Raw genomic sequence first — 144,179 nt, 5'->3', positions numbered from 1 at the left:
CAAGGGGCAGTTGCTTGAGTATTCTGAGGGAGGCCATTAACAGAAATGTCAAAGTTTGAAGAAGGGTTGAATTTTGGTGAAAATATATTAAGTTCTGTTTAGGATTATTAAGTTTTAAATACATAATGGTTAACTATGCAAAGATGTATAGCAGACAATAATACATATAATGGGCAATAATAATGAAAGAAATGAATTGATTATTTATTATTAAATAATTCGATTTAATCACTATATGAATATATTAATCTTTGTTTAAAAGTTTTATTTAATTATTTGTTTATTCATTCATTCATTTATTCATTTGTTTATTTATTTGTTGGGAAGCACTTATTAAGTACTTAATGAACCAGAACTATACTATGCCCTGAGGATAGCAATGCAGAAAAGTTACACAGTCATTGCTCTCAAGAAGTTTGCATTCTAATTAGAACACAAATGGGAAAGTAGTGGCCAGGATTTTGGTCTAGGAAATCAAAGGAATTGTAAGTGGAGCCATAGCAATTAAGTGAGACACCTTTGATAGGAATAGTAATGTTGATTGGACTATTATCCCCAAATCAAGAGAAAAAAATGGCACTGAGCTAGGTTGCAATACAAGGTTCAAGGAAAGGCAAGAAAAGAAGATGAGTGGTTAGTGGTTGGCCAGGCCAGATATCATTGTCTTTCATCAATCAGCATGACCCCAGAGAGAAAGCTGGATATCTAATTCGGAAGAGAGGAAAAGGGGTTTGTAGAAGTAGACTGAGAAAGTTGAGGATCTTTGCAACAGATAAACTCTTTTTTTTTTTCCTTCAGTAAAGAAGTAAGGCTCTCTGCAGAGAAAAAAATGGGAAGGAGATGGTATAGGAGATTTGAAGAAAGAGAAGATGATTTGGGTTGCCCTGTGGAAAGTATGAAGACTACAAGGTCTGTTGTGTAGCCATGCTGAGAAGAATGGTTCCTACTTCTTGTGCCCTAGTGAGCTCTATGTCTGAGAGAAAGTCACTTCACCTCAATGAAATATTGTCTTGAAAATAAAAGGATTGAATTAAATTGAATGGAATTAGATATCTAAGGTCTCTTTAGCCCCAAGACACTAAGTGACCTACTCAGGGAAACAGCTAAATCAAAGTGTCAAGTCTTGAACTTGGGGTTCGCCAATGATCTCTGCTACCCACTAAGAATGAAGAGTTTATTAAAGATAAAGGACTCCTTAGTATTCTTAGCTAGGTAGTACAGAGGATAGAGCATCAAGCCTGAAGTCAAGAAGACTCATCTTCATGAGTTCAAATATAGCCTCAGACATTTACTAACTATATGACCCTGGACAAGTCACTTAAACCTGTTTGTCTCAGTTTCCTCATCTGAAAAAAAAAATGAGCTGGAGAAGGAAATGGCAAACCACTCCAGTATCTTTGTCAAGAAGATAGCAAATAGTGTCACAAAGAGTTAACTGGACATGACTGAAAACAACTGAACAACTCCAAGCTTTCAGAGTTCTCTTGGTTATCTTGTCTCCCTCTGGCCCTACAACTCCTTACTTTTATAACAGAAGATGGAGGCCACAGTCCCCAATAAATGACCGTTTTTGACATTTTTTTCAGTTAAAAAGTACTTCTTTCTTTTTTCTCCTTCCCATCTTACCCTACTAAAGATAAATAAATAAATGAAGCCCTTGTAAAAAAAAATATGCTTATCAAGCAGAAGAAATTAACCATATGCAAAAATATATGTCTCATTCTGCATTTGGAGTCTTTTTTTACCAAACAGGAGATCTCTGACAACTAGCTTGCTCATTGCTCACTACCCTCCACCTAGGCTTCTCTATTCTCTATAGAATGGGTTGCTTTCCTGAACTCTACATTTTGCAATCTGTCAAAAGCAACCCTCTTGCCTCACTACCCACCCCAGATGTCTACTTCTTAAAGAAGCAATGCCTTTTTCCCCTCCTGAATATCTTAACCCACATTTGAACAAAATAGGAATCATTTTACACTAGCAATATGCTCAACGGGTGTGCTCACAGATGGTTTGAGCATTCTGAATGATTTCCCTGACACATTGGTTTTTGACCAGGGGAGGGGTGGACAGGATGCCACATAATGGTAAATGCCACCTAGAGAGTTCTAAGCAGCAAACGGAAGCTTCCAGTCCTATGCATTTTGTAAGAAACAGATGCGTGCTGCACCTGAAAGTGAAGTAAACTGTGGGAGACAATTTCTTGACAACCTACTCTGTGCATTCAGCTGGTCAAGGAAATCATTAGGGACTGACTGTTGGGAGGGAAGCTTGACTCTGCCAGTTCTGACTTTAAGGCAAAATTAGAAAAAATCACTGTACCTTCTACCTTTTCTTTTCCTCCTAGTAGAAAAGGCATAGAGTTGGGAGGGGCCTGGCTTCTTACACTAGTCCTGGAATCCTGGGCAAATCACTGAGATCTGGTTCTCATTTCCACATGTGTAAACATGGAGATGTATAATGCCCCTGTACTTCCCAGTACTGTTCTGTGCAAAGTGCTTTGTAAACCTTAAAGCACTGTATAAATGTGTTGGTTTTTTTATAACAGTATCCTCTAGTCTCAGGAAAAATAAACAAGATTATATAGTTTTAATTTCTTTTTGTAAAAGATGTTTTCCATAAGGTAAAAGCCAGGAAACTGCAGACTGGCAGCCAGCCAGTCAGACGTCCTGCTTATTTCCTCCAGCTCCCCCCAAGTGCTGCTGACTCAGTAGAGAGCCCTCTCTGGGCTCCGTTTAGTACCCAGTTCTCTTTCCTTCAGTCTGCCATCCATATCCTGATGAAGCTCTATGAGGCACTAGTGCTTGTGCAATTGACTGATCAATGCCTGAGGGATTAGAAAAATGCTCAGTAAGAGCCACCCGCCTCTTCCCTTGCTAATTAGCTGCAGTGTCTCTTGAACAGATTGTCATGTAATCAGTAACTTCATCCTCTGCAGAATGCCTGAGTTTTACCAAGATGTCTGAAAGCCAACTCTCCCAGACTCACTCCACTGCAGGTGTCAAACATCCAGCAGAGCTAGGGCCAATCACTCAAGCCATCGAGGATGTCTCTTGGCTCTCCAGATTTCTTTTACCACCGTACTCTGAGTGACCAGGTGGCATAGTGGATAGAGCAGTAGCCATGAAGTTGGGAGGACCTGAGTCTCATCTCAGACACTTAATAGCTGTGTGACCCTAGGCAAGTCACTTAACCTCAATTGCCTCTAGTCATCCTGATATATATCTTGCCACTGGACCCTGGTGGCTGTGGAGGAAAGAGAGAGGTTGGTGACTTTGCACAGCCTTGCTTAATCCAATTCACTACAAGTCATGACATCACTCCAGTGTCATGGTCCTCTAAAAGAGCAAAGGACAAACAACAACAACAACCACACTATAGCACAGTACTGTCAAACTCAAGTAGAAATAGGGACCACTAAACTGCATATAAGGATCTCTGCTGGCTGAATGTCAACTTAGAAACCCACATGTTAACAATCTGTGTTCTATTGTATTTTTATTTTGTTAAATATATCCCAGTTGTATTTTAACCTGATTCAGGCAGTCCTAAAGCCAATGTTGGATACCTTCCTTCTAGCAGACTTCTCATCCTGGAAGATTCATTCTCCACCACTTGCAGCTTTCTCATGCTTGAAGAAACTTCTGCCCCTGAAGCCCCTTCCTCTGATTGGTTGTTTCCTCCCTCCAGGAACCTCCATTTTAAGGAAAGGACCTGGGGCCAGTCATTTTCACTTCTTCATTTCTCTCTGGGTCCAGTACCTGACCTTTTTGGATGTCTTTCTTCACCATACCTCCCCAGATCCTGCTTCTCAGATCTTTGTATACATTGTCTTCCCCTCAATTTGAATGTACCCTCCTTGAGGGCAGGATTTGTCTTTCTTTTTGCTTTTATCTGTATCTTCAACACTTAACATAGTGCCTGAAACATAGTCATTGCTTAACTGATGCTTGTTGACTTGACTTGAATACCTACTGTAGAATCATGGATGGAAGTTGGAAGGGAACTCACATGTTATCTAGTGAAGCATCCTCTTTCTACAAATGAGGAAACTGAAACCCAGAAAAATGAGGTGACTTCCCTGAGGTCACACAGCTAGCTAGTAACTAGCACAGCCAGTATTTGAACCAAGATCCTCTGATGATTAATGTTAATGATAATGAATCACATTCATATAACACTTTAAGGTTTACAGAGTCTCATGTAACAGAAGTCTGGAGCATGTCCAGACCCCCGTGAGATGTCATCACTCCACAGAGAGGATGCTGAGAAGCTGCTTCTGAGAGAACTGTGATGAATTAAGTCTCATAAGGAAGCTCACTAAAGAGACAGAGTCTAGGGTATTCTGAATCTGGTTCTGGTTGGCTCGTGCCGTGTTGAAGAGGAGGTTCTTCAGCTTCTGTCAGCTCCAGTAATAGGATCTTTGCTTCAATGCTCTTTGGACAACTCCACAAATGGTAAAGGGTTGGAGCCTATGACCTTTGTTAGTTTAAAAGATCTAAAGCAGTGGTGTCAAACTCAGCTAGAAACAGGGCCATTAATCCACACATAAGAACTTTAAAATGTAACATTATCTATGTTTTATTGTATCTTTATTTTGTTAAATATGTTCCATGCCTTTACATGACTGTCAGCCACATATGGAATGCACTCCTTCCTCACTTCTGTTTCTTAGAAGCTGTAGTTTCCTTCAAAGCTCAACTCAGATACTTCCTCCTACATGAACTCTTTCATTATTTTCCTAGCTGCAATTGCCTCCCCCCACCACAGACTACTTTATATATATTTTGTATGTAGCAGATTCATGGGGTTGCTGGAATCTGTATCATCCACAGTATTCCTCACACCTCTTGTATGGGTATGTGGAAACTTATTCTCTGTGTTGGCTCTTTCACTTCAGCCTGCTCTCATATTGGTCAGGCTGGGTTCCTAGAGGAAGACTACCACCACATAGTTATATTTGAATTATTTCAGGGTACTAGGGATAACTGGATCATTATTCCACTCTCATCACAATAGCTCTGAACCCACACTGATGTGTACCTATTTACACAACCAGATGCTTTTAGATCTTAAATGTAAACATTATTAGCATATTTAGCTTTAGGGCAAAAGAAATAACATCAAAGATATTCATACACTAAAGAAATAATATATATAATAAATATAAATACATTAGAATCACACATAAATCCATGTCACAATCTCTGACCAATGCACTCAGCAACACTGGGGAGAAGTGAACATGCACTTACAAAAATCTGCTAAAAAGACATATGAAGGAAATTATATGTGCTCAAGACAGGTCACAGCTCTAGAACCCTAAGTGTAATTCTATATCAGGAACTTCCCATAAAAATTTGTTTATGAATGTAGTTTCTGTGTTGACCAGATGCTACCACTGCTAAGTTGAGTTGATCCACATTGTTTAATTAACACCTCAATAGGCCTGACTAGTCAACCTGCTAAGTCACTTCTCTGATTCTTTGCTTCTGAATTGTTCTTCTGTTCAACCAGACTTACTTCTCAATAGCAACTATAGTGTTCATCACTTCTGTTAAGGGGCTAAAATTCTAGCTAGTCTGTCTAAAATATCTAATGAGTGGTTGCCAATAAATTATAAGCTTTAGCAAGAGTTAGACTTTTAAGCATTTATTAAGGAGAATAAGAATTTGGTAAAGAGAGAGAGAAAGGCTGACATTCATCTATCTATTAAAGGGAGAGCACATTTCTAGCTCCTTTCTCCGCAGGGAGTCCACATGAAAGAGAGCAAGTCAGAGTGCCTGGCTCCCCCTTCTTCCTCCCACCAGCAAATGTCACTTCCTGACACCAAAGAAAAGACGCATGGTCTTGCCCTCAGAGACGTTCACTTCATGGCACAGATTTTCTACAGTAAGTCTCCAGCAGGTGGCGTCATTCCAGTCATTACACTTCTAGCTTCAAAACTTATCTAATATGATTCTTTAATCTGTCCTAATACCTCTCTTTTCTATATCTGGGTTCAGACTGTGGGTCCTTTATGCAAATGATCTTACCTTAGTTTAGGATTAGTAATAAAATTCTTATCTTCTATGAGATAAATTACATTTTCCCCCAAATCATACAATAGTTTTGGTATCAATATCTTTCCAATACATGATAGCTTGTTACATTCAAAATTTAGCAACAACTGCTTATCTCAGAATTCCAAATCAGATAGCAACTGCTTCGATAGAACTCTGAGCAAAGTAGACTCAAAACAGAAAACTTTAAATGGACTATACATTATGTGTGTATGTATGTATATGTGTGTGTACATATACATGTATGAATGCATGCATATTGCTTGCCTGTTGCTTCCCTGAGTAGAATAAGCTCCTTGAGGGACTATGTCACTTGTGTCTTTTTATATTTCCATCTTCTAGCACAGTGACTGGCACATAGAGAACACAATAAATGATTGTTTAATTGGGTAACCCAAAAGATAGCATTATCATTAACAGAAATTATGTAATCAAAAGGAGACCTAGGGCACTTCAAAGGCTTAAAGCATGGTTCCATTTTTTAAAAATTTCAAGCACTCAGCAGCAGGCTTGATATTCTAGGATATACAGAAGAAATCTAAGACATGATTCATCTCTTCCCTCAAGGAACTTATAATAGCTCTCTACATTTTTCCCTCCTCTTAAATCTTCTTCTTCCCTTTTGCCATTTATTTCCCTCTTGATTTTGATGTATTTCTATATTGAATTTTATATATATGCATATATATACATATATGTGTATATATATTTATGTATGTATATATATAATCTTCAAACCTCCTTTGTTCATTTCAGTTAAGAGTAAGATTCATTCCCCTTCCTCCATGTTTACACGGTCTTTTTCTCACATGCCAGGATAATGAGAAATACCAAGGCTCATCCCTTTCTTCCTCTTTACACTAATATATTTTCTTTTTATCCTCACTTCTCTTTCTCCTCTTAAAATCTTCAGAACAGAACTAATCTACCTCTCTGGGTTATCTGTTTTTCTTGTTTACTTCATCTATTACCCTTTGAAGACATTTTTATTCTGAAGGAATTGTTGTTTCTTTTCCCCCTATTAAAATGTTAACAAGATATCATTATACAGCTCCTTTCAATTACTCAAATAAACTTACCTTTCTAGGTCTCTTGACTCTTGTGCTTGTATTTCAAAGTCCCTACTCAAGTCTAGTTTTTCATCAGAAATATTCAGAAGTTCTCTACTTCATTAAATATCCATTTTCCCCTGTAAGGTTATACATAGCTTTTAAAGGTATAGATAGCATTTCTGATGGTAAGTGTGTATCTTTTGTCAGCCTAGCAATGGAATCCCCTATCCCAGTAGTGAAACAACCTTACAACAAAGCAGTCCACCACAGAAATGGTGAAGCTTGTCTTATCTGAACAACTACCCACCCATCAGTAAGTTATGCAAAGAGTAAGAGTTAGGGGCAGCTACATGGTGAAGTAGATAGAGCACTTGCCCTGATGTTGAGAGGACCTGAATTCAAATCTTAACTTAGGCACTTACTAGCTGTGTGACCATGGGCAAGTACTTAACCCCAATTGCCTTAAATATCTGGGGCCATCTCCAGTCATCCTAATCAGTATCTTGCCACTGGACCCAGATGGCTCTGGAGGAGAGAGTTAGGTTAATGACTTTTCACAGCCCTCCCTCACTTAAATCCAATTCACTGCAAGTCAAGACATTACCCCAATGTCATGGTTTTCTTCAAGAATGAAGGACAAATGGGGGCAGCTAGGTGGTACAGTGGATAAAGCACTGGCCCTGGATTCAGCAGGACCTGAGTTCAAATCTGGTTTCAGACACTTGACACTTACCAGCTGTGTGACCCTGGGCAAGTCACTTAACCCTCATTGCCCTGAAAAACAAACAAACAAAAATGAATGAAAGACAAACAACAACAATGTGAAGAGTACCCCCAAGAAAGAGAAAGAACTTCAAAGTCCAAAGTTCAAGAATTATGAGTTGCCCCAGACATATGGTTCTTTATGTACTTACTTCACTATTTTGATACTTAAAATTTGTACTCACTTCCCCCCATGTACAGTGTGTACAATTGTTTATATTGGTGGGAGAATGTACTCCAGATTTATGGGTAAAATATTATGTAATTATTATTCTTGATTTTCCTTTTGAGTAAATGCCTTTATTAAAGGTAATTTAGTCAGTTAACTGATTTATTAATTGGAAGTACACTGGTGGGGACTCAGAAGCTATATTATTAGAAAAAATTTAACCATACAAGAGTTACCCCTAAAATCCCAAGAGTAGTTACAACATCCCCCATACTGAGGAAACTCAAACTGCCAGTGTAGGTGCAGGTTGGGTGAGAAGCTAACCCACAGAGGAGGGGGGAGGGGATGCCACTCTTACAAATGTATATCTTTCTATAAATAGAGTGATTGAGAAGGAGTCAGCATGGTTCCGTAAAAGTATGCTGAATTTGGAATCAGAGGACTTTCATTGAACCTCTTTGACCACCTATGCAATCAATCATGGGCAAGTCACCTAACTGCTTTAAGCCTCAGTTTCCTCATCTATAAAATGAAAAAATCATGATCTCTAAACAACTACCCAAGCTTAAATCTTATCTATGCCTATGTATACCTTTGGGGTACCTAATAGCAATAAACATGTTCAAGATTTGAAATTGTTAATGACTTACCATATCACAAAGAGTTAACCAACCAAGACCATAGCATAACATTTACATTTAAACAGAGCCCTTCAATAGCTTAGCCAAATGGAGTTAATTTAACAAGGAGCAAAGGAGGGATTTCAGGCAGGCCAACAGAAGAAACACTTTCAGATGTGAGCAGGGGGACCTGTCAATACCCTTCAAGTCATAAAACCTAGTCTGCCACATGTATAAGATAAGTTCTGGTGAGGGAGCATGTCACTGAGCTGCTCCCCACATCCACACACATCATCACTTCTTACCTAATGGTTCTAAGGGCCATAGCTAGAAGGGACAGTGCAAAAGGAGAGGGATCTTTCTTGGGATATTTCTCAAGGGCTTCACACACACACACACACACACACACACACACACACACTACTTGCATCCCACAATTGGTGCCCAGCTGCTTTGTTCTCCTGGAGCCTGCTTGTCACCCTGATTAATTAGGATAGAGCGATGATCAGAAATGGGGGCTGTAAAAGGAAAATTGCAGTGTGGTTGCCTGCTCGTTAGAGAAGGATTGCGCCAATCACTCCCTGCTAATAAAGGAAAGGAGGGTGTATTTTGCATCAAATCTCAATTCTAATATTGCCTGGCTGCTTTTTATTAGCCGTGGGAGATTCGATGGGCTGGCAGTCCTAGAACAGTTCAAATGTACTTTATTATTTAAGATTTACTTTGCATTTTAAAAAGGCAAAATGCTATGCTCACTGGTTAGATGACGATGTGGTGCCCAACCATTTAATCCACAGACAAATAGAATGAGTTATTGGGGAGGATTGGGGAGGAGGAAAAAAGAAGAATATGATATCTTCAGTGGCATCTTACAAAGACTAGATTTTTTTTGGTAGCAAGAAGCTGCTTCTGGACGAGATCTTTTAGCATTCAGAAATTCTTCACTTTCCAGATTTGAATCCAGATATGCTTAATGCAGAATTGGAGTCGGGCAGATAGAATCTCTAATTCCAGAAATATGGTGAGCAAAGGAGACAACTACTTGTTCCAGCCCCAGCCTGATCTGTGTGTCAGGACACACAGCCATTTTCTACTCTCAAACTCTTGATAGATTTCAAGGGTCTAATATATTTTTTTAAGAAACATCACTCCTGGGGCAACTAGGTGGCGCAATGGACACAGCACCAGCCCTGGATTCAGGAGTACCTCATTTCAAATCTGGCTTCAGACACTTGACACTTACTAGCTGTGTGACCCTGGGCAAGTCATTTAACCCTCATTGCCCCCCCCCTCCAAAAAAGCCTCACTCTTCCCCAATTTCCCCTCAGTAGGCAGTCATCTCTGGCCCCTCTGATTGCACATACTCAAATTGAGAAATTAGAATATAATGCTATAATGTCTTTTTTTGTTGCTATTTAAGTGTATTTCATCTACAGTTTACCTGATCCTGGAGTACAGGTGCTACATATGAACAGGCAAGAACACTGGATCCAGAGTGAGAAGACTTGGGTTCAATTATTGGCTCTGCCTTTACTGCCTATGAGACCTTAGTCAAGTCTCTTAACCTCTCTAGGCCTTAATTATCTAATCTATAAAATAAAGGGGTGAGAATAGATGATCCCCCAATATCCCTTCACATTCTACATCTATGATCTTATCCATAATGAAGGGAAACCTTGTGTTCAGCTTCAGGACAAGAAACATGCAATCCCCAGTCACAAGACTGCAGAAAGCAGCTGGGAGGTAGAAACGATGGAGACAGCTGTGAGAGCTGGACTAAAAGGAAAGCTAAGCACCTCGGAATTGATGCTTTCGAATTGTGGTGCTGGAGAAGAATTTTGAAAGCCCTTTGGACAGCATGGAGATCAAATCAGTCAATACTTAAAGAAATTAAATCAGGCTATTCACTGGAAGGTCAGATGCTGAAACTTAAATACTTTGGCCACATAATGAGAAGATGGGACTCATTGAAAAGACCCTGATGTTTCAAAAGATTGAAGGCAAAAGGAAAAGGGGACAGCAGAGGATGGAATGGATAGATGGTGTCATGAAAGCAATGAACATGAACTTGGACAGACTTCAGGGGATAGTAGAAGATATGAGGGTCAGGCATGCTGTGGTCCATGGGGCACAAAGAGCCAAACATGACTGAATGATTGAACAACAGAAATGAAACAACAATAATAATTGTTTTTTTCTTTTTTCTTTCTTTTTTTTTTTTGTGGGGCAATGGAGGTTAAGTGACTTGCCCAGGGTCACACAGCTAACAAGTATCAAGTGTCTGAGGCCAGATTTGAACTCAGGGCCTCCTGAATCCAAGGCCAGTGCTTTATCCACTGCACCACCTAGCTGCCCCAACAATAATAATTTTTAAAGAGAAAGATTACTTCAACTCAAAGGAAATTCACCAAGAAATTTGTGTTTGGGGTTCCCAGGTCAGGCTGATTTACATTTTTAAAGAAACTAGCTGGATAATCCTTTTCTTTAGGCTAAAACCCAACCACCAGCCTTCTGTACTTCCCATAGTCAATGGAATCATCTGATTATCTGTTTTGGTTGTTGTTGTTGGAGTTTTGGGGGTGTTTTTTTGTCTCAGTTGACTTCTCATTAGAAGTCAGGGCCATACCAAGGGAAGCAGGCCGAGCGAACTGCCTGCAAAGAACAGCAACATGGTCTTGTGGGGTTGTGGATGACAAATGGGCCAGTGCATGAAAATGACCACAAAGTGATCAATCAATTCAACTCAGGGCTACCTGCCACCCTCCACTTTTTTGACACAAAACAGATCAGAAAGATTGCCCCTTTGGGCTGAGAAGCACCTTAGGAAGATGACCTTAATACCCTTAGGTCCTTCCTTGACCATTCTGTTGGAACACTGACTCCCCCAGAACTATCACAATAAGTGCACTACTGCATTCTGACCCAGGCAAGGAGAGAAAAAGGAGCCCATTGAGGTCTTAGAGTGATTTATTTTTAGCTCAATATGGTGCAGAGCTGCTGCTCTCCCAGCTTTAAATATTAAGGGTTTCATTATTACTTCAAGACACAAAGTCGGTGTCTAGCCAAGGCACAAGGTGAGGACGGCCAACAGGCATCAGAAATATGCTCACATCCGACAGAGACTTGAATGATTCTCTAGCAGAGACAGGGGAGTTGTTAAGGTGAAAAAGCATAGACTATGCTTCTTGGGGGGCCCCCAGAGGCCTGGTTGGGGGAAGGGGGGGTTAAGACCATCAGACTAGATTTGACTTCATGTTTTTTTTCTGCCACTAAAACCACTTTCACCATTGGTTCTTCATCAGAAAGTTGGAGTAGTGATCCCAGGGCATGGCTGTAGTAAGAAACATGACATAATATGAAAGTGTTATAAAGTATAAACTGCCCTTCAAATGGGCAAAAAAGTCTTCACAATAACAACAATAATAGTAATAAAGTACCATCAAACACTGTGGCTGGCACAATAGTAATTGAAAGCCCTGCAAAGCATCCATTTCCCAATGGAAACAGCCAGCCTAAGGCAAAAATGTAAAGTAGGTGAATTTGGACTCCTTGTTATGACTCAAAATACTCAGATGGATCAGTGATATACTGATGGAGACATTCCCTCAAATGTGGCAGATCACAATCAATTTATGCCTGCCTATCCTGTGCAACTCTTGCTCATGACAGTCAGTCAGTCAGCAAGTATTTATTGTATTTAGCACCTGAAAAGTGTCAGGCACCGGAATGGATGCTGGAATTACAAATACTAAAGCAAAAGAGTCTGTCCTCAGGGATCTTAAAGACTACAAAGAGTTCAACATTCTTTTTTTAAATGGTATTTTATTTTTTTCAATTACATGTAAAGACAATTTTCAACATTCATTTTTTGAAATATTGTAAGTTCCAAATTTTTGTCCTTCCCTCCCCAAGACCACAAGCAATTTGATATAGGTTATACATGTGCAATTATGTAAAATATATTTCCATATTAGTCATGTTGTGAAAAAATAAATAGAACAAAAGGAAAAAATCACCAAAAAAAGTGAAAATAGTATGCTTCTATCTACATTCAGACTCCATCAGTTCTTTCTCAGGGTGTGGATAGCATTTTCCATTATCAGTCTCTTATAATTGTCTTGGATCATTATATTGCTGAGAAGAACTAAATCAATCATATTTTATCATCATGTAATGTTACTATTACTGTGCACAATGTTCTGGTTCTGTTCAACTTCACTCAGCATCAGTTTATGTAAGTCTTTCCAGGTTTTTCTGAAATCCTCCTGCTCATTATGTCTTAGAGCAAAATAGTATTCCATTACATTCATAGACCACAATTTGTTCAGCCATTCCCCAGTTAATAGGCATCTCTTCAATTTCCAATTTTTTGCCACCACAAACGGGTTGCTATAAATAATGTATGTCCTTTTCCCTTTTTTAAATCTCTTTGGGATATAGACCTAGTAGTGGTATTGCTGGATCAAAGTTTGGTTCCAAATTGCTCTCCAGAATGGTTGGATCAGTTCTCAAGGAGCTTAACATTCTACCAAAAGTATGACAACCAACCCACTGGGAGTCTTAATCCCTTTCTCCTGACATGAAAAGGATACCAGTAGAATTCACACACTGTCCATTGGTTATTTCTCACTCTCACCATTTGACTAGACCATCTTCTTTATCATTATACATTGTTTTGATAACATTCTTTATTTTAGTTCTCATTCATATCAAATCCTTCTCTTTGCTATGTGTAGCAGTCTGCTTGTACCCACCATATGCCTCTCCATTGCCATCTGTGTGATTTTTTTCAAGAGGGGAGGAGGCAACCAGACCTGTAATTTCATTGATGTAGGGAATTCCCATTGAGAAAACTCCTTCTACCAAGGTAAAAGGCATTGTCAACCTAATACTCTAATAATCAGACATCCCTTGGCTCCAGACCTCTGAGGAGAGAGAAGGAGAGGGAGGGAGAGAGAGAGGGGCAGAGAGAGAGAGAGAGAGAGAGAGAGAGAGAGAGAGAGAGAGAGAGAGAGAGAGAGAGAGAGAGAGAGAGAGAGGAGAGAGAATTTATGTGTTGGGTGGGTGGGGGTAACTCTCAGCCTTAAAACTCTACTGAAATTAATTGAAAATAATCTCTAATTTAAAATCTTACAGAATTGCCCAGGAGGATAAATTACCCATCCGTGGTTATACATAGAATATATTTGAATCCAGGTCTTCCTGGTTTTCAGGCTGCCTTCTATCTATTATGGTAGGTTGCCTTTGCACCATTAACAACAACTCATATTTATAATTAGTGTACAAATAATTATACTCACACCAAACCTAAGAGATAGGTAGAGTAACTTTGATGATCATGATAAACAAATGAAAGCTGTTTATATTGCTGTTAAGATGTTTGTGAGGGGGTGCAGCTAGGTGGCACAGTGGCACAGTGGATAAAGCACCAGCCCCAGAGTCAGGAGTACCTGAGTTCAAATCCAGCCTTAGACACTTAATACTTACTAGCTGTGTGACCCTGGGCAAGTCACTTAACCCCAATTGCCTCACTAAAAAAAAAAAAAAAGAATCATTGGTTTGGCAGATAAGTAGTTTAGTTCCTAATTGCAAACTCAAAAACTATATAACCTTGGAAAAGACATTCATTTATGGAGATCCTCAGTTTTTCCTTTGCAAAATGGGGATCTCAGAGTCCAATATTTCTGGGGTCTGTAATTTCTTCACTTGGTGATCCTTCCAGAAATGTAGATTATATCAAAGGGAAAAATTAATACTAATAATGTACTCTGATATTTAGGTTCAAGTCTGGCAGAAACAGTTTAATTAAATTTAACATTAATCTATATCCAAATTTATAACACAAGAAAGCCATTGATAAGAAGAAAGTCTATATACATGAAAATATTTATAGCAGCATTTTTGGGGATAGCAAAAAAACAGAAATCATGTAGATGCCCATTAACTGAGGAAGGGCTAAACAAATTATGGTACATGAATGCAATGTAATATTACTGTGCTATAAGAAATTATGCATGTGATCAATGTAGAGAAGCATTTAAGGATCTACATGAACTGATGCAGAGTAAGAAGAAAGTCACATTAAGAAACAATGTGCACAGGGGTTACAGCAATATAAACAGAGAGAACAACCACCAAAAAAAAAAGTCAAAAGTGAATAATGAAGGGGTAGCTAGGTGGCACAGTGGATAAAGCACTGGCCCTGGATTCAGGAGGACCTGAGTTCAAATCTGGCCTCAGACACTTGACACTTACTAGCTGTGTGACCCTGGACAAGTCACTTAACCCTCATTGCCCTGCAAAAAACGCCCTCCCCAAGAAAAAATAAAATAAATATATAGATTCTGAGAAGGTGCTAAAGGGATAAATGAATAAAATACATGACTTTTGTGATATATACACACACACACACACACATATATATATATATATATACATATTAAACCTCATGTATAAAAAACTTAAGTCATTTAAATGTATACCCAGTTGGGGGCAGCTAGGTGGAGCAGTGGATAAAGCACTGGCCCTGGAGTCAGGAGTACCTGAGTTCAAATCCGGCCTCAGACACTTAACACTTACTAGCTGTGTGACCCTGGGCAAGTCACTTAACCCCAATTGCCTCACTAAAAATAAAATAAAATAAAATAATAAATGTATACCCAGTTACATTTCCCTACATACTTCACTGAGGCAATTGTCTATCCCAGTTCTAGGACAAAAAGACCTTGTCTTTGATGGGAGAAGTCTCCCCATTTTTACCTTAGTTTCCTAGAAATAAAGAGGGAGCTCAGTAGTGAATCTTTTGTCCACACTCACAGAAAAGCATGTTTACCTAGCAGAGACCTGGAGACAGCATGCCTTAACACAAAGAAGTGATTTCTGGTACCATACGAGGCTAGTGAAGGAGATTATTCTGGGACAGAGGTGTTATGGCAGCATTTCTCAAGTCACAGTGTTGCTGAACATCCCCTCTCATATATGTAATAAGGGAATAAGCTAATGAATGCCCAGGCATTAAGCCAAGAGCAGTATTTTCTGCCTGCTAACAGCAACATATAGAGGCTTGATGAGCCTCCTTCTGAAAACATATGACGGAGGGGCCCTTTCCTTTCCCACTTCAGAGCAGGCACGGGTCTGTTTCTCACCAGCTCATTGCATGGTAATGAAAAGCTTCTTTAATTGGCTTTTGAGCCAGAACTAATTATATGGACCAAAGGCTAAAACAGATGAACTTTCGCTACTCTTTTCCCTGATGGTGACTAAGGCAAGAATCGGTGAAAACCTGGAGAGAGGGGAGGGACCTCAGGTGCTCTCTCCCACCTGGTCTCTACACCACGAGCCCATGTGGTGGGAATGTCTGTCACCTGTGTTTATTCTTTCCTGATCTTAGATGAATCAGTATCAGGCGCAGTATGGGCCGCGTTACAACCTTATGAGCTTTGAAAGGTGAGAAGAGCCTTCGACAGTCCCCCCTCCCAGCCCCCAACAACTGGAGCTGATGATAGCAGTGAGGGACAAGCCCTGCTTGACCCAGACTGGCATATGAAACACTGTGACCAGCAAGCAAAGGGAGAACTTGTCCATCAACTATGCCACATACAGAAGTAAACTTGACTGATAGGCCTTAAAAAGAGAAAAAGATTCCCAAGGACAGAAAACACACTCTGCTCCTTCCCGAACAGGGAGAAGAGGATGTTTTGTAGTGACCATTTTAAGTTAAATCATTCTTTCCCCATGGACCCAGTGGTCACATAGAAGAGAAAGCACGGCCCTGATTTGTGGGGATGTTTTTGTGTATCAAGCGAGATAATAATTGTAAAGTGCTTACTACAGTGCTTGGCACATAGTAGGCTCTATATAAATGCTTATTCCCTTCCTCTCCCTTTGGTCCTTGACATACCTTCTCAGTAAATATTCCTTTGTAAATGCTAACTAATGTTGGTTGGTTAATTGATATTCAGATGTTATTTGGTCGATATTGGAGTCATTGTCCAGTCCTACTCTTGCTGACCCCATAGACCATAGTACGCCAATACTGTTGATGGAGTTTTCTTGGCAAAGATATCGGAGTGGCCTCCAGTGGATTCAGGCAAACAGAGGTTAAGTGACTTGCTCAGGGTCACACAGCTAATGAGTATCTGAACTCAGGTCTTCCTGGCTCTATCCACTAAGCCACCTAGCTTCCTCCGACAACCATGATATTGGAGGAATGCACTAAACAGGGTTTCATCCACAATAATATTAGGCATCTTAAACCTCTCAAGGTTACCCCTAGAACACTGTGGGGAGCAGTAACGAACTGTTCAGTGGGGGTCTGACATTCTTTTCCTAAGTTGGAAGTCATCTAGTAGCCCTGCAGTCTGTGCTACATATAGAAGGCCAGCCCTGTCACTCCAAGGCTAAGCCCTTCTTCCTAGAGACTGGGTGGCACAAGGGTTCATAATTCAGCCTGGGGGACCAGGTGGGCAGAGAAAGAACTCTCCAAGAAGGTGTGTCTCTGGCTGGACTGGTTCCAGCAAGTTGGCAGCTGACCTGAGTTAATCTCCTTCATAGACTTGGAGACTCTTTGAAGGTTCTCTCTCCCCTTTGGTTCAGCCTCTTTTCTTCAGCAAACATGCATGGTGGTACTCAGAGGTGACCATTTCTCCCTAGGGACAGGGGACAAAAAGGGAGTGGCTCTTGAATTAAAAATGGGGAGGGATAGGGGAGGATAGCCTCAGACTGAGCCAGAGGAGGGTCTGTCCAATATTCCTAACTCAATAACAACTAACTGAACGCATCGATCTAGTATTGTAAGGTTTTCAGGACACTTCTCTCATAACAACCCTGCAAGGCAGTCAGTCTTCATCTTTGTCATTTCCTACTTTATTCACTTTAAGGATGAGGAAATAAGGAGGTCAAGTGATCTGTCCAGAGACACCCAGCCAGTGAGCGTCAGAACCAGGACTGGTCCACATCAGCTCCAAATTACACCCCTACTCCACATTGCCTCTGAAGAATGTTAATCAGGACAGCATAATGCTGAATGAGTGAGCTTAGCCTTGCCAATAATAAATCACCAACATAAAAATGGCACTTTCAAGGCTGATTAAAACCATCTTGGAGAAAATGCTCTTCCAAAATAACCTTTCCCTCTACCCCTTGAAAAATGCCTTCATCAAAAACTCATTTATTCATTGTTTTTACAATATAAACTTCCAGGCAGTGCTCGGATTGATAAAATGATCAGCTAAAATGTGTGGTGGGTGTAAAAGGGATGTGGATGTGATGTTGCCGAGAGGCAAAAGCAAAATTCTCACCGATTGTCAAGTCCCACCAAGAGTAGAGAGAGAAGAGATGGTGCCCAGTGCTCCTTAACAGCCTTCATACCCCTTCTCAGGATCATAAGTTTAGAGCTGGAAGGGACTTTAGAAGTCATCGAGTTCAACATCTTATCAACATCCCACTCCAGGAAGTTGAGGTCCAGAGAAGTCTAGGGACTTGCCCAAAGTTATTATACAAGTAATGAGGTGGAAGAGCAAGATTCAAACCCAGGTCCTCTGACCTGTCCCACATTTGTAGACTATTGAAGATCATAACTGGAACTTGGGAGAGAATGTTCTTTTAGCTGCTATACCTGACAGGAGGGGGTCATCAAGCCCTCACCTTATCAGGTGCTATGGAGAGACTTCCATCCTCTCTTCAGCTTTCTCCTTCAGCTGTTCCTAAAAACAGAAGTAAAAATCACCCTCAGAGTTTGTATTCTGGAAGTTGGTCCACCTGAAGATCTGAAGATCCTATTAAACCCCAGGAGGCAAAACCTGGTCTTCCCTAATGGCTCAAGCCCTCTCCCTTCAGTATGCTATGTAGGAAGGAGAGGGAGCCTGACCCCAAGCTGAGAAGCCTCCCTCCTTGTGGCTTCCAAACGCCTATGAGCATTTCTTCCTATTCTTCTACCTACCTGCTCTAATATGGTCCAACTTATCCTACACTGTTGTACAAAGCAATGCCATTCTATACCAAGCGTTTCCCTAATGATGAGGTACGTGCCTACCCACCTCAATCATCAGTAGACCCACTCAGTTCTCCTGGGAGAGATTACATTCTATACAAAGAAGGAAGGAAACAAGTATTTATTAAGCACCTACTATGTACGGGCACGTATAGAGTGTTCAAGGAGGACTAGCACCTGTGGGGTGGGGATTACCACCTGCTCAGGGCTGCTCATCTACCTTTGGTGTCCCCTTGGCACTCAACTCCCACCTGTGCTGTGACTCCAAGAAGTTGTAGCACGCATGGTGGCCACACTCTGGTAAATCCATCTTGGCAGATCAGTTTGAAGGTAACTGACAGGCCTCAAAACCATTGATGAATTAAGGGGGTGTCTTCCCCAAGTAAGTGAAAACTTTCCCTAGTGGAATGCGCAGATGAGAACAGTTTGTTCCAATGGCCACAAAGGGAGCTGAAACAGACTTTGTGGAGTGCTTAGAGCTTGGTCAGACATTGAAAAAACCAAGGTCATCCGCTGAGTCAGGAGCCATTGCCAGTCATCCTGATTTTTGCCCTGCCACTGGGCTTTGATGACTCTGGAAGAAGTGAGATTGATGACTTTGTTCAACTCTGCCTCACCTAAATCCAATTTATCACTTTGTGATGTCATTGGGCCTCTTCAAAAATAAAGGACAAACAACAACTTTGCACCAGGCAACGTGCCAAACACTTTACATATATTTCTCATTTGATATTCACAACAACCTTGTGAAGTAGATTTTATTATTATCCCCATTTTTCAGATGAGGAAACTGAGGCAGACATAGGTTAAGTGACTCACCCAGGGTCACAAAGCTAGTAAATATCTGAGGCAGGATTTTAACTCAGCCTTTGCTCACTCCAGATCCAACATTCTATCTAAAATGCCTCAATTCAATTCAATAGGTTCATAGTGCTGAGTGCCATGGGGATAGAAAGGATGATCACAATCTTGTGATTGAATTGGAGAGCAAGGAGAATAAGTGAGTGAATAAATGAATGAAATTAAGTGCTTGCTATGTGCTGTGGTAAGTACTAATATGCAAAAACAAAAGCCAAGACAGTCTCTGCCCTTACGAAAGTAATGGAGAAGACAACATATATGTGGCAGACAGGGCCTTGGTTGGGAAAAGAATGGGAAGAGTCAGTGAGGCTATCAGGGGGTAGACTGATACATTCTTTCCAGAATCCATGACAGTATTGATTTAATAATTGTTCTAGAACTGGTAGGAGGTGGGGAAAAGAGAAAGAGGGCACATACATGGTGGCAAGCCAGTTGACAAGAAGGTGGAGGGGGGGAGGTAGCAGCCGGCCTGATGGATGTTATGCTCGAGGAGGTCACCCATCAGCAGCTCAGGGACCCCAGGGAGGAATTCTTGGAGCTGAAAGCTAAAACTTAAGTCCTCCAACACGTGATCTCTACTCCATAGGGCAAGGCAGTTGGCAAGAAGATGGCGGAGGAAGTAGCTATATAAGACAGTACATAATCAAGCGGAAGACTGAAGTCCAGATCACTAAATCATGGAAGGGACTCTGACTATGTCATTGGACACTGGAACCTGACTGTGCTTTCTAGCTATAGGAAGAAGACAGAATTCTGAGCTAGGAGACTTGGGTTTGGATTTTAGATCTATCATTTACTAGCTAGATTTATGACCAAGCCCAGAGCATTTCATCTCTCCAGATCTGTTTCCTCACCTGTAAAATGGAAATAATACTTTCAATAAATGCATCCCCCCTTTTTATTAATGGTACCAACTGTTTTCCCATTCACCCCAGCTTAAAACCACAGAAATATTGTTGACACCTTCTCTCCTTATCCTATCAGTTGCCAAGGCCTATCAATTCCATCTCCACCATATCTCTCATACCCATATTTTCCTCTCTGCTTGCACTGCGGGCACCCCCCAGATCCTCATAATTTCTCATTTGGGCTACTGTTACGACCTCTTCCCTCATTTTCCAGGTCTCCAATGTTCCCCTATTCCAGTCCATCCATAACTTAGCTACCAACATCCCCTTCTGAATGCACAAGGTTTGTCACATCAATTCCCTCAGTGAATAAGCATTTATTATGTGCCTAATATATTAGAAGCACTGTGCCAAGTGCTAGGGATGCAAAGAAAGGCAAAATATAGTCCCTGCCCTCAAGGAGTTTACTGTCTGATAGGAGAGAAAACATGCAAACAGCTATGGACACACAAGCTCTATGAAGAATAAATGAGATGGGGCAGCTAGTGGCACAGTGGATAAATCACTGGCCCTGGATTCAGGAGGACCCGAGTTCAAATCCAGTCTCAGACACTTGACGCTTACTAGCTGTGTGACCCTGGGCAAGTCACTTAACCCTCATTGTCCTGCAACAAAAAAGAATAAATGAGAAATAATCAAGAGAAGGATGGCACTAGATAAAGGGGATAAGAAAAGGCTTGCTATACAAGGTGGAATTTTAACTGGGACTTGAAGGAATCCAGAGAATCCAGGAGGTAGAGATGAGGAGGAAGAGCATTCCAGGGATGGGGGGCAGCCTGAAAAATACATTATGTGGGAAACATCTATTAAGCACCCACTGTGTGACAGACACTCTGCTGGGGATATGAATTTTTTAAAAAAAGAAAGACAGTGCCTGGCCTATATGAGCCTACAAAGGGGGAAGACAATACTCAAAGGAAGCTGAAAAGGGGGGGGGGCAGAGAGTGATGACAGTAGTGCAGGGAAAACCAGGTGGAGCAACTGGTGGCAAATGGAGAGATGGGCTAGGATCGTGAGCCCTTTATAAAGAAAGGCTAGGAGAGGTTTTTGCATACACACACACACACACACACACACACACACACACACACACACACACACACACACACACACACATACCCTTCCAATCAGAGAGCCACAAGCAACTGAAGGTGCTGAGGTATGATTACCAAAGAAAATGTCCTGATGAAAAACCTTCAGTGGATACTTACAGTCTAGATGATAAAATATAAATTCCCTCACCTGACATTTAATGCCCTCTACAATCTGGCTCCCAACCACCTTTCCAAATTTATTTCACATTACTCCCCTTCATGCACTATATATTTCAACCAAGCTGGACTACTCATTGTTCCCTGACTTCATCCTGTATTGTTCCCCCAAACTAAAAGAGATTTCTCTCTCCCCCAATTTTCTGAGAGTACTTTTTTCTCCTGCATTTGTCCTTTGTCTCTATCATGTTCTTCACTGTTTCATATTTTCTGTGTACTAGTAGTGTTTTCCCTTCATCTCAAGTAGATTCTAAGAAGCTCTTTTGGTTTTTATCTTTTTTTATAACAAAACCTAGCATAGGGGCAGCTAGGTGGTACAGTGGATAGAGCACTGGCCCTGGATTCAGGAGGACCTGAGTTCAAATCCGGCCTCATACACTTGATACTTACTAGCTGTGGGACCCTGGGCAAGTCACTTAACCCCAATTTCCCAGCAAAAACAACAACAAAAAAAAAAAAAACCTAGCATAGAACCTGTACACAGGATGAATTTAATAATTGCTGCTCTGGGTTCTCTTTATATTTAATTTTGTATAATACATACATATATATGTAGATAGATACATGGATCTATACATAGACAGTTATCTCATCCACACTGAACTTTCCCCATCATGGTTTCGATATATCACAGGTCAGCATAAAAAATTAAAAGGGAATTTGGCGGGGAGGGAGTTTTGCGGAAGCCACAGTTGACATACAAAGGCCAGAAGACAACATAGAAAAAGTCTGGAAACTCAGAAATGCATAAAATATCTGTATAATGTTGTATAATAGCAACATATATTATCTTTTAATACCATAATAATTCAGACTTCTCTGGTAAGAAGGAGGGTCAAAAAAATTTACATGGATTTTCCAGATCTCAAGAACACAGCACTGCTAACCCCCTTAATGAGGAATGGATAACTGTACATACATAAGCATATATACATATATGTATGTATCTCCTATTGGCGTGTAAGTTCTTATTATGTGGGGGTTGTTTCATTGTTTCTGTACCGCTAGCGCATAGTAGGTGCTTAATAAATGCTTGTTGTTTGATTAATTTATTGAGTTGTACCTGCTTACCTACCAAGGTAGTTGGGAGGATCAAAAGAGATGAGGGACGCTAAGCATTTTGCAAACCCTTAAATGCTATGTAAATGTCAACTGTTATCACGACTGTTGCCTAGGAAGAAGCTCAAATCCCACTATGAAGCTGGAAAGGTTTTCAGAGCCCTCTAGTTGCTAGTTAGGCTAAAGCAAGCGCAGGATTGCTATTGTAGCTCATTACCACCATCTAGTGGCCTATACTGAAACACACAGACAGGTTTGGCTTAGCAGATCGGCATTTTCCAACCTGGGCTGGCTAGGTTCATGCGTACTTCTTGGTCAAACACCTAGGCCACAATTCTTCCTGAATTGCAGGAAGCCCATTATAATCAGATATCGGAAAAGTCCTTGAAAAGGGGGATGTGGTTCAATCCACCAATAAGCATTTATTGGGCACCTCCTTAGCTCCCATGAGCAGCTAGGTGGCACAGTGGATAAAGTACTGGGCCCTGTAGTCAGGAAGACCTAAGTTCAAATATCACCTGAGACACTTACTAGCTGTGTGATCCTGGGCAAGTCACTTAATCCCATTGCCTTAAAACATGCAGGGCCATCTCCAGGCTTCCTATGTATATCTCACCACTGGACCCAGATGGCCCTGGAGATGGAGTAAGGTTGGTAACCTTGCACAGCCCTCCCTCACTTAAATCCCAATTCACTACGAGTCATAACATCACCCCAAAGTCACGGTCCTCTTCAAGAATGAAGGACAAAACAACAACAATAACGTTAGCTCCCATGGTACAAATCTTGGAGCTACAAAAAAGACAAGCCCTTTCCCTTTAAAAAAAAAAAAGGTTGAAGTACACCTTGAAACAGTCTAGTTGACTTTTGTAATAATCCATTCCTCCACTCGCTAGACACGACACACAACCAGATGGATGGAGAATTCCTAAAACAAGTGATAGTTGATCCATCCACAGCAGAATTTCTCTGTGGAGAAAATGAATAAATGTCAATGCAATGTATTGTCTAATCAATCACTCAGTCCGTTGCTCAACCAGCAAGTATTCAGAAGTATTCATTAAGCCATTTAGTAGAAGGCACTTATCTACTATATACTACTATATCTCTCTTGATATAACTGGGAACAGCTACCTCTGTCTTTCCATTCTGTTGCCACTAACTCCCATTTGGAAATCTTTCTTCAAACAGTCTCAGGATAATTTGAATAATCTGACCCAACTGATCCATGGAAAAGGATGGGGGAAGGAGTGCTCCCACAAGCTCTGAGAAGACCTATTACAAGCAGAAGTTTTCCTGCCTATGCACCATGGGAGGGAAGGACAGAAATTATACAACTCACCATAATCCTATATGGAATTGAAGACAAGCATTTGAAGCTTTAAGAAGGAAGTATCCACTATAACATCCTATAACTCAGCTTTTTGTACCTACAGCATACTAAGAGTACTTTGGTACATGACCTTGGGTGAATGCAAGGTTTTTAAAGAAATGATCAACTTCAGGGTACTTCAAATGGAAGAGGACAATTGTTTTCTTCATTTCTGCTTTCTTCCTCCTCTTCCTCCTCCTTCTCCTTAAACTGAAATGCAGTCAAGGAAGGCAGAGACTCCAGGGTGTTCATTTCATATGGATCAGGGACCAGAGAAACGACTCTGTAGGAATTTGGATAAGCACCACTGGCTTGAGATGGGGTGGAACTTTGAACATTAGCAAAGGAGTGAGCTATGGGAAAAGATTCAACAGTAGTGTTGGCAACTATTCAATGGGAGGGAGAATTACAGTGGTATAAGAAGTCAAGCAATATAGGAGAAAGTATTTGTGACCATTATAGAGCACAGAATCAAAAGCAAAAAATTCCCTAACATGATAAGGTTCTCCAGGGGATCTTACTGATATTGATATTGATAGGGACATTATGTCAGTTGCATAAAGCCTGGAACATTACAGAACCTCCAAAATGAGATCTATAAATCAGTCCCCCCCCCCAGAGTTCAGCTCAGTATCCAGAGAGGAAAAAACCAAATGGATGAAGAATACTTATTGGTGCAGACAAGGATGAACCAGGAAATTGGGCCCAGGATTGAAGAGAATAAAGAGAGCATCTGTTTTTCATATGGGAAATTTTACAGCATTTTCAATAACTGTAAATTCTCTTTGGACAGCTAGATGGTACAGTGTTTAGAGTGCCTGACCTGAAGTCAGGAAGTCAGGAAGACTCATGTTTCTGAGTTCACATCTGGCTGTGTGACCCTGGGCAAGTCTTGTTTGCCTCAGGTCTCCTCATCTATAAAATGAGCTGGAGAAGGAAATGACAAACCATTCCAGTATTCCTTGCCAAGAAAAGCCTAAATAGGGTCAGCAAGACTTGGACAGGACTGAAATGACTGAAGAAAACTCCTTGAAACAAAACCCATCTTTTTTTGTTGCTTTTTAAAAAGTCTTTATTGATAATATTTAACCCTTTGTTTCCCCCAGTATCTCTCTTTTCCCCATAGAGCCATTTCATATAACAAATGGCTGTTAAAAGACAAAAAGAACCCAAAAAAGAAACATAATGATCAATTTATTAAAATAGGCCTAAAAATATGAGCAATACACACCACTTGTGGACCTCCCACCTTTGCAAAGGGAACAAATTGGGGTGTTCTTCTCATTTCTCTTCCTTCGAACCATAATTGCTTTTTATAACTTTGAAACACTGACTTTTGATTTTTTTTCATGGTTGTGCCCTTTCCATTACATTGCAAAAATGGGTTGCCTTTCATTAATGCCATATTCTGCCCCTTATACCTAGAATATATTTCCTTCTCCTCACTACTTCTCAAATCCTTGTCTTCCTTGAAGAATCAGCTCAAATCTCAACTCATGTTCTGTGACCCCAGTAGAATATAAGCTCATTCGCCACCTATTGGGAGTTGAAGGAAACTACTGGAGGCAAAGACTGACAGAACAGTAAACCCCTTGCTTCCCAGGAAGGTACTGTCAGCCTCAGACATTATATAGGTCCTTGAGGGAAAAGTTGTTCACTGGAAATTCTCTTGACTCTCTAAGCCTTGGATCAAGTCCCTCCATCTATAAATAAAACTGCTCTAGCCCTGTGAGCCTGAGTGCTTATAAGGAGAACTATTGGCTACTTTGCAGTGGGTAACGTCAAATATTGACATTCTGAGGTCCTACCAGGATGAGGTGACAAGGTAGAGAAATAAATTCCTACATGTACTCAAACCCTTTACATCAAGAGAAAAGTTCCACACAAGGATTATATTCAAACCATCTTTTTCTCTGGATTTTCCCACTTCTGTCAATGTCAGTATCACTCTTGGTTCAATAGATTCAATTCAATAATCATGTTAAGTGGCAAGGCATTATGGAACACAAAAGTGAAAAACAACACAGCCACTCACCCCAAGCAACTTACAGTCTAATATTGGAAGATGTGACAGATTATTAAGCCAGTTAAGATATTTATTAAGCACCTATATGCAGATACTGTGCTAAGTTCTGGGGATACAAGAGAGCCAAAAGACCAGTCCTGCTCTCATGGAGCTCACAGTCTCAATGGGGTAGATGACATGCAAGCAACTATTTATAAATAAGACATATACAAGATAAATGGGAAATAATCAGCAGTACTGGAATTAAGACAGATTGATAAAGGCTTCCTATAGAAGGTGGAATTTTAGCTGGGACTTGAAGGGAAGCCAGAGAAAGCAGGGGGGCAGAGATGATGAGGGAGAATGCATTCTAACATAGGGGACAGCCAGAGAAAATTCTGAGAGCAGAAGGAAGGGCAAGGAAGCCAGTGTAGCAGGATCACAGAATATTGCGGATTCAAGGGGTGGGGCGTTAGAGTATAAAGATTACAAAGGCAAGGGGGAAGGGCAGAGCCAAGATGGTGGAGGGAAAGACATTAAATGCACAGAGCCCCTGACACAATTACCCCCAAAACGCAATAAAATCAACCCTGGAGCAGCAAAAACCCACAAAAAGACAGGCTGAGAATATTTTCCAGACAAATGACAGCTTAGAAGGGGGCTGTGCTGGGTTCTAGTTGAGTCAAACCCCATGATAGTGCTGGCACAGTCCCCAGGGCAGGCTGCACCAGAGAAACTTACCCCCGAGCTCTGAATCAGCACTGTAGCAACCTGTATCTTCTGGAACTAAGCTTATGGTCAGGTGAGAGGGCTGAATGGCTGGCCAGAGCATGGATGGCAGGGGAGGGTTGTGAATATAGGGTGGGTCTGTGGGACCTAAGAAGGAATTCAGCTATCCCACCCCAGCCTGGAACCAGGAAGAAATCTTGAGAGGTGGGAGGCCCAGGTGGGGGAAGGGCACAGGCTTGTCAAAGCTAAGAAACACAACACACAAAGTTATGTTGGCTGGTTAATTAGAAAGTTGGCATGAGGTTATCTTCAGACCACAGAACAGCCCAAGTGAGAGAAAAACCTGGCCTTCCTCAAACCAAATACCGGGGACCCTCTGAAAACTTGGGACAGTGCAGCTTGGAAAGTAGGGCCCTACTCTAAGGAGTTAAAAGTCAAGTAAAAGACCAGCAAGATGAGCAAGCAAAGAAAGTTTAGAACTATAGAAAGTTTCTTTAGCAACAAGGAAGTGTTAAGGGTTAAAATTCTAGCTAGTCTGTCTATAATATTTAATGAGTGGTCCCAATAAATTATAAGCTTTAGCAAGAGTTAGACTTTTAAGCATTTATTAAGGAGAATAAGAATTGGTTAAAGAGAGAGAAAGGCCTAGATTCCTATCTATTAAAGGGAGAGCACATTTCTAGCTCCGTTCTCCACCTGAGTCCAGAGGAAAGAGAGCAGAGAGAGCGCCAGTCTCTTCCTTCCTCCTCCACTAGTCTGCGTCACTTCCTGATGCCAAAGAAAAGACTCCTGGGTCTTGCCTCAAAGACCTTCGCTTCATGGGCAGAACTCTTCCACAGTAAGGTCTCCAGGCAGGTGGCATTTTCCAATCGTTACAGTCCCCCCTGTTGTTCCTCAAGAAACAAAATGTTTCCTTGACGGAACAGTAAAAAGAATATAATAACTATTGCTAACTAATAATATGTGAACAACAGTATAGAAAAGGAAAGAGGAAAGTTTTGTCCAGGAGGGGCGATTTTTGTCCTCATGAACCGACGCTTTGACATTGTCTTGCAAAGGGAGGGCCTCTGCAGAGAATACATATTACAGATGGTGTAGATTATAACAGAAAAAGAAAAGAGAAAAAAAACAAAACAAAACTGTTCATTTTAAAGTCTCTGAAAGTCTTTTCTCAAGATGTCCTCTAGGTGTAGTCGTGGAATGGAAGTCTTTTCAGGGGTTGATGTGTGGATACTGGTAATCAGCCAGGAAATTTCCTAACAAAATTGAACTTAACTCAACTTTAAAAATAGCTTTGTCAATAATCAAATCAAAAAACAATGAAAGTTCTCAAAAATATGTCTAAGGGGAATTCATAATCTTAGTTGTTAACATGAAATATATAATAAAACAAAATTGAAACATTCTCTTTAAAATTATAATATTACTATAGTCCCACTTATGGAGGGTAATTGAGAAGACAATTGCTGTGATATTAATTATTAAAAAAATTTTTATCTTTGTTTCATCACACTTTTTGCATCATCTTGCCTAATTATCCTCATGCCATTATGAGAAATTTTAAATCTAATATAATTAGTAACAGATGTCAAGGCCAAATTCAACACTGTTATTTATCATGACACCTGAGATAATTATGGGGGTTACCATAAAAGAACGGAGAAATGATGGAATATGAGCATTCCCACACTTGAGCAATATGTACTTGCCCATACAGTATGCCAGGCTTAAAAATAGATGGATGGAATATATGTCCATGCCACCGAACATAATTGGAGGAAACTGAGTCAGACTTAATCAGATGCATGGGATTGAGATGTCCATGGCATCAGGCATATAGGAGGAGCATAGAAGTCAGGTGTAGAAGTGAGATGGGTGGGATCAATACTTCCAGCCATCTGTACAATATTGTGGGGAAAAAATAAATAAAATATTAAACCAAGAGAATCCAACCTCAACATTTGTCAAAAAGCCGTTCCCTCGGCCATACCTTGACTTCGTGCATGTCTCCCTTGTGACAGTTCAATGTCTGCTCTTGCATGAATTTCCTCTTGTGATTGGATGGCTCTTGGCCAGCTGGCATCTGATAACTCAGAATAAAGGCAATTAATGTCTTAAATGATAAGTTCCCATAATCCAAGTCTCATATGGATTTAAAAATTGAGGATAATAAATGATTGCAAAAAATGTGAATACATCTTGACTCATAATTATAATATATAATTATGCAACAATTTCAAATAATACCCTTTTTTTTACTTAGTATACAATTACTTTTGTGAAAAATCAGAACATATTTAAATACAAGTTAAAGCACAACAGAATCTCAAGAAAACTTTTTTTTTGAAAAAAAGAAAACTTTTACAAATGTTCCCCTCTTTTTTTTTTTTTTGGAATATGCTTATCAAAAATAATACTTCTAGAATCAATTTACACTTGCCATGGCAACCAATTTGCCAGGGAAATGCTTTAAAGAGTTTGATCAAATAATCAGTTGAGAAAAAATACAAAAACAAACAACTCAGAATATGGGAGCACAATACTCCCTAGAATTTAACATTGTATTATGAAATCAAAAACATCTTGTAATGTTTCAAAATTAGAGAGATGAATAAATAGAAAAAAAATACACATGGAACAATAAAAGACAATGAAATTCAAACTAGGAATCTAAATGAATATGAACTTAATATTAATAAGAGTATTATAAATATAAACTTGATCACATGACTATAAAAAGCTTTTACAAATATTCTCCTTGTTTTAGAAACTAAGTATAAGACACAATCTCAAAAGCATGAAAATCTCTATGAAAATAAACCCATACCATTAATTTCAAAATGTATATGTAATAGCATAGAAATCTATGTAACCTCTGAACTGATACTATTACTCTGAGTGAATTCAGAACACTTTTGATTCCGGTATCTAAAATCCCCAATACTCATATCAATACCTTGCTGGCTTACTTCTACATTTCTGTAAAAATATATACTCTTCCATGGCAAAAAGAAGCGGAGTCTGGAAGTATGATGATGATTGTCATTCTTATTCGGCTTAAGTTTTTCTCTTTAACCCTCTATATTGTCTGTCAGTCTTTTCACATACAAATGCTTTATAAGATTACTAATTAAAGACAAAAGCAGGTTAGCAAAATTATGAACAAAACGAGCATATCTTGGAAGTTAAAGGGTTTTCTAAGGTGTCTCAGAAGTCACAGCCAGCTGGGGAAGGGCTAAGCCTGAAGCTGCAAATGTAGTTAGAGAAAGTTGCACATGAGCATTAGATCTCTGGACTCCCAGGCAGGTGAAGCACATGGGCTTGGCCATGGGAGGAGTAGAGGGTGGGGTTTGGAGAGGGGAGGGAGGGACCAGCACAATTTGAATCAGACTTGATTTTGAACTCAGGCCTGGATTCCTCTTCCCCCACTTTGCCTCCAGGTGCTAGGGGATTAAAAGCTTCTAGAGGGCGGGTCATTGCCTCCAGGCATGCAAAATTAAGCAACAATTAGTGTTAGAACAGGGAAAAGCTGCGGGAATCTCTAGCAGTTTCTCTGAAAAAGCATGGTTGGGAGAGGGAGAGATATTTCCTTGTGTGAGTAAGTTGCTGGCTCTTTTAACAAAAAGAAAAATAGAAAATCCACAAAAACAAAGCATTAACATGATCTTATCCCCCATTTGTCTGGTTAAACAGACTAAAATCAAAAATAGGGTAATTAAGGAGTTTAAAAGGTCCATTTGAAATAATTTAAAGGGAAAACACTGGGGCAATTCAGCAGTACTTCGGATTTTAAGGGTTAGGGTAGGGGGAAATGTCTTACCCAACCGAAAGATCAGAAGTGAGGGTTTCAGCTTTCTCTTCGTGGTCAGCCATCTGTTAAGGGCTTAAAATTCTAGCTAGTCTGGTCTATAATATGTATGAGTGGTCGCCAATAAATTATAAGCTTTAGCAAGAGTAGACTTTTAAGCATTTATTAAGGAGGAATAAGGAATTTGGTAAAGAGAGAGAAAGGGCCTAGATTCCTATCTATTAAAGGGAGAGCACATTTCTAGCTCCGTTTCCACCCGAGTCCAGAAGGAAAGAGAGCGAGAGTGAGCGCCAGTCTCTTCCTTCCTCCTCCCACTAGTCCGTGTCAATCCTGATGCAAAGAAAAAGACTCCCTGGTCTTGCCTCAAAGACCTTCGCTTCATGGGCAGAACTCTTCTACAGTAAGTCTCCAGCAGGTGGCGTTATTCCAATCATTACAGAAGATTGAGGTGCACCCTCAGAAGAGGATAGCAACCTCAGGGCCCCTATATCCAAAGCTTCCAAGAAAAATATGAACTGGTCTCAGGCCATGGAAGCTCTCAAAAGGGACTTTGAAAAGAAAGTAGGAGAGATAGAACGAAGATGTAAAGAAAGAGAGGAAGAAATGGAAAGAGAAATGAGAGCAATACAGGAGAGTCATGAGAAAAAGTCAACAGCTTGAAAAGCCAAATGGAATAGGAGATACAAAGCTCTCATAAAAAAATAATGCCTAGAATTAGGATTGAGCAAATGGAAGCTAGTGACTTTATGAGAAACCAAGACACAGTAAAGCAAATCCAAATGAATTAAAAAATAGAAGGCAATATGAAATATCTCCTTGGGAAAACAGCTGACCTGGAAAATAGATCCAGGAGAGATAATTTGAAAATCATTGGACTCCCTGAAAACCATGACCAAAACAAAAGCTTAGACAGCATCTTCCAAGAGAATGTCAGGGGAAATTGCCCTGATATTCTAGAAGCACGGGGCAAAATAGAAATTGAAATAATCCACCAATCAACCTCCTGAAAGAGATCCTAAAAGGAAAACCTCCAGGAATATTATAGCCAAATTCCAGAACTCCTAGATCAAGGAGAAATATTTCAAACAACTAGAAAAAGGAAGTCAAATACTGTGGAGCTACAATAAGGATAAAATAAGATCTAGCAGCATCTACATGAAAGGACCAGAGGGCATGGAATATGATATTCCAGAGGGCAAAGGAACTGGAACTACAGCCAAGAATCACCTACCCAGCTAAACTGAGTATAATCTTTCAGAGGAAAAATTGGACTTCAACAAAAAAGAGGATGTTCAGGCATTTGTGATGAAAAGACCTGACTGAATAGAAATTTGACTTCAAATACAAGACCCTAGAGAAGCATAAAAAGGTAAACAGGAAAAATAAATCATGAGGGATATCAAAAGATTAAACTACATGGGAAGATAATACCTCTAACTCATAAGAACTTTCTCAGTATTAGGGCAGCTGAAAGGAAACACCTTAGACAAAGGACACAGGTCTGAACTGAATATGAAGAGATGATATCTGTATGGGGCAGGCAGGGTGGGGTGGCTTGTGTCTGGGGCCAGATTTGGGCTCAGGGCCTCCTGGGTCCAGGGCTAGTACTTTGTCCACTGTGCCACCTAGCTGACCCATGATGACATCTTTAAAATAAATTAAGGGGTAAGAGAATGCACTAGAAGAAAGGGAAAGGGAGAGGTTAGCTGGGGAAAGTGTCTCACATAAAAGACACACAAAAAAAGCTTATTGGAGGGGAGAGGAAAAGGGGGAAAGAGTGGGGGAGTAAGTGAGCCTTACTATCATCAGAATTGGCTCAAAGAGGGAATAACATACGTACTCAAGTGGGTATAGTAATATATTTTGCCCTGAGGGAAAGTGGGAGGGGAAGGAGATAAGGGGTGGGGGAGAAGAGGAGAAGGAAGGAAGGGCAGAATGGGGGAGGGAGAAGTAAAAAGCAAAACACTTTGGAGGAAGGTGAAGATGTTCTGCATAACTGCACATGTATGACATGTTGAATTGCTTGATTTCATAGGGAGAATTGAGGAGGGAGGGAGGAAGAAAAGTTAAAACACAGAATTAGCTCAAAGACCTTAATCTCATCAGAGTTGGCTTAAGGAGGGAATAACATACATACCCAATTGGGAGGAGTAATTTATCTAACCCTACAGGAAAGTAGGAAGGGTGAAAGAAAGGAGGGCAGAGTGGGGGAGGGGGCAGTCAGAAGCACAACACTTTTGAGGACTAATAGGGTAAAAGAAGATAGAAAATAGAGTAAATATAATGGGAAGGGAATAGGATGGACGGAAACAGTTATGATGATTAATTATAATGGCAAAAAGTATGGTACCTACTTTGCTGGGCTATTGTGAAGAAAATTCTTTGTCAAGTTTAAGGTACTATATAAAAGTTATGATGAACAGGATGCTATCAGAAAAACCTGGAAAGACCTACATGAACTGAAGCAGAGTGAAATGTACTGTATACAGGATAACAGCAATAGTGTTAAGATGGCTCTACTGGAAGGACAATAGTTAATTTTCAGCATATTGCATTAGGATCCAATATAAACGCTGAAAGGACCTTATGAAAATAGTCCCAATCCATCTACAGAGAAAGAACTTATGGTATCTGAAAACAGATTGAAGCATGATTCTTTGACAGTCTCCTTAACCTGACCGAAGTTTTCGTTTTTGTATGTTTTACCTTCTCACAACCCTAGCTTAATGTGGGAGCGGCATTTTCCTAATGACTTACTCATATATAACTTATGTTGAATCTGGCTTGAGTTCTTAAGGTGGTGGATGGTCTGGAAGAGAGGGAGGAAGAGTAGTTAGGAATCACAGAGTTTTTTTAAAAATTGATGTCAAAATTTGTTTTTTACATGTAATTTGGGAAAATAAATTCTAACAGAAAAAGAATTTTTTTAAAAGATAATGCCTAGGGGCCAGCTAGGTGGCGCAGTGGGGATAGAGCACTGGCCCTGGATTCAGGAGGACCTGAGGTCAAATCTGGCCTCAGACACTTAACACTTACTAGCTGTGTGACCCTGGGCAAGTCACTTAACCCCAACTGCCTCACCAAAAAAAAAAAAAAAAAGATAATGTAGAAGTCAAAAAAATTCAAAGGCAGGGGGGAGACAGGTTATGAAGGACCTTGAATATCAAACAAGTGTATCTTATATTTGATCCTGGAGGCAATAGAGAACCATTGGATTTTATTTAGTAGGGGGGATGATACAGTCAGACTTGAGACTTGTCACAGGTTGACCAACCAGCAAGCTATTACAATAGCCCAGATGTGAGGTAATAAGGGTTTGTCCCAGGCTGTAACAGTATAAAGAGGAGAGAAGAGGACAAAAGAGATTTTATGAAGGTAAAATCAACAGGCCTTAGCAACAGATTGGATATGGGGTGGGCAGGGGAAGATGAGAAATAGTGAGGAATCAAGGATGACACCTAGGGACTGAGCATGAGGGACTGAGAGGATGATGGTGCCTTCAACAGTAACTGAGGTTTGAAAGAGCAGCAAATTTGGGGGAAAGGATGAGTTCAGTTTTGGAAATGCTAAGTTTAAGGTCTCTACAGGGCATCCAATTTGAGATGTCTGAAAGGCAGTTGGATATGTAAGACTGAGGGTCAGTAGAGAGGTTAGAACTGGGTAAGTAGATTTGAGAATTGTCAGCATAGAGTTGATAACTGATGATAACAGCTCCATTGGAGATCATGAGATGACCAAGCGAAATGGCATAAAGGGAAAAAACCATACCAGTTACGTTTCATCCCAATAAGTATCCTTTCATATCTCTTCTGGCTTTCCTGGCTAAACTCCTGGAGAAAGATATGTATGAAACAACATCTCCACTTCTCTCACACTTCAAGCTGCTCTCTCTAAAGTGATTCAGTCTCAGAGTGCAGCCTGTTCAGTCTTGGGCATTTTAATCAAGAGAGCAAGTACTTGGAGCAGAAGGGATGGTGTTCCTCTCTTTCTTCCAAGGCACCCTGGTGCAATGGAATGGTGCTTCTCCTCTTGCCACAGGAGGCTGGAGGCCAGGCAGGAGATGCAAGTAGCTGCAGTAGAAGGACTGGAATGGCCATCTCTCTCCTCGCCATAGCAGTAGGAGACTAGTACAACTCTTCTCTTTTGAAGGAGACTCAAGACTAGGCAGGAGATATACAGCGCTATGGGTTGGTGCCTTCTCCCCTCCCTACTGCAGCAGGAGATTGATGTGATGGAATAGCCCTTCTCTTCTTCAGGGGAGGCCAGAGACCAGACAGGAGATGCACAGAACATCCTGCAGAGCTCCCTTTCCCCTTGAGCACACAACCAAGCATGCTACAAGACAGAATATAAGAGAAAATGGGAATCTAAACAAAATGGCCTAAGAAATAAGAAAGATCATGTGCATTGTGGGAATGGTTGGGAGGAGAATCAGTTTAAGATGCCCTAGAACAGTGGTGTCAAATTCAAATCGAGAAGAATCCACTAAACTGTACAGAAGGATTCCTGTGGGAAGCATATTGACTTAAAAGACCACATACTAACATTATCTACATTCTATTATATTTTTATGTACTTGGTCAAACATTTCCCAGTTACCTTTTAATCTGGTTTGGTTCCATGGCCCAAAGATGTGTTTGATACCTTTGATAGAGGATATGGGTAGGACTTGAAAGAGGAAGATTTCAACAGGCAGAGATGAAAAAGAAGCACATGTCAGGCATGGGGGATTCCCTACATTAATTAATACACAAAGGCATTACAAGGCAGGACAAGATAAGGGAATAACTAGTAGTTCAGTTTTTAGCAGGAAAGAGAGAATAAATGAAGGAGAAATCTGTGAAAGATTTCTACTGTAAAGTAGGATGATGACCAAAGGTCCTAAATGCCAGGCTAAGGCCTTTGAATTTTAGCCTAGAAGTAATAGACCAATGATAAGAGTTTCTGAGCAAATATTCATATTGACAAGACTATTTTGACATCTGTAGAGGATAGGTTGAAGAGGGGAAGAAACTGACAAATAGGCATCCATTGTCTATTACAATGGTCTTAACATGTAATGTTAAGTCCAATGGTCTTGGACTACAATAATATGATGGCTGTGTGAGTAGAAAGTAAAGAATGGGGTAGTTAGGTAGTACAGTGGATAAAGCATTGGCCTTGGATTCCGGAGGACCTGAGTTCAAATCCAGCCTCAGACACTTGACACTAGCTGTGTGACTCTGGGCAAGTCACTTAACCCTCATTGGCCTGCCAAAAAAAAAAGAAAGAAAGTAAAGAATGTATGTGAGAGGTGTTGTGGGCACAAAATTGATAGGAATTGGTAACTAGTTAGATGTGGAGGGAGAAGTGAAAAATGACTCTTAAGGTTGAGTGAATGGGAAGATGGTGGTGACAATTCTTTTAAAAAGCAAACTGGGATGAGGGCCAGGTTTGGGAGACAAGGGGAAAATGAGTCTGTTGAGTTGGAGAGGTCTTCCTGACTACAGGGCTAGTGCTCTCTCCACTGGTGAATGAATCAACAAAAGAAAAGCTACAGATATCACCTGCTTCTATTCCTTCCTTTCCCACTTGAGCACTCTGATTCAGGCACTTTTTCACCTACTGTATCAGTTTCCTAACTGGTCTCCCTCCCTTCATAACAGTTTTAGAGTTTCAATTTATCTTAGAAGTTACCTTATCTTAGCTGTGTGACCCTGGGCAAGTCACTTAACTCCAATTGCCTCACTAAAAAAAAAAAAAAAAAAAAAGTTACCTTATCTAATCCCTATCTTCTCCATTATTCTTCCAGTGGTCCTCCTCCCTCCAATTTAACGACCTCTAGTAATAAAAAAAATCAACATCTCCCAAAGTACTTCTTTCCTCTTTTGGATGGCTCTAAATGTTAGGAAGTTTTCTTATGTTGGAATAAAAATCTTCCTCCCTATAATCTACTCATCCCTCCAATTAAAATCAGATACTGTTTCCTAATTCATCTTCCTAAAATATGACAGCCCCACTCAAAAACCTTCCAGGGTTCCCTAGTGCTTACAACATAAAGTCCAAACTCTAGGTTGGAATCTGAGGTCCTCTACAATCCCCTCTCTATATCTCCAACCTTATCTTTACAAATCCAATACAGCAGCTGTCTACACAGACACCAACCACACTCATTCTTACCCTCCCACTTCTCTTGATACTATCCTATCCTCCTTCATCCCTGTTTGTCTAAGTCCTATCTAGATTTCTTAAGGAGGAAAAAGAGAGGGAGCAGGAAGGCTCTGTACCCTCTCTGGAGAATTATCCTTCATCTCAGGTCTCCTGGCATTCTGCTCAAGGTATAACTCTAACTGAAAAAAGCTAATGACCCAGGGCCTGGGATAATTCTATGTAAACAGGAAGAATTCAATAACTGTGAGAGATGTCGGAGTCACCTTTCAAACCTTTAGGGGAGTTCGACCTGAGAAAGCGTATGAGCAATCATTCAAGGTGAAAGAAGACTGCTCCACCTATTTTTTACATAAAACACCAGCCTCCAGGGTGGTTTGGCTAAGGTCTCAATGACCTTCCTTTAATACTTGTGAAAAGTTTATGTGTTGACTCTCCTAATACAAGCCATTTCTGACCCTGTCTTGGTATTTTATTGTCCCGGATCTTTTTACTAAGCTTACCTAATGTCCTCATCCCACCACCCTTGGCACTAGCCCCTCAGGATAGCACTTAGGGCTAAAAAATTGTCTTACATTACCTTCTGCACTATCCCCCACTGATCTACCCTATTCCCTCAATGCTATGACCAATCTTGACTATTCTTTATTACCTGAAACGTGCCCTATATTTCTCTGCCTCCATAGTATCTGGTGTCCATGCCTCTGTTAATGCTGTTCCTTATATTAGAATGCCTTACCAGTAGAATGGAAATTCCTTGAGGGTTGAGACTTTTGTTTTTCTCTCTGTATTCCTAACTTCCCCAACAGTGACTTCTGTGCATCAGTCACTTATGTTAAGGCTAAAATTCTAGCTAGTCTGTCTAAAATCTCTAATGAATGGTCACCAATGAATTATAAGCTTTAGCAAGAGTTAGACTTTTAAGCATTTATTAAGGAGAATAAGAATTTGGTAAAGAGAGAGAGAAAGGCCTGATTCATCTATCTATTAAAGGGAGAGAGCATTCCTAGCTCCGCTCTCTGCCAGAGTCCACACGAAAGAGAGCAAGTCAGAGTGCCAGCCTCCCCCTTCTTCCTCCCACAAGCAAACGTCACTTCCTGACACCAAAGAAAAGATGCATGGTCTTGCCCTCAGAGACCTTCACCTCATGGTAGAGCTTTTCTACAGTAAGTATCCAGCAGGTGGCATCATTCCAATCGTTACACTTAATAAGTATTTACCAAGTTAAAGATGGATTGCATGTAATATCACCTCTCCCCCTATTCACCTGCTAAATACCTAAGGTGGTAGGCTTTGGGTTACTTGAGTTTGTTACAGAAAGTGAACATTCATTTACCACCAGGACTTGGGACCAAGTCCTGGAGGATGTACACTCTGACTCTCACCATGGGATATCACCGTCCTGACTTGGGAATGTTTCGTGGGGCCCTCTCCTATATCAAGGCAGGTTCCCAGCATGCTTTGCTTAACTCAGCACCCATCTTCTCACCAGATTATATATACTCTTCTCCAACCCCCCACTACTTTCTAATTATGGAACCAGAACCAAATCAGTACTGCCATTGCTACTGGAAAAGGTGAATTGATCTACTCTCTTACATTTCCACTCACCTTTCTAGTAACTATCCAAGCCAACATACCCCTCTCTGGATACCCTATATGTCTCTCCCAATAAGGCCATAAGCCAAGGGCAAAGGCTTTCTCTTCACTTGTATTTCTATCCCCCCTGCTTAGTACAAAGTAATCACTTACGATTTTTTGCATTCATTCACATAGCCCTTAAAAATTTACAAAGTATTTTCTTCACAACCAACCCTCTGAGATAAGGGATACAAGTATACTTTACCTCTGTTTTACAGATAAGCCTTTACAAAGACTCAGAGAGACTTATCCAAAGTCACACAGCTTGTAAGTGATGGTGCCAGGATCTGAACCCAGGGCTCTTGTCTCACATTGGCTTTCTATAGAAGTTAGCCCCACCATTGGCTGTGTGTGCTCCACCTGTATGCAAGGAGAAAAGGAGATGAGTATCAGAGCTGGGAACCTGACTCTTCCCACTATGGCACACTACAGAAATGACTATCATTACCCTGTCTTGTGTTCATATAATAGCATCGTTCCTTTTTACAAGTCTTCACACTGATGATCTTGTAGGACCACCACAACCATGCCTCTATGTAAGCAAGGAGACATCACTGTCCCCATTTTCCTGATGAAGTGCTTTAGGAATACAAAGGAAGGGTAACTTGGATAAGTTCATAGAAACAGCTGGAGGCAAAACTGAGGCTATATCCTGTCCTTCCCAATTATGGCTCTTTCCATGACTCCTAGTGGAATAATTTCCCCTTATTCTTAGCCATCTTTTCTACAGATTGTTATGACTTCATTTCCTGGAAAGATCCCCTCTTACTTGTTTTCAAAGAACTAAAGAATTCTTGGGTTGTTTTTTTTTCCTTTTTGATTGATCATCTATCATTTCTCTCTTCATCAGCATCACCTTCCAAATGAATCTTTTTATTTCTAGCCAATCATTTAGATTTTTCTTCCCTGCTCCAGATTTCATAGATCATAATTCCAGATCTGAAAGGGACCCGAAGAGGCCATCGATTCCAACCCTCCCAGTTTTAAGATGAGGAAACGGAGGCTCCTGGAGATTAAGTGATTTGCCCAAGGTCACCCAGGGAGTGAGCATCAGAGGTCAGGTCTCCAATCCAGAGCCCAGCCTCTGGACAGTAGCAACACTACTCCCCCAGACTCTCTGTTGTCCTTTGATTTTTCTCTTTTCTTGGCTCATTTCCTTGTCACGAATCCCTTTGCTGGTGACTCTACCCCTAGCTGGGTAGCTTTTTTCTCCCATCCTTGCCATATTTGCCAACTCTGTAGCCCTCTCTCCCTTTCTCTAGTAGTCCTGCTAAGAACCTCATCATACTCCTCCAGAGAAGACAGCCAAAAGACCAAAGCCTTGACTCTCAGACTTGTGCACAGGGCTAGCATAAGGGGACACATGTGCTTAACAGTGCCCTTCCCATCCTCTCCCAGTCCAGCCTGGCTGTAACAAACTATGGAAGAATGCAGAGGGCTCAGTCTGGGAAGCGGGATCTGGAAAGATTCCAATACAGTTTGATTCCATTCAACAAAGGTTTATTTATTAGGCACCTACTGTGTGCAAAGCACTGTATGAGATGCTGAAGGAGATACACAGTTTAGAGAAGATATAAACCCTGCCCTGTACAGGGCTTACAATCTAGCAGGGAGAGAGAGCACACAAATAACCAACATGTATCTCTTGCCCTGCTTGGCCCCAGACCTGCCAAAACAGAAACAGGCGTGTGTTTCCTATGCTCCCTGGTCCCATTTGATGAACTGTAAAGGCCAAACTTGAATGGCACTAGAGGAAAGAGAGCAAGTGACACATGGGGATTGGAGTCTTTAGAGACCAGGCCATTTAGAGCTACATAATTAGCATTTAAAGTGTGCAAAGGGCTTCAAGTGTTATTTCATTTGATCTATACAACCACCCTGTGAGGTAGGTGCTGTTATTATCCCCATTTTACAGATGAGGAAACAGTGAGAGAAGTGACATGACCAGCTAGTTAAGAATCTGAGGATGGATTTGAACTCAGGTCTTCCTGAGTCCAGCAGGCTATCCATTGTGCCACAATCCTCCCCATACTCCCTATTCCCCCTTCCTCATGAAGTGGTCAAGATTTAGCTCAGTGAAGATGAGGAAAGAACCCCAAAGTATTCTTCAGCAAAGACTTCAGCTTTCTACCTAGGGAGAGGCACCTCCAAAAACTCATTTTTAAGGATTACAGGAAATTAACTCCTAGCCAAAGACTCCCAACTCCCTTTGGTGTGACTGTCCAATATTAACGATCTCTAAGTTGGTTAAATCTCAAGCCAATGCAGAGCTCTCTACCTGCTCAGGTCCTCTGGATCTGAGCTATGGGCTGCAATATTGGCAAACAAAGCAGCCCAGCAGAAGGAAATTTCAGCTCTCCTGATTCCTCTATCTGCTCCAGATTTCCAAGGAGGCTACATTCTCTCCACACAGCCCAATCAGAACATTAAGCCATATCATTCCATGCAGCTAAGGTTCAAGGCTACCAAAATTCATGTGCATGGAAAGGTGGGATAATTTCACAGTCTTCGGTAAATACCAAGGATCCAAAGCTTAGTGTCATCCCAAGGGCACCTCAGTTCGGGGCCCAGTTGGGCTTAACTTTGAGAAAGTTGCCTAGCCTCCCTGAGCCTCAGCTCTCTCCTCTGTAAAATGGACTTACCTACCACTTTACAAGGTTATTGAGAAGTTAATTTAAACCAACATTTATTAAATGGGGATATGGTTGAAGAGCCTTGTAAACCTTGAATGGCTATATAAACATGAGATTTTTATTAAAATGCACTTCTCTGGGCACCTAGCCAAAAGTCCCTTTTTTCACATGTCCTTCCAGAAGCTACCCCTAGCTTCTGTAAAGAGAACTCTCAAGTCTAAGAAACTCCAAGAACCCCTGAGCCTAAGATTCTGCCTAATTGGGGCTGCACCTGCTGCCAAGGGGTCATGTTTGGAGAAACGCTGAGATAGGGCTGCTAATTTAACCAAAGAACATGAATCACATGAAGAGGGCTAAGTAATCAGTAAGACATCCTGGTGTGGCCAATCAGAATGTCAAAGACCCGGATTCTAGTCCCAGTCCTGGCCCTAGCTAGCCATCTGACCTGGGACTTCCTTATTTAAAAATGAAGGGTTAAGACCAGATAAGCAAAAATCTTCCTTGTGGTTCAGCAGAAGTCCTGGGATTCTGAAAGCAAGTGACCTCTTGCCAGCTGCCACAACTCTGTGTACCCTGTAGGTGAGACATGCTAAACAGAATGTGTCATTTCGATGGTTTTTGTTTGTTTTTTTGGTGAGGCAATTGGGGTTAAGTGACTTGCTCAGGGTCACACAACTAGTAAGTGTCAAGTGTCTGGGGGCCGGATTTGAACTCAGGTCCTCCTAAATCCAGGGCCCGTGCTCTACTCACTGCACCACCTAGCTGCCCCTGGATAGGTTTTACATAACAAAAAAGACACTCAAAAAACAACCAGACTCGGGGCAGCTAGGTGGCACAGTGGATAGAGCACCGGCCCTGGATTCAGGAGGACCTGAGTTCAAATCCGGCCTCAGACACTTAACACTTACTAGCTGTGTGACCCTGGGCAAGTCACTTAACCCCAATTGCCTCACCCCCCCCAAAAAAAAAAACCCAACCAGATTCAAAGTATTATGTTCACAGTGGTTATTTTGCCAGCATGGTACAAGGCACAGAGTGTGTACTAGGGGCTAAAAGATCTGGGTTTGAGTTGTGACTTCTTACTAGCTGTTTAACTGATGTAGCTAATTTTTTTTCCTCTGTAAAATGAGAGGGGTTGGACAATCTCTCTGTAAGTCATCCCTTCTTATTCTAGAATTCTGTACACACACCAAAGTGTAAAACAGAATTAACATTTTCCCTTTGGTCCTGAAAAGGAAGGGCACACTATCCTGGATACAAATGGGAGAATAAATATACAGAAGTCTCTGGAGATGTCGGTCAGCTCCATGGTGTACACCCATGCCAAAGGAAAGAGCAGGAGGATGAGAAGTGAAACATGAATGTGGCCACTAGGTGGGGCATCCTCATTAAAAAGTTAGCCGAGGAGAGGATTCTGAAGCACGCCACACATAACCATCACCTTCATCAATGGGTTAGGCTAAACTCCATTGTACATTACAATGATGGATGGTCCCCATTAAATATGATCTGGCTATGTGTCTGAAGGCATTGCAGAAAGAAGCTCAACAGAAGTGCATACGGCAGTGGTAATGTGGAATCCTGACTGCAAATATTGGCACTGGCACAGTACTGTATGAGAATTGAGTAAGAGTGTAAAGTACTAGCATAGGGGATGGAAGGGGAAAGAGAATAAGCATTTACATAGTGACTCCTAGAAACTTAAAAACAAGAATGTTTTGTGGTGGTTTTGTTGTTTTTGTTTTAACTTTGGTTCGGATGTTTTATATTCTGGTTTTCACCAGTTCTGCTACTTAATACACAAAAATCATAGCGTCTTATTAGGGGTAAGAATCAACTCAGACTCAGAAGGGCCCTCGACGCCAATCTATCAAATCCCCTCATTTTACAGAGAATAACACTGAAGCTCAGAAACAGTGATTTATCCAACTGGGGTCACATAAATTCTTACAGTTTGGGATTCAAATTCAGGTTCTCAGGTCTCCCTGCCCCATCTCTCTACAACAATCCATCTTTCACAAAGCTGCCAGTGAGTCTCTTAAAGCACTGGTCTCACCAAGTTGGCCCTCTCCTCAAACTCCAGTGGTGCCATCTTGGTTCCAGGATCAAATATAAAATCCTCTGCTTGGCATTTTAAGCTTTGGCGATCCTGGCCCATCTCTACCTTTCCAGTCGTCCTACAGCGTCTTCATTGGAAGGTATTCAATGATTCCACCATATTAGTCCATTTGCTCTTCATGGCATCTCCCATTTGCACTACCTCTTCTGCCCTCCAGCCGTCCCCCCACCTCCCCCATCTTTTATCTGTCTCTTAGAATCCCTGGCTTCCTTCAGCAGTAAATTTCAAAAGACATCTTCTGCAGGTGGCTTTGATTCATCCCCGCTGCTGTGTGTGTGTGTGTGCGCGAACTCGCACATGCCCTTTATACTTCTCACTACTTACACTGTAAAGTTCTGGAAGGCAAGGACTGCTTTAGCCTTTCCTTAAACTCCCAGCAGTTAGCCCAACACAAGCGCCTAGTAGAAGCATGGTATTTTAACTTTGAATCTCCAGCACCTAGCATAACTAATTGCATGTAATATAGGCACTTGGTTTAATTGAATTAATACAATTTTAGAGGTGTAATGGCCCTTAATGGATCTTAATGGATGGGAAAACTGAGGCCCAGGAAGTCTAAGATCACATAGCAAGATGGTAACAGGACGTTGACCGGAATCCAGCATTTTCTACCACACATTGCTTCCAATATCTGGATCCTGTTCAAACCAACTCCTTTCACTTAGGGTTTCAAGCTTTTAATTCATTCTTGTGTGTATATGCGTGTGTGTGTGTGTGTGTGTGTGTGTGTGTACATGTATATGGAATGGAATCCAAAGTTCAGAAAATTACTGTGGTTCTTAATGGTTTGAAGTTTATGGTTGGGTTCATACTGAGCGGCCACAGTAGAGACCCAACACCACAATTTGAGCATCTTCTTTTTCACTTTCATCTTTAACAAGCGAGTTCTTGACTTTTTGGGTCATGCACCTCCTTAACAGACTGGCAAAGCCTAAAGACTACTTAAAAGCATGTTTTTAAATGCTGGATTACCAAAAACAAAAACAAAAACAAAAAACAAAAACAACCTATATTGAAATAAACAATCACCTTCTTGGGGGGTACATGAACCCTAGGTTAAGAATGTCTGTTTTAACCCAAAGCTTCATGGAGCAACTCATGGTTTCTCTAAATTGTCATGACTCCTGATGTTTGATTAAACTAGCACCTATACAAACCAATGTCTTCCCCTACCTTTTGCCCCTAAGACCAAAGAGTAGGAAGACTGGAAATTACCTCTGAAGAATTATCTCAGGTAGGAAAAATGAGTCCTGTGGTTCTGGCAGAGACTCAGGTTTGAGCTAAGGGTTGAGAATCATAGGCAAAGCAACCAATTCAAAGGCTAGGTTAGATTAGACATGGAGAACAACACACTAGGCCACGAGTATGAAGAACAAGCTTCTTCCCATTAGGAGCCAGGTGGATTTGAAAAGGACTCTTAAATCTCTTTGAGCCTCAGAGTGCTCTTTGGTCAATGGAACACACCTTGCCCTGCCCACCTCAAAGGGTTATCAGGGGCTCAAAGGAGATGTCTGTGAACTATTTACAAACATGTGGCTTTCTTAAAGTAGAGGCCACTTCTTCCTTCTGTAGGGAAGCTTAGGCTTCCATAGTTCCTTAAGACCCCGTAGCACTAAGACAAGGGCCTGCCAGGATCATCCCTCATGCTCACACCAGGTTTAACCACTGCTTCTCTGAACACGACAAATATAAAGGCAAGGAAAGGATCACATCCTTGTGGTTCCATCTTTATTTACAGGGAAGGACAGAATACGCATAGGCAAGAGGACGTCATCACTAATAACAAACAGAAAAGGCAAATGTATAAATTTCAAACAAAAAAATTTAACCCCTCACCAACCACCCAACCCCAATCCAGAGGCAATACTGGTAGCTACTGCCTCTTTCTATCATATACATAAAGGCAGAGAGATTGAATTAGCAAGGGCAGATTTTTAACCATTTGCCTGGTCCAAAGGAAAGTGACCCTCACCAGTGGGCAAAGGGAACTTCACTCTCTCGATTCACTTTGGCAGGTTTCTCTCCTGCCCAGAACCTGTTTGCTACCACCACTCCAGCTAAGAAAGCATGCTTTGCCTACTGGACCCAAAGAACAATTTTAGAAGGGTCAAGTAGAAGGATCCTTTCTGTAAAGAGGTCCAATCTTTATGGACGCAGCTTAGTCTTCATGGGCTAAAATATATCCAATCCCTTGTGGAATCCGGAAGATCTGACGTGTGGAAGTGGGGTCGGAGGGTTGTTGATGCAGAACATGTGCTCCTAACCTCCCATGAACTGAGGTCATTTCTGCCAGGTTAAGAGGTCACTTATTTATATATAACACTGAATGGACTTAAGGAGTCTCGATTTCCCATCCAAACCTAGAGCTATAAATCCTATGAGATTAACCCATTCATCTACTTAGGAGGCTCTTGTACCACACTCAGTCCAGCAAAGTTTCAAATTCCAATTGTCTGACCTAGAACCCAATGAAGGGTATAAAAACACACTCCTCACGATTAACCACCTCTACCACAGAACAGGTGGCTATAGTGAGTCCTTGCTAGTGCTTTGGGGGCACAACTGCCACTTTTACCTCTCCTGGTCCACTGTCTGGGCCCAACTACATTCTCAATAGCATCCAGGAGTTCTAGTAATCCCTTAGCCCACAATCATCTTTCTTTGGGTTAAGCGGGATATGAAGAATGGAGGAAGCAAGAGTTCTCCAGTTTAGGGGTTAGGATGAAGCCAGACTCATCATATTATATGATCCTAGCTACCAGGCTGCAGGTCCTGAGTCTTGAGGCAGAAACTTAGCACCTTCTGGTGGTGAATCTGAAGGAAGCCTCCATTGTGCTCATCTTTGTCTGCACCCTAATATCCGCAGGAGGGTATGTATATGAGGACAGCAGAAGCTCAGTGAGGGGATGTGCCATGCCTGAAGGTGATGGCACCCCACCTGGGGCACTCAGGGACCTGAATCATACCCCTGAATTTCTTCTTTTCCTCCAATATGGCAATCCCTGCTCTGTGCTATAGTTTTGGGGGAGGTCCTTCTGTGGATCTTGCTCAACCCTGGGAAATGCCATCCAGCCTCCTTTGCCTGTCAGCTGAGCTGTGACAGGGAAAGGCCAGAAGCTGTTATCAAACTGACTTGGGGGCAGCAATCAATGGAGGAATGGAGAGATGGGAGGGCATGGAGGGTGGAGAAGAGAACCTGCTCAGGGGATGGCCTTGGTCCCAATACCACAAGTAGATGAAGAAGCAACTAAGAAGGGTCAGTGACAACAGAAGAATCTGTCTTACAAGGCAGTGGGATAGGCAGCCAAGGCACTAAATGGTTTGGCACCTGGGAGCTTCAAGTAAAGTTGAGCATGGTACCCGCTGCAAGGCAAAGATTCTCCAAAATGGACACTTCTCATTGGCAGAAGAGACTGCCCCCACCTAGGGTGAAGGCCCCACCTGTCCTGAGGCTCCTGGCCCTGTGGTATCCTCCCTCCCCCACCCCCCCATGCCTCAAGAGCTCTGAGGTGTGACTCTAAAAGAATGTGACTGAATACTAAGAAGAATCCAGAACTTCCACATGTGAAGGTATGAATTCTCGGGAAGGTGACATCATGAATCAATGACATTGCCATGGCTTAAAACATTCTGGGAAGTCTTCTCTCTTGGACTGCCTTTAGAGAGAGAACACTTCTCTCTGGAGAAAATAATGTTTCTTTATTTTAAAAGGTGGCACCTTTTCTGAGGGGTGGCAAATCAGAAGTATCCAAGTCCCTTGGAGCCAAGTGTGGTGACTAAGAAAGGGTGTCGGGAGACTAGGCTAGATGAGTCAAGGGATGAGACTGGTTTTGTTTTGCAACTCAAACTAGACCTTGAAAACTACTTGCAGAGTTCCCTAAATGCTAGAACAGTCTGTCCCCTTGTCCCTGTCTGCCCCCAAGTCCCCTGGGGGGGCAGGGGCGGGGGAAACCTGCTTAGAAGGATCACACAAATTTTGGATAAATACAGATGCGGCAAGTATAAAAAAAAAATTAAAATAAGTCATGTTATTTTAAAATCACATCTCATGAATCCAGTAGTTCTGGGGGGTTTTCCCCCAGAAATTATCTAGAAATCTATCCCAGGAAGGAAGGCATCATTAGGGGCCTGGCTGGGGTTTACCTCCCTGTCATTGAGAGGGAGAATTCCAGTTATATACAGTCCCCTCCTTCTAGCACCTCTAAGGCACAGGATGGAGCTGTTCTCCTTCTCTGTGGTAACAGCAATTTTATCCTGGTTGTCACATTGCAAATGAAAATCATTGATGGGAGAGGGATAGAGCTCATCCTACTAACTGTGCATGTAGTTTTTATAGGGGAAAAAAAGCAAACACAGCCACCCCTCTGTCAGAGATGGGGCAGCTTAAGTGTCTTGCATTGGCTCTCCTATCACTGAGATGATTGGCCACATGGAAGGGTCTGAGAGCCCGAGCCACTGATCAGAAAGCAAATACACAGAAGCCCAGACCCTTAGGTTGCCATTTAACAAAAAGGCAAGGGAAATCCCAAGTTCGATCACTCAATTTTTTCCAGGTACCATCTGAAGCCGGCACCTCAAGAGGTTCCCACACTACTGGCAAACTCTCCCCTGTTCCTTTCTTTGCTCTGCGTCTGTGGTGACAGCAACCTCACAAAACTCCTACTTATTCTGGTAGGAACCAGAGACACCCTGGGGCTCTCTGAGAAGACTGGGGAGGAAAAAAGAAAGGGATATACAGACTAGCTGGATGTGGGGAAAGGAGAGGGCAAAAAGAACATTCAAGACTTACTCTCTTCTGCAGGGCACTTTCTTCCCTGAGTATGATTTTGGGGTCTTCCCTCATTCCCAACTAAAACAAAGAGAATTCCTCTCAGCTCTCACATCGCCCCAGAAGACACCATCTGTCAGAAGAGAGCAGCACTCGGGAAGAAGGGGAGGAATGTCAGAAGCTAACCCTTTCTGCAAATGCACAGCACTCCAGAGAATTTATCAGCCATCCTTCCCCCCACCCTGCATCACTCACTCCTCCTTGATAGATGCTTGAAACTACTGGCTTATACTCTCTGGAAATGTAAGAAACAAATGCCCTGTGCCAGGGCTAAAGCACCTACCCCAGAAAATACAAGCACAAGCTCTCACCATATCCCCTTGGAAAATACTCACGGCAAACAGCTTTACATTATTCTACATTTACACAAAAATAGATTTTTATATATATATGTATATATTTATAACTGGTTACACGATGGACTTGTAATTCAGCATCACCGGTAGCTCTTGGCACAGTTCGTCAATTCGACTCAGGTCATCTTCCATCTCCTCCCGCCCATTCCAAAGTACAAAAAAAATCAAAGGCGTTGCATCTTCATGGCTGTTTCTTACATACAGTCATGTCACTGGAAACACTCTATACACAGCTCAGTGGTGCCTCCTTGCCCTTCCTCCTTTGTCTTCTGGGTGAATATGGGGTAGGGTTCAGGGTGGGGGCATGGAGCAGGACAGAGGAGGTCAGTGTGGCCGGCTGCTGGACTCAGACGCCTGCCTCTTGCGGGAGGGGGTGTAACCATTGAGGCAATTGTTGGTCTGACGCTTGCTAAGTCCTCCATTCAGGATGTCTTGGATGTGCTGCACGATGAGGTTAATGGCCACTGCAGAGAAGGCAGAGATGGATGGAATATTAGGAGGTCCAGGAAGAGACGCGCGGGGCTCAGAAGAGTCTAAAGCACCCTAGTTATTCTTTCTTGCATGTTCTCTCCCCATTCCCCATTCCCCTTTCCCCTCGTCTCTCTCTCTCCCCCCCTCCCTCCCCCCCCCCACATCCCTCCAGGGCTTACCTATATTATCCACACCTCTAGGAATAATCACATCAGCATATTTCTTGGTCTGAAAAAAGAATTTTTTTTTTTAATTAGCATTATAGAAGAAGTCAGAACTGGAACACACCTTACTATAGTATCAGAGCATGGAATAATGTCCATGTTGTGATTTTTCAGTCTGAGAACCTCAATGATGATTTGGGTCTGTTACTTGATACCCGTGTTCACTTTGGACAATTACATTCCTTCACTTCTCATGGGCTCAGTTTCTGTACCTGTAAAATGTGGGTTTAGTTGATCCCTTTCAGCTTTACAACCTATGATCCTATAATGAGCTTCTTTGCTGCTTACTAAGAATTCTACAGTTTAAAACCAGAGCTTTACATAGGCAAAACTAACACAAGATCTAGCATATTCTACATTAAAGGATCAGAGGGCATGGAATATGACATTCTGGAGGGCAAAGGAACTGGGATTACAACCAAGAATCACCTACCCAGCAAAACTAAATATAATCTTTTCAGGGGAAAAACAGAAATTCAATGAAAGGACTTTTGAGGCAAAACTCATTATGAATGGAACAGTAAGCAGATGGATGCTTAGGGGATTGAAGACCCCTGGGTTTTAAGTGCTAGTTTCAATTCACTGTCTATCCAACTTGCATCTTGAGCAACAGGCAAAGTGGCTTCCCTCTCAATTAATGGTTCTGTGAAATGTCACTGGTTGTTATGACAGTACACAAGTTATGTGTGAGATTAATCTTAAAAGCTTTATGGCAAAGATCTCTCAAAAAAATTAAAGAAAAGCCCTGTGTGGTAGAATCATGATTGATGAAGGAACGGGAGATAATTTAGAAATATGCAGTGGCTAAACAAAGAACCAAGGATTTTATCTGATTTTATCTGCTTGTCCCAACCAATAGGACAGCTGTACAGACAATACCACAAGAATGATTTTTTTAAAAGTCGATTTTCATGAGGACAAGGGAGGAGGGAGAGAATATGGAACTCATTTTTACATGGAATTGAGAAAATAAAAATTAAATGTCAAGTCAGATTTTTAATGACCTTTAATGATTTCAAGTTCATTTTGCTCACTTAACTCTCCTTAAATTCGTTACTGACATTTAACACTGTTTATACATTCACTTACAGTGCACGTTAGAATTTAGCATAGAAAAGCAAACATTTCATTCCCTCCTCATTGAAACATTTATCATAAAAAAGGAAGAGCATAAAAATTGTCCAGTAGAAAAACCGGACAAACAGCCAGGGAAGGAACCATCCTGCTTAGGGTTTCACATAGATAATTTATGAGAAAACCCAGGTGACCTTTTTTTTTTTTTTTTTAAACTTTCGGGCAAGAGTGGGAAAGGAGGCTTAGGATGAATGAGGACAGAGAACATGAAATACTCTTCACCTGGAAATTCCAAAGTATATTCTAAAGCTAAAGTATAAGGGATTTGGGGGTTTCACCTGCCCCCAAACTCTTTCAGTCATGTTGATGACTAGAAAAGGGTTATTCCAGCAGAAGATTTATTTTCCTAATTACTTTCTGCTCAGACTCACATCGGGAACTTAATTCAACAGGGAACAAAAAGAAAAAACTGTACTAATTTCCTGAACTGTAAAACAAAGTACTGAATGTGCTTTACCTGAGTTCCAAAATTAAACAGAAATGTGCTTTTGTGTGTGTGTGTGTGTGTGTGTGTGTGTGTGTGTGTGTGTGTGTGTGTGTGTGTGTGGTTTATAACTCAACAAGACTGGGATCCATCCAAGCAAATCCAGTGCCATCTTTTCTCCCTAGATAGATGGGGATGGAACTATACACCCTTCAGTACATATGCAGTTCTTGGCAAATAATAAGTGATAAATATCTACTGGTTGCTTATGCATTGGAAGTTTGGGCAAGAATGTGGGGTTGGGGGGATTATGAGGACAATCTCTCTGAAAAACAATGAAGTAATAATCCTAAAAGTAGACCTAAAAGTAGATAAACTTCTTAATTCCTTTTTTTTTGCGGTGCAATGGGGGTTAATTGACTTGCCCAGGGTCACACAGCTCGTAAGTGTCAAGTGTCTGAGGCTGGATATGAACTCAGGTCCTCCTGAATCCAGGGCCAGTGCTTTATCCACTGTGCCACCTAGCTGCCCCCCTAAGATAAACTTCTAATACTGCTGAATTAGAAAAGCACTGAAATAAAAATACCCCCCAGCCAATCCTGAACTAAACTGGACTGACATTCCATGTCCTTTCAGTCCCCAGCTTACAATAAAATGTGTTGGCTTCCCTGGAGTAGTTAATAAATAGATGCGGAGGAATGAGTTGGGTGGTTTGAGAAATAGACTGCCCCAAATCCTAATTTTCACCAATGTTCATGGCCAACAAAACAAAACCCAGAGTTAATTATGCTCACATTAAGAAATGTGGTAGGATGGGGGCGGCTAGGTGGTGCAGTAGATAGAGCACCAGCCCTGGATTCAGGAGGACCTGAGTTCAAATCCAGCCTCAGACACTTAACACTTACTAGCTGTGTGACCCTGGGCAAGTCACTTAACCCTCATTGCCCCACCCTACCCCCCAAAAAAAGTGGTAAACTTAGGGAGGGGGAGAAGCACTTACTATGTTCCAGGCACTGAATTGCTTTATAAATATCATCTCATTTGATCCCCAGGGCTATTATTAGCCCTATTTTACTGTTGAGGAAACTGAGGGAAATAAAGGTGTGACTTTGCCTGTGGTCATAACTAGTAAGTATCTGAAGCTAGACTTTGAATACATGCCTTCCTAACTCCAGGCCTAGTGCTCCACCCACTGAGCTACCTAGCTATCTATTATTAGAGAAGAATGGCAGAGGGGTGCCAAGATCGAGCCCCACTCTGCCTCTCACCATCTGACCTGAACCTACAAAGAAAATCCCCAAAAGGATCAGGGCATCTGTTGTGCTAATCGAATCCTCCAGATTTCACCTATTTCTGAAATGACACTGGCCACCTGAAATCAGGACTGGTGCATGATGATTTTTCTACAAGTTACTAGTATCTCTTTAATCAAACTTAAAGACAGGAAAACACTTTTAAACCAAGTTGAGCATGGAAACTAAGTGGAAAACCTTGGAATAAATGAAATAATCACAATTCTTGGCTCCACCAACCAAACAGCTTCCTCACTCTTCAGAAGGATGCTTGCCTATCAATTAGGTCCCAATAGATGTTGCTCAGGAGCCAGGCTGAACTCCCACCCCTTGAGAGTTTTTTTGTTTGTTTGTTTGGGGGGGGGGGGGCGCACAGGGCAGTGAGGGTTAAGTGACTTGCCCAGGGTCACACAGCTAGTAAGTGTCAAGTGTCTGAGGCCAGATTTGAACTCAGGTCCTCCTGAATCCAGGGCCTGTGCTTTATCCACTGTGCCACCTAGCTGCCCCCTTAATAGTTTGAATAAAGGGCCACAAGGGTCAATATCACTGAGATGGAGAGAGGAAATCATTCTCCCTCTACCTCATTCTGGCCCCTTCCCTTATGGAGCAGGGCAGTCAAAGGTGCCTCCACTTCCTTCCCCCCAAATGGACTTCAGTCACTTCAGTGCCCAGCTGGAGAATTCACAGGACTAGGTGATGGCTAAGATTGCCACAGGACTAGCCAATGGCTCTGTGCCAAGGAGGAAGTGGGGAAATTTTTGTGGTGAGTCCCAGAGGACAAAACTTATGTCTCCCTCCCAAATTGAAACCAGCTGCTTTAGAACTGTCAGAAACAAAGAAAATCCTTGAGAGGTACAAACCTGTGGGAAAAGTCATTAGGGGAGCAGCAGATCCCTCCCCAACATTTCAAACCAATATGAAACCATGAAGCTTAATGTAATTATCATACTGGGAATCAGCTGAGTGAGTAGAGGCCGCTGAGTATCTTAGTGGCTGGCCTGAGATCTGGCAACTAAAATACCAGATCCCCTGCCAAAGGGGTGCAAGACAGAACTATTCCCAGAATCCCCCTTGGGGCGAGGATACACTTAGCCTTGAAGCCAGGCAAGAAACTGGTTGAGGTGGCCTTCCTCTGGGCCTCAAGAAAGGAAGCAACTCTGGCGTCTATGAGGAACAGGGAGGAGAGGGAAGCTAGCTTCAGAGGACAAGAGTGGCATCAATTTGAGTAAGCTTTGTTTGCACTATTAAAGTGTAATTCATGAATCAGAGAAAAGGGAGGGGAGCTGGAGGGGAGGGGGAGAGAGAACTTACTGGCAAGCAGAACTCCTCAAAAGCAGGTTTAACAAACGTAATGTACTGAGATAAGATCTGTTCGAGGTCCCTCCCTCTTTCGCTGATGTCCCTTAACACTACAAGAGAAGGGAAAAAAAACACAAGTCAAAAAAATTCTGCACTGGCCAATACCTCCCCCTCCCCTCTTTGAGGCCCTCGGGGCTCTAGTACACAGACTATTCAAAGAGCAGGCCAGCTGCAATTTGGGGAAAATTAAGTTGTATTTGATGTCTTACAACCAGGAAAATCCCTGTATAATACAAGGGACCACCAAGGTTGACCAAGCAGTCTATTTTGTTTCTGCAACATTTTTTCATATTTTTCAAAACAAAAAAAGACCTGGGTCAATGACTTAAGATCTCCTAGGATCTGATTCAAGGTTTAAGAAAGATAATGAATGAGCTGCTTCTCCCTGCAAGTCAAAGCCAGGCAAGGGCTGGAGAGAAGCCATGACATTCAGGTACTCAACCTTTCTTTCTTTCTCCCTCCCTCTTCTCCCCCTTTCTCTCCTTCCCCCACCTCAAACACCCCTCTCTCTCTCTCTTCCCACCCACCCCCCTCTAGCATATGGGCAGCCTATCACCATCCATCCTCAATAATTCTTCTCAGTGCTTCTTCCAGAATTCCAAGTACCCAATGTCAATAACAAGCTGATCGTTACCTGTCCTCACATCAACAGCATTCACAGGCTATTTCAGCTGTGGGCAGCTGATTGAGCTTTGCTCAAAGGGAGCTCTTTCTGACATCCCAGAACATGAGAAAATAAATTCTTGTTGTTAAAATAAAACAAGAAATTGAGAGACCAAAAGACTTCTTCCTGCCCTGATTTCTTTGTAGGTGGAGGATGGGATAGGGAGGGGCACTAGTCTGAACTAGGACTACATAACAACTTGGTTAGTTCTGCTGAATTGTCTTTCTCCCTCTCTATTCTCCATTCCAGGATTGCTCTAGGGATATCATGGACAACAAAGGTAATAGAAAACCAAAAGACAATTAACACAGTAGAAGGGGCACAGCACTTGAAATCAGGAGACCTAGGTTTTTAAATCTCACCTTAATTTACTAGCATCTTAACACTGAACTGAAAGTAACATCATGTTGTGCAAATTCTGTGTTCTCATCTTTCTGATGGGGAAAATCCATCTGTAACATATTTTGCAGGGTTATGAGGAAAAGGGACTTCAAGTGCTATGGAAAAGTATAATTTGTTGATTGCTATATTTGTCATTCTTGGCAAACCCCTACAGGTCATAACAATAACAACAAATGTTGTGGGGGCAGCTAGGTGGCGCAGTGGATAGAGCACCGGCCCTGGAGTCAGTAGTACCTGAGTTCAAATCTGGCCTCAGACACTTAACACACACTTACTAGCTGTGTGACCCTGGGCAAGTCACTTAACCCCAATTGACTCACAAAAAACCCCACAAATGTCTGACATCTCCCTGCCCTCACTAATATGACTAAACTTTAAGCACCTTGAGGACACAATGTAGTGAACAAAATAGACTCAATAAATGTTAGTGAATGAATAATACTAGGAGGATAGATTGAAACTCACTCATCTTGTCCTTAGACCTAGACCCAAAAGAGGTGGACAGAAAGAAGGGCATTTCAGGGCTTAGGTTTACGAAAATGGCAATTCACATGCTTTTCCTAACTGCCTTAAGTCAGTGTTCATCAAGAAAACCTTGTTATATTGAGGTGGGGGGCAGGGGGGTGCACGGACTCATGGAATGGGGAAAAGTCAAAGAATAATCTTGGATTTCTCATTAAGAGAGTCTCTGACTCTCTATTTTCTCATAGAATGAAAAATAGCATAAAGTGAACCACAGATTACAATTGAGTTTTTTTTTTTTAATGGCAGCCCCAAACAACCTCTGGTTAAACCTCTTTCCATGAAGGGAAATGTTTTCATATTGCTATTTCACTGAAACCCACTATCACTGCACATGGTGCCCTAAGTTCTACCAACAGACCCCCCAAAAAGGCACCACACTTATTGTAGAGCTCAAAATGAGGCATTTCACTGTAAACAAACCTGTAAAAGACTTGAATGAAGAAAGAGATGTAGCTGAATTATCCTGTATGGGGGGAAAGTGAGCAGGGTGGAACAGGAAAGTGGATAAAATGCCCCCTAACTAGCATGGCTTTAGAATCCCTAAAAAGCACTCATTTTTTTTCCCCTGGGTTGAAGAAAGGTAACTGTCTCAAGACACTGAAACACAAAATAGCCACAAAATCTCCTGGAAGAATTTGTCTCCTGGAAGAATTTGGTAACCAAGAAGAATGTGCCGAACCACACATTCTAAGGCCAGGACATCCATGAAAAAAACATGCCCTCAACAGCTTCATCCTGGAACCTCCCTCAGCATCTGGGGCCTCCTTACCCGGCAATATACTTACTAGCTGTGTGACCCTGGGCAAGTCACTTAACCCCAATTGCCCCACCAAAAAATCAAAAAAAAAAGACAAACAAACAAAACCATATTACTTTCCCACTAACCATCCCTGTTGCCCTCATTAGAATGAATACACAAACCTCTGAATGTCGGGACATTTTTTTTTTTTTGCTTCTATTTGTACCCTTCTGCACTCAGCACAATGGCTGTCACACAGTAAGTGCTTAATACATACTTGTTTCTCTCTTTTTCCAGCCTTAATAGATAGATTCATATGGAATTAATGCTTTGACCAGGACAAGAGAATGCCAGGGAGAATACAGTCAACAGAAAGGACAGGTCAAAGTCATGGTGACTACCCTGCTCAATGTAAAAATATTGTATCACTTGGTCTTAGTGCCATGTAGGCTTACAATGACTTCCTCCAAACAGCTATTCATTCCTTCAAACATTTAATAGGAGAGCACTACTACAGGCAGAGCCACTGAGGGATATACAAAGTTTGGATAAGACGTGAACTATGCTTACTAAAAGTCCAGGAGGAGAACAACACAAAAACAGTTAACTACAATACAAACTATTATGTGATGCCTGTTGGAAGACGAATAAAGCACTGTCAGGTCTAAAGAGGAGGACTCTTACTGACTGAAAGGGGCTTTAAAGGACAGGTAGCAAAGGGCCAGTATGGGAGTCAGAGGACATGAGTTCAAATAATGTCTGTCATTTACTAAGACTGTGGCCAGGGCAAATCACTATTTCTCTGGGTCTCCATTTTCTCAACTGTACAATGAGAGGGTTAGACTAGATCACCTCTGATGTCCCTTCCAGGTCCACATATACAATCCTGCCTTTCATTCTCTTTCAAGATGGCCAAGGATGAGAAAATTTAAAAGAAATTCCAGCATTTACAACATTTCATATTGAAAATGACAAAGTCAGTTGTTCAGGGATTGCTAAGTAAACATATTCTACTTGACATCTATCTGGATCACATTCCATGCCCTGCGTTCTGGGAAAGGGTGCCATTTATGAAGTAAGGGTTCAGGTATTAGTTCCTTTCAGTATAATTGGCTTTATTTGCATATCCAGTGCCGAGAAAGGAGGGATCTCACTGCAAAGGCATTTGACCATGGAGACTGACCAAGTCTCCCCTGGGAATGTCAGTGAAACAAGAAAGCAGATTTAGGTTTAAAAAAAAATTTAATGGAAGGAGGTGAATTTTAAGTCTCAAGTAATGCTTTGATATGTGACCACTGCTTTTTCTCCACTCCATAAGCACACCCACACATACCTTCTATCCTATGTTGCAAAAGGGTGGAAAATCTCACACACACCCTGGAGGGATGGTATACCAGTAGATGAATCGTAGAAACAGCAAGTGATCAGCAAAGAGAAAGCTTTGATGTATGCACAATATATCTTGTACAAAGGGAAGGTTTAAAGGGGACACAAAAATCTACTCCAAAAATAAGCCAAGTGATTGAGGAAGGAGGAAGTCATAACTGTCTCACTCTGCAATTAAATCTAAGACTTAAGGTTGGAAGGAACCTGAAAAATCATTCCAGCCTATTCCCTCAGCTTGCAAATAAGAAAAAGAAGACTTAGAGAAATGATGGGACTTGACCTGAGTCCATGGCCAAGTCACACAGTGAGAGATTCCAGCTCAGGTCACCCGTTTTCAAATCCCAGACTAACTTTGCCTAAGGCTGGATGAAGACATGCAGAAAAGGAAGTGGATACAAAGAAAGTTTTAGCCAAAGAAAGGGAGTAACTAGAAAGCATAACAAGTTGGAAGAAAGAAACAATGAACTAGAAAATAACTTGAAAAAAGTTCTGTGAGGAAATATGCTAGAGGTGACAACCTAGAAAGCATTATGGGAGCATTCTAGGAGATAATTCAGGTAGAGGAATAAAAGAAGTTAAAAATATAAATAGGGGGCTATTATTATCTTCCCACCTCACTCCCCAAAAGACAAGCAAGACATAACTGTTGCCAGCTATATTACTTTTACAAAATAACAAAGTAAAATGACAATGAGTAAAATAACAAAAAAGGATTTAACTCAGGACAAAATGTAGCTTTATTTACAGTTCTCCTCCAACAACGAATCTCTAATGCTTGTTAATATCATTCAAGATTCCTTGATATCTGTCAACAGGGCAACAGAAATTATCCTGTTCAGTGAACTGCTTATTCTTTTTAAGCAATGTACAACATGCACACATGGCTATCTGCTCTTTGAATGTTCAGTCCAACTGCTTGGGCTGGACTGGCAATGACGTAAGCCAGGGCCTGTGAATCTGTGAATAACTGGTGGTAAATCTAATGACCTCCTGGTACACCGAGGTGTGGGAGAGCAGGCATGTGCACCCCTATGGCAGAAGGGGGAGGAGGCGGCAGAGTGGGAGTATGGGCATGGAGTGGGAGGGGGACGGGGAGAAATATGGAAAGATTTCCTATCAAGCTGGGTAGTAGCATCATTTAAAAGAAAGTTCACCATATGTTGGCCCTAAGCAGTACAGCTTGAAAAACAGGGGCTTCCAGAATCAGAGAATGTTAAAGCCAGAAGGCTCACTTTACAGATGAGGGAAATGAGGGAGCTGAGATAGTGGCAGAGCCAGAACCAGAACCCAAGGGAAAAATCACATATTCATTTCCCTACAATCTTCTAATGTCTTTTTTTTTTTCATCTGAATTTAATAGTCATTGCAAAAGACAAACTCTTAGACTTTGGCAGGTAGCAGGGCCTGTGAGAGAAGCATGGGATCCCTCAGTTACTTCAAACTGGGTTCCCGAGGAAGATTCCTGGTATGTTCACTACCTGTGTGACTAAAGAAACTCGCTGGCCTTCAGATTCCTCATGTACAAAAGGAATGGCTTAGACTGGTTCCCTTCTAGCTGTGGGGCTATGATCCTATCAACATTTCATCTGCCTAAAAAGCAGATGAGAACCCAAATGACAGATTCAGGGGCTGCAGCAGCCATAAGATCGGTGCTCACCAGTCTCTTTCCTATAAAACTGGCAATGTTACTGACCCAGTGCCTGGGTTATTAGGCAGAATTAAAACTCAAAGCATGAGCTTACTGTGGGCCAGGATATATGTCTATTGTGTGCTAGGTGTGGGGACACAAAGGTAAAACAAAATTGTCCCTGCATTATATCAAAAGAAAAGTGTACATGGAATTAAATGCAAGATCATTTTTCAAGAGCAGGGTACTAACAGCTGGGAGGGCAAACAGAAAAGGTCTCAATTACACCAAAATATTTATAGCAGCATTTCTGTCACAGAAAAACAAAACAATAGAAATAAAGTTAAAGCTCACTGATTAGTGATGGGCTAAGTAATTATAGTAAATAAATGTAATGGGATAATACTGTATGATATAAAATGATAAACAGGAAGGCCATAGAGAAGCAAAGGAAGACTTAAGGGAACTATGAGCAGAGGCAGGAAAAGAGACACACTTAATTCAACAATTGAAAGAATAACCAAAAAAAAAAATCCGAAACTTAACATGGTGTAACTATAAAGACCAAATTTCATGCCAAAGAATACCCTGAAGCCAAATGTCCTTATCTTACTCTGAATTTCCCATAAGGACGCTATTTGGAACTGAGTATTTATTAGCCCAACCCCTTTCCTATAAGCCCAAATGCCAACCTCTTAGGTTACCCAACAGTGACCTCACAGGGGATTTATTTTCCTGTACAAAATAACTGACTGATCCCACTTCTAATATCACGAGAACCATTTCCCTACAAAACAAATTCTCAAATAAAGAGGGTTCTTCTGCCTGTAGGTGAGCAAGAAAGTAGGACCCCAAGTGTGTATTGCTTATACCACAGTATGAAGGGGAGGTTTTCAGACCTACCTCTACGGGACAGTCGAGTATCTGCATCTGTGTCCACAAAGAGCTTCATCTGGAAAAGGTCTCGTACCTCCTGGCTATAGAAAGCAAGGATCCCTTCAAAGAGCACCACATCAGCAGGATATACAGTCACTGTCTCCTCTTTCCTGCCAAGCACAAGGCAGAAAGTGAAGCAACGTTAGACAAAAAAGTCAAGACAGTATTTGAGAAAAGGGAAGCGGGGCAGCTAGGTGGTGATGTGGATAGAACACCAGCCCTGGAGTCAGGAGGACCTGAGTTCAAATCCAGCCTCAGACACTTTACACTTACTGGCTGTGTGACCCTGGGCAAGTCACTTAACCCCAATTGCCTCACTAGAGGGAGAGGGAGAGGGAGAGGAGGGCATCTAATGAGTTCAGATGCCCTGCCAAACTCTGAGTCAGGGGGGATAGGACAGAGGTTCAAATTCTACCCATATATGACTAGTTATTTAACCTCTCTGAGACTCAGTTTCCTCATCAGTACTCAATGGCATCTGAAGTCTCTTCTAGGTCTAAAATTATGATCTCTGCTCATCTTCCCACTATGGACAAAGAAAAGGACTTAGCCGAAACAGCTTCGGGAAGCCTTCAGGACACAGCAGTCACAATTGGGATGAGACTCTCTTCTAAAGGAATAGCAGGCATTTAATAAGGGCAGTTAAGAGAATACAGAACTGGGCTTAGCATCAGGAAGACTCATTTTCTGAGTTCAAATCTGGCCTCTATGTGACCCTGGGCAAGTCACTCAACCCTGTTTCTTCAGTTCCTCATCTGTAAAATGAGCTGGAAAAGGAAATGGCAAACCCCTCCAGTATCTTTGCCAAGAAAACCCCAAAATGGGGTCACAGAGAAAAACAACTTACCTGGTATTTACTAACAATGGGCACTTAATTGTTTGTTGGCTTGTTGACTAAAGACAGCCAACGGTGCACTGTGGATAGTGTAAGTAAACAAAGGGAAGGGGCCTTCACCCTAGAATAGGATCCAGATGTTAAGACAAGGTTGGAGATGAAGGGGGTGGGGGGTGTGAATTGAAGATAGGGAAAGGTAATTCTCTAAGAATGAGCTGATTCTGAACTTTAAACACAGGAACTCAATGTTTTGTTTTGTTTTCAGGCAAAAAGTAGTTTAGGAAGAGATGCTGACATGCCTGGAAAGATCACTTTGGACTTGGGTTCTACTCCCAGCTTCATCACTTATCTAATCATGGCAAGTGACTTAACCTCTCCTCTTCTCAGTGGTGATAACTTTCCACTCCTATAGAGTGGCTGCAGAAGACCAAAGGAAATAACAAGCAAAGGAATGTTCTTTGGAAAGCATAAGAATTTTCAAAGGGGGTGGGCTGCCTTTATCAAGTATAAGTAGTGTTCCTCCATCATTCCCTCACCCTCAGTTCTATTCTCATTTTTCTTCGATTTCCCTCCTTTTAGTACTTATCACCATCGCCTACTTCCATTCAAATCAACAATAGAAGCCCCTAGTGATGGTACAAGACCCCAGTTTGTCAGAGAATAAAAATCCTCAAAGGTTTTCCAAGAAATTTCCTCAATTTCACAAATGTTTGAATATTCTATTCTAAGAATTATCAAAATTAAAGGATGAAAGGCAGGAGGACAAAGAAAAGAACAAGACAATTGGGGCGTCAGACTTACTAGCTGGGTGACCCTGGGCAAGTCAACTTTTTAGGCCTCAGCTTACCCATGTGTGAAATGGTATGATCCTAAAAGTGCCTACCAAGCACAAAGGATAACACAACTAATTAAGACATGGCCTCCTGATCTGAGGAGGCGGACAACACACTGCAAGCACAATGCATTCAAACGTAAGAGATACAAAGCACGGTAGGAAGACCTAGGTGATCGGAGGTCCCTTCCAGAAATAAACTATTTGATCCTATGACTAAGGAAGAACAGATGGGTCTAACACGGTAGGAGAAGGATTGAGGAAGGAAGGCTTCATGGAGGAACCAGAACTTGAAGGAAAGGTAAGATTTCCAGAGATGGAAGACAGTCAGGGAAGAAAGGACATTACAAGTATAGGGAAGGGCTTGAGCAAAGAACTAGAGACAGCACTAGCTATACACAGGAAGTGCAGGAGTCTGGTTTGACAAAAGCACGGCCACCTGCTGACAGAGCTGAGATATGCACCTAGGTGAAATCAACAACTTGGTATGTGACATGTGTTGCTGTTGTTCAGCTGTCTCAGTTGCTTCTGACTCTGAGAACCCACAGTTGGGGTCTTCTTGGCAAAGGTACTGGATAGGTTTGCCATTTCCTTCTCCAGCTCATTTTACAGATGAAGGGATCACAGAGCTAGCAAGTGTTTGAAGCCAGATTTGAACTTTTTGGTTCCAAGCCTAGCCCCCTAGCCACTGTGCCCCTGAGCTGCCTGATAGGACATGTACAATTTAGGAAAAGAAAAAGCGCTTTTGATAATTAAAACACATCCAATATAATTGTGAAGATGTTTGTAGCTTGATAATATAGTATATGTATGTTATATACCCACCTTAGTGGTATATCACATTAGTGAATAACCCACCTTAGAGATCAGATAGACCTAACCCCCGAATTTTACAGATGAAAAAGTTGGAGCTCATAAGACATGAAGTGACTTCAGTAAGATCACAGTTTATAAGTAGCAACATTGAGAATGGAACTACTAATTTACACACTCAATATACTTTGTCACTGTACACTAGCCAACTACCCCATCTGATTACTGTAGATTAGCCCAAGTCAATCAATGGTTCAATGGGAAGGATTTCAGAAGATACAAACTAATCCATCAAATTTTAAATGGAGAATTCCCTTGATGCTAGTTATGGGGTACGCTCATCAGACTTAATTCCTCTAGGTCTATCATCTAGTCTAATCCCTTCATTTTACAGATTAGGAAACAGATAAGTCTCAGTAAATGACTTGTCCAAAATCACTCAGGTCATAATGAAACTGGAATTCAAATCCAAACTGGACAATCATAGTGTTCAGAGGAAAAAACGAACAAAAACAAACAAGTCGGATCTCAGAAGCTACCTAATCTAACTCTCTCCTTTTACAAATGGAAACAGGATCAGAGAGACTAAGGAACTTGCCCAAAGTCAAATAAGTAAATGGCAGAAATGGAATTCAAAGCCAAGTCTTCACTTTCCTAAATCTAGCGCTCTTTCTACTGATCCACATTGCCTTGGATTTTAAGAAATTTAATTAAATGGATAACATCAGCCCTCATAAGGCTAATTATCTCTATGCAGATGAACCATAAATCTATATATCTAGTCCCACTCACCCAAGTTTCAATCCTGTGTCAAACTACATAATGGCCATTTCAAAATAGATGTCCCAAGAGACATTTCAATATTTCCCCCATAAAACCATCTCTATTTTAAGGCTAAACTCCTTGCGAAGGCCATCTACAATCAGTGTCTCCACCTTCTCTCCTCTCACTTAATTCAAGATACCCTGCAACCTGGTTTCTTCTAACCTTATCATTTGACTAAAACTATTCTTTCCAAAGTTACCAGTAACCTCTAAGGTTTCACCATCCAATGACCCTTTCTCAATCTTCATCCTTCTTCACCTCTCTAGCCTCTACTTCCAATTACCTTCCTGGTTTTTCTCTCTGACTGCTCCTTCTTCAGAATCCTTTGATGGGTATTCTTTCTTTCTATTCTTTGTCCCCTCATTATATACGAGGTTCATAGCCTCCAAGTTATCCTCAACTCTGCACTCTCCCTCCTACATGTCCAATCAGCTGTCAGGATCTTGTTATATTCTGTACACTACTCCAACCCTTGAAGCTGGAACAGGTTGGGGCTGTATTGTGAAGGGTTTTAAAAGCCAAAGAGGAGTTCATATTTTTGTCCTAGAAGCAATAGGAAGCCAGCCAGTGGAATCTGAAGAGGGTAGAGACATGGTCATATCTTTAAAGGAAATCACTGACAGTTGTGTGGGGGATGGATTGGAGTGAAGGAGAACCTTGAGGCAAGGCGTCTAAGAGGCAGCTGAGAAATAGAGATGAGGTCCTGAACTAAAAGTGAATATGCAAATAGAGATAAAGGGTTGAAGTGGTGTAGAGAGTATACACACACACACACACACACACACACACACACACACACAGAGGAAAAGGGAGAGGGAGAGAGAGAGAGAGAGAGAGAGAGAGAGAGAGAGCGTGCGCGCAAGTGGGAGAGCACCCACACAGCCAAACTGGTAGTCTTTCTGTGCTCCTATCGTGGTCCATCACCAGAAGTTTGCACTGGCTATTCCCTATGTTTGGAATGCAATCTCTCCTCAACTCCTTTTCACAGAATTGCTCTCTTGACTTTCAAGAAGTAATTCAAGTACCACTATCTATATAAAGCTCTTACAATTGGCAGTGTTGTTCCTAACTGCCTTGTACTTGTCTGACATATGGATGTGTTCTTACCTACTGAATGAAGCTCTTTGGGAGGAGGGGGAATCTTTGTCTGTATCTTCAGTGACTAGCACACAGTAAGTGCTTTATAAATGCTTAAATTAGAAGAACTAAGCCTGAACTAGGAAAATGCTACCCCTAGGCAGGGTGTTAAAATGGCAGCTGACACCCAGGAAGCTAATTACTTGGAGAGCTGAAGTAAAAGTTCACATGGGGACCCTGGTGCTTGGGGGCAGCTAAGAATCATAGAATTAAGTTCTTAGTCTGATTAAGAGCTTCCTAGTTCTTAATCTGATAATCTGATATTGCTTTCACTGAACAGAAAAAACAGGCCTGCCTGAGAAACCAATAACAATAAGAATAACTTACATTTATATAGTGTTTGCTATGTGCCAGACACTATGCTAAGCACTTTACACATATTATCTGATTCTTATACTGACTCTCAGAGGGAGATACTATTATTTTTCACACTTTATAGATGAGAAAATTGAGGCAGACAGGTCACGGGACTTTCCCAGGGTTACAGTTAGTGTTTTGAGGCTAGATTTGAACTCAGGTCTTACTGACTCCAAGAACAGTGTTCTAGCCATTGCACGCACCACCTAGCTCCCTAGGGGAAGGGAGAAGGTGAAAATATTAGTAGGATTGACTAATTCTTTTATCTAGTCTTTGCCTAACAGCCCCAACCCTTGGAATGACTCCTGTTATTTCACTGCCCCAAATCAACAGAATAGAAAAGTTGCCTTTACAGTCCCTTTCTCCATCCAACTTTCAGCCTTCTGGCATAGGATCTTAAGAGGAAATTATGTGACCTACTACCAACCCTAGAGAGAGTGCTGTTCACTGATGTGTGACCAAAGCACTGGTGCAGTTAATAAATACCCACCCACAAACCCTTGTCTCCCATCCTGAAAAGCAACCTATATATGTAAGTTCAGATCCAAGAGTTGTGTGCCTACTGTGTGCTGGGGGATGGGGGGGACGGACAGAAATCCCCACCCCTGAACAAGGGTGGAAGTCTCTTACCGGGAATGGGAAACAAAGTCGTACACAGGAATCTGAACCGTCTTTCCTTCTGTAATTTCTTTGAGGGTTTTGAAGATGAGCTCATTGTCGAAGGCATCTAAGGAAAAAGAAGTACTCTTGGCTCAGCTGTACACTCCATAAAGCCCTAATAATATTTTTAAATGACACAGATACCCACAACCATTGGGGAATTACTGACTTCTCCCTGTGATGAGGCACTTAGTAGGCCACCACACAATGACAAGTGGGTCCTCACTTCCTTTAAAAAGGACCTGCCTTCATCCCTCTCCTTCCCCCTTGCTGGTGGCCACGGATGTGGAACACTGCATAGAACAGACTTTGGAAACAGTCTTGCTATTGGGTTAGTCCTGCTGAACTTTTTCTTCCTCTTTTTAAAATTCTAGCTTTCCTTTCCTTCTCCACCAGTTGTAGATCAACCCAAAGGGTTGCCAAGACTGGGACCAGTGTGGCTAAAGCACAGCAATGGGAGAGAGGGCTTCCTCAATCTGTTCTGGCAGAGATCTGAAGGACTGCTTTGCTAATCAATTCCTTTCTATCCTGATCAGCAGGCTCTCCAAGGGCGGGATCTGTGCGCTGATAAAGGCTGCTGGAGGACAGGAATGCTGCAATGAGCACGTAGGCAGCCAGAATGCTCCCAGACACTGCATTCTTCCCAAAGTGTGGTGTGTGTGTGTGTGTGTACACATACTCCCTTCTCCCTTTCTCCATATCCATCCATTTCTCGCCCTCTTTGTCCCTCCCCTCCTCTTTCTCCTCCCCCTCTCTGTTTCCTCCCTCTCCCTACCTCCCTCCCATCCCTTCCCCCTTTTTCCTTCCCTCTTCCTTCTCCATGTCTTCTTCCATTCCCCCCTCTCCCTTTCTCCCTCCCCCTCCTCCTTTTTTTACTGCCCATCCCCCTCTCTCCCTCCCTCCTCCCCAGACTAGACAGCACCACTTCCTTACCTGGGTGGTCAAAGTTGAACTGGCCCTTGAGGGCCTTGGCCTTCTGCTCCAGGGTCAGCACTCGGTAGAAGCTGTCCTGACTGAGGATCACCACCTGCTTCTGATGATAATCCACCTCATTCTGACCCAGCAGCTGCACGATTTTGGAGCACACTGAAGACTGCAAAGGGAGAACAAAAGGCAGTGGTTAGGTTACAGGGGCAGAAAGTTCAGAGGCTGAGGGAACCCCATCTCCCTAGCTTGGAGTCAAGACGCATGCATGCTTCTGAATCCCTACCACACCAACATGTGCAGATCTCTATTCCATAACAAGGGTGGGTATAGATAAAACAAATACAAAAAAATAATCTTTTTTAAAATCTCATTTTGGTTTGATTGACTTCTTATCTTTCTGCCCCTATCCGCCTCTGACTGGAGGCATAAATACAATGAAACTGTACAATGGAGGAAGAAGGGGATTATTGATATTTATAAAGTGCTATAAGATCTGCAAAACTCTTTTCCCACAAGAACTTGGTTAAGTAGGTAACACAAATAATAGGTGAAGAAATGAAGAGTTCTAGACAGTAAGGGGTTAAGTGACCTGCCATGACCATGCTATTAGTAAATTCTGAGGTAGGATTTAAAAACCTAGGTCTTTGAACTTGGTATCTATCCAATGCTCTCTGACCACATCATGCTACTTTCTTAGCAGGAGAGAAGAAAGCAGAGAGAGATGGGCAAACTCCTAGATAATGTACTAAATGAATAATCAGTCCCAGGTAACCAAGAAATACAGAAGCCAGAACTGGGCAGCTAGGTGGCGCAATGCATAGAGCACTGGCCCTGAATTTGGGAGGACCCGAGTTCAAATCTCACCGCAGACACTTACTAGCTAGCTGTGTGACCCTGGGCAAACCACTTAACATCAACAGTCATCTAGACCTGTGTCTTGCCACTGAACTCCGATGATTCTGGAGGAGTGAGACTGGTAATATCACAACATTAACAATTCTGAGTTAGAACTAGCGCTTCCTTAAACTGACCCCCACCCACCCAAATGTTGTACCCTCATCCCCCAAAACAGCACCTGTTACCAATATAACTTCCACCATATCCTAGGAAGGGACTGGAACGTTTTTACTCATGCCCTTAATCATTCTTTTGTGCTGGTAAAAGCCTTGTGTTCCTGGGGTCTAGAGTACAAAGTCACCCCCCTATTCAGGGCAGTTCCTTTTGAAACATTCCATGATCCCAGACCAAACCATAGACCTTATCATTTGGGGAAGATTCCATAGCACCCTACCAAGGTCACCACAACCTGCTAACCTTTGTTTTTTACTTTTGTTCATTAGAGACCTGAACTGGACCAGCTTATAAAACCCAAAGTCCAAATCAATGGTACAAATACATAGAATCCTAAATAAATCCATAGTATCCAATCCAAATAACATTTTTTAAAATCCCTAAGCCAAGTTTTTTCCACTCTCCATAACAATATCAAGTGAATAAATTCAAACTGGAACAAAATCTGTTTTATTCAATTGCTGAATCAGAATAAAGCCAAAACACCAAAACATTACTTGAAATGAAATTTTATGTGGGTCTAAATGTTGGGAGGAATGTAGCGGGGTGGGATTGGCTCTATTTGAAATAAGCCAGCCCTGAATGAAAGCTCATAGGATAGTTCTCTTAGGGGAGTATTTCCACATCTGTTCTTGAGATTATTGGCTGTATCACCTGACAACCACACTCACCAGCCCCCAAAACCCTGGTAAGGAAGCACAGGCAAGCAGAAAGAAACACTGGATCTATATAGTTGGAAGACATGGGTTCAAATAAATAAAAAGAGAAGAGAAGAAATGAGATCTCTGGCCCAGGACCTTTTCCATATAACAGACACCTGTGGGTGATATACCCTGAGGCATCATTAGGGTCTATATCGGATATCAATGGAGATTTGATGCAAAGACCTTATTATATAGTCCCACTTAAAGATACTTTACATATTTACAGGTATATTTTGAGAACTTCATTAAAGTAAAATTCCGATAAAATTGCCTTGCTTAACAAAACCAGAGTGAGCCCATTTCAGTAAAAATACTCAAGGGAATGGGATTATAGGTTTAGAACAGGAAGATACTGGCCTGCTTGCAGTTCCTTTCACACAACACCATTTCCTAATTCCATGCATTTTCACTGGCTATCCTGGCCCTGGAATGGTCTCCCTCCTCCATTCCTGGCTTCCTTTCAGTCTCAGCTAAAAAACCACGTTCCCCTCAACGCTACTGCATTTCTTCCATTGATTATCTCCAAATTATCCTGCATATAGTTGTTTGAATGTTGTCTTGTCCATTTGATTGTGAACTTCTTAAAGGAAAGGACAGATTTCTGTACTCACGGTGCTTGGCACATTACTTGGCACATAAATGCTTGTGGCCTTGACAGGACATAAGCCTTATTTTAAAACAAAAAAAATTTGATAAAAAAGGATTCAATTCTAGGGGGGAGAGGTGAAAGTGGGATTTATCCAGACATGACCTGACAAAAGTAAAAGTAAAAAGCCTGACATTTGCAAATAAAATATGGGGATTGGATTTTAAATTTTATTTATCAGTATTGTAATTTACAAATTTATAAGACTATGCCTTGGCTTTACCATCTTTAAAATGGAGTAGAAAAATTAATGAGCCAACTATTTTTGTACATAAGACACCATTATGTGAACTAATTTATGGTGTGAGATTCTGAGTGACTATAATGAACCATCTTGGGGAACATCTTGGATCCCTCCTCTGGAGAAAAAGGTGGTGAATTAGTTACATAATCATGCATACACTGTCAAACATGGTCACTGTATGTTGTTTTTGTTTAACTTGTTCTTTATTGTAAAGGAGGATTCAATGCTGGGGTGGGGGTGGGGGGGCAGTGCAAAAGGGATTCTTCAAAATATATTCCAGAAGGTATCATGCCTAAACTGGATCTGAAGGTAAATATGAATTGAAATCTGTACTTTGCTTGTGACCTATGTGATATTTGTTGACTAAGGGTTACTGTCTCAGCTTAGTTCACAATCTTCAATAATTTCCTGTTGCCTAGGGCAAAGCTTCTTAAACTGTGAATGTGGGAGTTGAGAAAAATTTGACAATAGTAAAAGGTTACATATACCTATTTTATATACTTGTGTATATATATACACACCCGGGGTCACAAAGTTTCTCAAGAGTTGCAAGTGGAAAAAGTTTAAGAATCTCTGGCCTGGGGAACGAAATTCAAACACCTTTACTTGACCAGCAAGGCGTTCCAAAATCTACCATGTTACCTTTCTAGCTTTACTTCACCTCCTCTCTCTCTTCTGACACTCTTCTACAACTCAACATGACTATTGCTATTGGTCTGTTTTAAGTTGTCTCTGGTTTTGAGGCAGTGCCCATGAACTAGGTTAAGCATCTCATTAGAGAAGACTACTCTCTGCCACTGTGTATATAGGGTCTAAGTCCCCTGAGTCTTTGTTCCCTTTCCATCTACTCAATGCCATTTCCTCAGCCCTTCTTGATCCTTACAGATACTGAACATTCCCCTCACCTTCTTAGACCTCTAGTAGCAACTTTGTTTTGTACTTCTCTGATGTACTACATATACTTATCCTGTGACCCTGTGTATCAGCCATCACTTGGAAATAGTTGAACAAATCATGGTTACAGGTCATGGCCTATTACAGAGCTGATAAGACTTTTGTGAACTAATACAGAATAAAATAAGAATCAGGAGAATATGACTATACTAATGATAAAGTGGAATGCCCTACACTCCCCTACCTCCACAATGGCAGATAGGAGTATTCTACAATGAGATGCTTAACCTAGTCCCTTAAACCAGACCAATGGCAAAGAACGGTTCTCTACTATGCCTGTGGGGAGACAAAAAAAAAAAGAATCTGTATGGAGTGGGAAATCAATGGCATGAACAGCATGCTGAATAAGATGTAGAAGTAAACTTCTAAAAATCAGAACATACAATCTAGGGATGAGACCAAATAATCCTTACAACAGACCTTTTTTTCCTTGATTTTCTCCAAAGGCCTCAAGTCAGCACCATAAACCTATCTGGTACTCTACAAACATTGACGCCTTCATCACAACAGCAATGCCCAGCAATCCTACAACCTGCTTCCAGGCAAGTTTCATGAAAGCAGACTGAAATCTTTCTACTCCTCCCCAACGAACCTCCTATCTGAAACAGTGGAAGCAATAAATAAATAACTGCTGAAAAAAAGCAGTCACCCACATCTAGAAAAATGTAGTCCCTCTTCATTACTGCCTCTTAGTCCCTTCCAAAGTTCAAAGCACAGTGTAGCTTACTTCCAATATCAGGTATTTCCTAATCTCCCTCTTTATTGCCATTCTTTCCATATTTGAATTGCTTTGTGTATTCTTTGTATTTATTTGCTTGTAAGTAGCTAGGTGGCTCGGTCAATAGGGTTAGACTCAGAGCCAGGAAGATCTGAGTTCAAATATAGTCTCATACATTTACTATATTATATATATAATACTAATATATACTGAATATTCTCTTTCTTTCTCTCTCTCTCTCTCTCTTTTAAAACATATATATATATATATATATGTTTTAAAGATGAAGAAACTGAGGTAGATAGGCATATGCCTACCTCATGTATTTATGCACTGAGAATCAGATGAGACAACATCTGTACACTACTCTAAACTTTTAAATCACTATATAAATACCGTTAGCTTCTATATACCTATTGTATCATTCCTCAGGAAAATATAAGCTCCCTGAAGACAGCAGCTATTTCATTTAAATCTTTTCATTCCCAATATCTTGCATAAAATACGTACTTAATACTTATAAGAGACCAATTCTTCTCAAAGAAATCTAAAAGGTAGTGGCCAAGAAAGCTAAAGAGGTCTTGAGCTACATTAAGAAAAGTATGAGAGAAAACTATAGATCAATTTACTTAATGAATATTGATGCAAAATGCTAGCAAGGAAGATTATAGCAATATATCACAAAGATCATACACTATAACCAGGTGGGATTTTTACCAGGAATTTAAGGCTAGTTCTATTAGGAAAAATATCAGCATAATTGACCAATTTACAAAAACCAACAAGTCAATTAACAGATGCAGAAAGTTTGACAAAATACAACTCATAAACTAAGGAAAACTCCATTTATTCCTATGTGATAAGTAGTGTCTAAGACCATGAGGAAGCATTATCTGTAACAGGGATAAGCTAGAAGTCTTCTTACTAAGATCAGGGATGCCATTATCACCACTATTATTCAATATCATACTAGAAATGCTAGCTATAACAATAAAAGCAGAAAAGGGAATTAGAATAGGCAACAAGAAAAGAAAGGCACAAGAAGTAGAGCCTAAGATGTCAGCGAAACAGAAAGTTTTTGTCCTCTCCTCCCTACGGAAAAAAAGATCAATTCACGAAAGTGGATCAGACCACTTTGGAAGCACTGGAAACTTGCAGGTCTCCAATATGAGCTGTCCCTGAAATCCTGAAATAACACTTAATAAATACCTAAAGAAATCAGGAGAGCCAGTGCTTGACATCCCCAAAAGACACGCAGAGCCCAACCCTAACAAAGTCCAAAGTCAGAAAGTAAGCTAGAAGAGCAAACAAACAAAAAAATCCTACTATAAAAAGTTATTATGGTGATAGAGATATTCACGAAACAAACCCAGAAGAGAATTACCCCAAAACATCTACAAACAAAGCCCCTAAGGAAAATAGCTTGGGTGCACAAATGTTTTATGGGGTTTTTTAAAGTTTAAAATGTTTTTAATCAATATGAAAGTCTTAGAGGAAAAAACTGGCAAAGAAATGAGAATTGAAAAGGGAATAAGTACAAAACCTTGCCCAAACAACAAATTCCCTGAAAATTAAAATGGACCAAGGAAGTCAATGACTCCATAAGACAATAAGAAATATTAAGCAAAGTCAAAAGACTGAAAAATAGAAAAATGTTAAGTATCTGGAAAACAGATCTAGGAGAGAATCTAAGAATCATTATGCTACATGTAAGCTGTATCAAATTGCTTACCATCTCGGGGAGGGGGAAGGGGAAAGATGGAAGGAAACAATTCAGAACTCAACTTTAAAAAGACAAAACGTTAAAATTTGTTTTTACATTCAATTGTTAAAATAATTAAAAAAAAATCATTATGCTAGGGGCAGCTAGGTGGCGCAGTGGATAAAGCACCAGCCCTGGATTCAGTAGGACCAGAGTTCAAATTTGACCTCAGACACTTGACACTTACTAGTTGTGTGACCCTGGGCAAGTCACTTAACCCCCATTGCCCCCCCCAAAATTATGCTATCTGAAGAGCCTCATCAACATAACTCAAGAAACCATAAAGCTGGACAGATCTTAGAAAAAGAGGGCACAGTGAAAAAACAAAGAATTCACTGGTCACCTTTAAAAAAAAAAAAATCCTCAGCAAAAATCTAGAATTTCCAGATCAAAAAAGAAATAACACAAGCCGCTGGAAATTAAATTATATATATATATATATATATATAAAGTAGTAAGGAGCCACAGTCAGGATCACACATGCTTTTAATAGTATTTCATTTTTTCCAATTAACACTTTTTATGAAATTGAGTTCCAAATTTTCTCCCTCCTCCTTAAGACAGTAAGCAATTCAATATATATGCAATCATGTAAAACCTATTTCCATATTAGTCATGTTGTGAAAGAAGAAACAGTTTGCAAAAGGAAAAAAAAAACATAAAAAAGTGAAAATAGTCTATGCTTCAATCTGCATTCAAACTCCAATTCTTTCTCTAGATGGATCACACGTGATTTCACAGCCACCACCATAAGGGTATGGAGAGCTTGGAATATGATATTCCAGATGGCAAAGGATATAGACTTAGGGCCAAGAATAACTTATCCAGCAAAACTGAGTATAGTCCTCCAGGGGGAAATGGGCTTATGAAATAGGACTTCCAAGCATTCCTGATGAAAAGACCAGAACCTTGGAGACACGTTCAAACACACAAATAAAGAGAAAAAGATAAACATGAGCAAATAAGGATAAACTGTTTACATTTTATTATGAGAAGATAATACTTGTCCCCTCTGAACCCTATAACTATCAGCAATCAGAAAGGAAATCTAATTAGGCAGCCTGGGAGTGGTTATGTTATGACTTGATGATCTTTAAAAAAAAAAAAAAGGAAGGAGAAAAGAAATACTCTGAGTGGGTAAGGTTAGGGAACACTTTCTGACATCAAATGCATAAGTAGAAGTCTATAAAAACAAGAAACATGGAAGAAAGGGTGGGAAGAAGCAGTGCCACTTGAACTCTCATCACAACTGGTCAACACACACATTCGGTAGAGCATACATTCCTCCTAAGCAAAACAAAGGGATTACACAATACTTTTGCAACTCTTGAGGTGGCAATTAGAAACTGAAGGGCTGCCCATCAACTGGGTAATGGCTTCAAGTTAAGGTATATGAAAGTGTGGAAATATAAAAAACGATGGAAGCATGGTTTCAGAGAAAGCTGTGAAGAACTGCATGAATTGTTAACAGAGAAAGGAGCAGAACCAGTAGAACCCTTTATATAATAATAACTACTCTTAAAGAATAGATTTAGGAACTCTGATCAGCATAATGATCAAACAAGATTCCAAAGGACTCATGAGATTTACTACCAACCTCTGGAAGAACTCAGTGTAGAATAAGGCTTTTTTTTTTTTTATTTGAAACATAGCCCATGTGGAAATTTGCTAGGCTTAACTATATGCATCTCTAATAGGGATTTAGTTTTTCTTTCTTTCTCAATGGAGAAGAAGTCTTTTACTGATCAAAAAAAAAAAAAAGGCACAGCATCCAGGAATAAGGAGATAAAGGACACAATTAAAAGCTGGAAAAAGTCCAGAGGAGCAACTAGGAAGATGGAAGACCTTAAAAACATGCCCAATTAAAGGCTGAGCTATTTCACCCATCAACTCAGGGATACCACAACAGCTGTTTTATAGTATGTGAAAGAAATATTGTTCTTTATCCTAGATCTTGCTACTTTAAGGAATACATAAAACAATTAGAGCTGTCCAAAAGTCAAAGCTGGACAACCACTTGTTAGGGGACGTTTAAGGAGAGATTTTTTGCAGGTTTCAGTTGGACTGTATAACTCCTCCTAACTCTGAAATTCTGTTTCCATAATAAATGAGTAACTAACCCTATGAAGGGGAAATAAATTGGACCAGTTATGCATATTAAAAGGCTAAAGCATTCTCTAAGATCCAAGAAACTGTCATCAGCTGATGTGCCTCACTAAAAATGACTAAGTAGAGATGGCAAAGAAAAGAATCAGATTTCAGTTATCAGTGTATAAACATTGTGAAGTAGTATCGGCAATCCGGAGTTTTACTTTGTTCAGAAAAATCCAGTTATTAGGAATATGTAGCAATTGCAAAAGGTATCATTTGGTTGCAAAAATCTCATGGGAAGGAGACTCAACAGTCAACTATGTTGAGTGACAGTCACACTGCTTTACTGGAAGCAAGGAAATGAATTATGATATTCTAAAAAACAGAGATGTTTGTGTTTCATAATAGACTGAGGTCATTCTGCTGGCTGGACTGAAGCATGGGGTACCAAGCTCTGAAAGCTGATCCTTTTCTCCATTCCCATGGCCCAAGCTGACAGACATAGTACTTGGAACACAAGATCTAGAGTTAGAAGAGGCTTTTAGAAATGGCAAATCACTCCAGCATCTTTACCAAGAAAACTACAAAAGGGGTATCAGACATGACTGGAAAAAAAAAAGCCCACAGCCAAGTACTGGGGGGGAGAGATTCATCAAATATAAGGTGAATAAATGTTTGTTCGTCTATTCACACAATGAATAAGTGTTTGTCCATTCATTCATTCATTCAAAGTCACCAAGAAAATAGTCTAATAATAATATCTGATATTTAGAAAATATCACAAATATCTGGAAAGTGTTTTAAAGCTCACTCAATTCTCAGAACAACCACAGAAGTAAATATTACTGCACTTATTCTACAGATAATGGACAAGTCACTGAGTTTTCTTAAGTCACAGAGGGCAGATGGAGGCTTGGTTTACTTAGTCTTGGCAAGAGTAAGTAAGTTCTTAAGTGTCAGAGGAATGATTCAAACCTAGGCCTCTCCTACCTGTAGTTCTTACTTTCTATTATACTGACTAATGCTCCTCTTCAAAAGACATTGTCTAAGGTTTACTTTTCCTTATTACCTCTCATCCATGTGCTAAGCTAAACTGATTTAAGTAGAATAAGAGGTTGTTCATGAGGGCGTCCCCTAGAACAGAGGTTCTTAACAGACCCCTTCTCAGAATGATCTTATTTTCAGCAATGCAATGATCCAAGACAACTCTGAAGGTCTTATGAAAAATGCAATCTATCTACAGAGAGAGAACTGATGGTATTTGAATACAGATTGAAACAATTATTTTTGTTAGTTACTTTATCAGAAACACACACCAAAAAAATTATGAACAGGATTCTTTCAGAAAAACCTACATGAACTGATGCAGAGTGAAATGTACTGTATACAGCAATAGTGTAAGATGATCTGCTGTGAATGACTTTTTTTCAGCAAGGCAAAGACTTTTTTTTTCAGGTTATTTTCAGCAAGGCAAAGATCCAAGAAAACTTTGAAAGACACATGAAAATTGTAATCCATATACAGTGAAAGAACTGATGGTATCTGAAAACAGACTGAAATATAATTTCGTTGATAGTTCCTTAATATTATGAAAGTTTTGTTTGTTTTCTTTCACAACCTGGCTAATGTGGAGATGTTTTGCATGACTACTCATATATAACTTATATTGAAGTGCTTTAGTTCTTGGGGGGGGGGAAGGAAGATAAGTTGGAACGCAAATTTTTAAAAATTTTATATTAAAATTTGTTTTTGCATGTAATTTGGAAAAAAATTAAATGGTAAAAAAAAAAGAAAGAAAAGAAAATGAAAAAAAAAATCTGCGCCTGTGATTCTGGGAGAATCACTTAACCCCCATTGCCCCACTAAAAAAAAAAAAAAAAAAAAAAAAAAAAAAAAAGGATCCATGCCTTACACCTAAGTCATAGTAACCCACCTGTTCAGACTCAGTGTTGCTAAATAGACATAGAATGGAAATGGCTGATTCACCTCTTGTTGCCTGGCGGCCTTTCTTCAGTCTACATGCTCTTTACAAGTCAGTGCTCAAAAGTGCTGACAAGGAAAAAGCTAAACCAGCTCAGGGATCAGGCCTTCAGGGGACTGGAGTCAGAGTCTGACTGTGGGAGAACTGAGCTGGCATTTCCCATGGGCAGCAGGAATAGGGGCGGGATGAGAGCTATCTAGGGCAAGGGCCAGTTTCTCTTCTGAGTGGGCATTTTTAGGATTCTGCCTGACTGTCACACCCAAAAGGGAGCTGGAGCAGAGGCAAGAGCCCTGTCTGATGGAGAAAAACCTGGCAACGGCATGGCTCAGGGCTTAAAATAGCCAGCTAGTGTCGTCGTCTCACATTGGTTCCTTATGCCACAGTTTCCAATCAGTGCTGGATTGTGCACCTACAATGGCAAGATGCCTCCTTCTAGATGGAAGGCTATCTCTGTCCTACTACTGAATGCTGCTTTTAACTTGCAGCTAAGTAACGTGAAAGGTAATTCATTAAAAAGCAGCTTCCCCCGGGGCAGTTAGATGGTGCAGTGAATAGAGCACCAGCTCTGGATTCAGGAGTACCTGAATTCAAATCCAGTCTCAGACACTTGACACTTACTAACTGTGTGACCCTGGGCAAGTCACTTAACCCTCATTGCCTCACCCCCCAAAAAAAAAAAAAAAGCAGCTTCCTCTTCCACTTCCCTGCCCCTGTCCTGGGTAGACATACCCACTTATGGGGATGAGAAGAGCACCTATGTCTCAGAGTTGCTGTGAGCATCAAATGACATAATATTTCTAAGTAAACAGCCCTGTGTTTAACACCTGGAAATCAATTTTCCTTTCTTCCTTCCATCCATCCATCCATCACCTGCTACGCTCTCCTGGGACAGCGACTAAACCTCTCTGGGCTTCACTACCTTATACAGGATGTTGTTAACTGGAAGAGTCCTTAAAGGCAATCAGAATTATCCCAATGGCCAAGAACAAGATGACACAATCTTGCTTAAAACTGTTCTCCATCAGCGTGGATGATTGTATAGATTTGCCCATGGTGGATTGATTAATTTGGTGGGAACCAAATTATTTCTAAGGTTCTTCCATCTCAACCATACCAGAATGCTTCAGCTGGTCACAATTTAAACAGTAAAAGGGAGTTCAATGGTCATGGAAAATCACATTAGCTTACATGTATGAGCTTCCCTTACATTATCTTTTGTTTTATTTGGCAGGCCAAAGCTGAAGAACAATTAGGATACAGGCATGAAATGGGAGTCATAAATCAGAGGTGCTAGGAGAACCTGATTTCTGTCACTGGATCAAGCTCATAAACTGGGGAGATGCTGTGAGTCACTTACGCTGCAGAGTTACCTGGACCCCATTCTTCCCCTCAGTCCACAGCTCTGTGTTACTGCAGAGTAATAGCTACTGCCGCAATTGGTGGTATGGATGGACCGTCCTGCCACCATCAGCAGACAACTGGTACAATGGGATCACGCCAGAAAAATTAACTGCAAGCAAGTCATAATGTGGAGTTAGTTCTCTTCCTGAGGCCCGACCTGATGTTCACTGCGTGCCTTGCTCATCATGCCAGTGCCACTCAATAGGCCCAGAAACCTTCCTCTGCATTCAACTGCAGCCAACCAGCTTTCAGAGGCTGGTGAGGGAGGACTCCTTTCCTTCCTCTCCAAAAAAACAGCAGGAGGGCCCCAAGTAGGTCAGTACCCTGCAGTGTTGAATACTCACTTTCTGCACACTGGCTTTTATACTGTTCCCTGGTCTCTTAATGCAATATCTGTGACCAGGGTGGGTGGGAAGCCTACAGAATATTGCTAAGTACATACATGAAAGGTTCCCCCAAAAGATTAACCCTGCTGATTGTAAAGTCTCAAACTCTAGACGGGGCCAGTAAAAACAGCTGACATTTATACAGATCTTTTCCACCAAAAGTTCTCTCCAGACTGCTAGGAAACTCATCTAACAGGTTCATTTAACAGGTGGCTATAGAGCACTGGTCTAAGTCAGGAAGATGCAAGTCTAGACTCAAGACACTTCCTAAACTATGACCCTAGGCAAGTCATTTTACCTCCTTCTGCCTCCATTTCCTCTAATGTAAAATAGAGGATAAAAGAGACAATAATAACACCTACTTTCTAGGATTGTTGTGAGGATCAAATGAGATATTTGTAAAAAGCTTAGAAAAGTGCCCAGCACATGGTAGCTACTTGTTCCCATCTTTCCTTCTTACTTGTATCCCTAGCACTTAACTAGATACTTAGCACCCAGAAGCCACCTAATGAATGCTTGTTGATCCATCAGAACACTGTGGTATAGAACAGAAAGTAAAACTTCTTAGTAATAGACATTTAGGGGGTGGCTTTATGGTCCAGTTCATTGTCCAGTGTAGTGAGCTGATCCTGCCTCCCAAACTTCTTTTATCTGTCCCCTTCTCCCCACTCTTTCAGCCACTACCCAACTTATCAGTTCTGGCCCTGAACTATCACAAAAGCATCTTTATTTCTCTCCTTCCAGTCTCTTGCCTCCCTAACTCAATATCTCCCTGGTTGTCAACCAGATCTGACCACAAGATCACCACCACCTATCTCTCCCCAGTGACAATCCTCATTCAGTCCTTAGGGAGCTTTGGGATAAAATACAAAATCCTCAATCTAGCATTGAAAACCTGCTAGAGAAACAACAGCCTAGTCCTAGAACTGTGAGAGTTTCTGGAAATTAAAGCAAAAAAAATTATTTAATTTTCATCATTTTTTCTTTTAAGTAAATAGTTACAGCAGCTAGGTGGCGCACCGGCCCTGGATTCAGGAGTACCTGAGTTCAAATCTGACCTCAGACACTTGACACTTATTAGCTGTGTGACCCTGGACAAGTCACAACCCTCATTGCCCTACGCAAAAAAAAAAAAAAAAGTGCCAGCTAGATATCCAAGGAATTTTTCCAGAGAGGTCAGCTAAGGTCCAATGAAACCCTTGCTAACCACTCTTCCTCTTCCCCAGTTAATAGCATTTCCTCCCTCTTGAAATTTGCACATAATTCTATTTGCTGACATAATCCCTTAATACAGGGGTTCTTAACTTGGGGTCTGGGAATCATTAAATATAGATTTTTGATAACTATGTATTTTAAAAACACACGCCCCCCCCCCCACGGGGCAGCTAGGTGGGGGGGCGGGGCAGCTAGGTGGCACAGTGGATAGAGCACAGGCCCTGGAGTCAGGAGTACCTCAGTTCAAATCTGGCCTCAGACACTTAACACTTACTAGCTGTATGACCCTAGGGGCAAGTCACTTAACCCCAACTGCCTCACTTAAAAAACCAAAACAAAAAAAACAAACAAACAAAAAACACTGAGGGGCAGCTAGGTGGCACAGTGGATAGAGCATCAGCCCTGGATTCAGGAGGACCTGAGTTCAAATCCAACCTCAGACCCTCAGACACTTGACACTTACTAGCTGTGTGACCCACAAAAACCAACCACAAAACTCTCCTTCCCTGAGCTTTTTCTATTTCCCAAGTCTTCTCTTCTGTTCTCAGCCTGCCTAATAATGCAGAGCAAGCAGCAGGGGAAGTGACCTAGGAGGGTCCAGCTCTTTTTTGTGAACCTCCTTTCCAGTCTTTGAAAAAAAGCAAAGTATTCCTCCCTTTTGTATTGATTCCATCCCTCTGCAACTTCCTCGACCCTCTTGGTTTTACTTCCCTCTTCACTCTACCTCAAGCTTCCTCATTAATCATCACTTCCTGAACCAAAAAAATTTCCCCTTGGAATTGTGAATGGGTCCCTTTTGTGGTTTCCACTTCAGCTCTAAGGCTCCCTCTCACACAGATCTGCTCCAGAAACAATGTTTATCCATAAGGCTGGTGAGATCTATACAAACGGATGTTTCATAAATGATGAGCTGATTTACTCTTGCCAAGACTAAGTAAACCAAGCCTCCATCTGCCCTAAATTTCTCCCTCTTGCTAGCTGATGAAAGAGGCACACTGACCTGGGAGATGTCAAGTTATCCTTTTTTATTTTCTCTTTAGGGTTTTGGAAAGGCTTAATCTTTATGACTTCTCATTTAATTCTACTAGTCAAAAAGGTATCAAGGATAGAAAATTCGTCCTCATCTGTTTCTTCCCTGTATACCTTCGGCTTACAAAAACCCAGGTGTTGGCACACTGGATAAAGGACTGGCCCTTGAGTCAGGAGGACCTGAGTTCAAATCCAGCCTCAGACACTTATTAAAAGACAGCCTATTAAAAAATGTTGGTTTATATAATAAAGCCCCTAACAGGGATCTATCATTTCTTCAATACACAGATATTGCCCTACTCTAAGAAAATGCAGTCCCCTAAAGTCCATTTTTCCAACTCAAATTTATTGCTCTACATTCCTGCCAAGCCAGATGACTCACTATCTTGTCATCCTCCAGTGCCACCATCATTCTATTCCCCATATGGAATGGACTCCTCTAAAGCTCTACTCGTTGAAATCACTCCACAAATTACTGGGGGAAAAAAAAGCATTTATTAATTGTTTACTATATTCCAGGGAATTTAGCACCTTTAAGTACTGGGAATACACATGTAAAAGAGATAGACTATAAACTCTGAGGACAAAGGCTAATAGAACAGGGATTCTTAATCTGGGGTACATAGATAAGGGGATGGAAAAAAATTCCATCTTCATTTGTACTAACCTCTAACTGAAATTTAGCGTTTCTTTTATCAATTATAGCAAACACTGTTCTGAGAAGTGGTCCAGAGGCTTCCCCAGATTGTCAAAGGCGCCAGGACACACAAAATAGATTAAAGACCCCTGGTAAAAGAGAGGCAATACATGGTAGTTGGGGAGAGGAGTTTTGGCCTGGAGAGTCACAGGGATGGGGAATTGATTCAGTGTTCAGTGATTAATATTCCCTTTCCAGAAGCAAAGGCGAGCTGATTACTTTGCCCAGAATAAAGGGGTGGGCTGGGGGTGGGGGTAGGTCTGGAAGGGCAGATGCTAAGATGGCCCCGGGGAACAGCTAGATAGGACACCAGGTGGAGTGGGCTAAGATGGATTTGTACTCACTTGGCTCATCAATCAAGGCAGCCTGGAGACCCAAAGTTGGGTGGGTTAATTCTGAACATGACTCCTGGAAATCATCCCCCCAGAAGTGTTATTCCACAAGGGAAGCCTCAGCAGCAGCAGTGAAACCAACACAATGACCCACCTAGCCACAACACAGCTCCTGTCTTCCCAATCCTTCAACTGCTAGAGTAAGCTCACTTTCCCTCCATCACTCAAAACCCTCTCTCCTTACACTGTGCACACTTAGATTTACAATCGTTAATATACATGTGTCAACCTCACTATTATGTGGTCATTGAGTTAAAATCTGACCTCAGATACTTACTAGCTGTGTGACTCCAGGCAAGTCGATTAACCCCAATTGCCTCAAACATCCAGGGCCATCTCTAGTTGTCCTGATATATATCTTACCACTGGACCCTGATGGCTCTGGAGAAGAGTAAGGCTGATGACTCTACACAGTCCCCCCTCACTTGAATCCAATTCACTTCGAGTCATAATATCACCCTGATGTCATGGTCCTCTGAGGAGGAGCAACAAACAACAACCTTGAGGCAAAGGAAGCTTTTGTTCACCTTTGCAGCTCCAGAATCATTCCTTCATAATCAGTGCTCTCATTGTAGCTGAGAGAGTACCTTTGAGAAGGTGCTGGACCAGAAGCCACTTCTAATTTAGCATCCTCTACTTTTCTTCTCCATAGCCAATAGCAGGGAGGAACAGGTCCTTTCAAGCAAGAAGAGTACACTATATTGATGTACCAGTGGTCTTTCAATGGAGTATCAAAGCAGAAACTTTTTCTTGTCCAAACCAGAGTGGCCTAAAATTTCCATTCCTCCTACAGACTCTCTACCCGAGTAAGGATTTAGGGAGAGAACAGACACAGCCCATTCAGGCCTCCTGGAATCCTTAGCTGATGTAATAGATTCACCTGCCAAGATCCCAGGAGGACAGCAAGGAGACTGGCCTCTACCTTATCAAATGGCAGATATGCCAGATATCTTGAGTTCACAAAGAACATGGAAGAAGAACAAGAAGGAAATGAGTTCCACTGGAATGGATTTCACTGGACCTCACGAGGTAGCCCAAGAAGTTATAAAAATGCTTGTAACAAAGTAAATTCACAATGGTAAAGACCTGCTTTCAACATTGTGGTAGAGTGGAAGGAGACAAGCTTGAAGAAAAAAGCACAAGTTTTCTGGACGCAAAAAGCAGTTGTAAGCTACTTTTCTACAAAGTAGAAATCAGAGTGTGATCACCTCACACAAGGTATACTCTTTTTTTTTTTTGTAAGGCAATTGGGGTTAAGTGACTTGCCCAGGGTCACACAGCTAGTAAGTGTTAAGTGTCTGAGGCCGGATTTGAACTCAGGTACTCCTGAATCCAGGGCTGGTGCTCTATCCACTGAGCCATCTAGCTGCCCCAAGGTATACTCTTAAGGGTGATCAATTCTTTCCATCCTGACCACACCATAAGTGAAACAGCAAGCTTAGAAAAGAAAGGAGATGGAGGAAAGAGGAGTTAAGCAAACAAAAAAGCACAAATGTCAGCTAAAAGGAATTTTTTGAAAAAATAAAAACATCTCAAAACAGGAATTTGAAAATACTGTACATTAATCACCCTGGTGACCACTGAACTCAAAATGGTATAAGAACATACAGGTGACACATATACACACTGGCCTCAAGGCAACTTCCTCTAGTCTATTCCTAAGGAAAGGAATATGATGAAAACTACCTCTATTCTCATCCCATGATGGGGAAGATAATCTCCAGCCAAGGAAACTGGAGGAAGACAAAGAAAAACACAATAATTTCCATTTCAGCAAGTATCCAGCAAAGCAATACCTCCAAGGAGTGCATTAACAGATGTTTCCAGAAGCAGCACAGAGGTAGGGGAGGTAGGGGGTGGATGTCACCTTTAGCTCCATTCAGATTTCACCTGCCACCTTGACTCTCCAAAGAAATAGTCATGTCCTATAACTACTTATGGTGTACCCACTGTTGACAATCTAGGACAATTTAGAGCTAGAAGAACTCTCTAGACTATATATAGAGAGATTAATACAAGGCTTACTGCACAGCACGTCCTCAATATTCAGTTAGACAGACCTAAAAAAGCTTGTTCCATCTGGTCTCTGTCCCTCCTACCTCTTCTCTTATGAAGGAGCCCCCACCACCTCCAATCCCCAGGATCTATAGAGAGTAGAAAAAAATTACATACAAAATAGAGGCTAGTAGAGAGTGACCTCCCCTCATCCACATTCACCTTTTGGTAATCAAAGGTGACACAATGAACAAAAAAGGGAAAGCGAATGAGGAAACAGGCTAGGCTAAACAGTTTCCTCATTTAACAAGAGATTTGAACCAGAGCAGTGTCCTGGATCCCTTTGATGGTCAATCTGGTGAAGCCTGTGGACCTCTTCTCAGAATTATGTTTTTAAATGCATAGAATAAAATACACAGGATTTCAATTATATTGAGATGCAATTGTCAAAAATGCTCACAGACCCCAGGTTAAGAACTGCTAGACTAGAGGATTGTTAAAGGTCCCTTCTGACTTCAACCCCACGCACTTGGCTATGGAAAATATCAATATTTTAGAGCTAAGACTTTTGAAGGCTTTGAATCCAATCAATTATTTATAGATTGAGAGTAATGCCCTGTGAGTGATTTGCCCAAAAGTTAACCCAGCTAGTCAGTGACTAAGCCAGTCTCAGCAAGAATGGCATTGGCAACCTCAAACATTTCTTCTGGTTACCAGGCGAGAATCTGTCTGTTCAAACAAGAACATACCCAATCTCTGGGCCCTCAGATCTGTCACTGACTGTACTAATGGCTAATTCAAAAGCCATTAGGGGAGTCTCAAACTGTTTTCCATCCATGCAGAAATGACTTCTTTTGCCCTGTGGGTTAGACTAGATGACCTCTGAGGTACTGTCTATGAGGCCTAGATAGTTTAAGTCACTTGCCTAAGGTCATACTATACAAGAAAATCCGCTCCTTTCCCTGTTCATTTTTTGTTCATTATCTCAAAATAGATCAATTGTAGAAATTTCCCTTAGAACCTAAACTCGGCCCTGAGTCCTAGAATTCTTATAGCTTTGTGGTAGATTATTTGCCAAAAGTTGATACTGGATTAACTACTAGGCAACAGAGAGAAGTAGCCTTGATCCAAACTTGCACCCCGCCCCCCAAGTTTCAGAGAAACCCCAAATGGCATGATTTTTGTAAAAAATAGAGGATAGTCTGTAAAATTCTGACTTCACAAAACACCTCTTTGCTAAGCAAAAAACATCTTTGGGAGGAAACCTACTAATGGAATAATCTAAATAGAGGGCAGCATGAATGAGATACCAACTGTCCTGGGGTGGGGCTTGTGGGGAAGGAAGGGGAGGTAAGCGATGAAATCTGGAATAACCGTTCTTTAACTGCTATACTTTGTGCCAGCACATACACCTCCCGAGGGAGCCCTTTCGGGCACAGGACAGCCGGCCTCCCTTCCTCCCACCCCACCACAACTGAACTCAAGCTGCACCTGTGCAGCAGCTGGCCTGAGAGGATCTAATGGTTCTCTCTAGGACAGAAGTCAAGAATTCTACACCACATGAAACAAAGTCTGTGCCAGGAAGGCAGTAAAGTAACAACAGATTATTGGGAAAAGAGGGTGGGGAGGGGATGGAGTTAAGAGCTAAGAAAAACACATATTTACATATACTGTCAGGCTAACCCAGGGACAGACCCAGTAAACACCGAATAACTGTCCTCAACACCATTTCTAATTTCCAATTGGAAGACCACCATTATTTTCTTCCTTAAATATCTCGGAGCTTTACTTGGACTTATTCAAACTAATCTCACTTTCCTTATTTGTTATAATGTATTCTCCCAAACTCAACCCCATTATTGCTTAATGGGGTAGGTTTCCCCAGATCACCCAATCCTTTGCACATAGTATGCACAGTATGTTCACTGAATTAAATTCTCATTTAGGGCATTTACATGTTTAATTTAAATACAAGTAGCACATAACTCTACCCCAATCCTTGAGGGCACGCAACTGTATAACTTTGTATCATTCAGAAAGCTTAGTATAGCTTTTAGCAGGTAGTACTATTTAGAAATAGAGACAGGTTTCCCTTTTGTCTTTGTATTGCCATTGCCTTGTACATCTTAGTAAATGTTGAGTGATTGATCTAATCCAATCAGGCACCATTTGAACCCTTCTAATGATAAAGAAATAAGAGGTAGGTGGGAAATGGATTTGGCATCAAAGGTCCTTTGGTGTCCTTTATCTATAAAATGAAGAGGGTGGGGGCAGCTAGGTGGCCTAGTGGATAGAGCACTGCTCCCTGGAATCAGGAGTACCTGAGTTCAAATCTGACCTCAGACACTTAACACTTAATAGCTGTGTGACCCTGGGCAAGTCACTTATCCCAATTGCCTCACTTTAAAAAAAAAAAATGAAGAGGGTGGACCAGATGATCTATTTGGTCCCTTCCAGCTCTAAATCTAAGTCCCTCCACTATTAAATAAACTCCAGTGGCTCCCTATTACCTACAGAGATATAATATAAAATCCTTTCTTTCGTTTTTAATGTCCTGGGCTTTACACCTTATTCCTCTCCATACAGTGTCACTGGCACCTCTTGTTCCTCACATATCTCCCTATTCCACTAGCTGTCTCCCACCTCCTGTATTCCCTGGCTTCATTCAAGCCTCAGCTAAAGCCCCACATTATGTGAGAGAATCTCTTCCTGATCCTCCTCAACCTTAGAGCCTTTATATATTATCTATCTCTTCCCCACCTCCCTGCACCCCCCCCATTAGACTGAGTTCCTTGAGAGCAGGGACTGTCTTCTGCCCTTTTCTTTATCCCCAGTGGTTAACACAAATGTCTGAAACATAGTAGACCCTTGATAAGTGCATGATTTAAATCCATGGTCCTAGGACTGATTTGATCATAGGACAAACCATCTCAGCTCTAATAACAACTGCTAACAAGTTGTTTCTTATATTCATTGCTGCTAATTTTGCCCTTTAATTAGACAAAACTAATAGAATCCCTCCTTCCACATTACAGCCTTTCAAACATCCCTCACCACCACAACTCTTTTCTTCAGATTATAGTTAAACAAAATGGAGATGTTTATTCCTCATATGACATTATTCCAAGACACCCTCAGCATCAGGAGAACTTTCCTCTGGATTTAGAGCAGTTTATCTTTCTAAGCATGTAGAGCCCAAAGCTGAGCACAACACTGGAGATGTGATCTATCTAGTGCAGAGTACAGTGGTACTGTTATCTCCTTTGTTCTGCATACTCTGCATCTACTAATGTGACAGTCACATAAGCTTTGGGGGCAGCCAAGTCATCCTGCTGACTCATATTAAACTTAACGGCCAAACTCTGATCAATGAAATGACCAACACGATGATCCCAAAGAACTGATGAATGCTGACTCCAAATGAAAATTGAGATACACCTTTTCTTTTTGCACAGGGAGAAAAACATGGGAATTGTTTCATTTGACTATGCATGAGTTTTGTTTTGGGGAGCCCCCCCTTTGGAAGTGAGTGATGAGAGAAAATAGATCCTTATTGTTTGAAACAGAAACAATTAAAAAAAAATAAAATCTTGAAGTCTTTCTCACATGCCTTAAACCCTCCCTTCTCCTCTGCCCATTCCAGTATCCATAGGTTTTTGTCTTAACCTAAGTGTAAAATTAAAATGTTTGCCTACTGCATCTTAGTCAATTCAGCAAGCATTTATTAAATGCCTATTCTGTTGGAAGTAATATACTTACAGTTCCCCAGAGAGGCACATCATTTAACAGATAAATTCAATACCATTTGATGAGAAGAAATGAAGAAAGGGAATTAGATTGCCTATAGGGTCCTTCCAGCGCCAGATCTTGGTATCATTTTATGATGCAGAGAACTACCAATTTGAGCCAAGTTTCTTAACCTGTGATCTATAGAGATCTCAGGAGGTCTATGAACTCAAAGAGGAAAAAAAAATCCATCTTTATTTCAATATAATTGGCTTCTTTTGTGATTTTATTCTATGGATTTAAAAACATTCTCCTGAGAAGGGGTTCCCAGACTTTTTCAGACTTCAAAAGAATGGGAGGCGGAGTAGAATCCATGGCATAAAAAGTTTAAGAACTTCCATAATAGAGGAACTTAGAAAGGCTTCCATCCCATTGGAAGTATCACCTCAGTTCAATGCTGAAAGAAGGTAAGGATTACTGAAATTATGTCCATATTTTCCTAATATAACCCCATAAGTATCACAGAATTCTATACTGACTTGCTGAAATCCTGCAATAATCCAACTAGAGCAAACCTTCATTCCACAGCCATCTTGCCAGTTGCCTTGCAAAAGAGATCAGAAACCAGGCTCTGCTGGAATTAACTTTCACCCCTGGAATGCCGACCTTGTGTCCTGATTGTTGGGGTTGGCTGCCTCACTAGATGCCGGGCCCTGGTCATCTCTCTGGCCCTTTAGTCATCCCCATGTCAGCCCTTCCACCTCACCTACACACCTTTCTACTTCTGGAACCCAAGTCACATCAATACTGGAATGGATAGGTCACCAAATTATGACAAAAGTTCCTTGGGAAGTGACAGGTTTTGCCTTTTGTTGTCTCCTTAATTGTATGAACCCTGTGCCATGGGCTGAGCAAAGAATAAATGCTTTTTCCTTCATTTGTTCCTTGTGCTGTGTCACCCAGTAGGGCACACAGTAAAATTCTTACTAAATATTGCTTAGTTTATTTAAAAGTTAAATCACAGCAAGCCAGTCAGGTAGAGAAAACTGAGGCCTACAGAAGATAAAGAACTTGGCCTGTCACCCATGACACCCATGAGTGTCAGATCCAAGATTTAAACCCCAAGTTTCCAAATTCCAGGATTCTTTCTACCACATCCTGCGATTTTAAATAAAAGACAATAAAAATCATTTTAATTTATGTTGAATGTTGGTGCTTAGGAAACATGCGTGTATGGCATCATGAAAGGGCCTGGAATCACCCCACTCAGGTCTGCTGCTGCCTGAGCCTCAACAGTAAAATAAGGGACTTGTCCCTGGTGGCTCATGGCTCAAGAACTATGATCTTATGGTCAGTCTCTCTTTTATGTCCCCTATACCTTCATCTGCCTCAAGTAGCTACTGATACCTATTGACCTCCCTTGCCTCTTCTATCTCCTACACAAAAGCTGAAGGCCAATCTCTCCCACCCACCCTCTCCCCCAGTGGAGAATAAAATGAGCCATACCCCCAGGATGCTCTTTTCCCCAATTTTTTTCTGTTCCAAGAGTTTCTGGACAGCATTATTTGTAATTTTAAAAAAATACTGAAGCAACCTAAATGTCGAGCATTAGGAAGGTGGGTAAATTAATCATGATACATTGATGTAATATTATAATGCTACTAAGCCCAAAAAGTAGAACATACCAAAAAATCTGAAAGTTCCTTTGTGACATAATGCAAAACAAAACAAAACAAAAATGATCTAGGAAAATGGCAAATCCAGTGAGTAGTCATAAGATAATAGATTAAAAAATCTCAACAGGGACTCTGAAGGAATTTGTTTGAATGTAAATAGTGACTAAAAGTTTAGTTGTCTGTATTAATGTTCAATGTCAAGTCTCTAATAAAACATCTACTTTTTTTTTTTTAAAGGGAAAAGTCGATTCAGAAAATTCCCTAGAGCAATGAATAGAGAAGACAGTTTTAGGCAGCAAAGGAGTAGGTTGTTACTGGAGTCAGATGAATAGGAAGAATGATTAATAAGTTAAAATTTAAGAGACCATAAGTGTTCATCTAAGCCCACCCCCTCAGTGAAAAAGAGAATCTAAGGCCTAGAGACTTAACCAAGGTCATACAACTAGCAGTTGAGCAAGAGATGATCCAAAGCTGCCAAACACCATGGAATTAACGGCACCACAAGGAGTTAAGGCTAGAAGGGTTTTAAGCCAAGCCTCTCGTGTTTTACAGAGGAAATTAAGGTCTAAAGAATTCATGAACTGACTTGCTCAAAGTTAGGATTCATAACTTCTGATTGCAAATCCAGTGTTCTACTATACTGCAGATCCTTTATCCATGACGATTACCTGACAAAAGACACCACACAGAAAATGGTGGCAGAACTATCAATTAACTGTCTACTGGATTAATGGCAAGAGAATGGTGATGGCTTCTTTAAGCCATTTTATTCAGTAGGTCAACATTGAAGACACCAAAACATGGGGCATGGTTCTAAGAGACCCAACCCAGCCTTCCCGAGGGATAAGGTTTAGAGACAGGGCTGTCACCTACCTAGATAGGACAGGTGACTGAGACACTGCTCAGTGTGCTGATATAGAGAAACCACAGGGGATCACTGAATGCTGAGTCAATCTCTTCATGTGGGGAGCTGACAATCTGAGATTGGGGGAAGGGGGCCAGTCTTCCTACCTCCAGGAAATCAAAGTCAGATTTGAAAAGAAATCCTCTCTTCTGCTTCCTTCAGCATTCTCAGTACTTGGGATTGGTCAACAATAAGTCCCAGGCCTCATTTGGCCTCCGAGGATTCTCCCCATTTATCTATTTGTTTTTTAAATGTAGGTTTTGGCTAGGTAAAAAGAGGCCTGGGGCAGCTAGGTGGTGCAGTGGATAGAGCACCAGCCCTGGAGTCAGGAGTACCTGAGTTCAAATCTGGCCTCAGACACTTAACACTTACTAGCTGTGTGACCCTGGGCAAGTCACTTAACCCCAATTGCCTCACTAAAAATAAATAAATAAAATAAAATTTAAAAAAATTTTTTTAAAAAAGAAGACATGATCACTAAGCTCTCTTTCCACTAAAATATTTTTTGTCCTATGATCTAAACTACTCTGTGAATGGACCATTGCAACATTATGAGGAAGATAATAAAACCCCAACTGCCTCACTAAAAAAAAAAAAAAAAAAAGACCTTTCTCTGCCTCATTTCTTACCTAGCCTTAATCACTGAATGGGCATTTGCAAACAGACCTCTGAGAGGCAAAGGTCTCCCACTGCATCCAGGGCCATCTCCAGTCATCTTGATGTCTATCTTGCCACTGGACCCAGAAGGAAAAGAGTGAGGCCAGTGACTTTGCACAGCTCTGCCTCACTTAAATCCAATTCACTGCAAAATCAAGACATCGATAGGGAACGATACCAGCTCAGAAAACTTTTCCAGAGTTCACAAAGTGCCTTCTAATATATAAATCTAATGACCATGTTTTGTATCCTGTATAATAAAGTTTTACAACTTATCATTTACTCCCTTCAAAAACAGTTACTAGGCATGCTATAGCCATAGAGAACAGTCTTAGTGGAAGGATCCATCTAGTTCATGGAGAGATGCCAATCTACAGAACCGTGATTCATGGCTTACCCAGACCTTTTATCACTCATGGGGCTAGCAAAACCACTCATGGCACATACATGATAAAAACACCAAACAGCAATTGTCATCGCTTTGAATTTCGCTTGAGCCTTTTTTCCCCCCCAGAGCAATTGGGGTTAAGTGACTTGCCTAGGGTCACACAGCTAGTAAGTGTCAAGTGTCTGAGGCTGAATTATTCCAGGGCTTGTGCACTATCCACTACACCACCTAGCTAGCTGCCCCAATCATTCTTATTCCATCCAGGAGAAAAGCTATCATCTTGAGGGCACTTGTAGTGCCAAAGAAAATCCTTAGATTGAGGACTCCTGTTCAGCTCAGATGTCAACAAGCTGAAGGAAGATGCTCATTGACTTCTCAGAATTCAAATAATGCTAGTAGCACCAACCTCAAAGGGTTGATTAGAAGAAAATGTCTTTTGAAAATCTGAAGTATGCAGTTAGAAATGTAAATTGTTAGCCTAAAGGTGAGATGAGAACCCAGTAGCAAGGCAGTAAATAAGCCAGAGGTTTTCTTGGCAAAGATACTGGAGTGGTTTGCCATTAATTACAGATGGGTAACTCAGGCAGAGACAAGTGACTTGCCCAAGGTCACACAGCTATTGTGTGAGGATGGATTTGAACTCATGAAAATGAGTTTTCCTAAATCCAAGCCCAGTGTTTGTTCCTCTGGGCCACCTGGCTGCTAGTTGCTATTGCAACATGACAAGTCCTTCTTTGCCTCTACAACCCTGTAAGGCAGTCAGTAGTTAGATGCATTTTCTTTCACTAAAAGATCATATATGTTCAGGAAAGGAGATCAACAGGTTGGATTAGGAACCAGAGCTTGCCAAGGCATCTGTCCAAACACATCTTAGGTCTTGACACATTTCTCTGACAGATTTCTCTGGTGGACAATTCCACAGACTGTAGGGGCTAGATCAAGATCTTCCATCCATACACTCAGCAAAAACACATGGGTCCAGTTCTCCACCTATATATATATATATAAGTATAATAAGTACATAATAATGACATAAGTATAAATGACCGAAGAAGTCTATCTTGTTGAATTTTGACTGTCATCTCCTACATTAGTTATCCCTTCCAGATTCATGCCATCTGCAAATTTGGTAAACATTCCCTGTGTCTTAATCCAAAACAGTGACAAAACTACCCACTACCACAGAACCAAGCAGAAATGCCTGGACTTTCTCCTGGACATTTTCTTCTATGGTGTCTTTGAATCATTAATCACTAGTCTATGGACCCAGCCATTAAGCCTGCTCCAAATATAGCTGATTATATGATCACCTTCCTCCAATTTTTCCCCAAAGTGCAGCATTAGGAACTATCAAATGTTAGCAAAAAAAAAAAAAAAATCTAGGTAAACTAGAGCTACGTCATTCCTTTCATCCACCACTTTGTTGACAGGTTCACTAAAATTAGCTTTATCACCTTGTTATTGAAGCCATGCTGGCTCATTATAATTGACCCCTGCTTCCTTTACTAGAAATGCATTAACTACCCCTTTCATAATGTTCTACAAGTTTTCCAGGAATCAAAGTCAAGCTCACAAATCTAATCTACATGCTACAATTTTTTTTTTGGGGGGGGGGGGGAGAGAACAGGCCTTTATACTTCACCAGTCCTAGGGTGCTTTAGGTCAAGTCAACAAGCACTTATTAAACATGTTCCATGTATCAGGCTATAACAAAGGAAGAGCTGGTTGTACAAAGGCAGGCAAAAACAATCCCTGATCTCAAGAAGCTCAAAACTACTGGGGGATAAAATAGGCAAAAATACAGACAATGAGTCAACAAATCCTATTTACCAGTTCTTTTAGAAGCTGGAGCTTGAGTTGATCTGGTTCTGATGACCTTAAGTTGATCTGGTTCTGATGACCTTAAGAAGCTGGATTCTTCCTTACAATCTTACACAATTTTTTGTTTGTTTTATCCTGTCCAGATCAAAGTTGATTATCCATGGCAAGTCACTTAACATCTCTGGGATTCACTTAGACTGCGGGGATTTGAAACAGTAACAAATGAATGGTCTTTCCTAAAATCTAAATGAAGGCAGCCAACCCAGACCCAAACTCTGAGACAACAATATATATTGGAAATAGCCTAGTTAGGAGACCCAATTTCACAGACTCCTGTGAAATTATATATATTTTATATATATAAATTATAGTTCTGATTATTTATTGTGTGGCCATAGGCAATTCACTTAATCACTTTGGGCTTCCACTGTCCATCTGTAAAATGAGAATAGTGACACTTTCACTACATATCTTAGAGGGTTGTTGTGAAGCTATGGTCTTTATAAACCTTAAAGCACTATAAAAGGGCAGCTAGGTGGCGCAATGGATAAAGCACGGGCCCTGGATTCAGGAAAACCTGAGTTCAAATGCAACCTCAGACAGTTGACAAAGACCTAGCTGTGTGACCCTAGCAAAGTCATTTAACCCTCATTGCCCAGCCCCCACCCCCAAAAAAGCACTATAAAAATACAAATTAGTATTATATTAGTCTAAAATAAAGAATGAGATATGGGCAAGTAACCATAATTCCCCTTTTTTTTATATCCATGTCCACTGCCTAGTATAATGAAAACTTCAGGGCAATGTAAGGTTGTGAATAACATCTCAGCTAAAATTTGCAGATGTAAAAAAACTTTTTGCTCTGGTAGAATGTCAAAATTATTTTATTAAGCCTCTCCAGCTTCACTAGATGAACCACGAACTTGAAAAAAAATACAACTATTTAAACTACTTCCTCAGAAGACTGAGCCAGCATCCTGTGGCACAGTCTGACATAACTTTCAGTAGCTGTTTAAGAAACTTTGCCTCCCCTTTACTACACCAAAGGCCAAGAGTGACTGCCGAACAAAGGGTAAAATGGTTAAATATAGAAGATTTTTAAAAGGCAAAGGTAAACTGGCAAAGGTATTCTTACCCTAACTCGTGTCTGGAAAATGTCAACATAAAAATATTGTCTATGGATGCTGACTATTCTTTTTTAAAAGGTTCCTTGTGCGAAGCTTGCTAAGAAGACTGAATACAAGAAGCAACTTCAAAATCTGACCTACTTAAAAATATATTGGGTCTTGGTGAAGGCCTGTGTTTTTAAGATTAAAATTATTTAAGTATAGATTTTAAAAAAGCAAACAGAAAACCCTTAGAATGCCCAGCATGTCAGTGAGAAAAACAGTAGATGGTGTTTAAATAAAAAGACATTAAAAACAATGGCCAACAAAAATCCAAGCTGCATTGAGCTGGCACAACTCAGAACTCACAGGTACCCCAATTTTCCCAGCTCCCCATAAACTCCCACTAGGCCTAAAAGAAAACAAGGCCAGAGTAGAAAGAGCAGATGGCCCCTCCTGGTGCCTCTTGGCAGAAGAGGGAAGGCCTGACACAGTAGGTCCCTGGCTCTGTAGCTTGTGTTACATATGGTACATGTGGATCTAGGGAGCTTTTACTAGATCTGGGACCAAGAGAAGACAACTCACAGGAAGTGATATAAAGAGAAGCAAAGCCTACTGATAAAGGAAAAATAATCAGAAGCTATAGCAGGAGAAGGTTCATTAAGCATCAGAATTAACTTCAAGTAAAATGTTTGATATTTATAAAATTTCTGACCCTTCCCTAAGCCTCAAGGTGGCTCACTTTCAGAATTCTTCTTAATGGAGTCAAAGAATTTCCCCCGTGCTTTCCCAAGGGTCCCTTATAGCCCTCTGTACTTTCTTCTAAGATATAACTCATAATTGTATTTTAAAGTTTCCTTCCCCAAATCAAAATATCAATCTATGCCTGCATCATTTCCCTGGGCTCAATAACACACAGGTTTTCTGAACTAAGGTAATGGAGAGGGAGTGGGGGAAAAAGGAGGGAGACAGAGACAGACAAAACAGACAGAGAGAAAGGGCACATGCACAGATGATCTCCAAGAGAATCAGAGTTCAGTGAAATTCAAAGGTGAATTGTAGCTAAAAATTAGCAGTATCTCATCCATTGTCTCCTCTGGAATGTTCAAAATACTTTGTCTGATTACATCCTAATATTACTATATTAACATAATTACCTTATTGTTAACCAACAGAGTGGCCTACGGGTGGTGTAGACTATTACACTTGATTTTGCTAATTATGTAGAGATTGCTAAAGCTGTGAAGTTTACTGAATTGGGGGACAGGAGTTACATGATAACACTTGTGCTTTAGGAAGGTCAGTTTGATAGCTAAATGGAGAAATGGGGGGACCTTGAGGCAAGGAGATCAACCAGAAAGTTATTACAGAAGTATAGGTGTGAGGTGATGAGGACCAACACCAGAGTAGTGTCACTGTCAGGAGAGAAATGATCAAGAGATGTTGTAAAGGTAAAATCAATAGGACCTGCCAACAGATTAGACTGGGGGCGGGAATGGAGGAGGGGTTGTGTTGAGACTATGAACTTGGGTGAATGGATGGATGTTTGAATCTTTTGACAGTAAAAGGGAAGTTTGGAAGGGAAAGGGAGGATAAATGAATTCAGTTTTGGACATGTTGATGTCTGCTGGACAACCACTTAGAGATATTCAACAGGCAGATGAAGAAGCAAGAAGCAGCTAAAGGTTAGGAGAAAGGTAAGAGCTAGATAAATAGATCTGAGAATGTTTGGCGTATGATAGCAAAATTCAAAATTTTCTTTGGCCTGTAATTATGTTTCTCTCTCACCCATCTAAACTGCTTTAAACTGCTCTTAAGTGAGGAATTTTGAAAACCCTTTAACTGGAAAGGTCTACAATAATTTAGGGGAGTGGCCTTTGAGGGTTTTTCATGACAGTGGTGGTCTCTTGTTGTTCAGTGTAGTGTCCAACTCTTTTTTTTTTAGCTATCTTTTTTTTGGCGGGGCAATGGGGATTAAGTGACTTACCCAGGGTCACACAGCTAGTAAGTGTCAAGTGTCTGAGGCTGGATTTGAACTCAGGTCCTCCTGAATCCAGGGCCGGTGCTTTATCCACTGTGCCACCTAGCTGCCCCCTAGTGTCCAACTCTTGATGACCATTTTGGCAAAGATATTAGAGTGGTTTGCCATTTCCTTCTCCAGATAGTAAGATCTTCCTGACTCCAAGCCCAGCACTTTGTTCTTCAATTAATTTGTAATTCATTAAACCTGGCTCCACAATCTAGTCCCACACCCATTCCTCAATGGCTCCCTTATCACCACCAGCATTCAAAAATATGAAATTCTCCAGCTTTTAAAGCCCTTTATAACGTATCCACTTCCTAACTTTCCAGTGTTCAGACACGTTACAACCAAGGGACACTGGCTGTCCTCAGACCAAATCCCTTATCTCCTGACATTACCTGTCCCTTCATGCTTACGATTCTCTCCTGGCTTCCCTAATGTCCTTCAAGTCTCAGCTAAAATTGCACGGTCTGAAAGAAGCCTTTCCCAGTCCACTTTAATGTTAGTTCATTTCCTCAGAGGTTACCTCCAATTTACCCTGTATATAGCTTGTATGTACATAGGCTGTATTCTACATCAAAGTATGAGTTCTTTGAGATATGGGATATATATATAAATATGTATGTATATATGTATGTATGTATGTATGTATGTATGTATGTATTTTGAATTGGGGAAAAGGAGTTACATGGTAACTCTTGTGGCTTTAGGAAGATCAATTTGATAGTTAAGTGGAAAAATGGGGAGACCTTGAGGCAAGAAGATCAACCAGAAGGTTGCTCAACATGGTCCCTAGCATATAGTAGTCACTTAATGTTTGCCGACTCATTGGACACATGTCCAGACCAGACCACTCAAATGAACAACTCTCAGTAATTAGGACAAGTATTCGCCATTTCAGGAAGCAGAATCTCCATTCTGTCTGATCTGACCAGGGTTTTCCCCAACCTTCCTCAGCCTTGACTATCCACTCCTCCTTTGAGGCAGCTTCCTAGACACCCAAGGGCATAAAAAGTCGTCCCCACAGTGAGGGCTTGGTGCATTCCTAAATGCCACAGTAGTCCATAAGGAAACAAGGGAGGCCACATCCAGAGAAACCAAATGTCACTGCGTCCTTGTTGCATATCTGCACAGTCAGAGCAAAGTAAATCTCCTTTTGCTAAATGTTCAATGACTTGCAAAAGTGCCTTAATTTGTCCCAACATCTAACCTGATCAGGGTGCTGGCATCAAGCCAGTCCACCACACAGCCCATCTCCCAAATGCTGGAGGGGAGGCCAAGTTCAAGTTGCTTCCTGACCCTTGCTGTCAACCAGCTTATACCCTGAATCATGGAGGCTGGCAAGCCCTTGAGCATTGCAGGGCTATTAAATTACTATAGCTCCTTCCAGCTCACCTTAGTTTCTGATGTTTACCTCCTGAAACTGAGGATTCTACAAGCACCTAGGGCACTTGCTGTGTGATGAAAAGCATCTTGCTTCCATTTACTATCCCTAGAATCAGAGGCCTCATCCAGATCACTCCTTTGGCAAACATTTGAGATACATTATAACAACTCCCCCCCTTTTTCCTTTCTGCCCTTCCTCTCTGGATAAAGAGTATCAAATGGCAGTAAATCAATATTGACATTCCAACTCTGAGGATCCTCACACAAACTTTCCGTTCAATCTACTTGCTTCAAGTCTGGGCTCTCTGCTATCTCTCCATCTTCTTTGTTTACTTAACATAATGCTCAAATTTTACTGCTGACACAGCCTATTAATTAGCTGGTTCTGCCTGTCTGTCTTCACTGCTCACTAAAGAACATTCCCATCTTCTGCCTTATGTTTCTTACCAATCCACTAAGTTTTCTGAATGTAATTAAGTAATCTCTCTACCACAAGAGGAAGACAAGAGTATAAGGCAAAGATGAGAGAGGACAACTAACAGATGGATGAGCTGGTATCCCCCCATCTTTCTTCAGTCCTTCCACTGAGCACTGAGGAAAAACCAACCTACACTCTGCTGCCAGGCAAAAGGTGGCTGTTTTGCCAAGTCAAGACTTGCTCTTCTACTGCTTCTTGCTCTCCTGGCACTATTGTTTGTGAGCAGAGGGAGAGAGAGGTAAAACAACAACTATACTATCAGAATAGTTTGAAAACACAAATATTGACTTAAGACTTTTTAAACTCCATTCCAATAGATAAGTGGATGCTACCATTCCTTCCTGTAAAGGGAGGTTTGTTTTTAAGTCAACTTTTCTCATGTCGTTTTATAGCACCACAGAAACTTAATGTATGTAACTCCCAAGCCCCAATCATCATATATTATTCCTTCACAATTAAGATTGCCTCCATTTTCTCTGCCCCAGGAAGAGTCAAGATCATGGTTCCCAGAAACAAATTAAGTAACTCAGAATCAAAAATCCCAACAAAGAACCTTTCCACCCAATTCTAAGCAGTACCTTCAGAATAGAGTTAGGCTGCTTTCAAATGTTTATAATCCATTACCCCACTGCCAGTCTCCACAAATACCTGTTACAGGGGTATGGTTTTTTGGACTTTTTTTTTAAAGTGAGGCAATTGGGGTAAAGTGACTTGCCCAGGGTCACACAGCTAGTAAGTGTTAAGTGTCTGAGGCTGGATTTGAACTCAGGTACTCCTGACTCCAGGGCCGGTGCTCTATCCACTGTGCCACCTAGCTGTCCCAGGGGTATGCTTTTAAAAAACAAATTTGATCCCTTTATTTTACAAATGAAGAAACTGAGACAGAGAAATTAATTTGCTCATGGTCATATACCTGGTTCATGGCAGAATCTAAGAGCTCCAACTCCAAATCTGGTTAAAAAAAAAAAGAAAAGGACAACACACCCACACTGAAGTCTTTAGTCTATAAGAGAACAGGGACTAGAACCTGGCTCTTCTGACTGTCACATTCCAAAGCTGCATAGCTACTTCGAACTGCTTTTTAAAAACTGTCACCAGCTGAAAATTGACTAATACATAAAAAGAATAATTTTTCCCCTCCGCCTGGAAAATGGAGGAATATACTCTGGCATGGTCTGCTCTGCAACCAGTTTTGCCTCCCTCTGTCCCATACGCTGCTAAAAGTTCAGAGGCAAACTGCAAGGGCAGCAGAAGGGAACACAGCCAACTTCCAGTTTCACATGTTTGGGTAGAGAAGTAAAAAGCTTCTTAAATCAGAAGTTGCAACACCACTGAATCTTCAAATCTAAACACATCTGATGAGTCTCAATAAGACAGGATCCCAAATGATTAAAAATATCAAGTGTGCCATTTAAACCAATGGTCCAATCACATTCCATTGGAATAGTTTGATAATGAGGGGAGGATCTAAACTAGGATAAATATATGTCCCTTTACATTATATAATGTTTGTGCTGCACACTCAGTACACACTGTATTGTTAAATTGGCATTTTCATGTGCTAATATCTTCCCAATAAAATTCTGAATTGCCCTGAACCTGAAGGGATGGGATCAGACTTAGGCTTCTCTCTGCCATGGGGACTCTAACCCAGGACACCTTTTGCTTTGTTAAACATTTCTCAATTACTTTTTTTTTTTTTTGGCGGGGGCAGAGGGTTAAATGATTTGCCCACGGTCACAGCTAGTAACTGTCAAGTGTCTGAGGCCGGATTTGAACTCACGGCCTCCTGAATCCAGGGCTGGTGTTTTATCTGGTGTTTTATCCACTGCATCACCTAGCTGCCCCAAGTTTCTCCCAAATTACATTTTAATCTCATTCAGTTTGAACTTTCAAATGTGGTGGGTCTAGTGTCTGACATCTCTGTTCTGGATTGGGTCCCCCCCCCCCATTGCTGTCCTTGCCAATTGGTGCTGTCCAGTGCTGAGGACTTCTGTTCAAAGTTAAAGTTAAAAAGTTAGAGTAATACAAGACTTAATGGTAGGAAAAACATACACACTTCTGTGACTTGGGCCAAGAATTCAATGAACATTCAATGATCTGGAATTTGTCCAATCCTGGGTAACATGATCAACTTTATAATGGCAAAGACACAAACTGCAGGAAACCATAGTTCCTAAGTATCTGTCCAGGCCTAGAGCTCTACCCACTATATCACCTAACTGCCTCTGTATCCTTTCATAGGAATGAATTATCAACGTCTTCTGCATCCCATTGACAAAAAGAATGAGAAAGCTATAACAAACCTATACAAGAACAGCTACACTTGAGGATCAATAAAGAAGTAGCAATTACTGAGATAGCTTAAGTCAGAAACTTAGAAACAAAAAGAAAACTCAAATCAATCTTTTTTTAAGTAGGCTAAGGAAGGTATTAAAATAGACATAAATTGGAAGTTACTGATGGGGTTTTAATTCCTCAAGTAAGTAATTTAATGGATCACAATTGATTTTTATAAGAGAATCCAATGGCAGCCCAGATCTGTCCAATTTAAGTCATCTACCCATACTAGTATTTTTCACCTAGGCAGTGAGTAAATTCAGTCAAAACTATGGGGAAGCAGGCTAGCCTGTTTATTGGATACCACCATGTCATAGAGTATTATTCTGGATATGGAGTGGGCTCAGGGAAAAACCACTCTTGCCACAAACGTGGCTGCCTCTCAGAGAAAAAGACAATGCCCCTTTAGGAACTTCAGAACAACAAAGACTTCCTTTAAAGCTATGGCACAGGGGGGCAGCTAGATGGCACAGTGGATAAAGCACTGGCCCTGGATTCAGGAGGACCTGAGTTCAAATACAGCCTCTGACATTTGACACTTACTAGCTGTGCAACCCTAGGCAAGTCACTTAACCCTCATTGCCCCACAAAAATAAAAATAAAGCTATGGCACAATTAACACTGAAGGGTGAATTTAAGGCAATCAGCATGTAAAGAATAGGGTGTGGACTGTGACCATAAGGTAAAGAACCAGTGGAACTTCAAAAAACCACAACAGGTCAAATTTTGCAATCTCCTGGGGAATTTCTGAAAGCAAATACAATGCATGAAAATGTCTCATGATAAAACCAGCTATGCTGAGTACCTTACCATCTCAACAAGGTCTATAACTATCATGGTTCAATTAAACACCTACTAAGTGCTGACTACTAGGTTAAGTTTGGGTCTTTGAAGGTGAAGCTTGAGATAGGAGCAGGGGTAAAACATGTGGGATAGATAAAGAGTACAAATTCGGAGATCACAAATTAGAAAAGGAGACCTGAATTAGGATGAGATTCCAGGGGGGAAGAAATCATTCAGGGGACAGGATTACAAATGGCTTTGAGGAGGCAAAATGACACCTGAACTGGGCCTTGAAGGGAGTATACTGCTTAATTAGTTCTTCCAGATGGAGTAAGAGGAGGAGGCAAGGAAGGCAAGGATTCCCACAGGAATGACCTAAAAAATTATATGTGAATATATAAACACACATACATATACAACATATATACGTACATATATATGGAAGGAAAGCTATTTAAAAAGACGTTAAAGTTTTCTACTCCTTCCTAATCCAATTTCCTTTCTCTCAAATACAAAGGAATTTCCCCCCAGATTTCCCCAGAACACTAGTTATTTTCAGTTCAATTATTTACTTCCTATACAACCTTGGTCAAGTATTTTGCTCATGTGAGACCAGATTTCTAAGGTTTTTTCATCTCTGAAGCCTAGGCTCACATAAAACATTCTGTGCCTTTTTCAGATGTGGTACTATTATAGGTACTAAAGGGTATTTTTAATAGAACTTTCTATTTTCAAGGATGCCCTTTATGAAAGCACAAATCTGTGACAGGTACATGAACAAGAGACCATGCAGAACCCTGAAAGGATCAATGGACTGAGTCAAGGGATCTGAATTATGGTTTCTGCTCTACCACTGATGCAAAACCAGAATCGAGCTCTAACCGCTTTACCATGGTTTATTTGTCTGTAAGATGTATGTGGGGGGGGGGGGAGAGCAAAAGAGGAAGAAGACAGTAAGACTTCTGTGATAACTGATCCTCTGAGGTTCTCCATTATGAAGATCTGAAGCCACTCTCTTCTAAAGAAAGGATTCCCAATCTTCCTTGAGATGGACACTATCATGAGGCAAATCTACAACTACCATAAAACTGAAGAATCATGGAAATCGTTAGGAAGGATCAAGCTGAGAAATCCCTTAAGCAGAAGTCAACTGGATAAAGATCTAAGACAAATGATGTGAAGACTTTTAGTGATGGGGAATTCATTGTAAGAAGACAGCCCATTTCATTTTTGGATAACTGTAATTAAAAGAAAGCATGTCCTTATATGGATTCAATTAGAATATAAACTTAAAGACAAAAACTAGAGTTCCTGTCTTCACGTCCCCTTTCCCATGGCACCCGGCCTGGTAAATAACACAGGAGCTTAAATATGAAGGGCTATGCAAACATTAAAGAGCTTTATAACTGTCATTTAACCTCCACAAAGACCATCAAGAATGAAAGACCTAGAATTAGAAATTACTTCAGACCTAGTTCAACAACCTTATTTCCAGATAGAAAACTGAGGGCCAGAGGGGGTAAGTTGCTTACAAATGGCTTACCCATGGTCACTCAGGCAGAAATTGGAAAAATCAGAATTTAACTGTTGGTTCTTTGACTCCCCCCCCCAACCCAGCATTTTTCCTATGCTACAGATGTGGATAAACACATGTATAAACAGGATAAACATGTGTATATGTATGTATATGGTCCATAGATAGATAGCCAACCTTCAAGGCAACATAGGATTTCCTGTTCTAGCACTTCTTTAAAAGCCAATACTTTATAAAAAAAAAAGCCAATACTTTCTTGCCTCCAACTACATTTAATTCAACATATAATCATTACCAACTACTGTGGACATTTAAGCCTTGAGGTTTGTAAACTTCTGATTATTAAATATATATATGCAGGGGCAGCTAGGTGGCGCAGGGGATAGAGCACCGGCCCTGGAGTCAGGAGTACCTAAGTTCAAATCCGGCCTCAGACACTTAACACTTACTAGCTGTGTGACCCTGGGCAAGTCACTTAACCCCAATCGCCTCACTAAAAAAATAAAAAATAAAAACATATATGCAAATCATATAGGTCTGACACAAAATAGAAAAATGAAAACAAGAAACTTGCTATGTAATAAGGGCAGCTGGGTGGCACAGTGGATAGATCACCAGGCCTGAAGTCAGTAAGACTCTGCTTTCCTGAGTTCAAATCTAAATTCAGACATTTAGTAGCTGTGTGACCCTGCACAAGTCACTAAACCCTTTTTGCCTCAGTTCATTTGTAAAATAAGCTGGAGAAGGAAATGGCAGACCACTCATTACTTTGCCAAGAAAACCCCAAAATGGGGTCCCGGGGAAAAAAGACTGAACAACAAAAATGAGAATAGCACCTACCTCCCAGGGCTGTTGTGATGATCAAATAAGATAATTGTAAAAGCACTCAACACAGCATCTGGCCCATAGTAGTATCTTATAGTGGGTACTATCTGCCCTGATTATCCTAAGCCCTGCAAAAAAATCTATTATTCCAGCAAAACTGGCATTCTAAGTAAGATATATGTCTTAACCACACACATGCCTGCCGTAGATAGGAAAGAAATGCTCTATAAAGATAATGGGGCATTATTTGTCTACCTGTAAGTTCAACTAGCAAGCTGGTTCAAGAGCACGCATTCAAAGAGATGGCAGAGCTACCCATCAGTTTCTAACCAACTCTCATTTTTATTTACCATATAAGATTTCTTTGGGTACCAGTAACTCCAGTTAGAATCAGACCAGAGGAGCTCAGAATCTTCAAAATGATCACTTTACAGTAATGAGGGAACAGAGACCCAGACACATCAAGCATTCACAAAACTAGCTAGAAGCCAAGTGGGAACCAGAGCCCAGGTCTCTTGGTATCATCGTGTATTTTCCACAGCACAGGAAACATCATGGCTCTACTTAAGCACCCATGTAGCGAGAGCTCTTATGGAGACACATACACTTGTTAACTTGGAAGTAGGACTCTAATGGAGAGTCCAGAGCTCTCTGATTGGCCAAATGCTATTCAACATTTAACATTTCTGTCAAAGCTCTTAATTAAAGCAAAGATACCATGCTTATCTAACCTGCAGATTACACAAAAATAGGCGGGTCAGAATCAAGAACAGACTCAAGATCCCAAAAGGCTAGAACATTGGACTAAATCTAATAAGGTCAAATTCAACAGGGATAAAAACGTAGTTTACTTTGGTTCAAAAAAGAAAATCAGCCTGCAAAGCACAAAATAGAGGCAATGTAGTGAGGCAGCAATTCACTGCAAGTTCATTGAGTCAAAGCATGCAAAAGCTGCCAAGAAAGGTTTAAATTGTTGATCAACTTAAGCACCTACTATGTGCCAGCAACTGTGCTAGGAATATAAAGAGAAGTGAAAACCCTTTCCCTCAAGCTTACATTATGAGAAAATGGGATGGAGTGAATGGTGTGATAAGTCCTGCTGTACTCAGTAAATATCTGGAGTATTCTATTCAGTACTGGGCACCACCTTTTAGGAAGGGAAAAAGGATGGTGAAAGGCCTTGAGATTATGGAGAATACAGGAAGACCCAATTGAAGGAACTGGAGAAGAAAAGACAGAGCTCAACAATTCGGTCCAAGTCCCTTGTTTTACATATAAGGCCCAGTTCCTCTGAATCTAAATCCAATGTTTTCTCCACTGCACTATGGTGACCTTCCTATTTTTCAAGGATTTAAGGAGCTAGCATGTGGAAAAAGGTTTGGCTCCAGAACTATGAGCAACAGGTAGATTAAAAGGAAGAACTGGGACCCTCTTCTATATCAGCAAGAATGCAGAGCATTCTTGCCAGCTCTACCCACTCCAGCTGAGTGTTGCCAGTGTGCCTCCTTGATACTTAGCAAGGGGAATCTGCATGCCCCTATAGCTAGCTGCTAGGACCAGGAGCTGAAAATAATTCATTTTGCTGCCAAGGGAATGGATAGAAGGAATTCAGTTGATTAGGAAGGGGGGGGGGGGCTTAGGGACTTCTCATCAAGGAGGGGATGTGAAGTCTTTGCCAGCAGCTTGTGCCTAGAGAAGGATTGGAGAAGAGAGTCATGGCTCTAAATAAGCCAGACAAACAAACTAGCTGAACATGGGGATGACTAGCACCCAGGCAGGTTAGTGGGAGCAGATTTCTATAGCTGGCACCAGCTCGGCTGAAACATCATACAGTAAGAGCAGTTACTCGGATCAGTAGCTAATAGCTTGGAAGTCAAAATGGGAAGAGCAGCAGCCAAGGTAGACCAGGCAGCCTTGACCAGGATGCTTTGAAGCATTATAGTCTATGAATAGCCTTGAAGCATTGATAAGCTGTGAGAAGACACTTCGTAATACTGCAGTGGGCAGGAAAGGAGGAGCAAACCTGGACCTCATCTTCCTAGTAAGACATCTTCTCACTTCCCATCCAGCTTCACTCATTTGGGACTTCTTTGCCCTCTCCACTAGGTTTTCCCCCTTCCCCCAGCCCTACATTTTTCAGCTTTCCCCTTGAGGGAAGGGACTCTTTTTTCATATTTGTAACCCCAGCCCTTAGAACAGTGCCTAGTACATAGTAGGTACTTAGATTATGGTATGGCACAGGTGAAGCAGCTAGGTGGCACAGTGGATCCGAGTGCCAGCCCTGGAGTCAAGAAGTCCTGAGAGCTCAAATCTGGACTTGAGACACTTACTGTGTGACCCAGGGGCAAGTCAACTCTGATTCAGTTCCTCATCTGCAAAGTGAGCTGGAGAAGGAAATGGCAAACCATTCCAGTGTCCTTGTCAAGAAAACCCCAAAAAGTTTTATAAAGAGTTAGACAAAACTGGGGGAAAAAAAGACTGAACTGAAATGGCCCAGATCTCTGTTCTCCTGTATAAAGAAAAACTACCCCAAAGTGCAATGGGTTGGCTGCCTCCACAAAGACTGTATTACCTCCAAGATCCAATATAAAATCTTGTTTGACCTTTAAAGCCCTTCTGGAAAATGATGTGACTTAGCCACAGTCAGTCAGAGATGGAACATGAAACCAGGTCTTTCTGACTCCAAGTCCTGTGCTCTGCACTGCTATGCCATGCTCCCCCTTCCATAAGCAAACAGGAAACCACTGAAAGATTGTGAGCTGACAAGTGACAAGACCAGATTTACACAGAGTATGAAGTACAAATTAGGGAAGGAAAGGGAATGATGGATTGGAAAGGAGTGAGTGATGGGTAGAAAGATCTAAGAGGAGCTATTGTAAGTGTTCAGGATAGTGGCAATGAACTAATTCCCAAATCAGGTTGGTAGCCCTGGGAAGAGAGAAAAAGGAATGTTGCTAAAGGCAGAATATGACAAGATTTAATAATTGATAAGACTGGGATAGGGAGATTGAGTAAGAAGGAAGGGAAAAAACAGGAGCCAGGCTAAATGTGACCCCAATGAGAAAAATCAGGAAACCAGGAGGGTGAACAATGAGGAAAGATCAACTTGGCAGACACTAAGTTCCTTGGGGAGAAAGACTGTTACAGTTTTGTCTTCGTTATCTCCTGTACCTGGACAATGGCTGGAATACAGTAAATGCTTAATACTTGTTGACTGGTTAACTTTGGGGCACAAGGAGGACCTAACCTAGGAGAGACAATGTTTGTAAGGAGTTGGAGACGTCAAAGGTTAAGATGGGCTATTTGCGAGTCGTGTGGAGACAGAGATGGTCCCCTCCCTCAGGAAGCTTACACACAATGGGGAAAGAATGCACCAAACAAATCAGAACAGTGTCAGGGACAGACCTGGCTCAGAGGCCTGGCAGAGAAGCCCAATGGGAAATGGAGATGTCACAGAGATGACAGCTGAAGCTGTATGGGCCTGCTAGCTCTCAGGACTGGCAAAATAGATATTTTTAAAGGATTACCACATTACTCATGAGCAAGTTAATATGGCATGTGCCCCATGCTGGAAAGATCCTGGAGTTCATTTAAGATTAACCCTGTAAAAGTATAGAGGTCCAGTACCTTGCCCAAGATCCCACCGCCTTAGAAGCAATGAAAAGTTAGACCTACCCAAATACAAAGGGAGAGAGTCAGCCTTTGGAACCCTCCTCTTGACCCCCCAGCTCTCCTTCTATGGCCTTCAAAGTCCATGAGGCTGAAGGGGAGACAGTTTTTCTAAAGAGCAAAAGTGGCCTGTGTAGCAGCCCAGGAGTTCATGCAAAAGAAAGAAGAAAACCAGGATTCTCTGGGGTGAGCTAATGAGGGTAAGCAACAGAAAGGCGGCCAGAAGCCTGGCAAAACACCCTCAGGCACGATGCCATAGCCACATTAGAAAATTTATGTGCAGTCTAAAGTTGGAAACTTAGAATTCCAGATCTGTAAGTGCTCTGCCAAGTTGAAGCAACAGACAGATCTAGGGCATCAGGTCTAAAGATTCCACACCTGGTTGGTTTGCCTTCTGACCAAAGGCAATGGGGAGAACGAGGGGACTTACCCAGCAATAACTATTCAACCTTCCTGATTCAGCCTAAGATGGAAGAGTATCATATTAAAATGAAATTTAGTCAGTCCCTGAAAAACCAATGTCATTTCCTAAGGACACGTAAAAGAATAAAAAAAACTGAATGGATCTGCACACACATGCGCATGCACATACATAACAAGCAATAATCTCAAAAATTAGCGAAGGTTCTAAAGGGGCTTCAGCTGTGTAGGATAAAACAGGAGGATTTGGGAGCAGCTAGGTGGTGCAGTGGATAAGGCACCGGCCCTGGATTCAGGAGGACCTGACTTCAAATCTGGCCTCAGACACTTGACACTTACTAGCTGTGTAACCCTGGGCAAGTCATTTAACCCTCAGTGCCCTGCAAAACAAACACACACACACACACACACACACACACACACACACACACAACAGGAGGCTTTGGTAAACAATTCCCTTTTATACTAAACCAAAACAGGGAAGCAGCATGGTATCATGAAAAGACCACAGAATCTGAAGGCCCCCCTCCTTGTGGGGCCCACAGCAAGCCCTCTAATTTATGTTTCTTCAACTAGAAAATTATATTGGACTAATGTCCCTTTTCCATTCAAGTGATGATCTTTGTTCAGTATCTACCAGGTAGCACTGGAAATACCAGTAAGCTAGGGAACTTCACCTTTTAACTTAATTTACCTAAAAACTAGAGAGCCTTCTCTTCCAGCAAGTCCCCCTGGCCTTATTGTGCCTTTTCTAGAACCAATGGTCAACATTTTAGCTCTTAGAGCAAGGTTTTTTGGTGTGTATGTGTCATGAACTCCCTTTAGTAGTCAGGTGAAGCCTAGACTAGTCATAATCAGAGAAAGTACTACCAGTCAGTCAGTATAAAGGTGTAATATTTTTCCCTTCCAAATTCAAAGATACATGTAATCTAACAGAGGGTGTTTTGGGGTGCAGGGTCTTGTTAAAGGACCTGTGGAGCCCAAGATAAAAAATCCTGCCTTATACCAATCTTACACTCCATACCAGCCCACTCTCTCAAGAGCTCCTTGAAGGAAGGCCAAGGAATAGTTTCCAGGGGTAGTCATATGATAAAGCAAGTTCCTAATATGGAGGGTGAACAGAGTATGCTATCATGTCAGGGCTGGAGAGCTGAATTGAGGTGCCAGGAATAGGGATGTGAGAGCCAAAGGGCCCTAGGCTTCCAGAGTTCCAAGAAGTGACTACTAACTCAACTGTCACCTAGAGACAGTGACAAAATGTACACACCAGTGGGCCAGTTATTCCTCTTGCACTGTGCTATTCATAATTCCTAGACTTGAGGACAAAGGTTCACTTGAGAAAGACCACGGGGGTTTTGTCCAAGCCCAACAAATCTAGGGGTAATGAGGCCCATCAAAATAAATAAATGTGGTATTAGGCTTCATTAATAGAAATGTGGTGTCCAAAATGAAAGCAATGAGAGCCCCACTTCTGTTTTTTGGGTTTTTTTGGGGCAATGAGGCTTAAGTGACTTGCCCAGGGTCACACAGCTAGTACATGACAAGTGTCTGAGGCCGAATTTGAACTCAAGTCCTCCTGAATCCAGGGCCAGTGATTTATCCACTATACCACCTAGCTGCCCCCCCACTTCTGTTTTAATCTGCTTCTTGTCAAAACAAATCTATAATTCCTTGTTCAGTAAGTGAGACCTGAAGTTTAAGGATATTGAAAAAAGTATGTAAAAGTATGTATCCAGAAGAGGGAGCAGAATGGCAACAGGACTGGAAACCCTTGCCACACTGGACAAGGTTGGTCAAAGGAACTAATTATGGTTAGCTTGAAAACTCGGGAAGAAAATAAAAATTGCCTCCAAGTATGTCCAAACTTGCCATCTGGAAGAAAGATTAAAACTGGCTTGGCCCTAAAGAGCAGTCAGTCAGTCCATCAATCAGCAGAGCTAGAAATATCAGGTTAGAAGTGAAGACTCATACTGAATGAAAAGTAAAAGTTTTCTACCATTAAAGCTGTTTACAAGTGAGAGGTGCTGCCTCAGGAGGTAGTGAGGTCCCTGTCATGGAAGGTCTTCAGAGGCTGAATGAGAGCATTTCTGCTCAGGGGCAGGGCAGACTCTTCAGTCTTCCACGTCCCTTCAGACGCTGAGGTTCCTTTACTGAGGTCAGCAGTGTCTAGCAGGAGAGCTGGTCTGGGAGGTCAGCAAGGCCCAGGTTCCTATCAAGGCCCAGCACTCCTCCTTGCATAACCAAGGGCAAGTCAATTAATCCCACTCTTCTCATAAAATTTAGATTGATTAATACATATAGAACCCTGAAAGGCTCAAATGAACATTTATGTCAAACTCATCACATCTAGAAGTGTCATGTAAATACTGTGGTTACTGAAGGGGACTTAGCAAAATCAGCACTTTAGCACCATGCCCGGCACATAGCAGACGCTTTAAAAGTGCTTACTGATTGACTGACCTCCAACAGTTTTAGTGCTATTTCTAGAAGAAACTTGTCACTTAACCCATTTTGCCTTGGTTTACTCATCTGTAAAATGAGAAGGAAATAGCAAAAACAACAACAACCTTCTCTTCGCTCCTCAGGTAATCCCTCTATTTCAAACCTTTCATTAATTGGATTGCTCCAACAAATAGCCTAACTCAAGGCTCTATTCTCTAATTCACTTTCCTACAGCTGCAAAAGTCATTTTCCTAAAGGGCAGATCTGTCCCTGTCACTTTCCCCCTCCTACCCTTGCCCCTCCCTAAATTCCAGTGGCTCCCTAGTACTTCTAGTATCAACTATCAACTCTTCCTTGGTATTGTCTATCTTCCATTCCTGAAACTGAAGGCCTTAAGTGCTTCAACCTCAAACATTCTTAGTTTCCTTGGGGAATCAATTCCTTGTGCAGGAGACACACATCCATTGCCTTCCCCCCCTCCCCCATCTATTCTTTGGGGTGTGTGCATTATTTTCATATATTTATTCATTTTGTTGTTCAGTCATTTCAGTTGTGTCCCACCCTCTTTTTGAGGTTTTCTTTGCAAAGATTTCAGAAGTGGTTTAACATTTCTTTTTCCAGCTCATTTTACAGATGAGGGAACTGAGGCAAACAAGGTAAAGTGACTTCCCCGGGGTCACACAGCTAGTAAGTGCACCCTATCTACTATACAACCTAGCTACCTACATATTCATGTACACAGCCATATATTCAAGTTGTTTTCTAGCTCCCCGGAGAGCACGACTTGATTTGCTCAGAACCTGGAGAGCACTTAATAATCCCTTGTTGACACTAGCATTATAACATTTGGTTATCTTAAATTGTATTTTTCTACACAAGTATCTTCTTAGCACTCTATAAAAGAACTATTCTTCCAGAATACCTACCTCCACCCATGCTTAAACTTCTCCCCACCACCACTACCTACACAAGCTTAGAGGAGAAAGTTAAATGACAGAGCTTCCAGGCAGCCTTCCCAGATTGAGGAACCCAACTACAACTGACCGGCCCCAAACACTTAATTCAAAAAACAATCATCCTTCATTATGGGCTTTTAAAGTGCCAAACACTTTAGTTATCTAGGGTATAAAGAGAAAAAAAAAGCAAAAGTAACCTTCAAAGATATATGAAAAAAGATATATATGTTGTAATCTCAAAGATCTTACAACATATACATAAAAAAATGACAGATATATACACGGACTCTAGAAGAGGCCTTTGTTGATTGAGCTGTCCTGAAAGAAACCAGACAAGAAAGCATTCCAAGCAGGGAAAACAGCCAATGGAAAGCCATGGCAATTGGAGGGACAGCAAACAGACTAGTATGGCTGGACCACAAAGTGTGTGGAGGGGATACTGTGAAAGCCAGGATGGGGCCAAGTATTAAATGCCAAGGAGTTTTTATTTGATACTAGGGGTCATCAGGAGACACACTAGAGTTTAAAGGGGTGGGGATGGGGAATGGGGCATCAAGGTCAGATGTGCAATACTTTGGCAGCTGTTTGGGAAGATGAATTTGAGGGGAAACTCAAAGATGAGACTGCTCATCAGAGGTGATAAGAATCTGAAAATGGTGTCTGTGAGTGGGATGCAGGGGAGACATAAATGACAAGATTTGGAAATTAATTGGATATTGGCTGATGAGAAGAGTGGGCATGAGGGGCTAGGAGTGTGGTGCCCTTTGGAGAAAAAAGGAAATTCGGAAGAGGGTGAGTGGAATTTGGAGGAAAAGATGAGGTCTGTTTTGGACAGGCAATAAATAACCTGCTGTTGGGTCTGCCTGCCTCAAATCTCTCCCCACTTTAATCCATCCTCCATTTCAGCTGCCAAAGAGATTTTCCTGAAGCTAAATTCAGACCATATCACTCCCCTAATTCAAAAAACTCCAGAGGCTCCCAATCGCCCTCCAGGATCAAGTACAAAATTCTGTCTGGCGGTCAAAGTCCTCCATAACTTATCCTTCCAAGGCACCCTCCCCCCCACCTTTCTGGTCTTCTTACACTTTATACACACACACTCTGGAATCCAGGGACACTGGCTTCCTTGCTCTTCCCTCAGTGAAGGAAGACACCATCTCCCAGCTCCAGCATTTTCACTGGCTGTTCTCCAAAACTGGAATGCTCCCCCCCCCCCCCAGCTTGGCTCACAGCCTTTCCTTCAAGCCCCAACTACAATTTCATCTTGTTCAAGTCTTTACCAACCCTTCTTAATTCTAGTGCTTTCCCTCTTATTTATTTATCCAGCATATAACCCTTTTGTGTCTCCCATTAGATGGTGAGCTCCCAGAAGGCAGGGACAGTCTTTGGCACCTTTCTGGACCCCTAGCACTTAGCACTTCATCTAGCACACAGTAGGCCCTTTGTAAATGTTTTTTCATTGACTGACTAGTTTAAGACTTCTACTGAGGGGCAGCTAGATGGCGCAGTGGATAGAGTACCAGCCCTGGAGTCAGGAGTACCTGAATTCAAATCCAGCCTCAGACACAACACTTGCTAGCTGTGTGACCCTGGGCAAGTCACTTAACCCCAAGTGCCTCACTAAAAAACAAAACAAAAAAAGACTTCTACTGAAATCCAGGTAGAACTAAAGCTCAGGAGGGAGAGTTGGTTATATAGCTATGTAAGTCATTTACAGAGATAAATTTAACTCATGGGAGCTGATGAATTTACTAAGTGAGACAGTATAGAGGAAAGAGTGTCTAGACAGCACCTTGAAGTAAACCCAGCAGTTAGTGAACATGACAAAGATCCAGCCATGGAGATTTAAGAGAAATCATAGTTGGAGACTCAAAACTGGACTCATAATTGGAGACTCAAAAGAGCAGTATCACAAAACACTAAGGGAAGAGAAAGTATCAGATCTGTAGTGGCAAATCCTGAGAAATCAAAACAGGATGAAAACCGAGAAAAGGACCTACAATTTGATCATTAAGAAATCACTGGTGACTTTGGGGTGAAGTTTCTTTTGAATGACAGGCAGACTTCAAAGAGGCTGTAAAAAAGAAGACAGGAAGTGGATAAGCCACATGTTAGCTTTTTCAAGTTTAAAGTTGAGAAGGGGGAAGAATGGTTGAGGGCCATACAGAGCAGGGATGATATGATCTGGAGAGATTTTTAACTCTGGGGAGACTAGGACATGTTTTTCGATAGCAAGGAAGGAAAACAGGGAGATTGACTATTAGACAGTGGGGTTAGTCTGGAGGGAAAATATGGGAGATGGGGATCAAAGCCACATGTAAACAGTTTGGCCTGGCAAGGAGAAAGGCTAGAGTAAAAAAGGAAACAGTGAGGGATATGAAGATGAGAAGGGAAGAGAGAACTCAGTGAATGGGCTCTATTTTCTAAGTGAAGTGTAAAGAGGTTTAGAACTATTGTGGTGAGCAGGATGGAGAATCAATAATGAAAAAGCAGAACTACTTGGCTGTAATGAAGGCTCAGCTGAAATGAGATAATACAAATCTGTGGTGGACTCAGCCCGGTTTCATTATTTCCTCTAGATCTATTCAACATCACAGAAGTAGGAGCAAAGGAGGGGTAATCCTGAGTTGGGGTTTCACAAGAACAAGAGCAGCAATTATAAGGCTACGTAAGATATGTAAAATGTATAAAACACCTTTAAATTATAAAGCATTCTAGAAATGGCAACTCTTTGAGACACTAATGTCAAACAGTAGTGGCTAGTACCACTGACTTCACTAGGTTGTTGAGGGAAATACTTTGTAAACCTTAAACTGAGTTGTTCCTCTTATTAAAAAATGATTTATTTCCACTATGTGGCACATTGTAGGCTTTTAATAAAACCTTGCTGAACTCAATTCTGGTTACCTTCTGTAACTTATGAGTTTCTCATGGATATTTTGAACAGAGATCTGTTGTCTGTTGAGAGATTTGGGAATTCTGACTCATTAATTTATAATATAAGGAGAGATTCTGAAGGAGGGAAAAGCTTTCACAGTCCAAAACAGTTTAGTCTGATTAAAACACTTGCACCAAAAACATTCATAAAAGAGATGCAGCCACAACAAAAGCAAGAAAAGACCAAGTCCATTCAGTTGGGCCTAGATAAGGATAGGACCGAATAAAAATACTACTACGCTGTTGCAAATCAGACGCTTTCTAGTAGCCTGCAACTTTCCTTGGTGCAACTTCTCCTTGGAACTCCAAACTCCATAGTTCACCTTGTCTTTTTTATAGCAGGAGCTTCCCATTGGCCCAGTTCTCAGGCGGAGAGCTCCAACCTACCCTTGCACCTCCTCCAGGAAGCCAGAATGAAGTTCAGCCTTCCCCTAATGCTCCTAACTCCCTTTCTCCCCTCCCCATTTAGGTACCTCCTCCCCAGCCCCCATCTTAGACCTCATCCAGCACTTTTGTTTTACAGATCTCTTTTCCCTCTTAGGAGGTAACCTCTAACTTTTCTGAAGCTCAAAACAAGCATGGAATACTATTATAGTTATTTACCATCAGACTGATACAAGAAGACAGGTACCAAGCCACGCAAACTTTTCCTCTCCCCTAAGGTCTAGCACCATGCTCCATACACAAGGGGAGCCTAACAAAGGCTTTCTCAAAACAACCCCCAACAACCAGGACTTCCCCCAGACCCTCTGTGTTGCTTTCATTCTTTTTATTCTTCCAAACTGTAAAACTATAGACCATGGTGCCAAATTGGGCTCCTTTCTTCCAGAGGCCTGTCTTCCAAACTTTTTTCCTTGCTCCTCCCAGTTTAAATAAGATCCATCAGATCCATCTCGGGTGCTTTCGAGACTAGATAAATAAATGTAAACTAGGAATTAAACAATGTAATTAATATTAGCCTATAAAGCCTATAAAAATATATTATAAAAATCTCATCTGCTCCTGAATTAGTTTTTGATTTTTTTTTTTTAATTGCTAAGAAGCATGCACTTTTAACAAAGAGTTCCCGCTTCTGGCTTTGCATGCATTCTCTTGGATTATTTAGGAAACTTTTTCCATTACAATTCAAAATATGAAAATACAAACTGGAAACTACATTCTTATGATAAAAGACAATTTTAATAAGTGTTTTCCCTCACAATAGCCCTCTAGGGGAGGTAAGACGTGCCCATTTTATAGAAAAGAAAACTGAGGCTAAATAACTTTTGGAGCCAGGATTTTCCAAACCGGTCACTTGGCATCAAATGTGGTGCTTTTTTACATTGCATTTCCACTATACCAGGCCTAATCGTCTGTCTCAAAAGCTAAACTAAATTTGTGGGAAGATTCAGAACAAAGAAAAATGGGTCACTCTCCCCTCTGATTCATCTGTAAAATGAGGGACTGGAAGATCCCTAAGGACCCTTTCTAGGGTCAAACTGTGTATAAGTCTGAAATCCCTGGTGAAAAGTATAAGTGTTCCTTTCAACCTAGTGAGGCTGGGCCTCAGGGCTGTTTTAAGGAGTGGCGGGCAATAAATGTTGCTTTGGAGAAGAGCAAGAGACCGGCAGAACCCACCAGCTCTTCTAGAACAACTGCTCCCAAGTCTAGGAGCCAAAATTCCAAAGAAATTTACCTCCACTCTAATAAGGAAAAATGAAAGGCCAAAATGGAGGGAGGAGGAGTTACTGGTGAAGCATACCAAGGAGTGACACTCTCATTGCTCCCAGCACATGGCGCCAACCAGAGTCCGCCGTCCCGGCCCCCACCCAAACTAGAATGCCACACTCACATGGAAAGAGGCTTCAGTCTGGGGTTCCCATTGTTGCAAATGAAGTTGGGAGGTAGTTAAAAATTGTGGGGGAAACTAGTAGCCACATGTTACAAGACAGGCATACCCCTCTCCACCTGCAGGGCACGCAACCTGGTGGACATGACTGGGGAATTGCTGCTTCCCATAAGTCTCAGACCTTTTGGATAAAACAAAGCCAGCTTCTGGCCTTTCTAGGGGATTTAAGAGATCTATGTAAGCGATGACCTCTTCCTAACAGGATCACAGTGAGATAAACGAGAGCATCTGCCGGACAAAATAGACCAGGTAGTGGTGCGTCCAACTTTAACCCATGGAGCCTACCACGTTTCCTCCTGAAACTAGGAATATTAATGGGGGGGGGGGGGACACAGTACCACTAAATACAATTTTTCATCTGCCATTGCACACCGGCACGCACGCGTCTGGTTCCGCTGGTATTTTACCTCAAAATCTGCAATCACCACCAGATAAAAAGCCAAACCTTCCAACTCCCCTGCCCCCCATTCCCGCCACCACAGCAGCTTTTGCAGGCTAGCTTCCTGCCTCACTCCGCCCATGGCACCAGAGGCTGCACAGCTCTGGCGCGCTGATTAATGCAAGGCCCGGAGAAAAGGAATGTGTGTGTGTGTGGGGGGGGAAACAAATCTCCCCTAGAGCTCCTTCACCGACATCGGCTTTCTAAAACCATATAAACCTTAAAAGGGGGTCCATTTCAACCACGTCCCCAAAAGGAACGACCCTGGCCAAGAGTTACCGCTGTTAGGAAAAAGGGCATGTGCTCAATGGCCCCAGTACCGCCTCCAGCCTTTCACAGGGGTCTTTTTCCGAGCCTTCACAAGCCACCCCGATACCCGGGGCGCAAAAGAGAGCTTCCGAAGAGAATAGAAGCCAAAGTATCTCTTTTGGAACGCGGCCGGGAAACAGATACACCGCGTTCTGAAGAACCACGCGGTCCCTGCTGCAACTGACACAGCACAGTTCCCCTCCCCCAGCTACACGCGCAGTCTGGGGGAAGGGAAGCCAGACCTAAGGGGTCTTTAAAAAGGGTTTGGAAACATGGACCGGGGAAAAACCCATGAGAACCCCCTTACTTTGCCGCTGGCTGTGCCTCCGCTGACGCCAATCAGAAAAGGCTCCCCTCCGTTGGTTTGCTGGTGGTTCTGAAGGGTCTGATCACTGTCTCCGGCCATGGCTCCGGCCAGTCCCTTCCTTCCTGCCTGCCTGATTGCTGGGTTGCTTGCTTGCTTGGTTGCCTGACTGCCTCTCTCTTCCCCGAGTCAGGATTCCTCCTATTCTCTCAGCCACCACTTGGTGTTAATTGGTGTTATTGTTCTGCCGCTTCTGTGGCTGTGGCTGCGGCGGCTGCTGCTGCTGCTGCTGGAGCTTCTACTGTTGGTGGTGCTGCTGCTGCTCCTCCCGCTCCTCCTCCTCCTTCTCCTCCTCTTCTAGCTCTTTTTGAACCTTCCAGCTAGGCTGGCTTTATCTGATGAGTCAAGAGCCTTCCTTTCCCACCCTCCGCCTCAACCTAGTTTACATCCCACCCAGAGGTCATCGCGTTACCGCCGCTCCAATCAAGAAGAAAATCTAATCAGTTTATTCCCATAGAGAAAGGCTTTCTAGTCCCGTGAGCTCGTCTAGAACCCCTCCCCTGTATCCCAGGTCTCCAACTGGCTGAGGTCTCTGGGAAAGGTGTTTGCTTGACACCTCAACAGAAAGCCTGAGCTTATTTAATTAACCCCTTCTTAACAAGCCTTAAGTGAACAAGAAAAAGAAAGAAACGCTTAATTTTCCTGTCCTGGATGTAAAGGGGGGGGGGGGGAAGCTAGAAGGCATTGCGTATACATAGCACAATTCGGGCATTTCCAAAGGTAGCCACCCTTTAACCTGATTATTTAAGTCCATTCTAACTGCTGGGACCTAATTTACTTGAAATGCTCAAGAACAAAACAAAGCAAAGTGTTAGTATGAATATCTGGAGCATCCCAAACAAAATCTTCTGAAAATATTTTCTTATTTCTAGTGCTTGCCAGAATAGTTATGTCACTTCTTGACTTTTTTAAAATTTACTTGTTTATTCATTCATTCATTCATTTGCCCACCCTTAGAAACTTCCAGTTTCCCCATCCCCCTCGGTAGGATGGGCTTTATGAAAGGTCCTATTTAAAGTACTCAGCTCCACTCCCCACCACACCCCGCAAAAAAAAAAAAAAAAAAGCCACCTTTCCCACCAATCTACCTAGTTACTTTGAATTCCCAATAATGAAATTCTTTGGTTATAGCAATGCTAGCCTGCAAAGACTCTTATGGCCTAAGTTCTTGAACTCTGAAGCTTTTGCCAACTGTCAGTTACTCTCTTCTCTTTGATCCTCTTTAGGTTTTCATGACACTGAGTTGGGCCCTCTTCTCTTCTACACAGTTTCACCAGGTAATCTTATCGGTTCCCATGCTTTCAATTATTATTTCTATGCAGATAACTTTCAGATCTACAGGTCCAGTCCCAACATCTCTCCCAAACTCCTATAAGACATCCCGGAGACACCTTAAGCTCAAAACTGAATTCGTTATTTTTTTTTTTTTTTGCAAGGCAATCAGGGTTAAGTGACTTGCCCAGGGTCCCACAGCTAGTTGAATTCATTATCTTTACCCCCAAACCTTCTCCTCCTGCTAACCACCCACATCCCAATACTCCTCACTGTCTTTCACCTGAAATATCCAATATGTTGCCAAATATCGTCAATTTTACCTTCACAATTTCTCTGTCATACATCCCTTCTCTCCTCTGACACTCCAGCCACCTGAATCAAGCTCTCATTGCCTCATTGCCTAGACTATTGCAATCTCCTGCTTGTTGGTCTCCCTGCTTCAAGTCCAGCCCCACTCCCTTAAGCTGTCAAAATGATTTTACATCACAGTTCTAACCATAGTCCTTCCACCCCACCCTCTATAACTGCAGGGACTTTCTATTACCTCCAGGATCAAATATAAAATCCTCTATTTTTTAAAATCCTTCATAACCTTCTCAGATTTGCACCTGGACACACTCATTTTGGCCTTCCATGGCTTCTCAACCAAGCCCATTTAGTACCCCAACCCACTCCCTTCCGCCCCTCCCTCACCTTTTCAGTTTTCTTTTGTGTACTCTATTCTCATTAGATTGTAAACCCCCTGAGGGCAGGGTTTCTTTTTCCTTTTTTTGTTTGTTTTTGTTTTGGTTTGGTTTGGTTTGGTTTGATTTTTTGCAGGGCAAGGAGGGTTAAATGACTTGCCCAGGGTCACACAGCTAGTAAGTGTCAAGTGTTTGAGGGTCTGAGACTGGATTTGAACTCAGGTCCTCCTGAATCCAGGGCTGGTGCTTTATCCACTGTGCCACCTAGTTGCCCCCAGGGTTTCTTTTTCATAATTGTAACCCCAGTGCTTAGCACTGTGATTGGCAAATAATGGGTGTTTAATAAATGATTACTTGTTTGTACATAATTATTTGCATGCATAGTGTCAGTCATTAGACTGAGCTCCAAGAGAGCAAGAACTGTCTTTGCCTTTCTTTGTATACCCAGCACCTAACAGAATGCCTGGCACAGAGTAGGACTTAATAAATGTTAGCTGACTGACTGACATCCATTAATATTTTAGCTGGAAGAGAAAATATGTGAAGGAAAGACAGAAAGAATCACAGATGAGCTGACCAGCTTTGAAAATTACATGCTGCAGCTAGGTGGTACAGTGGATAAATCACTGGCCCCTGGATTCAGGAGAACCTGAGTTCAAATCCAACCTCAGACACTTGAGACTTACTACCTCTGTGACCCTGGGCAAGTCACTTAACCCTCATTGCCTCACCAAAAAAAAAAAAAAGAATCTAGGGGGGGCAGCTAGGTGGCACAGTGGATAAAGCACTGGCCCTGGATGCAGGAGGACCTGTGTTAAAATCCGACCTCAGACACTTAACACTTACTAGCTGTGTGACCCTTGTAACGATTGGAATGGCACCAACTGCTGGAGACTTACTGTAGAAAAGCTCCGCTCTGAGGTAAACATCTCTGAGGGCAAGACCATGCGTCTTTTCTTTGGCATCAGGAAGTGACATTGGCTTGTGGGAGGAAGAAAGGGGAGCCTGGCGCTCTGACTCACTCTCCTTTCCTGTGGACTCTGGCGGAGAGCGGAGCTAGAAATGGGCTCTCCCTTTAATAGACAGATGAATGTAGGCCTTTCCTTCTCTCTTTACCAAATTCTTATTCTCCTTAATAAATGCTTAAAAGTCTAACTCTTGCTAAAGCTTATAATTTATTGGCGACCACTCAGATTTTAAATAGAATAGCTAAAATTTTAACATTAAACACCCTGGGCAAGTCACTTAACCCTCTTTGCCACGCAAAAAAAAAAATTTTTTAAAAGAAAATTACATGCTAAGTTTTTTATGCATTTAAAAAGAAAAACAGGCTTCCATATAACATAGATAATAGAGTTTCACAGTTCTATGCATAAATTCTTTTTTTCTATTCTATTCAACAAGCATTTATTAAGCATTTACTATATGCTAAGTAGGCTTGGTACTAAGAGCTGGAAATGAAGAGAAGGGAAAACCAAACAATAATAACAACTAAAAGCTCAGTCTCTGCTCTCAAGGAATTCACACTCTAACAGAAAAGATAATATGCAAACTGCTTTTGTATTATACTAGCAAGATAGGCCCAGAGTTTCATTTGGTGTTTGTTAAATTTAGAATAACTTTTAAAAAATCATATAAGCAGTTATTCATCAGAAACTAGAACATTAATAACCCAGCCAGACTACAGCAATTGAAAGTAAATACAGAAAATTTTAAGGGAAGAAGTGAAAGGGCTATAATCTTGGCTTCCAACCTTTTATCTGAGACAAAGATATCAAACTTACTCAGGCTGCATGTGACCTTAACACTCCCAAGTGCAGCCTGAACCAGAAAAAACCATCATTGGGAAATCTTTAATAAAGTAAATTAAAAAGACAATAGAACATAGATAATGTTAATGTGTGGTTTTCTAATAAGATAGGGATCCTTATCTACAGTTTAGTGGCCCCTACTTCTATTTGTGTTTGATGCTACTGCTCTAGGGATCCTAAATTGAACAGTAATTTGGAAGGCCTAAAAGAGAACTGAAATACTTTTGTTAAAAAAGCTAAGGAGGGGGGCAGCTAGGTGGCACAGTGAATAAAGCACCAGCCCTGGATTCAGGACGACCTGAGTTCAAATCCGACCTCAGACACTTGGTACTTACTAGCTGTGTGACCCTGGACAAGTCACTTACCCCCCACTGCCCCACAAAAACAACAACAACAACAACAACAACAAAAGCTAATGAAATTCACAGCTAATAATGATTATCTTGAAAATGGACACAGAAATTTACAACATACATCTGGAGCTAATCAAAATATAGAAACAGGATTTTTTTTTTAAATAATAAATCTTTTTACTTAAAGTTCTGAGTTCCAAATTCTATCCCTCCTTCCCTTCTTCCCTTTTCCCCTAACAAGGCAGTAAACTATCAATCAGACGTAGATTATACATGTGTAATTATGTAAAACATTACCATATTAGTCATTTTGTACAAGAAAACTTGAATAAAAGAAAAAAATGAAAGAAAGTGAAAAATAGCATGCTTCAGTCTGTATTCAATTGATATCAGCTCCTTCTTTGGAGGTGGATAGTATGTTTTCTCATTAGTCTTTTGGAATTGTCTTGGATCATTGTATTGCTGAAAATAGTTAAGTAATTCATAGTTCTTCATTGAATACTGTTGTCTCTGTGCACAACTTTTACTGGTTCTGCTCACTTCACTATACATCAGTTCATACAAGTCTTTCCAGGTCTTTCTGAAATCATCCTGCTTGTCATTTCTTATAGCACAATAATATTCCACAGCTTGTTTAGTCATTCTCTCATTGATGGGCATTCCTTTGATTTCCAATTCTTAGCCACCATAAAAAGAACTGCTATAAATATTTTTGTACAAATAGGTCTTTTTCTCTTTTGGGGGATGTCTTTGGGATATAAACCTAGCAGAAAACAGGAAATTGAAGCAAAAGGGAAGGAGGGAAGGAAGGAAGGAAGGAGGGTAGGAGGGAGGGAGGGAGGGAGGGAGGGAGGGAGGGAGAAAAGAAAGAGAGAGAAAGAAAGTCAGTATTTAGTCACCAGATCCCACAACTGGGAATGTGCAAGTCACTTTTCAGCCTATAGTAACAATGATATTGCTGGTTTAGAATTTCTTCCTCTCCTCCCCCTCCCCAAAATATATATAATATATATGTTCATAGATATATATGCATACATATATACATGTATTTATATAAATAAAATAAAATTGCCTTAACATGAGGCAGAATCATACTAGTAATAATGCAAATTCTTTCCCCCAGTTCCCTTGTAGAAATTATTTCTTCTATGCCATATGGACTTTGTTACCTGAATTTCAAACTGGCCGAGATCACAGCATTAATTTGGGTCATGACAAAAGGCTGTGATCCAGTGATCTAAATCAATGTTTCTCAACTATGTGTCTATAAACCATTTAAGGCCAAGATAAATTTTTAACCTTTCAACAAAACCTTTACTATAAAAAGTCTTTGCTTCTTAAGGCATACACATTTCAAAAAACTACCTTAATGTACAAAATGAACAGTCCCCTAAATCAATATGCCTGATGTGAACAGGTCTTAACTCTCAATTTCTTATGATGGAAGGCCACAGAACTTGTACACTTCTGGGTTAAAAGGGTAGCCTCTCCTGTCCAAGTCTACAGAGAACATGCTCCTTCAAGTTACCAGCCAGTAGTCAGTAGGAGGTGTTCCTTTTTTTTTTTAATTTTAATTTTTTTTGGAGGTGTTCCTTTTTAATCAGCTTATCTTCTTATTTTATTTACTACAGTATTATTTCAAAGATGTAATGGGTAGCAGGGATTTTGTCAATAAGAATACAAAAAAAAATACAAAGATGGTTTTTAGAAGAGTGGTGAAACAAAGCAGGACATGGTGCTTGGTTTGCATATTCATTCAGCTTTCATTCCAACAAGGTACCATCCATGCACATGTTAAGACCATACAAGATTCCTTAATAGATGTGCAGAAGCTTGGCCAAAGTAACTCAAGTTCCTTTTGATGAGTTTATTTTGGTGAATTTTTGATTGGGACTTTCAAAAGCAATTTCCCTACGAAGGGCATGGAAATGCCCATTGGTGCCTTATTGAAAAGACTACAAACAGGTTGTGATTGTTTCCCAAAGTTTACATTCTATAGGGGGTAATAACATGTATACATATAGGGGGATGCAAAATCCATACAAGGTAATTTGGGCGGGGGGAGAGACACTAGTGTCTGAGGGGTCAGAAAAAGCCTCGTGTTTCATTAGAACTGGTCTCTGAAAGAAGCTAGGAATTCCAGGAAGCAAAGTGAAGAGGGAATGCATTCCAAGTCAGGGAGAAGGTCTACACAAAGGCATCAGCCAATTAATCAAACAACTAATTGAATGTATAAATTTTTAAGGTAAGAGGTGCTAGGGATAGTTCTGTAATCTTGGCTCCCAATCTCTTCTCTGAGGGGATCCTAACCTGGAATACCAGTGGTCAGATGAGAGAGGAGAGACAATGCTGTGAGGGAAGAAGCTTTTGGCCCTCTTTACAAAGGCCCAGTATATAGCCCATGAATATATTCTCTGCTTTTTTTGTTTCATGTGAAGGAGATGAATCCAGTGACAATGACCTTATGACATTAAAGAAGAGGTATGACCATATGCTTTGTTACTGTCCTCTAAATACTGTGAGACCAACTGACCCGCAGGTGAAACTTTCCTTTAATGTTGTTTCCTCTATTAGAATGTGAGGTCCTTGAGCTCAAAGATCTTAAACTCATCAGAGCTGCCTCAAGGAGGGACCAATAGATACACCCAACTATTTAATCTGGTCAGTAAATAAGCCTAACACTCATCAAAATTGGCTCAAAGACCTCAATCTCATTAGAATTGGCTCAAGGAGGGAATAATGTACACACTCAAATGAGTGGAGTAATCTCTATAACCCTTCAGGAAAATAGGAGGGGAAAGGGATAAAGAGAGAGGGGCAAAAGAAGGAAGGGCAGAGTGGGGGAGGGGACAGACAAAAGCAAATCCCTTTTGAAGAGTGATAGGATGAAAGAAGATGGATATTAGAACAAATATCATGGGGAAGGGAATAAATAGGATGGAAGGGAAACAGTTAACAATAGTAATCATGAAAAAGAGAAAAGGGGGAAAAATTGTACAAAAAATATTTATAGCAACTCTTGGTGGAGGCTAAGAATTGAGAATCAAGGGAATGTCCATCAATTGAGGAATGATGGAAAAAGCTGTGCTATAGGATTGTAGTGGAATGGTCTTGTGCTACAGGAAATGACAAACAGGATGATCCCCGAAAAACCTTGAAAGACTAATGAACATCGATGTATAGTGAAGTGAGCAGAGCTGAGAGAACATTGTGCGTAGTGACAGAAGTAATGTTCAATGAGTAAGTGAATGACTTAACTACTCTCAGCAGTGCAATGATCCAAGACAATCCCAAGGAACTAATGAGGAAGCTTACTATGCACCCCTATAGAAAGAACTGATAAAAAGAACACTTGTGGATTGTACATATATAACCTGATTGCGATCTTGTGGAGGGGGGAGGAAAGGAAGGGAGGGAGGGAGGGAGGGAGAAAAATTTGGAACTGTAAATCTTATGAAAATGAATGTTGAAAACTACCCTTACATTTAAACAGAAAATAAAATGAATGTTTGTTGAAAAACAAAACAAAACAAAAACAAACGAAAAAGAATGTGAGGTCCTTGAAAACAAAGATTTTTCTATTTGTATCCCCAGCTCTTAGCACAATACTTTGAACATACTAAGTGATTAATTAATTCATTTTTCATTCATTCATCCTAGGTGCTTAAGTGCTTCTTGACTTCACTTGGCTTGATTTGGGGCAGAGACCAAGGGCAGTAACAAATAAATTCACCAATGTGGCATGAGGCTGAGACATCTTTGATTTGGCAGCTGAATGGAAAATGGATTAGAATTGGGAGAGACTGGAGGCTTATAGTTCAGCCCCAGAGATAAACTTATCATAAGGAAATAAATCAGAAAGTGATCAAAGGGAAAATATAAGGAAACAGTCTAAAAACTCCAAAGATTTCAAGAAGAAGAAAATTCAAATAAAATCCTAGAGCAAATCCTTTGATTTGTAAGTCAAAAGAGAAGATGTTAAAATTAGAAGAGATGAATACCAAAACATTCAAAAGATTACAAACTTCTATAAATAAATATTTTATGACAAAGAAACTGAACCAAGGTCTAATGAAAAACAAAACCCTGTGGGTCCCCAAGAGAACATGGAACCACAATTGGATATTCCCCTATGATTTAAAAGAGAAATATGAATCAAAAGAAGAAAAGAACAACAACAAAATTGATGGCTTCCATAACAAATAGTTAGCAAAATAGAAAAACTTGAATACACAATGGCAAGTTTCTCCAAGAAACAAAAGATTAAACAACAGATTCAGAATATAAATTAACTGAAATGAAAGACTACCTGGAAAAAAGAGAAGCAAGGAAAAAGGATGTTTAAAGAACCCATGAACTTTATATGAGTAAAACACATTGATCTCAAAGACAGGATGTCTGGAGATAACTCAAGGATAAGTCTCCCAGAAAATTACAAGTCAAAAAAACTAAACATCATAATCCAAGAAATAATAGGAGAAGACTGCCCAGAACTTCTAAATATAGGAAACAAAGCACTTATTAAAGAATCCATAGATTGTCTCCAGGAAAAATAAAAACAAAATTCCAAGACATATAGTAGTTAAGTTTAATAAATTCAATGACAAATAACAAATTCTTCAGGCAACAAGGAAAAGGATCTTTAAGTATAAAGAAAAGAAAGATCTGTGGCATGATATAGAGACAGATCATTCAGAAAGAGGAGGTGTGGTTGGGTTATGCCCTGTACCTCTAGGTGTTACAGGGAATGCCCATATTGAGAAGTTCATAGAGTCGCTGAAGAATGTCAAGATGTATTCATTGTATTTCTTATATTTATATATTTGTATTTAGTTTAGATTGTATTGATTTTCTAAAATATATACTACTTCTGGGAAATACACAGTTCTTTTCATGATTCCAAATTTCTCTCTGAAATAAAAAAGGCCCTTTTAAAAAAATCAGATTTTTATTGATATTTTTTGTTTCTTTATCACCTAGATTTTCTTCTGTATCCCTTCTTCACCTCACATCATTCTTGCAATGGGAAGAGAATGGGAGGGAGGTCCTGCCTCAAGTCTCTCCCTACTCCAGTCCATCAGCTATCAAAGTGATCTTCTTAAAGTTAATTTCTGACCAAGTCACCCGCATTATTCACTAAACTCCAGTGGCTCCCTCTCAACTGTAGGATCAAATATAAAATCCTATTTGGTATTCAAAGTCTTTGCCCCTTTTTCCCTCCTCTCTATTTTCCAATACTCATATACCTTTCCCCAATGTTTCCTCCTTCATCCCCTGTCTCACATGTAGAGGCAGCCCTGATCCATGCCAAGGCAAACTCCTCTACATGCACACATGATCCCATTCCATCCATGCCAAGCAAACCCCGATATATGCACAAGTGAATCCATTTCAACCCTTTTCCCCAGAAGTTTGCTCCCTTTATCAGCCTCACTCTCTCATTAATCTTCAATCCTTTCCTCTCTACTGGCTGCTTAACTTAATAAATGCTTGTTGACTTGACAGAAAGAAAGGAACTTTTTAAAAGATGAAGATTGTAGGTGAGGAGGGGTTGGGATTGAAAATCAGCTGAGTGATCTTGGACAAGTTTTAGAGCCTCAACTTCTCCACTTGTAAAATAAGAATAATAATACTTGTGCTCTCCACCTCACTGGCTTATTGTGAGGAAAAAACCTGGGTAACTTTGCATCATATAAATGTGCATTGTTATTGTTATTACTGTCACTACTCTGATACAATCCAAGATATGGAGAAAGGGAATCAAAGAAGACACATGAATGTAGGAGGAGGCAGGACAGAAAAAAGTCTAATTTGAGATAAGAATAGAAATGGAGACTAGAGCCATATTGTGATGATGTGTAAGGAAAGACAGACTGTGAAGCTGGCAGAGACTTTCTATGGCTAACCACATGGTGAAGAAAAGACTCTTTGATTGGCTGTGGAGATATTCAAAAAGTCCTGTCAGTTTTAGTTTTAATGTTTGTCTCAACACATTAGCCCCAAGTGAAAGAAGTAGAGCCTGTCACTTTGTGAGTTTGAAGATACAGAGGGTTCCATGGCATCCTGTCATTCTAGAATTGGGGTTTCATAGTCAGCACAGCATTAATGCCTTGAGGAGCAAGGAGCAATTTTGGGGAGTGACCTTCAGGAAACTAGTGTATAAGTAGCTGACATGTAGGCTCATCTGGCTCTCATGCTTCAACTGGACATAAACTTGGAGCCAATGCTATGTAGAAACCAGGCTAAGTTTTGAGCCTAATCGTTTATTTTACCCCATAACTCCTAAATGAGGTGAAATGATATAGGAGGAATTATGGCTCTGAGATGTTCAGGGAAATGTTTTTACATTTCTTGCTATATCTATGAAGTAAATATCCCTTTGTAAAAAACTAAACAAACAAAAAGTCAAGTTGGGTTAAGTGGAAGTAGATTACTGGTCCTCAAGAAATGGAATGAACATAGTTATGGAGGCTTGTGCCAATAGCAATGATAAGAGATACCCAGAGATCTCTTAGGGTACCCTTAGACCCTGAGGGGGAAGATATACTAGGCTTCTCCCTGAGAGAATGATGCCAAAATTAACAATGTTACACCAAAATCATGGGATGGCAGGCAGCATGTATAACACACTGGAAAACATGTTGTTCTTGGAATCAGAAGGCCAGCATTCAAATCCTTTTACTAGCTGTGTGAACATAGACAAATCACTTAATCTCTCAGAGCTTTTGTCCCTCCATCTTAAAAATGGAAGTGATAATATGTGTACTTCTGATCTTACCATACAGATTGTTTTGAAGGAAGTGTACAAACATTAAATTCTGTTTGGCTTCTCCTTGCCATTTATGCCACCCATCCCATTTCCTATTGTTTCCTTCAGAACTTTGCCATCATTTTATCATCATTCCTTCTTTTACTTTCCATCCCTACTTACCTCTTCTTTCACTGATATAGACAAGTATCCTCAGGTTCCCCCAACTTAATTTTTTTTTCATTTGAGCCTTTCATAGATGAGAACTGAAAAAAGAGCATCAGAGTAAACAATTTAGAGGTCCTTTTATCACCCCATTGTGGGTGTTCTGGAAGGCTCTGCCGTAAGCCCTCAGCTCTTTTCTCTCTGTATTTTCTCACTTGGTGATCTCACCTGTTCACAGGGATTCAGTGACCATACACCCCTCTGTGTCTCTCTGTCTCTGTCTCTCTCCACACAAACACACACACACACACACACAAATACAAACTCACAGATAGATAGACACATATAATCACCTAACAGCTACACCTCCCACCCCACCTTCTCAACCTTCATTCCAACCCTTACTTCTAAATGCCTGCTGGACATTTATACCTGAATGTATCTTGTCTATACCTTAGTCTCAACATATCCTAGCCTTAATTCATCATTTTCCCCTTAAAGCTTCTCTGTTTCTGTTGATGATGCCACCATTCATCCAGTCATTCTGGTTCAAAACCCAAGAGTCATCTTTGACTCATCCTTTTCCCTTAATTCCTCATATTTAATCGACTGCCAAGTCTGATGTTTGTTGAACATCTCTCATAGTCATCTTTTCATCTTTCCATTTACACTATGCCATCCCCTAATCCCAAGCCCTTATTACATCTTACCTGGAAAACTGAAATGGCATTAAATATATATACTCTACTTCCAGTCTCTCCCCTCTCCAATTTATCCCTTACATAGCAACCAAAATAATTTTCTTAATATAGTGACTTGTCTGCTCAAGACCCTTCAGTGGTCCCCTTTTGCCTATAGAGAGAACTGTAAACCCCTTACTCTGGTAGTTAAGGCCTTCCATGTTCTGGTTCCAATATACTTTTTTCTGTCTTATTTTAATTTACTCTCCTTTAATACATTCTATTTTTTTCCTTCATAGGCTCCACATTTCAGTCAAGGTAGACTATTAACTGTTTTTCAAACTAGACACACTCTCTCCTGCCTCCATATCCATGCAGAACATCCCTTATGCCAATATGTACTCCTTCTCCCTGCTTTTGGGAATCATTCTTTTATGTCAAGGTTCTCAAGCGCCACTTACCACATGAAGCCTTCCTTAATCCCTCTCACTGCAGGTCTTTTCTCCTTCCTCACATATCCATAGACAACCGGATCTCCACTGAATCAATTGCTCTACTTTGTAGTGTAGTTGTCTGCGAATGTGTTCTACCCCCACAAATAGAATGTAATGACTACATTGTTTTTATATACATATCCCTAGAACCTGGTATACACTGAAAAAAAAAATGTTCATTGAATTAAATTTTTTATTTCTTTTAGCTTTGTAAACCAAAATGAAGTTGAACTTAATTGACTTCTTGAAGATACAGAGACAAGGTTTTGTCCAGGGATAAAAGGCTCATTTAGTCGGGGGAAGGGGGGGGGGCATAGTGCATAGAGTGCCCGGTCTAGAGTCAGGAAGACACATCCTCTTGAGTTCAAATCTGGCCTCAGACACTTAGTAGCTGTGTGACCCTGGGCAAATCATGTAACCCTGTTTGCCTCAGTTTCCTCATTTACAAAATGAGTTGGAGAAGGAAATGGCAAATCATTCCAGTATCTTTGCCAAGAAAACCCCAAATGGGGTCACAAAGAGTTGGACATGACTGAAACGACTGAACAACAAGATAAGGTTCATTATTTTAAAACTAGGTTCGCTTTTTGGTATAAATGAGAGAAATGTTTTCCCCCTAAATAAACCATAAAGGCACCAAAACTTTCTCAACATTTGAAGATAAAACGTTTTAAGACCTGAGAGCAACAATAGAGTCATACGGTGTCTTCCTAATCTATTCAGAGTGACTACTACCCTCTTTTGATCATTCACAGTGGCACAAATAATACTGCCAGAAGCAATCTAGAAAGCATTGCTAAAGAATAAAAAGTAGCAGGTAAGAAACTGATGACTTTTGCAACATAGATACTATTTTCAAGACTATAGAATACTTCCAACAAAAGAAGAAAAGTAACAATAAACATCAAGACATTTCAGAAAAGGAAAAAATTCTAAAAAGGGGAAGAAATTAAACCCAGGACTTAATGTTTGTGTTTACAAATGCACAAAGTATGTGTGAAAAGCAAATTAAACTAAATATCTTAAGGCCAGGTGAAAAAGTTACCTCTTGGACATCAATGACACTTGATAGGATGAGACTAATAACTGGAGTATCGCTTTTAAAAAGGATAATGATATAGTTTATTCAAAAATTCCTGTATGTGGGAAGGGGAGAGAGAGACAGAGAGACAGAGAGAGAGAGAGGAGAGACAGAAAACATGATGTAATAGAATTATAAAATTATGGAGTATTTCAATCATCTGAACAACTATTGAAGCTTTCTCTGCACAAAACAGAGCAGTAATCATTCTTTGTCTTGACTATAATAATCTAATTCTTCAAAAAGGTGCAGGAAACAGCAAGAAGGAACCATTCTTCTATGTCTGACTCTTACCAAAAATGAGGAACTGGTTACAAGAGTGGATATGAGGTGATAAATAATGACTCCCTCTTAGATGTTGTCATAATGAAAGAAGAAAGCCAGATACAGTCTGACATGCACCCTAGATTTTGAGAGAATATATTTCAAAGGGTTCAGAAAAAGGATAAGGTAGTATTCCATGGCCAAAAATTCTACAGGGGAAGTCAGTCTGAGGGAAAATGATAAAAGCTTTAGAGTTTGAAAAAGGCTTTACATAATCTATTCATGAGTATCACAACAACCTTAGGTAAGTATGATAGATATTATTATCTTTATTTTACATATAAGGAAACTGAAACTCAAGGAAGTTGAATGACTGGCCCCAGGTAGTAAGTGTCAGAGGTAAGATATCAAATCTTGGCCTTTCTGACGATAGATCCAGCACTCTAACTACATCATCTCAAGAATAGCATTCTGAATATACAAAGGGAAACAATTTTGGTTAGGATAAAAAGGGAAAGTCAATTAAAGAACCTAGAATGGATACACAAATAACTCATTAGCCAAATTAAATTTTAAGAAGAAAAGTAAAGAAGATATAAATTAATGCAAGTAATAGCGGATGAGACATGCTATGGTCCTGCAAAAATGTCAGGGCTTTGAAGGCTCAGAAGAGCTGAGGTTGAAAAACACCAAATACAACAAATAGGATTTATTTATTAGTTATTGTCACGGGAAAATAGGTGGGGGAGGTGGTCCTTAGGCATTCCTCTGTAAAGAATTACACTCTCACATACAGTCCAATTAGAATAAAATGGTCTTTTATTTGGGTACTAGAGAAAGTGACTGAGAGGGAAGTTGAAGACTTCCCCTCAAGGGAAGGAGAAGATTTAGAAACATTCTCCTCCCAGAATAGAACAGAGGCCAAAGCTTTTATAGAGGATAGATGGGGTGACCAACTGACAATGGAAAGTTCTCTTTGGGTATAGGGTGGGAAAAACTTGAATGAGGGGTGGTGGTCCTGACTTGGGAGTTATTTCTGTCCCCTGGCTCGGCCCCAGGTAGTAGCCATGCCTGCCTTTCTTACTTCTTGGGTGTGTCCATCCTGACATCTAGTTGGCTAGTTTAAACTTTAACAGTCTCTTAATTCCTTGATATGTCCTAAGCCCCATGTCAGTTATGTTGGTGGAAAAGAGAAGGCTCAAAGAACAAATAGGCCAGAAGTGATTTGGACAGTAACAATGAACAAGAGAGAGAAAATTGAGCTACCCAACTCTGGCAAGGAAAACAATCTATGGACCCAAAAGTGTAGAACAGAAATAGTTAACCAAGAGGAATACCCAAAATAAGTAAGGATACAAAAATACCCACTTTCTTTTGATGAGTTCAGGTCACCAATTCCAGATGAATTATATAATCAGGAGGTTAAAGAACTGGCAAGTGTGATGGCTGTTAGTGACTGATTTTATTTTATTTTATTTTTTATTGCCAAACCTCTCCTTTATTGCTTGGAGTTATTTCAACAATTCAGGTCTGATGTTAAGGAGAAATGTTTGTTGAGCAGTCAGTCATAATTATCTTCCAAGGTGTTTTCAGCTAAGCCTGACTCAAGGCAGTACCCTGGTAGTTAGTAGAACACTTTGAGACACTTACAGATCATGTAATGGTTGACAAAATATTCAATTAGCTATAGCAAGATAAGGATATCAAATAAGGATAGGCAATGAAAACACATAGCACTGGTTCAACACAATTGCCCAAGTTATACAAGGTTTTCCACCGGGCAAGTGTGAGAGAGCCTCTTTTGCTCCTCATGGTTGCTTTGTACTCAGGAGAACAAGAAGTGATGTCAATCCTGAGACTTTAATCCCCCAAGCCAATCAAGTCTCTAAAATGGTTTCAATAACTTTTTTTAATAAAAGCATTTTATTATTTTCCAGTTACATGTAGAGATAGCTTTCAGCTAGTGACTGATTTTAAAAGATCATGGAGAATGAGAGAGGTGCCATAGGATTGGAGAAAGGCAAATGCTCTGATTTCCAAAAAAAGAGATGAGAATAGAGTCTGCAAACTACAGGCAGTAGCTTGACTATGAGTCTTGGCAAAATTCTGAAATCTATTATTAAAGGAATAATCATGCCTGACTAAGCTCATTTTTCTTGATAGGATTATAAGACTGACCTAGAGGAAAGTAGTAATAAGCATGTTGTGTTAAAGACTTGAGGCAGAGTGAATGATGATTACAAGGTCACAAAAAGTGCAAAGATGTAGATGAGTTGGAATTTTAATCACTTGCATAAAGGGTATCCATGAGCCCATAGATCTACTAAAACAACCATGTTAGTAGATAAGGTCTTGAATCCAGAGGTCCAAGTGAATCAATGAACAAAGGCAACACTTAGATGTCTCTTCATATTCCATCTTCACTTATTTTTCAAGCAGAAGGATGCACAGCCTATGAGCAGTAGTCACTTCTATTATTTCTCCTCCTCCTCCTTCTCATTCTTCTTCCTTTATCATATATGGTTCCTCTGTCTACAGGGGGAGTCAGCAATCTATCCATTGTGCCTCCTAGCTGCCATATATAGTAATTAATAAATGTTTATTAGCTATTAATTATTAAAATACTTTGATCTCCTCCCATGAAGAAACATTAAGCATAAAAATATTTAAAAGAAAGTGGTGGCTGACTAAGACAAAAACTCTTAAAGCAATTAATATCAATGAAATATAGGTCTTCTCCCCTGCCCCTCAGAATCCTAATGTCTTTTTTTACATAAATTTTAATTTATTAATTTTTAACATTCTTTTCTTTTGAAATTTTGAGTTGCAAATTCTCTCCCTCCCTCCCACACCCACTGAGAATGCAAGCAATATATCAGTTATAAATATTAAATCATACAAAACATTTCCATATTAGCTATATGTCTATATATATATATATGTGTATATTTAAAGAAAGTAAAATAAAGAAAGTGAGAAAATTATACTTCAATTTGCACTCGGAGCTCCTCAGTTCTCTTTGGAGGTGGATAGCATTTTTTCATCAAGAGTCCTTTTTTAATTGTTTTGGATCATTGCATTGATCAGAGTACCCTAATTTTTTACAGTTGATCATCATAACAACATTTCTGTTACTGTGCACAATCATCTTTCAGTTCTTACTTCACTTTGCATCGGTTTGTATAGCTCTTGCCATGTTTTTCTGGTCACCTCCCCCTGATCATTTCCCACAGCACAATAGTATTCCATCACAATCATATGCTACAACTTGTTCAGCCATCCCTGAACTGATGGATGAATAGTCCCACAATTTCTAATTCTTTGCCAGCTACTGTACATACATGTCCTTTTCTTTAGTTTTCTTTTCTTTCTTCCTTTCTTTTTTTCCCTCTCTTTGGGATACACTTAGTGGTGGTATTGTTAGGTCAAAGGGTATGCAGTTTTATAGTCCTTTGGGCATAGTTCCAAATTGTTGTCCCAAATGGTTGAACCAGTTCACTACTCTATAAGAAGTTAGTTCATTAGTGTACCTATTTTCCCCTCATTCCCTCTAGCATTTGTCATTTCTGATAATTATGAGGTGATACCTCAGAGGTGTTTTAATTTGCATTTCTCTAAACTGCCTGTTTATATCCTTTGACCACTTATTATTTGAGGAATGGACCTTATTTTTATAAATTTGATTCAGTTCTATACTCAATATATAGTTGAGAAATGAGGCCTTTTCCAGAGAAATTTGCTGTTAAACTTGTTGATATTACTTCATTATTTATGACACCTTTTAGAATTGTGTAGTTTCACTGATTATCTCTTAAACTGGGTCTATTTTGCTTTTTCTTTGAGACTATGATTGCTACCCTTACATTTTTTACTTCAGCTAAATCATAATAGATTTTGCTCCAGCCCCTTATTCTAACTCTGTTCATTTCTTTCTGTTTCAAATCTGTCTCTTGTAAACAACATATTGTTGTATTCTAGTTTCTAATCCATTCTGCTATCTGCTTCCATTTTATGGGTGAGCTCATCCCATTTACATTCATAGTTATGATTCCCAACTGTGTATTTACCTCCATTACATTTTCTTTGGCTTCTTCCTCTATCTTTTTTATCCTATCCATCCTCAAAAGTCTATTATGCTTCTACCCACTGCCTCCTTTAATGCAACCCATAGGAATGTAAACAGTTTAACTTCATTGAGTCTTTTATGATAACTCTTTCATTTTTATGCTTCTCTGCAGTCTTCTGTTTTAATGTCAAATGTTCTATTCAGTTCTGGTCCTTTCATCAGGAATATTTGAAAGTCTTCTAATTCATTAAGTATCCATTTCTCCCCCAAAAGATTACACTGTTTTGCTGGGTAGGTGATTCTTGGTTGTAATCCTAGCTTTTTTGCCTTCTGGAATGTCATAGTCCAAGTCCTCTGCTCCTTTCATATGGAAACCACTAAATCTTGTGGGATCCTGACTGTGGCTCAATGATATCTGAATGTTTTTCTGGCTGTTTGAAGTATTTTCTCTTTGATGTAGGGGCTCTGGGATTTGGTTATAATATTCCTGGGAGTTTTTATTTTTTAATCTCTTTCAGGAGGTGATCAGTAGATTCTTTCAACTTCTATCTTGCCCTTTGGATCTAAGATATCAAAGCAGTTTTCTTTGATAATTTCTTGAATATGATGTCTAGATTCTCTCTTTTATCACAGTTTTCAAGTAGACCAATAATTCTTTTTGTTTTGGTTTGGTTTTTTTGCAGGGCAATGAGGGTTAAGTGACTTGCCCAGGGTCACACAGTTAGTACGTGTCAAGTGTCTGAGGCTGGATTTGAACTCAGGTCCTCCTGAATCCAGAGCTGGTACTTTATCCACTGTGCCACCTAGCTGTCTCCTAGACCAATAATTCTTAATTATCTATCCTGGATCTATTTTCCAGATTAGTTGTTTTTGCAGTGAGATATTTCACATGTTCTTCTATTTTTCAATTCTTTTGACTTTATTTTATTCTTTCTTGATATCTCATGGAGTCCCTAGTTTCAACTTGCCCAAGGAACTATTTTCTCTAGTGAGATTTTGCATCTCTTTTTCCATATGACCAATTCTTCTTTTTAAGTAGTTCTTTTCATCAGTGAATTTTTTGTGCCTCTTTTACTATTTGGCCAAATCTGTTTTTTAAGGTATTATTTTCTTCAGTATTTTTTGTGCTTCTGTTTTTTTTACCAAGCTATTAATTCTCTTTTCATATTTTCCTTGCATAATTTTCATTTCTTTTCCTAATTTTCCTCTATCATTCTTTTGGTTTTATTTCTTAATATGTTTCCACAGTACTTTTCTCCTTTTTTTTTTTTTTGCGGGGCAATGGGGGTTAAGTGACTTGCCCAGGGTCACACAGCTAGTTAAATGCCAAGTGTCTGAGGCCAGATTTGAATTCAGGTACTCCTGAATCTAGGGCCGGTGCTTTATCCACTGCGCCACCTAGCTGCCCCCCCTCTATCATTCTTATCTTTTTCTCTAACTCTTCTAGACATTCTTGTTGGGTTTGGGTCCAAGTAGCATTTTTCTTTGAGGCTTTTTAGTAGGTTTCTTTCACACTGTCTTCTTTTTTGTCTTGATCTTCCTTTTCATGATAGTAGCTTTTTATTGTCAAATTCTTTGTTTTGTTACTACTTACTCATTTTTCTAGCCTATTACTTGACTTTGAACTTTATATTAAAGTTGGACTTTGCTCACCTGAGGTTGGGGAGGCACTCACTGTCTCAAGATTCAAATTTTTTCATGTTGCTATTTTCAGAACTAGTTCTGGTGCTTCCAAGGTGGTGAGTTATGGTCTTCAGGAGAGACTTAGGGTCATTGCTCTCCTGCTCTGCACTCTGGTCTTTATCCAGGAAGTGCATCTGGTCACCTGCAGCCACAAGCACTAACACTCCTCTTTGTTTTAGAGCTGTGACCATAGGCTCTGCTTCCTTTTGACCAACCACTAGCACTCATCTCCACCCTGGAACTACAACCCCAGAATTGTGTATGAGCAATAGAACTGCCAATTAGCACTATCTTCACCAACTGCCAACAAATGCACCTCTTTAATCTCTTTTTTTTTTTTTTAAGTGAGGCAATCGGGGTTAAGTGACTTGCCCAGGGTCACACAGCTAGTAAGTGTTAAGTGTCTGAGGCCGGATTTGAACTCAGGTACTCCTGATTCCAGGGCTGGTGCTCTATCCACTGCGCCACCTAGCTGTCCCTGTAATCTCTTTCTAACCAGTTGTTTGACCCCTTCACCATCTCTAGGCTGAGAGCTCCTGAAGATGGTGCTACTGCTGTTGCCACCATCTCCTGTGTGGGCTTGGGAGAGGCCATTACCAGACTTCTACCCTGGCATCACAGACTTTTCCTGTGAATCCCTTAAGACTTTGAGGCTGGAAAAATGTCTCACCCCAACATTTGTTTTCTCTCCTGCTACAAAATTTGACTTTAGGTATTATTTTAAAGTTGTTTGGAGGGGAATGTTGGAAGAGTTCTTCTGGGTGGTTATTCTTAATCCACCATCTTAGCTCCACCCTAGCAGTTCTTAATGTATACTTTCAGAATTATAAAAGAAATAATGATAGATTTGGAAAGTATCATAACAAAATCTCATACAATATTGATGAAACATAGGGATCATCGCCTATGGTAGAAAGATGAATACTTCCTCACCATAAACAAGAAAGTCTAATAGAATTCTTAGGACATGTGATAAATAGTCAGAAACATACAAATATACTTTTGGAACAAGAAGATATCATGTAATTAAACAACTGTAAGGGTTGATGATAAGGATGCACCACTGGATTTGTCAAATATAACTAAAAGTATATTACCTGGGCAGCTAGGTGGCGTAGTGGATAGAGCACCAGCCCTGGAGTCAGGAGTACCTGAGTTCAAATCCGGCCTCAGACACTTAACACTTACTAGCTGTGTGACTCTGGGCAAGTCACTTAACCCCAATTGCCTCACTTAAAAAAAAAGAGAGAAAAAAAAGTATATTACTACCAGATATATTCTACAAATAGACTAAAGATACAAGAATGTAATCAAAAAGCTTTCCATGAATGACATCTCTCTGTATGACCTCAGCCATCAATATGTTAAGGAAGAGGAATCAAACAAATGACTGAGTAATGCACATTTATTTACAGAAATGGACAGATTTATGATGGCAAGTCAGGACCACGTCATAACAATCAGAAATTACAGAAAGATTATCCTTAAGGATACCAGACATAATAATCAATTCAGATTGTGCCAGGAGATGCTAGAAATTATGTAATATATCACAGCAAGCTGAAAAAAATTTAGTTCCTACCAAATACCCAGGAAAACATGATCTTATGTCAAGAACTCTATATCAGAAGCTCACTATCTAGGTGAGTGCAATTGGTGGCATAGTAGATAGAGCACTGGATCTGTAGTCAGGAAGATCTGAGTTCAAATGCAGCAGCAGATACTTATTAGCTATTTAACTCAGACAAGTCATTTAACCATTGCTTCCATTTCAACCATTTAAAAGGGATAATAGCAGTACCTACCTCCCAGGTTCTTGTAAGGAAAAAATGAGATAATATTTGTAAAGCACATTTCAAGTCTTAAAACTATATGTATTGTGTATGTGTACACATATATGTGTGTGTGTGTGTGTGTGTGTGTGTGTGTACAAAAATGTAACAGCTTTTTTGTTTTGGATAAAAATTGGAAATCAAAGGGATGCCCATCAAAATTGAGGAATGGCTAAACAAGCTGTGGTATATGATTATGTTGGAATATTGTTGTGCTATAAGAAATGAAAAGTAGGAGAATTTCAGAAAAGCCTAGAAAGACTTGTATGAACTGATGTATAGTGAAGTAAGAAGAACGAAGAGAGCATTGTGTGCAGACAGCAATATTGTTTAATGAAGAACTGTGAATGACAACTATTCTCAATAATACAATGATTCAAGACAATCCCAAAAGACTATTGATGAAACATACTATCCACTTCCAAAGAAAGAATTGATATTGATGGAACAGAATGAAGCATACTATTTTTTACTTTCTTTCATTTTTTTCTTTTATTCAAGTTTTCTTGTACAAAATAACTAACATGGAAATGTTTTACATAATTGCACATGTATAACCTATATCTGATTGCTTACCACCTCAGGGAGGGAAAAGGAAGGGAGGGAAGGAGGGATAAATTTGGAACTGTAAATAAAAATGCTTATTTAAAAAAAAACACTATATAAATACTAGCTATAAACACAGTATCTGTTCTGAAGGAGCTCATAGTCTAATGGGGAAGACAACACACAAATAACTACATATAAACAAGATGGAGATGGGATAAATTGAGTATAGTCTCAGAAGGAAGGCACCAAGATTAAGGAAGCCTAGTGAAGGCTTCTTGAAGGTTGGCCTGTCAGTCAATAAGCCTTTACTGAGTGCCTTCTAAGGCTTGGTAGTGTGTTAAGCATGGGAACACAAAGAAAGCCAAATGACTGTCCCTGCTCTTAAGCTCACAGTAAAACCATGGAGGCCACAAGCAAACAATGATGTACATACAAGACATAAACAGGATAAATTAGAAATAATCAACAGAGAGAAAGCACTAGAATTAAAGGCTTCCTGTTGAAGGTGCGATGTTATCTGGGACTGGAAGAAAGCCAGGGAAGCCAACAAGTGGATATGAGGACAGAGTGCATCCCAAGAATGGGAGACTGCCAGTGAAAATGCCCAGCAAGGAGGCTTGGTACTGTATCACAAAGTGTGTATGTGTGTGTGTGTGGGGGGGTGGGAATAATATGGTGTAAGGAGACTGAAGAAGTGGAGGGAATAACTGGAGGTTATAGAGGCCTTTGAACACCAAACAAAGGATTAGAAAAACACATGGGGCAGAAGAGGGTTACAGGCCTAATCAAAACCTTCATGATGATCAGTCTGAAAAAGAAGGCAGCAGAAAGAGTGTTGTTGCTTCACTTTGTGGTACTACAAGAAGACAATATACTAGAATAAAGCAGAAATGCCAATGACGTCCCTCCTGGAAATTTTTGATGAATGAGGTGCCAGACATTGATGTGGGCAAACCACTACTGCCCGTGAAATGGGCTGAAGACATGAATGCTTTCCTTCTGTGACCTTATTATTTCATAACAATATGGAAACAGATCATATCACTTTTGCTCAACAGGGTCATACTGCCTTTTATCAACAAATCACACCTTAAATTATTGCTCATGTGGGAATTATGAGAAATAACTACCTCTAATCTAAATTAGATGAAATTGAAGAATTACTAAAATATGAAAACACTGAAGAAATTGAGGTTGCAAAAAGTCTTCACTCAATGCAAATTCCACAATAAATTCCATAACAAAAACATATGACAAAAATACTCATGTCTCAAATGATTATAAAGAGAAGATTGGCAGACCTCAGCTGGAATTTTTTTTTTTTTTTTTGGTGAGGCAATTGGGGTTAAGTGACTTGCCCAGGGTCACACAGCTAGTAAGTGTTAAGTGTCTGAGGCCGGATTTGAACTCAGGTACTCTTGACTCCAGGGCCAGTGCTCTATCCACTGGGCAACCTCACTGCCCCACATAAAAATATTTTAAGACTTGCATACAACAATATATTTTGTGGGCAGTGCCATAGAAGAAAAAGTGGTATTATCAAAGAATGAACTCCTAAGTACTAATGTCAAACATAATTAAAGCAGAATAATATCTCTTTTGGGGAGAGAGCCATCAAAGATTTGTGGAAAAGCACTGGGGTGTTATTTCAATAAAATAACAATAATAATTAGCATTTTATATACAGGCACTATGTTAAATGCTTTACAAATATCACCTTATTTGATCTTTACAAAAACCCTGTGGGGTAGGTGTTGTTATTATCTCCATTTTCTAGTTGAAGGAACTGAAGCAATCAGAGGTTAAGGGATCTGCCCAGGTTAGTAAGTGTCTGAGGCCATATCTGAATGCAGGTCTTCCTAACTCCAGGCCCAGGGCTCTATCCACCGGATCACCTGGGTGGCATGTAGAATCAGAAACTTGAATGCCACATTACTCAATTAAAAGCAAGAAAAAAGAGACATGCAGTATGAAATCTTGGAATTTTTTTAAAAAATGCATCAGTATTTCTAGGTTTCTTTAATCATCAATGAAAAAGAGAAGTCATAAGGTAAAGATAACACAAGGAATCATGTTGTTTCTTGTCTCCATATTCTCTCCCTCACTAACCACATCTGCTCCCATGGATTAAATTATAATCTCTATGCTGATGACTCTCAGCACCTTCCCTATGAGAATAGTCTATATCTTGCTTGGCCATCTTTGCTTTCATGTTGTCTCCTCCATAAATTCGTGAGCTTCTTGAGATCAGAGCCTATTTTCACCTTTCTTTGTGTCTCCAGTCCCCTCTTATGCCCAGTGCCTGATGCATCATAAGTGCCTTAAAAATGTTTATTGATCACCATATATCCAGCCCTAATCTCTCTGGGGTTCAGGAGCTACTTCTTAAAGAATGGATTTGGGGGCATCTCTAAGATCTAGAATTGTTTTTTACATACTGCTCAATATCTTTTTTGGTTTACTCATTGCTCCAGCTTTAGTTATGGAACTGGGGCTTTGGCCCTGGGTCAGTCTCTGCCCTTGATATTCTTTTGGGTGAGATGATCAGCCCTAGTTGGTTTTGCCCTTGTTCTCCCAGATTTCTGTGCTGACCTCTACCTTCCAGGGTTAGTCATTTCTGGATCTTTAAGAACAGAATTCTAGGGACTGCAGAGACCCTGGGCTGTTCTGGAGTAAGAGCACTGCTGTACCACAATGGGCAAATTCTAAGTAATGGGTTTCTGCCAACCTGGAGCTTTCTCAGGGATCCCCTGTTCCTGTTCCCTCTGGGTACAGATTTTTGCAGACTTGTCATGTCTCTAGCCCATCTCTCATCCCATGCTGAGAAGTTGCAAGCTACTACGGTCCCCTTTGCAACTATGAGCTTGACTGACTTTTTTTGTGTAGTTCTGGGATGGAAGAAGTCATTTGCTGTAGTTTCTTACTATATTTTTTAATCATTATTCAGTCTGGTTTGAATTTCAGATTTTTGCTCGAGTTGGTGTATAAACCAAGAGGTCTGTCTCTAAGTAGTCATCTTGGACAAAAGTAGGAAAACTGAAATCCAGAGAGGTTGTGATTTCCTCAGGATAAAAGAGCATTAAATGTCTGAATGAAGATTTGGCAATATGAAGATCAGTTGATGGAATGTGAAGTATTTAGCTTGGAGAAAAGATACTAATAGGGAGGATAGGATAGCTACCTTAAAGCATTTTGAAGGACTGTCTTATGAAAGAGGAATTCAACGCGTTCTCTTTAGCTCCTGAAGGCAAAAGTCGGGGCAATAAATGGAAATTTCAAAAAAGAAAGTAAAAACTTGGATGAAAAATCCCTAACAATTAGAACTACTAACAAATGGAACTGACTCTCTGAAGAAGTCATGGGCTCTTCCTCAACTAGCCATCCTCAAGGCAAAGTTAGGTGATTATTGATCAGGTAGTTTACAAAGAGGGTTCCCATTCAGATAGATATGGCTCTAGATTGCCTGTCAGGTGAATCTCTTCCGAATCTGAGATTCTGTACTTTGCTATGTGGGCATTAGAAAAGAAATCAATTGGATTTTATCATAAAATGCCTTTCCCGCTCATTCCCACTTCTCTAGTATCAGTAGCTCTACCCTGGCAGACAGAGGAAATACTCTTCCTGTGCTCTGCCCTGGTCAGTCCCATCTGGAGGGTTGTGTTCGGTTCTAAACGGACCTGGAGAGTATACAAAATGTAGAATGCCATCAAGTTGATGGTACAGGAATATAACTCTCAGTCACTATTAGGATCATATCTATAAGGCAGGGTTTTTTTAATAGCCCAAGTTCTTAGTAATTTTGCCACTGGACATGTTGTGAAATGGTTTGTCTTCAGTGTGCAAAAACACTCTAACAATGGGCTTGTGGTTTAAGATCCCAGCCCAGCACTAGGAGAGGTCATGCTTTCCTGTGAGGTTCCCAGAATTGTTACACTCCCTCAGTCTGTGAACAAAGTGAATCCCAGGAAATGTAAGGACATGTTCAATGAAAAGTGTTGATGAGAAATGGATTAGACCTGTCAAATACAGTCTTCAATAAGAACACAACAAAACAATAAATTAGAAACAGAACTAGGCAAGGTAAACAGGGTAAGAACACTTTTTTGTGTCTATTTTTCTTTCAGTGCTCCAGCTACTAGAATAAGTGCTTAAGAAAAAAAATACACAAACATAAACTCGTCTGTTTAGAGGTCACATCTGATGTTCTCCCATGAAGACTTGGGTTTCAAGGAGAATGCAGATGTTGCTGCAAACAGTCTACTCATTCCAAGGGGGTGGTGAGGGAGGCACAGGTCTCTTATACCTCCTTCATCTCTCTGTTTTCTCTCCTCTCTTTCTTTTAAGAGATACTAAAATCTCCCACCTCTCCTGGGAGAAACCCAGCCCTCTAGTTCTGCTCTGGCTTAGCTTCTTCTCTTCCCAAATTGGGAAAGACAGCCTGTGGAATTATTACTCATAATTATTATTTAATGCACAATTGAAACTGTACCTCCTATAGAAAGCATTCCTTGATTTCCCAAGTCAAAAATGACCTTTCAGTCCTTGGATTTCAATAGCACTCTGTACCTTTATTACGTATAAAAGCATGTGATTTTTTATTTTTTGTGTATATGTCATATACTCTTACTAGACTAGCAGTTCCATAAGGACAGGAACTCACCTTATCTAAACATTGTATGCCTCCTCCCATCCCAATCCAGATCCTTGAGTAAGTATACCAATGTCTAGATCACTTCCCCTCCTCTTCCTCCCCCCCCCCCTTTGGTGAGGCAATTGGGGTTAAGTGACTTGCCCAGGGTCACACAGCTAGTAAGTGTTAAGCGTCTGAGGCCAGATTTGAACTCAGGTCCTCCTGACTCCAGGGTCGGTGCTCTATCCACTGTGCCACCTAGCTGCCCTACTTCCCCTCCTCTCTTAAGGAGCTCATTGCCTTATTCATATTCTTTTTCTATAGCCCACTCTGGGCCCTACTTTTAGAGATTTCAGTATTCACAATGCTACCCTTTCAAATATTTCAGTCCAGGAAACAATTCATATAATTACAACAACATTGTAAATAAAAATAATTTTGAAAGACTTAAGAACTCTGATCAATGTAATGAACAACCATGATTCTAGAGTACCAATGATAATATAGGATACTCATCTCCTCTATTATCATTGGTTCCCTAGAATCATGGTTGTCTGCAGCATTAAAAAAATAAAAAACTGGGGCAGCTAGGTGGCACAGTGGATAGAGCACTGGCCCTGGATTCAGGAGGACCTGAGTTCAAATCTGGCCTCAGACCCTTGACACTTACTAGCTGTGTGACCCTGAGCAAGTCACTTAACCCCAATTGCCTCACCAAAAACAAAAAAAACAAAAACCAAAACCAAATGCCCTGGTCAACCTCTTCAATTCCTCTAACCTGCATCTCTACTCTTTCTCAGTCACTCACTTTATCATTATTCCATAAAAAATGATGTTCTCCTTTCTCATTCCAATATTTCTTCTATTTTCTCCTCTGCTTTGTTGCTTCCATATCTATTATTCTTCCTTACAATTGCCATTCCCTCAATCTATTTCTATTTTCCTTTTTTTCTCACACCTCCATCCTTGACCTTTATAGCTAACCAGTTCAATCAGTTAGCCAGTTGATCAACAAGCATTTGTTATGCACCTACTAAATGGGAAGGACTGGGATACAAACACCATCATGAAGCTAACATTCCATCAGTTCAACCACACAGTCTCATCTAACCTTAAATTCTTTGCCCTTTTGTTCTCAAGACCTGCCAAGCTGCACTCATGAACCACCTTCCCATCTCTTTCTATCACCTTCCTTTTCTGCTTCTAGTCCCAAGATGATGGAGGAAGTCATGTGGCCATGCTAAAAGGGTCCACTATAAATTCATGTTTTCTCATCTCAATTTGGTCCTCAAATTTTTTTTTCTTCCCTGATTAACTACCAATCTTCTTCCAATGCTAGCTCCAAGCTTCTTCTACTATCCTTAAAACCTTGGCAGCAACCAGCCTTCCATTCCTTTCCTGCCCACCCCCCTGCCCCCATGCAAAGGACTTTGTCTCCTACTTCATGGAGAATATGAAAATCAAACAATATGGAAAAGTATGTGCTGTATATGGTTCCATTGGCCAGGTTATAATAGTGGTCACAAATCAGGAAAAACATTTGTTC

General features: G+C 40.8%; 1 protein-coding gene across 1 annotated transcript; it reads right to left on the bottom strand.

The window, feature by feature from the left end:
• Positions 1-44,898: 44,898 nt before the first annotated feature.
• UCK2 (uridine-cytidine kinase 2) lies at positions 44,899-116,833 on the bottom strand. The gene is made up of 7 exons (XM_044004152.1): positions 116,263-116,833; positions 65,969-66,128; positions 65,006-65,102; positions 59,544-59,686; positions 53,250-53,347; positions 49,044-49,092; positions 44,899-48,857 (listed from the first exon to the last, which is right to left on the bottom strand). Exons 1-7 carry the CDS (start codon positions 116,359-116,361, stop codon positions 48,718-48,720), a joined length of 786 nt encoding a protein of 261 aa, XP_043860087.1. The 5' UTR covers positions 116,362-116,833; the 3' UTR covers positions 44,899-48,717.
• Positions 116,834-144,179: the final 27,346 nt, after the last annotated feature.

Source organism: Dromiciops gliroides, chromosome 4 (assembly GCF_019393635.1).
Source record: "Dromiciops gliroides isolate mDroGli1 chromosome 4, mDroGli1.pri, whole genome shotgun sequence".
In the NCBI taxonomy this organism is placed as follows: Eukaryota; Metazoa; Chordata; class Mammalia; order Microbiotheria; family Microbiotheriidae; genus Dromiciops; species Dromiciops gliroides.
Note: the sequence above shows the minus strand (reverse complement) of the source record. Positions and strands in the feature narration are given on the sequence as shown.

What these genes read in the sequence shown, in the direction of transcription:
- UCK2 (XM_044004152.1), bottom strand. Translation starts at nt 116,361, where the DNA reads ATGGCCGGAGACAGTGATCAGACCCTTCAGAACCACCAGCAAACCAAC. An exon ending in GAGGCACAGCCAGCGGCAAA is followed by an intron (nt 66,129 to 116,262) that starts GTAAGGGGGTTC and finishes CTCCCTTTGCAG; the next exon opens with TCTTCAGTGTGCTCCAAAAT. An exon ending in GACTTTGTTTCCCATTCCCG is followed by an intron (nt 59,687 to 65,005) that starts GTAAGAGACTTC and finishes TGTGCTTGGCAG; the next exon opens with GAAAGAGGAGACAGTGACTG.